Here is a 144179-nt window from a genome sequence, read left to right on the forward strand (position 1 = left end):
GTGCTAGCTGGAGGCTGCCTTAACAGAATAATTTTAAAAAATTGACAAATTGATATGCAAAAATTGGTATCTCTTATTCAAATTTACATAGGTTGTCTCTTTCAGTGGTTTGGATGGCTAAAAGCCTCCTTTCAAACCACCACCACTATTGTCTTATTCTCTTATCAAAATGCCTTCAAATAATTGTTCTCTGGATCACAAAATTCTCCTAATTGAGCTTTCAGTTTACCTCAGCCACTCTGTTCCCAATGCTAAGGAGGTATGTGTTTCTTAGCAACCTCTTCTCTGGGGCTGATATCCATTTGGGCAGAGATGAATTTGCTGTGAAACTAATGTTGCTGAAGCTTCAGAACCCTTTCCAAGGCCTTCAACCTAATTTGGTATCAGCAATTTTTTTATGGAATGTCACCCAAATTGTGTAACCCTCAGACCCTGCAAAATATGGACTCACCCCTGCCTCGGAGCTACCGTTCTCAATTATTCCCAGCCCTAAATTTCATCTGAGTGTCTGTTAGCACCAGCTGGGATCTTTGGAAGCCATGGATATAGGAAATTGCTATTTTAAAATATTTCCTTCAGACTAGTTGGTCCTTTTAGTACCTACTCTGTATTATCTCCATTTATTGCCTTAGGATTGTAATAATCTCCTCTGTCTGTAACATATTTTTAAATAAATTTTGGCTTGTCTGTCCTTTGGCTGCCAGCTCAACTCTAGTAATCCTCAGCCCTGCATTCCCAGCCATGCATATCTTACTTTTTTCTAAGATCGCCAATTTCTGGTTAACAAAATTGTCAGTGCCTCCTGATTATATTCACGCAGACTTTGAGCCGCTTGGCAACCACAGATAACCCCCGGGTCTACTCAAATATCTGCACATTGCCAGATTAATTTTTTTGTGAGACATCTGTTCCCATTTTGGTGCTGCATGGCCTAACTTTGCTTTGTAACCACAACCAGGGATACTGAATCTAAAGCTAGTTTAGTCAAACTGCCTGGTGTTACATCTTATCTTTGCCCCTTTCTAGCTTAGGTAAATTACTTAGATTTTTTGTTCAGTTTTCACATCTGTAAAATGAGGATAATAATAATACCTACCTCACAAGTTTTCTGAGAAATAGTGATATAATGCATATAAAATATTTAGAATAGAGTCTATAACTTATGTAGTTATCATAATAATTATTATCACTGTTTTTAAAGCAACAATGTTAGAATTGTCATTTTGGAAGAGAATAAATCAAGCTGAGGTCTATTGTTCATTGCTGTATCCCTGATGCCTAGAATAGTGCCTGGCACTTAACAGACCCTCAATAAATGGTAGTGCTTAAACGAGTGAAATAAATGATGTATATAAATCTAGAACTTACTGCATTTGAGTTGAAGTGCCCCCAGAAAATTGAGGCTTGGTTCAGGAGACTGAAGCAGCAGATGGCTGATGCGGCAGTTTATATGATTTAACCAGAGATTCTCAAAACCTTCAAGGAGAGAAAATCAATAACTAAGACATGATTTGCTTAAAGGAATTTGGCTGTTTCCCTTAGACCCAGGAAACAACTGCTGAGTGGTCCATGGTGTCATTCAACTGGCCAGCAATCTTGTGCCGAAACCCGGCCAGCTGGAGAAGGTGGGAGGGAGTGGGGGGAGGAGGTGAGTACCATCCAGAGGGGGCCCTCAGACGGCATCAGCACCAGAGCACCTGCCTTGAGACAGGACTTCTGAACCTTGGATCCCCAGAATCTGAGTCCATAGACTCTGAGTAGGGATGAGCATTGTCTGTGAACACCCTTGAAGTTATATGCAGGATTTGAGGAATATCTAAGAATGGGCATATGTGCATTATTCTGGAGATCTCAGTACTTTGAGCAATTCTCAAAGAGTTCCAAGACCCAGAAAGGGTTAAGAATCATATGAGTATTTGCTTAAAATCAGGAAGCTCGAGGGAGAAGGTAGAGTTCAGGGTAGCGCCTGCCATGAGTGTGGAAGAGGAAGCAGCAGGATTCTGCGTGACACCTTCCATCCTCTCTGTCCCTCAGGTACGGAGAAAAAGGCTTTTTTTCAGATCAAATTGTGCCATTCTCTCCAGCTTGGCACCTTTGGGTGCTCACCAACATTAGCAAGTCATGCCATTCTTCCTGAGCCTTCGACTTGATGCTCGGCTTCTGGATGGGACTTAGACCAGGCAACATCCGTGCCCTAAGGGCGCCTAGCCAGAAGACAAAGAATGTCCAGAGTAAACATCCAGGATTGAAGGGAAAGCCAGTGTTTGTGCTTATCGCATGTCACGGTGGGAGGTGCCTCATCCTTCTGTCCTGTAGTTGTTTCACTGTAGGAGATCTGGGAGGAAAAGCTTCATACAAAGACATTGTATTTTAGGAGCGTGTTTTCTAGATGGACAGCTGCTGACTTTGATGTGAGAGTTATGAAATTCTCCCCTGGTCATTAGGCTGGATTTTGATGGCTATGAAGTCGTCCTACAGTCACTGTAGGACCAACAGTTATCACTCAGCTTTAAATTTAAGCCACAAATAGAAAAAGAGTCCTCACGGAATAGGTTCCTGTAGGTCTAGTCTAACTATAGGGTCCTTTACATCCTACAGGCTCATCCTTCTGGTGTTGTCTTAGAACCTATGGTCTGTGGATGTGGCAGTCGGACAGCTCAGCAGTTGTCCGGGCTGTTCGGCTTCCACGGCCTGCCATCTGCTGTCACTGCCTATCTGAGGTCACCACCTCACGCTGGCCCCTGAAGTATAAGGAGATGAGGGCTGACTTTGGGGTTGAAAGTGAACAAGCACCTCTCTGATTTTGAGAGCTTTGGAATACTCATTGAAATAACTACTACTTTCTTTTCCACTAATACTTTTTTAAAGTTATTTTTCAAAAAGAAAAATGAAACTATCAGACATGAATGGCTGGAGATTTCATAGTGTCCTACACATCGGGGGGTCGTGCTGATTCCCATCTTGTTGATTTTACTTAAATACCATCCCATGTGCCAAGTGCACACATTATTTAGGTCAGGGACTTCAGATTATGTGACCTGGGTGCTGTTATCCTGCTCGGAATATCAAACCTTGTCTCTCAATAAAAACTTGATTCCAATTATTCCCGGTGATGTCGATTTCTAATCTCAGCAACAATGAAGTATGCTGGGAAGATAAAGATATGGAAAGAAGAGATACTCAAATCTGGTTCTATTTTTTAATGTTGACCATGCATGGCTCATGATGTAATAAAAGCTCAACCTTATCACTATTAATTTTTGGCCCCCTATGTCCCTCTAAATTCATCCCATGCCCCCAGAAAAAAGTTGCCAAATGATAGATGATCCTATGGTCATTTTAAGTCCCAAAGCACAATCTCAATTCAGTCACTAGAATAAACCCAGCCATGATATTAATCAGTGCCTCAGTCTTCTTCATTGAGAGGTGAGACATCTCCTCATCTTTCCTGGGCTAAGGCCAGTAGTTGGCAGCTGCCTGCCTTTGAGGAGAGGCTGTGAGTGGCTTCTGCTCTTTCTCTTGCTTACCTTCTCACAGACAACCAAAGTTTTTTTAAGTCCTGCAAGGCTGAAGGGGCAGAGGGGAGGGAGCAGATGTAAGAGAAAGGAAAGCTCTGACTTGGCTGGGTGGCTTTTGCTCTTGGTCTGGAAAGTGGTCAAACTCATTCTTTCTCCTGTGTTCTGCAGACACACTCATCACTGGGGACCTCTCATGTGCCAGTCTTGCACTGTGGGGAATGTCCTCCATTCCCTGGGCAAGCTGCTTCCCACAGCTCACTGGTGGTGCACCCTCTGGTGTGCTGGAGCTGGCCAATACCACCTCACAAAAGCTGATTGTGCACATCCATTCCCGACTGCACCTTCAGAGACTTCAGACTGGTCGCTGAAAATGGGCCATGGTGGGAACATTTACACTCAGGAAACGGGCAAAATGCAAAAACTCAGAGCGTTTTTCGGTTTGTTTCCAGAGAGTTGGTTCTTAGACATTTACAGGCGCACCCCTGGGGCCGCCCTGCTCAGGCCATGCTGTTGCAGTCCCCTTGCTCTCCCAGGCCGTCTTCTTGGGTGGGATTCAGCCAGCTCTAGTCTAGCTCCCTCTCTCCTGTGTCTACATAGTTTGTCCTACAGACTCTGGGAGGATTTCAGGCAGATCCCAAGGTAGCAGTATCAGCCACATTCTCCAAAGAATCTCTTCGTCATATTTTCTCCCTCCCTTCACACTTTGATTCTTTTTAATAGCCTTTATCTTGCTGAGGGGGCCCAAGAATCATGGAACCAGTTCAACCAATCATTTCCTTTGTAAACTCTGCATCTGGGGAGACTGTCTCAGATTCATTTTGGTATTTGGTGTGTCCGAGTCTTGCCTAAATTCCTCTACTCCATCCATGTGTCATTCTGGGCCGAGTTATCATTCTAGGGCTTGCAAAATGCTGGGTAAGCAGGCATAGTCCTATATCATGAGCACTTAGAATTTCCATGTCCAATATGGTAGCCACTACACTTGTGTGGCTAAATTTAAATTTAAATAAATTCAAAGTAAATAAAATTTAGTTCTTCAGTTTCACTAGTCACATTTCAAATGTTCAATAACCACACGTGGCCAGTGGCTTCTTCTTGGATGAAACATTTCCACCATTGCAAAAGTTGTGTTGGACAGTGGTGATTTGGAGGGACATTGTCTTGAGAAGTTTAAACTGGTAGGGATCTGATGTGAAAATGAAGGAGATTCCTAATTCAAAATAAATGCCAGTATATATTAAACTAAGATCTTGAAGTTTAGTTTGTACAGGCTACACAGCATTTCACAATTGAGATGTCATTGTCAAGTCCTAGAGGTACAAGAGACTGAGACTGTAGCATCTTGTAGCCTTTGGCTGCAGTGCCACAGAAAATGGACAGATTCCTTGGCAAATGTCATGCACATTTGTGAATTTTGATATGTGTGCTCTCGACTTTGTCACTTGCTTTTAAGTCATTGCTGTGTTTTTGACAGTGTCATCCATCAACTTTTGCTAATTTGCCTAGAGGTGGAAGTTGGGATGTGGGGCTGAGAAGAGGAAGCTGAGGGGTCTCGGGAGGCAGCCTGTCAGCCAAGGCCATTGAAATTTGGTAGTTTCAGTAGAGCTCAACTTTTATGGGCTCCAGGGAAATCCTCCCCACTAGGCTCCAGATATTTTTCTCTTTATATGGGAATTTGGGGGATTAATAGAATTGATTTGGGGACCTTGACTTTACACCATCCTGATCAGTTCGTTCTTAAGCCTAGTGAGTCAATTCTTGCACTGTAGGTATTTTCCTCAATCATGAGTACGGTGAATTGATATTCACGTTTCAGTGTACATATATGAATGCGGATGTTTTGAGTTATGCAAAACTAGATCTGATCACCAGTTCTGAGATCTGAGCAATGGGCCATGCCTGGGTAAGACCCCAGAGCTATCACCATCAGCATTACTGTGCAGCATTTTGAGGCCCCCATAGACAGAATGCCTGAGTGAAAAATGGCTTTGGTCTTAAAAGTGGCCTTCTGAGCACAACCCGTCAAGTCCAGTGCTCGAGGGGCCTGTGTGCACTGTGACATATCTTTATAATGTGGAGCAGAGACAGCGGTGAGGTAGTTTTGCTGATGTATGTAGGCTTAATGGTCTCGATATTGTCATCCTGAGTTATGAGGCTTTTCGAAGGCTGATGGTGGTGCAACACATGATGGCAGAAGAGGAAATTGAGGTGGGGAAACATGAGGAGCTCCAGTGGCAAATCAGGAAGACCACTCCAGACATGAGCAAGGCCTGGGAAGGCATGTTTTCCCTGGTACACACAGAAGTCTTTCCAGAAAGATCATTGAACCACTGAGAGCAAGAAGGGAATGGCCTGAGAAGCACTTGGAGGTTGATGGGTGAATGAAAGGTGGTTGGAATTGTTTTTTTTTTCTGGGATGCGAACGTGGAATGATTGAGTTGGCTGGATTTCTAGACACCGTACGACAGCAGCACCTGTTTCTTCTATATTATGCTTTGGAAGCTGAATACTTTTCTCTGCCTTTTTTAGGAATATAGAAAAAAATCTTGGAGAAGATAAAAAAAATCAGTCATTTTGCAATATACACAAATATCAAATCATTATGTTGTATACCTGATACTAATATAATGTTATACGTCAATTAAAAATAAATTAAAATTAAAAAAAGAAAAATATCAGATTGTATGCTTTGAAGTTTTTTCTCTTGTTTAGTTTTTAAGAAAGAACGTGTGTGTCACTATCCACCTAAAAGGAGCTTTGGGAACACATCTCAGTCAGGTGCCTCTAGGTTCCTGCTTAACCTGGGATCACACCAGAATTGATGCCTGACTCTACAGACACCATGTAAAAACTTGGATCCTGAAACAGAAGACCTGATCGTGTTATCAAGTCCTTACCACTGGTCTCTGATACTTGACCTTATCGCCCGGATTCCTTTTTGGAATCTTTTACTTACTCTCTTCTCATGTCCGTTGAGAAAAAGAAAGATTTCTATTCCATATTTCTATTTTTGCTATATTTTTATTATTGCCACACAAACTCCATCCCTGGATTCTCAATATCTGAGTGTCTGAGAGTCCAGATCCTCAACTGGAATCTATGCTCCACTGATCGTCTGTTCCTGGAACTATTAGAAAAGGGACCCTGCATTTGCTATGGACACAAACTCAGGCTTGATCTCCTTATGCTAGTATTTTGAAAACACCAAAGGGAAGAAAATGGCCTTACCTCAAATGTTACATTAGTCCTTAGTACTTCATGCTGTTCATTGTGGACATTAACCTATGAAGAATATGAAAATGTACAAGGTTCAACTCTATCCTTAAATAGCTTAAACTTTAGTTAGACGTACAAAACTGGAGCATATGGAAAATTAAATGATACAAGTATTAATAGCTTCAATGTATTAAATGCCCACCGTGTACCGGGTGATTTACATAGATTATTTTAACCTTCAAAATTACCCTACAAAGTATGATTATCTGCATTTAACGGATGAAGCTCCTGAGTCTTAGAGAGAAGGAACTTTCCCCAGTTCACTCAGTTAACAAGAGGTGACATCAGGGCCTGTCCTCAAAGCCAGAGCTCTTTCCTCTGAAATATATTACCTTTATATTTGTTTATTTTAACAAGGATAGAGATTATTGCCACACACAATATTGATGCTTAGTAAAAAGAGTTACAAGGAATCCTAAAGGAGGAAAGTGCTCTGTGGCTTGGGGTGGTTAGAGAAGACCTTGAGTAGAGGTGGACTGATTTTCCCTAAGATCTAAAGAATGAGTAGGTTGAGTTAGAAAGAGGAAAGAGGGACCAGCCCACCTGCAGGGAGACCGGCTTGAGCCCCAGCATCCTGGAGTGGACTTGAGGGCTGCACTTGGAGGTGTAGCTTAGCCTCATCTCAGTTCCAACCGTGAGGCTCCTCAGAGCTGGAGAAGTTCTGAGGATGAGATAGAGTTATGACTACTATCCCCATGGTTGGATTACCCCTCAATGCCCAGGTCTGTTCCTGGAAGGATCCTGTTGTTATCCTCTATGGCCATATTCTTGATGAGCACTGGGGGAAAAAAGTTCTTGGATGTCAGATCATGCTAGCAGCCCACTTCCTGTTGGTACAAATTCTAGGGACTGAGAATTGCCTTAGGGGTTGAGTAATTATTAGGTTTACAGTTTCTTTGGCTTTATAGTTCTCTTAAAAACATTTTATGCTTTTGGTCTATCTATATGCTTCTGATCCATTGCCAAAGATCTTAACTGCACAGAGCTATTAAGCCTAAGAATTGCTGTCTCACAGTCAAGAGCCTGTGCTCAGATGTCTCCTAGGTTGTCAGCTCAATGGTTTTCTGGCACTACCTGTAACCCTATCCCATAATAAAATCTTGCCCACTTTCATCTTCACAACCATCTCAAGGAGTGGGTACTGTTATTATCCATTTTCACAGATGGTGAAACTGATCCTTATAGGAGTTAAGACACCAAATAGAAAGGAGCAGAGGTCCTTAGGATTCTCCTTCTTCTCTAGATTGGACTGGACCTGGCACACAAGTTCTCTAGGGCTTCCCCATGTACATTCTACACAGTCCTTGTCATTCTTTCTCAGCAAATCTCTTGCCTCTGAATTTCTCTTATGGCACCCCTCTGGCCTTGCTCTGAATAACCAGAGAAGGCCAGCCAGTGGGCGTCATGCCACCAACTCCTGGATCCTCTGTTTTGGAAGTGGTCAGTAGTGTGTGAAGCCTCACGGAGTGTACCTGGTCCCCTGTGCCTGTCAAAGCCACAGGAAATAAATCCCCTTTCAGCCCAGCAGTGATCAGCTCACGACTTGAAGCATGAAATTTGATTAGCGCTTTTATCTCGGCTGCATCCCTTGGACTGTTATTATAGGTCGTAAAATTTACTGAGTCCCGCCCCATCCACCCCACTGTCAGTGTGACCCTGGTGTAGGACTCAGTGACCTCCAGGGAACAAGAGCAGGGCTGGCTGCTTACTAAGTGAGGAGCTTTGTTCTTTTTCATTTCTATGAACTTGCATATACAGTCCAAAGTAATGCTGCTGGAAAAGGGAGCTCACTTCTCAGGGAAACCTAAGGGTTATTGAGGTTGGTTTTTCCACATTTGTATATCACTTAAATGGAAGTGGGAGATGGTATAGGTATGTGTAATAGGACGTCTTATTGTATTTGTAATGCAAATTCTGTTCCAAATTATAAAAAGAGCCACATTTACACTGTAGAAAAGAGTTGAGGGTCTGTATCTGGAAATAGTAGCCTGTAGCGATTTCCCAAACTGATTCGCAATTTAGAATATTCTAGGGAGATGTTAAAAACACATATTCTCAGGCCCTATCTCCTGCCATTTGCATGAATCCATATTTCTGAGAATTCCGCCCAGGAGTCTGTATTGACCATGTTGGACCAGTGCTCGGGGATGCACTGATGTAAGGGGAGGCTGGCTGGATCCGCCCCAAGGATCAGGCATATCAGGGCTTGGGTGCCCTCATCTGAGGACGCCTTTTCAATGAACACAGAGTCACTCAAGCTTGAGTAAACAGGGTGTATTTTAAGGATTCAACAGGATGTCCAAAACCAGGAAAGAGAGTCCTGCTGGGCCGTCTGGGGACAGGGAGTATAAGTGGGAGTGGAGCCAGGACAGAGGTTGCCCTCTTGTTTCCCAAAGGCCAAGGGCCTCCTCCTTCTCTGCTTCTCCCTGCCTGACTGCTACACATCCCTCACTCTCTGCTGTGTAGGACCCAAACTATGCATGGCTGGGCATCCACCACACTAACTGGTTTCTGTGTTTCGTGGTCCAAATTCTTGAGAGATGAGAGGTAATTGGTCAGATTTGTCACTGGCCTGCCGATGGTCTGGCTTCTCCTGGGTTCACTCTCAGTCAAACTGACTGGAGCTGAGGAAGCCAGGTCAGTCAGGCTCTGCTATGGTCAGAATATGTCCTTCCAAACTCGTATGTTGAAAACCTATCCCCCAAGATGATGGTATTAGCAGGTGGGGCTTTGGGAGATGATTAGGTCATGAGGATGAGCCCTCATGAATGGGATTAGTGCCCTTGTAAAAGGGACCTCAGAGAGATCCTTGTTCCTTCCACCATGTGAGGATACAATGAGAAGTCTGTGACCCAGAAGACGGCCCTTGCCCAACCATGCTGACACCCTGGTCTTGAAATTCTAGCCTCCAGAACTGTGAGAAATAAATAGTTCATAACCACCCAGTCTGTGGTATTTTGTTATAGCAGTCTGAACAAACTAAGACAAGCTCCCGGATCCCCTTCTTCTAGGGATCTGAAGATCTTCCTCATTAAGACATACAGGACAATGAGAATAACATGCACATTGCCTGATGTGTTTATTACCCCACCAAAGCTGGACATAGGTCATCTTAATGAAAATACATGACTCTTACATGGACCAGAGCAATTATGGTGGCATGACCAGCACATTCTCTTCCCGTAGTCAAGATGCATGGGCGGTTAAGTCAGAATCAGTCTTTTTTATTGCATTATGGTTCACTCATTGGTTGATTAAAAAAGTATTTATTGAGTACATATTATGTGTCAGGTATTCTTTTGGGACCTTGGTACTGTTTTAAGTGCTTAGGATACTTTGGTGAACAAAACAGACAAAGATACTCGCTTTTGAGGAGCTTGCATTTTGGGGCAGAGGTGAGAGGAAGATGGATAATAAACAATAAACACAATAAATAAGTAAATTACGCAATATGTTAGAAAGTTATTAGTTCTATGGGGGAAAATATGTCAGGGTAAAGGGAATCAGGAATACTAGGGAAGTGGACTGCAACTTTAACTATCATGGTTAGTATGGTCTAATTGAGAAGGTGACATTTGAGCAAAGATTGAGGGAGGTGTAAATATGTGGAGGAAGAGCCTTCTAGGCAGAGAGCACAGTCTAAGCAAAGGCCCTGAGGAGGGAGAATGCCACTGTCACTGGAATGGGTTAGTGAGGACAGAATAGTAGCAGAGTGATTAGGACATAGCATGTGGGGCCTTGTAGCCATTGTAAAGACTTCAGCATTTTACGCTGAATAAGATGGAACTCAAGGCAAGATTGTAAGCAGAAAGATAACTTGATTTGGCTTATTTTTTCATTAATCTTTTGTTTTAAATTTTTTATTATGGAAATTTTAAGCAAACAAAAGCACAATAGTATAATGAACCCCCATGTGCTCATCACCCAATTTTACAATGATTGACTCATTGTCAATCTTTTGTCTCCATACCCCCATTCACTTCCCCTCCTCTGTGAATTCCAGATATAATATCATTTAACCAGTAAACATTTCAGTTATATAATGTCTTTTTGAGGTATAATGTACAGTAAGTACAGCTTTATGAGTATTGTCATGTTTACACTCCTATGACCACCATCCAGATCAAGATATAAAATATTTCCAGCACCCCGGTTTCCCTTGTCAATTTCCAATCCATACCAACACCACCACCGCCTAAGGTAGCCACTAATTCTGACTTGTATCATCACAGATTAATTTTGTCTGTTCTTGAATTTCTTACAGAGGAAATCACATAATATGTTGTCTTTTGTATTTGGCTGTTTTAGCTCACCATTTTGTTTGTGAGATTCATTGTTGTGGTGTGTAGCAGAAATTTGTTATTTTTAATTAATGTATAGTATTTCATTGTATGGATATACTACAATTTATCAATCTCCTGTTGACATTTGGGTTGTTTCCATTTTTGGCTATTATGAACATTCTTGTGAATGTTCTTTAGTGGACATATGCACTCATTTCCCTTAGATATAACCTAGAAATATTGCATCTAGGAGTGCGACAACTGAATCGAGCCGATTCTGACTCCCAGCAACCTTGTGTAACGCAGAGTGGAATGCTGCCCGGTCTTTTTCTTGTGCCATCCTCTCACCTTCTGGCGCTATATTAGACAATGCTCCACTGCTATTCATAGGGTTTTAGCTTTAGTAGATATTTCCAATATGGTTAAACGGATTTCCCTTCCTCCTGTAATGTATGTTCCAATTGCTCCACATCCTCACCAAAACATAGTATTGTCAGTTTTTAAATCTTAACCAGTCTGGTGGGTATGGGAATTGGTACTATCCTAATCAGGAATATTATTAGGCACTTTTTGGTATGCTTACTGGCCATTTGAATTAATCTTTTATAAAGTGCCTGTTTGAGCATTTTGCTCATTTTAAAAATGGTTTGTTTTCTTATTGTTTTGTAGGAGTTCTTTATATATTTTGAAAACAAGATCTTTGTCAGACATCTGTATTGTCAATATCTCCTTCCTGTCTATAGCCTGCCTATTCACTTTCTTAATGATGTGATTTGATCAACAGATATTTTTAAATTTTACTGAAATCCAATTTATCATATTTTTTCTTTTATGCTTATGATCTGGCTTTTACATTTAGGTATATGATTTCCTTGAATTATTTTACATGTATGGTGTGAGGTAGAAGTAAAAGTTAATTTTTTTTCATAGGATATCTGGTTGCTTCAGCATCATTTTTTGGAAAGACTATTCTTTCTACACTGAATTGCAGTGGCATTTTTGTTCGTTTGTTTGTTTGGTAAATCAAGTGATCACATATGTGTGGGTCTCTTCTGGTCTCTGTATTCTTTTCCATTGATCTATTTGCCTACATTTATGCCCATATCACACTGCCCTAATTACCATAGTTTTATGGTAAGTCTTGAATCTGGTAGTGTGAAGTCCTCCAACTTGGTTATTCTTCTCCAACATTTTCTTGGTTATTCTATGTTCTTTGTATTTTCATAAATTTTAGAATCACCTTGTCAATTTCCAGAAAACAATCTTGCTGTGATTTTGATTGGGAATAAACTGAACCTATAGATCAATTTGGCAAAAATTGGCATCTGAATGATATTGAGTCTTCCATTCAATGTACATGTAATATTTATCGTTTTGTTTAGATCTCCTTTGATTTCTCTCAGCAATATTTTGTGGTTTTTAGTTTAGAGGTCTTGCACATGTCTTGTTAGACTTTTATTAGGTACTTGATCATTTTTGATGCTATTGTATCATTTTTCCATTTATATAGAAACACAATTAAAATTTTTGTGTATTCAACTTTTTATCCTGCAACTTTGTTAATTCACACATTAATTTTAATAGTTTTTAGATTCTTTTGAAATTTCAACATATACTTTTATATCATCAGTGAATAAAAGAGTTTTACTTATTCATTTCTAATCCTTAAACCTTGTATTTCTTATTCTTGCCTCATTGCACTGGCTAGGACCTCCAGTACCATGCTGAAAAGAAATGGTAACAGTGGACATCCTTGTCTTGTTCCTGACCTTAGGGGAGAAAGATTTCTATATTTCACCGTTGAGTATGATGTTAGCTGCAGTGTTTTTGTTTGTTTCTTTGTTTTATAGATACTCTTTGTTTTATAAATATTTTAAGGAAGCTCCTTTCTAGTCCTAGTTTAGTGAGAGTTTTTTCAATGAAGAATTGGTTTTGAATTTTATTAAATGATTTTTCAGCATCTATTGAAAAGATTATTTGATTTTTATTATTCTGTCAGTGATGAATTACATTGATGGATTTAAAAATGTTAAAACAGTTTATCACTTTTAAAAATGGATTATTCTAGCTATTATGTTGAAAATAGCCTGGAGGAGCTACAGGAAGAAGCAGGGAGAGCTGTTAGAGGGTTATGATAGTCATCTGAGAGGGATGATGATGGTTCAGACCAGTGTGGTAGCAATGGAGATAGTAAGGAATGGTCAGATTCTAGATATATTTTGAAATGTAGGATTTCCAGACATACTGTACTGGAGAGTGTGAGAAAAACACTTGAGTCAATAATTAATTCAAAGTTTTTGGCTTGAAGGACTGGAAAAATCGAGTTTCCATCAACTGAGATAGGAAAGAATGCACATAAAACAGGTTGGGGGGCAGATCAGGAGTTAAGTTTGGATATGTCAAGTGAAAATGTAGAGATGTCCAGTAGGCAGTTGGACATACGGGTCTCGAGTTAAGAAAAAGGTTTGCGCTGAAGATATAAATTCAGGAGTCACCAGGGAATAGATGGGGTTTAAAACAATAAGATTGGGTCAGATCATCAAGGGAGTGAGTGTAGATAGAGGAAAGATTGTCTCCAACATTAGGAGGTTGAGGAGAAAAGAAAGAACAGCAAAGGAAGTTAAAAGTGGAACCACTGAGGTAGGAGGAGAAACAGTGTGCTTTCCAGGAAGCCAGGGCACAGTGAATCCAGAGAAAGGCATGACAAGTCAAGCCCAATGATGCTGGTAGATTAAGTTAGATGAAAACTAAAAATCCTCAGACTTAGGAATGTGTAGATAACGGGTAAACTTAATAAGACCAATTTGGGGGGCAAGAATCTGAATGGAGTATTTCAGAAATAAAGGGAGGAAAGTGCTTGACTAGTACACAAAGCACTTTTGAGGAGTTTGATACAAAAGAGAGCAAAGAAATGGGCCAGAGCTAGTGGGGAAAGAGTTTAAAGAATGCTTGTTTTAAAGATGGGAGAAATAATAGCATGCTTGTATGTTCATGGTAATGACCCAATAGGAAAAGAAAAACTGTGATGTAAGAGAAGCAAGAGAATTGCTGGAGCAAGATCCTTGAGTAAGTAAAAGGGTTGGGATCTAGTGCACAAGTAGAGGGATTGGCTTTAGACAGGGAAAGAAATCAACAAAGCCATGAGAAATTGATGCCTTCGAAACTGAAAATACTTGTGGGCAAGATTGGTGAGCATGTATATCCTATATCTCTGACTTTGTCAGCTTGAGAATAAAGATATAGTCTCAATAGGATCCAAATAGTCATGGCTCTGATCCCCTCTGCTTGCCTTTTCCAGATTTATTTTCCCCAAATAGGTTTAGAAACCCAGGGGTGCTTTTTATATTTGTACACACAAGTCCTGTTTATTAATAGCTATGATGGCTGGATGAACTTAAATATCACACACTCAAACTCTGACAGTTCTACAGGACTCAAGGCCAAAGATCCTGTATTCCTGCCCTAAAGAAGTATTTCTACTTAGTTATGGAAAGGCCCCAGAGCAGGGTTGCTTGTGCAACCTCTTTCTCACAAGGCATGCACGTGATTCAGGACAGATTCTAGTGTCGGTTGTTGCACATTGTCAAGTACCAATAACCCCTTCTGACATCAGGCCCTAGAGTTGTGGTTGGCTCATCATAGCTCAAGTCTTCTTCTCTTAGGGTGAGTTAGCTCTAAACACTCCATTACTGCCTCCTTTAAGCTGGCTTTTACTGATTTCCCTGCTCCCCACCAAATGGCAAAGAAGTGGCAAGGGGCAGAGGAAGACATATGTCTCCAGGCACCAGCCTATGTGGGCACCAGAAACTCACTCACTGCAAACTTCAGTGCTGTGGCAGCAGAGTGTAGGGAGGGAGGACACAAGCACATTACGCTCTCCCTGGGCATCTTATACCCTCTTCTTTCCACTGTCCCAAGCACCATCATCTGCTAAGTCCACCAGCTGTGTTGTTTATAACTGAACCCCGGGATTTGAGACTTCACCCCAGTGACTTCTTTATGTAAATCATGGGATACAAATGAATATTTTGGGGCTAGTGGCATAATCTAACTTCTCTAGCTCCAACTCAGTCAATACATATGGGGTCAAAACAAGGAATGCTTGATAAGGGTGCAATGGAGTGAGGCTAAGACGGCTCTAACGATATTTTGACAAGGGCATTTGAAGCGTTTAAGTCTCCCTCCTTCCATGACACTGCTTTCACAGACACTGCCAATGGTTGCTTTATGGCTTTTTTCTAAGCGTCATGGCTGACCAGCCCATATTTGGATAAGCATATTTTTCCTTTACTCATGTTAATGAAATCAAAGGTATGATGGCAAAGTTTTGCTGGCCAAGGTGCCAGAATTTTAGAAAAGATTTAACTTCATGAATTTTAGAATATTTAAGACCCCAAATGGAAGTGTTTTGTCGGACAGAAATTGATGAGGCTTGTAAGAATCACCAGGGGAGGGGACTCAGAGTTCCTTAAAGCCCGTTGTATGTCTCCCGGATGATTCATGAATCTGTTAGCGGAACTAATTGATTTGTTCTAAATGAAGTTACAAATCTGCCTTTCTCTGACCCCCAACCATATTCGTATATGGTAACGGAAATTACAGGTTTGCAAAATCGTAACACTGTTGTTAATTGTCAAGGATGACCGTGAGCAAAATTGCTGTGGATCTGGCCCTCCAGATGGGTGACTTGTCTTCCACTCCATGCCTCTGTATTGGCTCCACTGGTTTGTTAAGTTGTTCTCACTCCAATGACTCCTGGAGAGGCTGGGTTCAGAGAGATGCTCTATTCTCCGTGCCTTGCGGGGGCTGTGAGGTAAGATGGGCTCCAAGAAGCTGCAGACTGGCTTGCCCATTATTATTGCTTCCTTTGGTCAGGAGTCTCCCTCTTTTGTATTCTGTGTCCATATTCTACTGGCTCAGCCTAGATGATATCTCTACAACAAAGGGATTGCAGGTCCCTGTGATAGCCATTTAGCTGGCATTCCCCAAATGAGGGATTCACACAGAAGAGCAGAGTGTCCTTCTCTGACATCCACATCCCTAGGATAGACCGTCTGAGTAGCGCATACAACTTCCTACGATCCATAGCATCACTTCCAAATACACCTCCATTTGCATGGTGTGGCAGCAAAAGGCTTTGGATTAAAACCAACGTGGATTCAAATTCCAGTTTTGCCACTGACTCTGTGACATTAGGAAAATTACTTCATTCTTTATGAGCTTCAATGTCTTCGTCAGTAAAAATGGGATAATAGTACCTTCTTCACAGTCTTGAATGAACCTGAGCAGAAGCTGGCGCATGGTACAGACTCAATATATGTTCATTTCCTGTCCTCTAAGAGATTTTAAAGGCTAATTTAGAGTCCATGTGAAATTCCAGTGCCAGATAACCACACAGGGTGATATACCTAGATAGGATCTTGCAACTCAATTTTTATCTTTCTTGGGTGTCGTGAAAACATAGGGCTGGTTTGTCAGGTCCTGAGCATGAATGATGACAGAACAGAGAGCACACCTGCCGACCGTAGTGTCTTGAGGTAGAGGCTGCCTGTTATCCATCCCTATGTCTCTAGAGGCCAGAGCGTGGTGTCTAGTATGGAGGGGGTCCTGGCAGAATATTTATGACCTAAGTTCAGAATCATCCAGGCTTGAAATCTTAGACTCTAGCACGACAATGTTTCAATTTGAATTTACTTGTCCACCCAGAGGCATGATCACAATGGCTCAATAGGCCTCTGGGTGCTTAAAATGACACTTTACATGGGAATGGTGGTTCACAGTTAAAGAGGGTTCACAAACACAACTTGATTAATCCTCACCACAACACTGAGAGGCTGCCCACAGTAACCTGGTTCTACTCACAAAGAAAGGTAGCCTGGGTGAGGTGAAGAGCTAGGACCGGGGTCTCCTGTCTAGAATAGTGAAATGGCGCTTTGTCCCAGGTTTTATGGAGAGAAGCGATTAAAAAAGCCATGTTTTTTATTCTTTCCTTTACGTTGCAGTGTGCTCCCATCGGGTATTGCTCCTGAAATCCTGATAGACTAGTGGTTCTCAACTGGGGTGATTTTGCCCCCAGAGGACATTTGACAAGACCCAGAGATATTTATGGTTGTTACAAATACAGGGTGAAGTGCTCCTGGCATCCAGTGGGTAGAGATCAGGGATGCAATTAAACATCCTACAGTGCACAGGACAGCCCATCACAACAAAGAATTATCTAGTCAAAATGTCGGTAGTGCCAAAGTTGAGAAACACCGCAATAGACCCAAATTTGACTTTGTCAAAGATGACTGAGAAATGTCTCCCAAGTTTTCTGAGTACCTTTGATGTGAGTTCTAAGTATTCTAATCATGCACTAAGCTGCTGAGAAGACCAGAATGATCCTCTTGGCAGAAGTGTCATTTGCTTCTGTAGACTTGGGAAACTTCTGGCTTTTATGTTTTGTCTTCTTTTTTGTTCATAAACTCTTGTGGGGACAAAAATTAGGACTTCAGTTCTTTTTGTAACTCCTCACAACACGGGACACATGGCTTCATACTCCACAGTGACCCAGTACTTATGGGTCTTTGGATAATCAAAAAATCTCATTATTATTATTATTAATGATAATCATAAAAGAATTTACTGAGCACTTACTATGTGTCAGGCAGCTTTCTAAGCATTTTATATTTATTATCTTGTTTTAATCCTTCAACTATCCTATGAGATGTGTACTATGACCACCCTCATTTTACAGATGTGGGAACTGAGGCATCAGGAGGCTAAAATGCTTTTTCATAGTCAGAATTAATCAGTGGTGCCATTGGGATTCATAGCCAGGCCGTCTAGCTCTGGAGTCTGGCTGGGTCACCACATAGTCACATGATTTCACATGCTTGGATAGCCTTCAAGGCTGTCGTCAGCTTGAAAACCCTGTAGAGAGAGAGAAGTCAAGATGGCGGCATAGGCAGACTCTGAACTCACCTCCTCCCATGGACACAGCCAATTTACAACTACTCGTGGAAAAATTACACCTGAGAGAGAACTGAAAACTGGATAAGAGGAACTCCTGCAACAAATGACAATCTGAATTGAGGTAGAAGAGGCAGAAACTCCCATCTGGAGAGAAAAAATGCCGCCTTCACAAGCCGCCAGCTGCACGGCCGCCCGGGAGCAGCACACAGGTCTGCGGCCCTCCCTGGAGGAGCGGGGCCCTGAGCCGGGGAGAGCCCCCGCTGTGGGCATTTTGTGGACACAGCACAACTGAGACAAGTGGCAGAACATCTGACTTTGCCTGCTACTAAAACATTGGGGAATACTCGCAGAAATGCTGGTTCACAAAGAAATTAAAACCAGCTCTTAAAGGGCCCACACACAAACTCACCTGTTTCAGAAAGCAATCTAAAATTACAAGAAAGAAAGGTGCATAGCCCTTTGGGGAAAAGAGACTCACCTGATAGGCTCTGAGTGCATTGCAGTGAGAGGTGAGACCTCTCCAGGGACTGGGACATTGGCAGTGGCCATTGTTGTGGCCTGGCATGGGCGTGTTGACACAGACGCCATTGGAGTTCTCCCTGGGGCCTGCTAGCCCAGGGTCTGCCCCACCCACTAGAGCACCAATTTAATCCAGCTCAGCCAGGGCAGGCAGCCCACCCTAGGGACTGGCCCTACCCAACAACAAGCCCTCAGGCAACTTGTGGGCCTGCATAGATTGGTGACTGGATTCTCTGCAGCCTGGCGACTGAGCCCACTTCAGTGGGGCAGGGCATGCACAAGGAGTGGGTGGAGAGTGTGGGGCAGTGGTGGAGTGTGTAGGACTCCCTCTGTGGAGAGACTGGGTCCACATCAGGAGGTCGGGGCATGCACAGGGGGCAGGACTGTGTTGACTGTGTGTGTGGACCTGTGGGCGGTAGGGCTTGTCAGCTGCAGAAGATATGTGCTTCTCAAAGACCCACATAGGGGGTTTGCGCCACTTTCCAAAGCCTGAAACAATTGGGTGCTCTCATGCCTGAGGCCAGCCCCACCCAGCTGCAATCCTCAGAGAGCTGACAAGAGACCTAAAGGCTGGAGGTTTATAGCATTTGTAAGCCCCTGAGCCTAACAACCTGCCACGCTGGGGGCCTACTCACTTAAAAGAAATACTGAAACACAAATGTGGTATTAGAACTTGCAGGGGCTGGCCCCGTGGCTTAGCAGTTAAGTGCGCGCGCTCTGCTACTGGCGGCCCGGGTTCGGATCCCAGGTGTACACCGACGCACCACTTCTCCAGCCATGCTGAGGCTGCGTCCCACATACAGCAACTAGAAGGATGTGCAACTATGACATACAACTATCTACTGGGCTTTGGGGAAAAAAAACAAGGAGGAGGATTGGCAATAGATGTTAGCTCAGAGCCAGTCTTCCTCAGCAAAAAGAGGAGGATTAGCATGTATGTTAGCTCCAGACTGATCTTCCTCAAAAAAAAAAAAAAAAAAAAAAGACCTTGCAGCCAACTGTGCTGGGGCTCCCCACACCTGATAAAGAGACTGAAGGGCCTACAACAACTACAAGCAGCTAAGCATTACAACAGCTGGCCAGGAGCATAACTCAGCCTCCCTGGGCACCTACAGGGAAAGCAAACATGCTACAACAGAAGGACACACATAGCCCACATAGGGGTCACTCCTGGAACATTGAGAACTGAGAGAAGCACACTGCAGACCTCCTAAGGCATCACTTATACAAGGTCACCTATCCAAGAGCAGGAGACGTAGCTGACCTACCTAATACATAGACACAAGCACAGGGAAAGTGGCAAAATGAGGAGGCAAAGAAATATATTCCAAGTAAGGGAACAGGACAAAACCCCAGAAAAGGAACTAAGTGAAACAGAAATGAGCAACCTACCCAACAGAGAGTTCAAACAAAGAGTGTTAAGGATGTTCACTGATCTAGGGAGAGGAATAGATGAGCTCAGTGAGAATGTCAACAAAGAAATGGAAGATATAAAAAAGAACCAATCAGAAATGAAGAACACGATACTGGAAATGAAAAATTCACTACAGGGACTCAAAAGCAGAATATAGGATACAGAAGAATGGATCTGCGAGCTGGATGAAAGACTAGAAGAAATTACCCAAGCTGAACAAGTAAAAGAAAAAAGAATTAAAAAGAGTGAGGACATTCTAAGGGACCTCTGGGACAACATCAAGTGCACTAACATCCGTGTTATAGGTGTCCCAGAAGGAGAAGAGCGAGATAAAGGGGCAGAGAATCTATTTGAAGAAATAATAGATGAAAACTTCCCTAACCTAAGGAAGGAAATAGACATCCAGGTACAGGAAGCACAGAGAGCACCAAACAAGATAAACCCAAAGAGGCCCACACCAAGACACATCATAATCAAAAGGTCCAGAATTAAAGATAGAAAATCCTAAAAGCCACAAGAGAAAGACAAGTTACATACAAAGGAAACCCCATAAGTCTATCAGCTGACTTCTCAGCAGAAAACTTACAGGCTAGAAGAGAGTGGTACGATATATTTAAAGTGCTAAAAGGAAAAAAATTGCAGCCAAGAATACTCTACCTGGCAAGGTTATCATTCAAAATGGAAGGAGAGATCAAAACACTCCCAGACAAGCAAAAATTAAAGGAGTTTGTCACCAAGAAACCAGTGTTACAACAAATGTTAAAGGGACTGATTTAAGGGGAAAAGAGAAGACCACAAATAGGAAAAATTATCTATTTCCATGATAAGAGGGTAATGGATACAAATGCACAAAAAAGACGTTAGATATGATATCAAAAACATAAAGTGAGGGAGGAAGTTAGTTAAAGAGTACAGCTTTCAGACAGAGGTCAAACTAAAGAGACCATCAATTCTGTATAGAAGGAGAAAAGAACAGAGAAGGACTACTAAAACACTAAGAAAAAAAGTTAAAAAATGGCAGTAAGTACATACTTATCAATAGCTACTTTAAACGTCAATGGACTAAATGCTCCAGTTAAAAGGCGTAAGGTGGCTGATTGGATAAACAAACAAGACCCATATATATGCTGCATACAAGAGACACACTTCAGACCTAAAGACACTCACAAACTGAAAGTGAAGGGATGGAAAAAGATATTCCATGCAAATGGCAATGAAAAGAAAGTAATACTCACATTAGACAAAATAGACTTTAAAACAAAAACTGTAAGAAGAGACAAAGAAGGACATTACATAATGATCAAGGGAACAATCCAACAAGAGGATATAATACTTGTAAATATCTATGCACCCAATGTAGGAGCACCTAAATATATAAAGCAGTTATTAACAGACATGAAAAGAAAAATAGACAGTAACACAATAATAGTAGGGGACTTTAACACTCCACTTACACCAACGGATAGATCATCCAACCAGAAGATCAATAAGGAAACATTGGCCTTAAATGACACACTAGAACAGATGAACCTAGTAGATATATACAGAGCATTCCATCCAAAAATTGAAGAATACACGTTCTTTTCAAATACACATGGATCATTCTCCAGGATTGATCACATATTAGGCCACAAAACAAGTCTCCGTAAATTTAAGAAGATTGAAATAATACCAAGCATCTTTTCTGACCACAACTGTATGAAACTAGAAATCAACTATAGGAAGAAAATCAGAAAAGCCACAAATATGTAGAGATTAAACAAAATGCTACTGAACAACGATTGGGTCAATGAAGAAATCAAAGAAGAAATCAAAAAATACCTGGAGACAAATGAAAAAGAAAATATGACTTGCCAGAATTTATGGGATACAGCAAAAGCAGCTCTAAGAGGGAAGGTTATAGCAATACAGGCATATCTCAACAAACAAGAAAAATCTCAAATAAACAATCTAACAATGCACCTAAAGGAACTGGAAAAAGAAGAACAAACAAAACCCAAAATCAGTAGAAGAAGGGAATTAATAAAAATCAGAGCAGAAATAAATGAAATAGAGACTAAAAAAAAATAGAAAAATTTAATAAAACCAAGAGCTGGTTCTTTGAAAAGATCAACAAAATTGACAAACCTTTAGCTAGACTCACCAAGAAAAAAAGGATGAGAAGGCTCAAATAAGTAAAATCAGAAATGAAAGAGGAGAAATTACAACAGACACCTCAGAAATACAAAAGATTATAAGAGAATACTATGAAAAGCTATATGCCAACAAACTCAACAATCTGGAAGAAATGGATAAATTCCTAGAATCATACAACTTTCCAAAACTGGATCAAGAAGAAATAGAGAATTTGAATAGACCAATCACCAGTAAGGAGATCGAAACAGTAATCAAAAACCTCCCCAAAAATAAAAGTCCAGGACCAGATGGCTTCCCTGGTGAATTCTAGCAAACATTCAAAGAAGACTTAATACCTATCCTTCTCACACTCTTCCAAAAAATTGAGGAGGAGAGGAAGCTCCCTAACTCATTCTACAAAGCTGACATTACTCTGATACCAAAACCAGACAAGGACAATACAAAAAAAGAAAATTACAGGCCAATATCACTGATGAACATCGATGCAAAAATCCTCAACAAAATACTAGCAAATCGCATACAACAATACATTAAAAAGATTACACACCATGATCAAGTGAGATTTATTCCAGGTATGCAGGGATGGTTCAACATTCGCAAATCAATCAACGTAATACACCACATTAATAAAATGAAGAATAAAAATCACATGATCATCTCAATAGATGCAGAGAAAGCATTTGACAAGATACAGCACCCATTTATGATAAAAACTCTAAATAAACTGGGTATAGAAGGAAAGTACCTCAACATAAAAAAGGCCATATATGACAAACCCACAGCTAATATCATCCTCAATGCTGAAAAACTGAAAGCTATCCCTCTAAGAACAGGAACCAGACAAGGATGCCCACTCTCACCACTCCTATTTAACATAGTACTGGAAGTCCTAGCCAGAGCAATCAGGCAAGAAAAAGAAATAAAAGGGATCCAAATTGGAAAGGAAGAAGTGAAACTCTCACTATTTGCAGATGACATGATTTTATATATAGAAAACCCTAAAGAATCCACCAAAAAACTTTTAGAAGTAATAAACAAATACGGTAAAGTTGCAGGATATGAAATCAACATAACAAAAATCAGTTGCATTTCTATACACTAACAATGAAGTAGCAGAAAGAGAAATTAAGAATACAATCCCATTTACAATTGCAACAAAAAGAATAAAATACCTAGGAATAAACTTAACCAAAGAGGTGAAAGATCTGTACTCCAAAAACTATAAAACATTTCTGAAAGAAAATGAAGAAGACACAAAGAAATGGAAAGATATTCCGTGCTCTTGGATTGGAAGAATTAACATATTTAAGATGTCCATACTTCCTAAAGCAATCTATAGATTCAATGCAATCCCTATCAAAGTTCCAACAACATTTTTCACAGAAATAGAACAAAGAATCCTAAAATTTATATAGCACAACAAAAGACCTCAAATAGCTAAAGGAATCCTGAGAAAAAAGAACAAAGCTGGAGGTATCACATTCCCTGATTTCAAAATGTACTACAAAGACGTAGTAGCCAAAACAGCATGGTACTGGCACAAAAACAGACACACAGATCAATGGAATAGAATCAAAAGCCCGGAAATAAACCCACACATCTATGGACAGCTAATCTTTGACAAAGGAGCCAAGAACATACAAATGGAGAAAAGAAAATCTCTTCAACAAGTGGTGTTGGGAAAACTGGATAGCCACATGCAAAAAAATGAAAGTAGACCCTTACCTTACACCATACACAAAAATTAACTCAAAATGGATTAAAGACTTGAATGTAAGACCTGAAACTATGAAACTTCTAGAAGAAAACATAGGCAGTATGCTCTTCGACATTGGTCTTAGCAACATATTTTCAGGGACCATGTCTGACCGGGCAAGAGAAACAATAGCAAAAATAAACAAATGGGACTACATCAAACTAAAAAGCTTCTGCACAGCAAAGGAAACAATCAACAAAACAAAAAGACAACCTAACAATTGGGAGAAGATATTTGCAAACCATATATCTGATAAGGGGTTAATCTTCAAAATATATAAAGAACTCATGCATCTCAACAACAAAAAAACTAACAACCCAATTAAAAAATGGGCAAAAGACCTGAACAGACATTTCTCCAAGGAAGATATACAGATGGCCAACAGGCACATGAAAAGATGTTCAACATCATTAACTATCAGGGAAATGCAAATCAAAACTACAATGAGATATCACCTCACGCCTGTCAGAATGGCTATAACTAACAAGACAGGAAACAACAAGTATTGGAGAGGATGTGGAGAGAAGGGAACTCTCATACACTGCTGGTGGGAGTGCAAACTGGTGCAGCCACTGTGGAAAACAGTATGGAGACTCCTCAAAAAATTAAGCCTAGAACTACCATATGATCCAGCTGTTCCACTGCTGGGTATTTATCCAAAGAACTTGAAAACACCAATGCGTAAAGATACATGTACCCCTGTGTTCATTGCAGCGTTATTCACAATAGCCAAGACTTGGAAGCAACCTAAGTGCCCATCAAGGGACGAATGGATAAAGAAGATGTGGTATATATACACAATGGAATACTACTCAGCCATAAGAAATGATGAAATCCAGCCATTTGTGACAACATGGATGGACATTGAGGGTATTATGCAAAGTGAAATAAATCAGAGGGAGAAGGTCAAATACCGTATGATCTCACTCATTAGGTAGTAGAAAATAACAACAACAAACAAACACATAGAGACAGAGATTGGATTGGTGGTTACCAGAGGGGAAGTGGGGAGGGAGGAGGGCGAAAGGGATAATTCGGCACATGTGTGTGGTGATGGGTTCTAATTAGTATTTGGGTGGTGAACATGATGTAATCTATGCAGAAATAGAAGTATAATGATGTACACCTGAAATTTATACAATGTTATAAATCAAGGTTACTGCAATAAACAAAAAATTAAAAAAAAAACAACAACAACCCTGTAGAGAAAGGAGCCAGCTCCAGTGACCTTGTTTCTGGTGTGTTCTGGGGTTTTCTGCAGGACAAGAGTGAAACAGGCAGGGATAAAGGCTATAGAACTCTATGGAAAGAAACTGAAGTGAACTCAGCAAAGTCAAGAACCTTGTTGGAAGGAAGAACTTGAGAAATGAGATGGCAACATGTAAATTCTTTGCTGGATGGCTTCTTTTCTCCACTCTTCTCTAGGGAAAAAAGGCAAAGGAGAAAGCAACAAAACCACAGGCAAAGTGCCCAGGCTGTGAGTCTTTCAGCTCCATCCATTCATGTCCCCGGTAGGTGAGTGTGCTGACACCTGTGGCCTGTGTGCTCAGTCTTCTGGACACGCGTGCTGCAGTGGCCATGATGTATTCCAGAAGTTTACATGGCTGGTTCTTGCGCAGAGAGTGCTTGCTTAATGGTTTTTTCCTCTTGCTATTCATTAAAGGCTATTCATGCTGAGTGTACTGTTAGGTTTTGTAGGATTCACCAGCTTGGGGGATACACTCGTGCTGGAGACCAGAGACTTGGAAGGCACTAATCAGAAAGGCCTACAAGAGGCATTGTGGATGCTTGTCTGATTTATTCATTCATTCATTAGTTCTTTTATTCATTCATACATTCCTTCACCAAACATGCAGTGAGTCCTGTGTGCCTGGACCAGCAGAATCCCCAAGAAAACAAAGATGAAAAAGGCACTGACAGGAAACGTGAGCTTGCCAAGGAACGGTTGCCATGTAAGAATGTGACTGCTGTAATGGAGATCGTAGAGTGGAGAGATTTTGAACACAGGCTACAGGCTTCAAATCTCATTGCTGTCACTAACTATCTTGTGGCTTTGGATGAGTTATTTAATCACTATGTACCTCAGTTTCCTCATTATAAAGTAGGAATAATAATAATAGTACCTACCTCATAGAGTTGTGATGATTTAAATTGTAAAGTGCTTAAATGTTGCCTGGCACATTGTAGTGCTCAATAGAGGTTAGTTATCATTGACTGATTTTTGAATTTTTATTGAATAATGGTTAATTGTTATCATGTATTGAGTACAGTGAAAACATAAGTGAAGGAGAACCTAAGACTGTCCCGGGGGTCAGAGAATGTTTCAGAAAAGGAAGCATGTGGGTTGAGACTTGAAGAGTAAGCAGTGGATTGGCAGGAAGACCCGCAGGGTGAGGGCATTCCAGGCAGAAGAGACAACATGTGTGACAGCAAAAGGCCTGAGAGAGCTGGCATCATTGGGAAGCCATCCGTCCATAGTTTGGAATGTCTTGGTCACAGAGTATGTTGGGTGAGAGGCCGGAGAGGAGACAGGACAGGTAAGCAGGGACCAATTCCATATAAGGAATTTACGATATGTCCTGTAGGGGATTTAAAGTCATTGAATGATTCTGATCAGGGGTGAGACATGATGCTGTTTTCAGATCACCCTGGCAGCAGTGGGAGGATAGATAGGAAGGATAGAAATGGAAGAAGAGAGACCAGCCAGAAGGCTACAAGGCACTGGCCAGAAACGATGAGTGTACTGAAGCACTGGCAAAGGCAAGGAGAGAGGCAACCTATATGAGGGATTTTAGGAGGCAGAACTAGTGCCTGATCAGATGTAAGGGCTGAGAGAAGAGGAATCTTGGATGACTCTCAACAACAAGGTAGACGGCGGTGTGCCCGTCTTGAGATAGGGACATTGGAGGAGGAGCAGGTTTTGTGTGTGAAGATGAGTGAGGTGGGTGTTAAGGTGAAGATGTCCAGTGGGGAATTGAATCCATTGACAAAGTCAAGATTGCTCAGGAGATGGCAGGGGAAGGAGATGTAAAGACTGAGTTCCAGGGAACACATTTCAAAAGCAAGAGAGTGTCCCCCAATGTCAATACTACAGAGAAGTCAAGTATCATGGGGCCCAAAATGTTCTTATTAGATTTGTCAGCAGGCGACGTTTATAACCTTGGAGAGAGATATGTAGGTGAGGAGACCAGTGTCCAGACTGCAGTGAGCGGCCAGGTGAAGACAGGGCAAGGACGCTTTTTAGAAGTCTGATTGTAAGGAGTTATTACTATTTTTTGAAACATATTTTTAAAAGATATCTGTAAATCCAAGGTGTCCAACAGAGAAATCTCTGGAAAAGCTTGCTGTGGTAAAGAGCAGAATACTGACAAGTAGGAAATTCTTGAGTAGAAAATTTCAAAAATGAATCTATATTTAATTAAGGCAAATTTTCATAGGAAAAGAATATTTGAAAAGCTCTTTTTTTTATTGAGGTAACATTGGCTTATAACATTTTATAATTTTCAGGTGTACATCATTTCGATTTCTGTGTAGACTACATCATGTTCACCCCTCAAAGACTAATTACCATCCGTCACCGTACACATGTGCCCTATCACCCCTTTCGCCCTCCTCCCTCCCTCCTTCCCCTCTGGTAACCACCAATCTAATCTCTGTATCTATGTGTTTGTTTCTTTGTTGTTGTTTTCTTCTTCTTATGAGTGAAATCATATGGTATTTGATTTTCTCCTTCTGACTTATTTCACTTAGCATTGGCTCTTTACATGATTCATAAGCTCTAATCACTAGTGTACCCCACTACAAGACTTACAATTTCTAGGAACTTATTTGTATACTGGATTCCCTTGAAATATAGTTCATGCCTTTTTGTAGGCTAAACTTCTATTTCATGTAGTTTATGGATCTCTCGTAGTGAAATCCCCAAATTTCAAACGAGTAACAGTTGTAGTATCAGATCCTCACATGTTTTATATATTGTTCTGAGATTCACAGATTCACATAAATTTACTTCCCTTAGCTGATGAGAGTAACGCTCATATTTTGCATAGTACATTCACATTTCTCTCTCAATCCTAAATTCCTTTTTTTTTAATTTTTTCATTTTTTATTGCAGTAACATTGGTTTATAACATTATATAAAGTTCAGGTGTACATCATTATATTTCTATTTCTGCATAGATTACATCATGTTCACCACCCAAAGACTAATTACAATCCATCACCATACACATGAGCCTAATCATCCCTTTCACTCTCCTCCCTCCCCACTACCCCTCTGGTAACCACCAATCCAACCTCTGTCTCTATGTGTTTGTTTTTATCTTCTACTTATGAGTGAGATCACGTGGTATTTGACTTTCTCCCTCTGACTTATTTCACTTAACATAATATCCTCAAGGTCCATCCATGTTGTCACAAATGGCTGGATTTCATCGTTTCTTATGGCTGAGTAGTATTCCATTGTGTATATATACCACATCTTCTTTATCCATTTGTCCCTTGATGGGCACTTAGGTTGCTTCCAAGTCTTGGCTATTGTGAATAACGCTGCAATGAACACAGGGGTGCATGTATCTTCATGCATTTTGTGATTTCATGTTCTCTGGATAAATACCCAGCAGTGGGACAGCTGGATCATATGGTAGTTCTATCCTTAATTTTTTGAGGAATCTCCATACTGTTTTCCATAGTGGCTGCACCAGTTTGCACTCCCACCAGCAGTGTATGAGAGTTCCCTTCTCTCCACATCCTCTGCAACACTTGTTGTTTCCCGTGTTGTTAATTATAGCCATTCTGATGGGCATGAGGTGACATCTCATTGTAGTTTTGATTTGCACTTCCCTAATAGTTAATGATGTTGAACAGCTTTTCACGTGCCTCTTAGCCATCCGTATATCTTCTTTGGAGAAATGTCTGTTCAAGTCTTTTGCCCATTTTTTAATTGGGTTGTTAGTTTTTTTGTTGTTGAGATGTATGCGTTCTTTATATATTTTGGAAATTAACCGCTTATCAGATATATGGTTTGCAAACATCTTCTCCTAATTGTTAGGTTGTCTTTTTGTTTTGTTGATTGTTTCCTTTGCTGTACAGAAGATTTTTAGTTTGATGTAGTCCCATTTGTTTATTTTTTATGTTGTTTCCCTTGCCTGATCAGACACAGTACTTTAAAATGTGTTGCTAAGACTGATGTTGAAGGGCATACTACCTATGTTTTCTTCTAGAAGTTTCATGGTTTCAGGTCTTACATTCAAGTCTTTAATCCATTTTGAGTTCATTTTTGTGAATCGTGTAAGATAATGGTCTACTTTCATTCTTTTGCATGTGGCAGTTTTCCCAGCACAATTTGTTGAAGAGATTTTCTTTTCTCCATTGTATGTTCTTGGTTCTCTTGTCGAAAATTAGCTGCCCATAGATGTGTGAGTTTATTTCTGGGCTCTCAATTCTGTTCCATTGATCTGTGTGTCTGTTTTTGTGCCAGTACCATGCTGTTTTGATTACTGTGACTTTGTAGTATATTTTGAAATCAGGGAGTGTGATACCTCCAGCTTTGTTGTTTTTTCTCAGGATTCCTTTGGCTGTCCGGGGTCTTTTCTTGTTCCATATAAATTTTAGGATTCTTTATTCTGTTTCTGTGAAAAATGTTGGAACTTTGACAGGGATTGCATTGATTCTATAGATTGCTTTAGGAAGTATGGACATCTTAACTATGTTAATTCTTCCAATCCAAGAGCACAGAATATCTTTCCATTTCTTTGTGTCTTCTTCAATTTCTTTCAACAACATTTTATAGTTTTCATTGTACAGATCTTTCACCTCTTTGGTTAAGTTTATTCCTAGGTATTTTATTCTTTTTGTTGCAAATGTAAGTGGGATTGTATTCTTAATTTCTCTTTCTGCTACTTCATTGTTAGTGTATAGAAATGCAACTGATTTTTGTATCTTGATTTTGTATCCTGCAACTTGACTGTATTCATTTATTATTTCAAAAAGATTTTTGGTGGATTCTTTAGGGTTTTCTATATATAAAATCATGTCGTCTGCACTTAGTGAGAGTTTCACTTCTTCCTTTCCAATTTGGACCCCTTTTATTTCTTTTTCTTGCCTGATTGCTCTGGCTAGGACTCCCAATACTATGTTAAATAGGAGGGGTGAAAGTGGGCATCCTTGACTTGAGTGCTTCTCTGGAAGCAGAGATTTGACTGTGTGTTAATGTTGACTGGGAGATTTTGGAGCATTCTCTGAGTTTCTCTTCATTCTTATGTCTGTGTGTGTATATGAATATAGATAAACCCTCTTTTCCACTTGTACAGGACCAGGAGAAACTGACAAGGGGTAAGTGTAAGTTGAGGAAAACCAGTGCATTGAATTTTGAGGTAGGTGTCTCTTGTTTTGTCTTTCTGGTTTCCCCTGTACCCTCCTTCTGGTACTCCCTTTCCTTAGGGAAATGTCCATTTTTCTATATTATGTGTTTCTGATGGGGCTGTCATTCATGGTATTCACACCACTAAGCCACAGGTGTGGGCATGTGACCAGAGTCTGGCCAATCATATTGTTCCATCCTCTAGGCCACAGTGATTGGACATGTGTGGGTGTGTGACTGAAGGAGGACCAATCAGAGTCCTTCTCTGGGATTTTCTGGATCTGCTGGGATGATGGTTAGAATTTTCTGCAACCAAGATCTTTCTTCAGCGAGAGAGAATGAGGCTGCCACACTGAAAGAAGCAGAGCAGAGAGGGAGAGAAATCTGACAACTTCCCTTTAAGTTCCTGGACTTGGGTATGTGGGAACCCACTCCCCCACTGTCAACTCTCCCCATGTTTTTTTTGCTTGAGTTATTTTGAGTTGTGTTTTGGTCGCTTCAACTGAAAAACAAGTCCTGATTGATTGATATAAAATTGTTTATTGATCGTTTGCTTTATTATTGGCTTGAACTTTATAACTTTTTTGATCTTAGACAACCAGCAAAGTCTTCTGAATATAGGAGCCCCATAGTGTTAATTTAAGCATAGCCCAGCAGATATCCTTACAGATGTGACACCTTTTCAGCATCTCGTAGGTCTGTATGCTCAATTTGGTGGAGTTATGCATCTCTAAAGAAATCTCTAAAATACTTGTTAACAACGTAGACAGGGATCCCTGCTCTTTGGGTTTAGTTTTACAACAAGAAAAATGGATTTTGCAAAGTATTTCTGAAAAACAGATGAAAATTGTGGTAATAACATACATTAAATACTAAAAAGAAAAGTGGTTCAGAGAAAAGGCATTATTTCTAAGAGTATCATTAAGGTGTTTCATTATATAGTAAATGAGATGCAGTTTCACACCCTGTCAACGTGTGTTTAAGACACAGGGTGTGTGTGTGTGTGTGTAAATTTGCTACAGAAAATGGGGGTAATTTAAAACCATTACAAAGCTTTGGATCTTTATATTAGGAAAAGGTTTCACTTGTATTATGTATACATGTGTATATAATATACATGCATATGTTCACTTCCTGGTCAGAAGCATTGTTGCTATCCAAATCCATGCATGCTCAGCCGTGAGTCAGGCTGGGAGTGAGTTGGGGCAAATGGAGGGAAGAGCCAGGAAAAGTTCCCTGAAATGAGATCATCTGAATCAGCCTTGCCACTCAGCCTAGTCACTTAGAAGGACTCTGAGGGGTCAGGTGTGGCATCAGGAGTAGACAGGTACTTGGGATGGTCCTTGGGGTCTGCAGTAGCAGCATGTGGTTCTGAGTGGTTCCTCTCTTTGGAGCAGGACTCCAGATGTCAGCTGGGGGACTGAAGAGCAGGGGACAGGTATGATTTCCCCATGCAGCTAAGTGAGCTGGGTCTCAGGGTAAAGCTCTGGTTCCAGCAGAGCAACTCAGAACAAGCCCCGACAACAGAGCAAGTAAACATGGGGGAGATTGAGGCAAAGGCTGCAGCTCAAGGGGGCACCTGGGACTCATCCGTGAGACAAAGGCTCAGGGCAGCAAGTGAATCCAGCACCGAGAGCAGAGTAGGCATGGAGCACCCCATAGAGCCTGTGCACTGTGTGACTTAGGAGAGACGGAAGTAAATCTGCAGCGCTGGTGTCAATGCCAGAGCTGAGCAGACACAGGGAAAGCAGGGACTGACCTGTCCCGGGAAGGGATTGGGCTCGGTCCCTCAGAGGGATCCTGAAGGGACCCTGAGACTACACCTCCTTTCCTCCTCATTCCCTCCCACCCAAGCCTGCCATCGGTGGAGACTCATGGTGTAGGGAAAGGAGCTGAGCTAGAGGGGGTAAGACTCCCCATGGTCTTGTTCTCTGTGAATCCTGGCTGATGCATGTCAAAGGAGCTCCCCTCTGACCTCAGGGAAAGGGCAAGTGCAGGCTTCTCGAGTGGGTCCACGGCCTGAACAACACCTACTCCATGTTAGCTCGTGGCTGGTTACCACTCCCAGCCTTGGCAGCCTTGGCCTTCTTCCTCTCACCTACTCTCTACATCCTTTCTCAGGACCCAGCCCTCCCCTTGTGCTATTTCTGAGACACTTCACTTTTTGCTGTGATGATTCAGTGATGCTAACCTAACTGTAGGATTTTTTTCTATTTACAGGGCTGAAAGTCAGGTCATTTCTTCCAGTAGCTAAGCAGTGGTGGGGTGTGATCTGAGGGGTACTGGGGAAGCTCTCCAAGTCCCTGCCTCTGCTTGGAATTCTCTCAGAGTCATTTATTTACACTAAGACATCACGTCTCCCCTACAGGACTTGTGCTCCGTCAAGGCAGAGCATCTGTTCACTGCTGTGCTTAGAACGGTGCCCAGCACATAAATATTGTTGGATGAATATTCTTCAAGGGACACTGAATTCAAGTGTAAATGCCTTTGGAGTCGTGCTGAGATGTTGTCAGCCCTCAACACCCTGGCAGGAGTGATTGCTTTTTCCTTGTGTCACTGACCCTGGGCCACCCTTCTCTGTACCCCTGAGGGACCCCACCCACAAGTAAAGGAGAGCCACAGATGGGACAGTGTCCCTGGCTGTGCACAGCTGTGACCCTCCTGTTCCTGTTCTACTCCTATTTCTGCCTGGCTCAGAATCCCTGTCTTGGTCTCCTGTTTGTGACTCTACTCTTGCCCCTGGAAGCTGGCCTGTCCCCCAAGCTTGGCTTTCAGTTCTCCCTGAAGGAGGTGGCTTCGCCCACCCACATCTATGCCCTCAGACTGTCCTCTCCGGGAGGATGCCTTACCCTGGAGGGGTCCTTGGCTCTGACCCACGTGGCCCCTTCTGTGGCAGAGATGCTCTGAGCTGTGGCTGCGGAATCTGGGTGAAAGGAAGGCAGGGGTGGTGAGAGGTCTGGACTGTAACATGTTCTCTGGACACTTTTCTCTCCCCTCCCACATCCCTCACTGGCCTCTCCTTCCCACTTCAAACTCCATGCTTGCCCAGAAACTGACCCAGGAGTTTGATTGGTCTAGGAATATAGAGCATCTCTCCTTTTCTTGGACCTTTCTCCTTTATGATTTTTACTGCCTCTATTTCTCTCTGCATCCCCCTTTTTGGCTCTCTTCTCCATCGCCTCCTCCCCCTACCCTAAGTGTGTGTCTTAGCCTGGGTTTCCCTCAGAGGAGAGCTGAGCCAAAAGCTTAAGTGTGGGCTGCTGATTTTGGGAAGTGACTCCTGGGGAACAGGAGTGGGGACTGAAAAGTATGTGACAGGAAAGACAAGAAGGCCACTATGCAGGGTGTTCTTGAGTCAGTCACTCCTACAGGCCACTGGGGCTCAACCCCACTGGGACACTCTGAGAAGTCATGCAGAATGTGCCCAGAATTGTCTGCCTAAGCGACGGAAAGGAGGAACATCCATCCAGTGGCTTTAGGATTGCCCCGTGGGGCATTAACTACCTTGCAGATCTGGGCTGGGCTTCATGCTCTTGTGTCCAAGAAACCCTGAGGCATGGCGCAACTGAGGCACAGATGCTCTCAGCTTACGCCTGTGCAAAGGTGGTTACCACGGCAACAGCAGGAGGGAAAGTGGGCCAGGAAGAAGTGAGGCAGGATGCAAGACCCAGTCCTCCCTTGCACTGCACACGTCTAGTGATGTCTCCATTAGGTCCAATTTGCTACAGAAACTTCAAGGTATTGGCAGACCACCATCTCTATGAAAGACTTAGGACAGAAGGGTTAGTGGAACATGCCATGGTCTGTGATCTTACAACAGGTCCTGAGGCCTCGCTCAAGAGTCATCATTCACTTCCCCCACTACACCTTCTATGTTTTCCTCACCTCAGTGAGATCTTTGGTGGGTCAAAGCTGCTAGCCTGGTGGGACAGCTGGAACCTTTCTCTCCAAGGGCTCTGACCCTTTCCAGACCTTAGTTGTACAAATGGCCCCTACAGTCATCATTGGGCACAGAAAGCCCCAAGAGACACTCCAGTGGATCCCCTGGGTTCTGGACACTCTCCTTCCTGCCTCCCACTGTAGAGCAGCAGCCCAGCTCCTTGTGGTCATCAGGGCCAGTTACCCCTGCCAACATTGTAACCCCTCTCCTTGCCTCTCCTCCACTGGCATGAGAAGCTAAAATGAACAGATAGCAATCATGGCTTCTAGTAGAACTCCAACTATGTTCCCAACTTGGAACCTGGGGCCTCTAAACCAGCAGAGCCTAAAGTCATGAAACAGGAGCACAAATTCCACAGGAGGCCACAGGGGGTGATAGTGGGGAGAGAACCACTCCTACTTCCACCCAGGTTATGCCTGTGCAAAGCGGAATGCTAAGGCAGTGTAAGATGGAGCCCAAAAGACGTTTGATACACTCAGATGGACTCTCCCTCCCTCCACCTCTCTTCTTCCCTCTCTGTGTCTGTCTCTGTCTTTCTCCCTGCTCTCTGCTTCTCTCTGTCCCCTGACAGTCTGGTTCCCCTGGGGGCGACAGATGCAGCAGCTGCTGAGATCACCTCTCTGCACCCCCGTGGTCTCCCCAGCTCTGTCTTACCTGGGCTGCTCCTTCCTAGAGTTCTGGGGGACTCTGGAAAGTGAGGGGCAGAGAGAAGTCTGTGGGTAGGGGCTGCTTATGAAGGTGGTGCTCAGAAGGAGGGAAAATTCTAGAACAAAGACTCTACTCAGAAATTTGGCCAAGGACTAGCACTGTTAGAAACCTGAATTTAACTGGAAGAAGTTAAATCCCACACCAAACATCACTTTCATCCTTCCTGCCCCACCCATGGGGAGGAAATGGGAACAGGTGCTGAGGGAATTGATGGGAGATGATGGGAGGTGCTCCCCTCCTCTTCCCAAACCACCCTTCCTGTCCCCAGTCAAGGACTGCTTCCTCCTTGCAGCAGGGGCTGCACAGATCATCTGGACAGCCTTCTCTCCTGTGTGCACAGGCCCAGCAAAGCCTGGAAGAGGAGGCCTGAGGTTCCCCCCAGCCTCCTTCTCCAAGTTCTCTCCCACTCCAGCCTCTCACCAGTCAGTGACCTGTGCGTATACTCACTTCTGTGCCATTGTTATGCTGGATTCTCCTCCATGATGGCCTTTCCAACCCTTTTCTATTCTTCTTAAAACTTTTCTCCATTTTCTTAAGACCCAACTCAAGTATCATTTCCTTTGTGAAGGTCCTGGTAGAAGTATTCTCAGGTATCCTAAGCTCCTTTGATGACATCTCTATAATAGCACTTAAGTGCTTTGTACATAATAACTCATTTAATGAGTCACAGGGAGATTAATTAACTTGTCCAAGATCACACAGTGAGTAATGTTATTTCCAGGACTGTGTCTGGCCTTCGTATTGGAAATGTGCAGCATCGTGTGTCACAGAGCAGGCCACAGATATGCTACCAAGTGAACAATTCGGATGCTGGTTCTCGCTCAGAAGAGCCGAACCAAGTCTGATTTAAGCACAAAGCAAGGCTGGTTGAAGCAGGTTCTGAAGCAGGTTCTCTCATCTGTGAACTCTCTGGGCCTTTTACTCCTCTCTCTGCCTCTTCTCTTTCTGGTCATTTCCCAGTTTCTTTCTTTCTTTTCTGGATGGAGAACATAAGGTGAAATTACCAAGAGGAAATGGTTCTCTTGGGGGAGAGGGTTGAGCTCTTTGCCTGGTTGGGAGTTTGGTGAATCCATTGGCTTCATGTTCTTCATTGGGGTTGGATAAATGAGAACTGGCTTCAGGCAGGGGTGGAAGAAGGAAGCTATAGAGTACCTGGTGAGAAATTGAATTCAGAGAGAGGGAATGAAGTGGAATATGTTCCTTTCAGACCCATCGATCTTTCTGTCCATCAAAGCATCTCCTGCAGGCTTCAGTTAAAGATATAGAATTATAGGAATTAGATATGTTACCCTATCTAAGATGATGGCAGGATGATTTGTCAATGAAAAAAAATCCAATTGTAGAGTTTCTGGAACACTCCTTATGCCTGACTTGTTTCTGAGATCTTTTTAATTGGATTTGAGTCTTTTGTTTTGTTTCTTTGGACAAAGTCATTGACCCCTGTTCCACTGGGCTGGAAGAAGAAGGGAAAGGCAGTTTTGACTGTCAGGGAACCCTGAGTAAAATGTAAGAGCCAGAATCCATGCCTGCCTGGTGTGGTGTGAGTGCCACACCTGCTCTTTTCTCATTTGCCTCAGTACTGCTGGGGGAAGAGAGTGACGTGGTCCACTGTGACCCTCATCCTCACTGGAAGTTTTCTGGGAAATGCAGCATCAAAATCAAGGGCTAAGCCATGGGAGTTGGGAACGTGCCGAACTGGTGACAAAGGCACAAAGTCGAAGAAAAAGGTCTGTTCTCTAGTTCTGACTTTGTTACTGAACTACGGGTTAGGAGAAGTCAGTGCATTAGTATTGAAAATGTGTTCTTGCTTGTAAAGCAGGGAGAATGAATCCAAAGTGTCCTGGTCTCAGGATTGGGTTGCAGTGCCGAATGCCAGGTTTGCAATCCAGTGCAGGCACACATTTTTCCACTCCTCATTCCCTCTTTAACACTTCCTTTAGTCTTTAATCCATGCCCTCTTTAATCCTTCTACTCTAAACTGTGTCCTCAGAATACAGGATAGATGAAGATAAAAATGATCAAGATGATTATGATATTAACACGAGCTACTCTTTATGAAGTACTTAGTATGTACTAGACACTCAAAAATATTATTCATTTAATGCTCAAAATAATCTTAAGAACTAGATATGATTATCCCAGTTATAGAGATGGGAAAACTGAGGCCCAGAGAGGGAGAGTGATTTGTACTGGGTCACAGCTGGTAATAGCTGAGTTAGTGTGGACTCTTAGAAATTTTTTAAACCCAAAGCCCATGCTCTTATACAGTATCTTATATTTAATAGGAGAAAAGTGGTGCTTAGCAATGATCCACAGATGCAGAATCCAGTGGACTTTTCCTTCATAATCCTTAGCCTCTCAGATAGTGCTCATGTTTGATCATCATTATCTATCTTAAAACCCCATCCTTGGCTTCCTTGAGGGTGTGTCCTCATCTTCTGTGATCATTAATTTTAGGTGTCAACTTGGCTGGGCCACAGTGCCCAGATATTTGGTCAAACATTATTCTGGATGTTTCTGTAAGGGTATTTTTTGAATTAGATTCACATTTATATTGGTGGACTTTGAGTAAAGGAGATTGCCCTCCGTAATGTGGGTGGACCCTACTCAATCAGCTGAAGGACATAAAAGAACAAAGACTGAGAGACTGAGAAGGAATCCTGCCAGCAGATGGCTTTTGAACTTGAACCACAGCACCAGCTTATCCATGGGTCTCCAGCCTGCCAGCCTATTCCGCAGATTTTGGACTAGCCAGCCTCCATAATCCTGTGAGCCAATTCCTTAAAATTAATCTCGCTCTAGATATTTACACATTCTATGGGTTCTGTTTTTCTAGAGAACACTGACTAATACTTCTTCCTTCTTGGACTTTTCCTTCTCCATCTCGTTCTATTCCTCATTCCTCCTCTGCCCTGACAAGAGGCTTCCTCAGTTTTGAATGGCTATTTCTTGTTCTTTTCTCTCTATGGTCTTTCCCTCAGAGAACATACCCATTCTCACAACTTCCCAATGGATGTGAGTTGCTCCAAAATCTGAGCTCCCAGCCCTGACTACTGCTGGCTGGATCTTTACAGGAGGACGCCGTCACGCTCGGCAGCCTATCATTCAACTCCTGCATCACTGGGCCCTCCTCCTAGTCACAGGTTCCTTTAACCAGCCAGGTTTAAAACCTTGGAACTTCTTGACTCTTCCTTCTCCCCTGCCCCATATCCAGCCAGCCAGCCAATGTTTCAAATTGCTTTTCCTTGGGACCATCCTTCATCTTGCGATGGTCTGAATGTTTGTGTCCCCACAAAATTCATCTGTTGAAATCCTAATCCCCATGATGATGCTGTTAGTAGGTGGGACCTTTGGGAGGTGATTAAGTCAAGAGGATGGGGTCTTCATGAATGGGATTAGTGCCCTGACAAAAGAGATCCCACAGAGCTCCCTAGCCCTTTCCACTATGTGAGGATACAGTGAGAAGTCTGAGACCTGGAAGAGGGTCTTCACTAGAACCTGACAATGCTGGCACTCTCATCTCGGACTTCCAGCCTCCAGAACTGTGAGCAATACATTTCTGTCATTTATAAGCCACCCTGTGTGTGGTACTTTGTTAGAGCAGCCTGAATGGACTAAGACACATCTGTCCTTTCCTTTTCATTTTCAGTCTTGGCGCTTCCTGGTCCAGGCCTGTTTGTCTCCTTTCTGGACTGTCTCCTGTCTTCAGGGCCACTCTTTTCCAGTAAACTTTGCACAGAAATGGTAGATTAGCTTTCTTTTTTATTTTTATTATTTTATTAAGGTCATAATAGTTTATAACATTGTGAAATTTCAGGTGTACATTATTATTTATCAGTCACCATACATATGTGCCCCTTTACCCCTTTTGCCCCCCCCAACCCTCTTTCCCTCTGGTAACCACTAATCTGTTCTCTTTGTCCATGTGTTTCTTTATCTTCCACATACGAGTGAAATCATGTGGTGTTTGTCTTTGTCTGGCTTATTTTGCTTAACATAGTACCCTCAGGGCCATACATGTTGCTGCAAATGGGATGATTTTGTCTTTCTTATGGCTGAGTAGTATTCCATTGTATATATATACCACATCTTCTTTAGCTATTTGGGGTCTTTTGTTGTTCCATATGAATTTTAGGGTTCTTTGTTCTATTTCCATGATGAATGTCTTTGGGATTCTGATTGAGATTGCATTGAATCTGTAGACTGTTTTAGGTAATATGGACATTTTAACTATGTTTATTCTTCCAATCCATGTGTATGGAATATCTTTCCATTTCTTTATGTCATCATCAGTTTCTTTTATTTTTTTTTGGTGAGGAAGATTGGCCCTTAGCTAACATCCATTGCCAATCCTCCCCTCTTTGCCCAAGGAAGACTATCACTGAGCTAACATCTGTGCCAGTCTTCCTCCACTTTTTTGTATGTGGGACGCCACTACAGCATGGCTTGACAAGCGGTACATAGGTCTGCACCCGGGATCTGAACCCACAAACCCCAGGCCACTGAAGTGGAGTGCGTGAACCCAACCACTATGCCACTGGGCTGGACCCCCATCATCAATTTCTTTCAATAATATCTTATAGTTTTCAGTATATAGGTCTTTTACCTCCTTGGTTAAATTTTCTGCCTAGATATTTTATTCATTTTGTTGTGATTGTAAATTGTATTGTATTCTTGAATTCTCTTTCCGCTAGTTCATTACTAGAGCATAGAAATGTAACTGATTTTTGTAAGTTAATTTTGTACCCTGAAACTTGGCTGTAGTTGTTGATTATTTCTAATAGTTTTCTGATGGATTCTTTAGGGTTTTTATATATAGAATCGTGTCATTTGCAAACAGTGAGAGTTTCACTTCTTCCTTACCAATTTGGATACCTTTTGTTCCCTTTCTTGCCCAATTGCTCTGGCCAAAACCTCCAGTACCATGTTGAATAAGAGTGGTGAGAGTGGGTACCCTTGTCTTGTTCTTGTTCTCAGAGGGATGGGTTTCAGTTTTTTACCATTGAGTATGATGTTGGCTGTGGGTTTGTCATATAGAGCCTTTGTTATGTTAAGGTACTTTCCTTATATACCCATTTTATTGAGAGTTTTTATCATAAATGGATGTTGGATCTTGTCAAATGCTTTCTATGCATCTATTGAGATGATCATGTGACTTTTATTCCTCATTTTGTTAATGTAGTGTATCACATTGATTGATTTGCGGATGTTGAACCATCCCTACATCCCTGTATAAATCCTACTTGATCATGGTGTATGGTCCTTTTAATATATTGCTGCAAATATATATTGAATATATTTAATATATATATTCGATTTGCCAATATTTTGTTGAGGATTTTTGCATCTATGCTCATCAGCAATATTGGCCTGTAATTTTCCTTCTTTGTGTTGTCTTTCTCTGGCTTTGAGATCAGGGTGATGTTGGCCTCACAGAATGAGTTAGGAAGCATTCCGTCTTCTTCAGTCTTTTGGAATAGTTTAAGAAGGGTAGATATTAAATCTTCTTTGAATGTTTGATAGAATTCTCTAGAGAAGACGTCTGGTCCTGGACTTTATTTTTTGGGAGGTTTTTGATTACTGTTTCAATCTGTTTACTTGTGATTGGTCTGTTCAGATTCTCTATTTCTTCTTGATTCAGTTTTAGGTGATTGTATGAGTCTAAGAATCTATCCATTTCTTCTAGATTGTCCAATTTGTTGGCATATAGTTTTTCACAGTGTTCACTTATAATCCTTTATATTTCTGTTGTATCCATTGTAATTTCTCTTCTTTTGTTTCTAATTTTATTTATTTGAGCCTTCTCTCTTTTTTTCTTAGTGAGTCTGTCTAACGGTTTGTCAATTTTGTTTATCTTCTCAGAGAACCAGCTCTTAGTGTCGTTGATCCTTTCTACCTTTTTTTTGGTTTCTCTTTCATTTTTTTCTGCTGTAATTTTTATTATTTCTCTCTTTCTGCTGCCTTGGGGCTTTGTTTGTTCCTCTGTTTCTAGTTCTGTTAGGTGTAGTTTAAGATTGCTTATTTGAGATTTTTCTTGTTTGTTAAGGTGGGCCTGTATTGCTGTGAATTTCCCTCTTAGGACCACTTTTGCTATATCCTATATGAGTTGGTATGATGTCTTTTCATTTCCATTTGTCTCCATATATTTTTTGATTTCTCCTTTAATTTCTTCATTGATCCATTGATTGTTCAGTAGCATGTTGTTTAGTCTCCACATATTTATCACTTTCCCAGCGTTTTTCTTGTAGTAGATTTCTAGTTTCATAGCATTATGGTTGGAAAAGATGCCTGATATGATTTCAATCTCCTTAAATTTATTGAGGCTTGCCTTGTTTTCCAACATATGGTCTATCCTTGAGAATGTTCCATGTGCACTTGAGAAGAATGTGTATTCTGCTGTTTTGGGATGGAGTGTTCTATATATATCTATTAAGTCCACCTGGTCTAGTTTTTCATTAAATTCCACTATTTCCTTGTTGTCTTTCTGTCTTGATGACCTATCCGTTGATGTAAGTGGGGTGTTGAGGCCCCCTACAATTATTGTGGTGCTGTCAATTTCTCCCTTTAGGTCTGGTAATAGTTGCTTTATATTCTTCAGTGTTCCTGGGTTAGGTGCATATATATTTATAAGTGTTATGTCCTCCTGGTGGAATGTCCCATTTATCATTGTGTACTGCCCCTCTTTGTCTCTCATTGCCTTATTATCTTGAAGTCTACTTTGTTTGATATAAATTGGGCAACACCTGCTTTCTTTTGTTTGCCATTTTTTTTGGATTGTCATCTTCCATCCCTTCACTCTGAGCCTGTGTTTGTCTTTAAAGGTGAGATGTGTTTCCTGGAGGCAGCATATTGTTGGGTCTTGTTTTTTAATCCATCCAGCCACTCTGTGTCTTTGATTAGAGAATTCAATCAATTTACATTTAGAGTGATTATTGATATATGAGGGCTTAATCCTGCCATTTTATCTCTTGTTTTCCGGTTGTTCTGTATTTCCCTTGTTTCTTGTCCCATGTATCTCTGAATGCCATTTCAGTTTGGTGATTTCCTATGATGGTTTTTTCTTTTTTCTCTCTATCTATCATTTGTTTCTCTGTTCTGATTTTTTGTTTAGTGGTTACAGTGGGGTTTTATGAGATAGTTCATTTTCTGATAGCCTCTTTCTCCTTAGCCTAAGCAAGTTCCATCCCTTTCCTCTTCCCAGTCCAAGTTATTGTTGTCACAAATTCCATTTTGTGTTGTGAGTTTGTGATTAAAATGAAGTGATTATAGTTATTTTTGATGCTTTCCTTCCTTTTATCTTTAATGTTTTAGTTAAGTGTTTGCTAGCCTGTTCTGATAGAGAGCTACAATTTTCTTATTTTGTCTGTCTATTTATCACTTTGCTCAAAGTTTTGTAAACCCTATCTTTTTTTTTCAGGTATGAGGGCCTTCTTGATCATTTCTTAAGGGGGGGTCTTGTGGCAATGAACTACCTCAGCTTTAGTTTATCTGGCAAAGTTTTTATTTCTCCAGTGTATCAGAAGGATAGTTTCGCTGGATAGAGTATTCTTGGCTGAAAGTTTTTGTCTTTCAGTATTTTGAATATATCATTCCACTCTCTCCTAACCTGTAAGATTTCTGCTGAAAAATCTGCTGAAAGCCTGATAGAGGTTCCTTTGTAGGTTATTTTCTTCTGTCTTGCTGCCCTTAGTATGTTTTTTATTGTCATTGACTTTTGCCGGTTTTACTAATATATGCCTTGGAGAAGGTCTTTTTACATTGATGTGATTAGGAGTTCTGTTGGCTTCATTTACATGTAATTCCAGCTCCTTCTCCAGGTTTGGGAAGTTCTTAGCTATTATTTCTTTGAACAAGCTCTCTGCTCCTTTCTCCCTCTGGAATACCTGTAATCTTCATGTTGCATTTCCTAATTGAGTCAGATATTTCTCAGAGAATTTCTTCATTTCTTTTTAGTCTTAGTTCTCTCCTCCTCCACCTAAACCATTTCTATATTTCTGCCCTCTAAATGACTAATTCTGTCCTCCATAATGTCAGCTCTGTTTTTTAAGGATGCTAGATTATTTTTGATCTCATTCGTTATGTTGTTCATCTCCAGCATTTCTGTTTGATTTTTTAGAGTTTCAATCTCTTTTGTGAAGAATTCTCTCTGCTCATTAATTTTATTCCTAAGTTCATTGAACTGTCTTTCTGATTTTCTTGTAACTTGTTGAGTATCTTTATGATAACTGTTTTGAATTCTCTGTCATTTATTTTATTTTTTATTTATTTTATTTTATTTATTTATTATTATTTTTTTGATGAGGAGGATCAGCCCTGAGCTAACATCTGCTGCCAATCTTCCTCTTTCTGCTAAGAAAGATAATATCTGTGCCTGTCTTCCCCTATTTTGCATATGGGATGCCACCACAGCATGGCTTGATGAGCAGTGCATAGCTCCACACTTGGGATCTGAACCCACAAACCCTGGGCTACTGAAGCAGAGTGCATGAACTTAACCACTACGCCACCGGGCTGGCCCCTTTCTGTCATTTCAATTATAAATTTCTGTTATTTCAGGATTGGTTTCTGGACATTTGTCATTTTCCTTCTGGTCCAGAGTGTTAATGTATTTCTTCATGCTGTTTGATGGGATGGACCTTTGCCAGAGCATAGTGGTAGTAAGTGGTTGCAGATTCTATCTGCCACGACCTGGGGGGGGGGCAGGAGCTGTGTTTTCTGAGCCCCCTGCATCCACTGGCAGTTGTGCTCATCCATTGGAAGCCGTGCCAACAGGGCCCATCTGTGTTTGCCCATGGGCCACCGCTGATTCACACACACAGGCACAGGTGCTCTGGCAGGAATCCCCTGCCCTGGCCCACAGGCCAAGCTGCTGTGCCAGGTGAAATGGGGGGAGGGGACACTTTCTTTCTCACCCATGCTCCCATTCTGCACTCACTGGCAGCCTGCCTGGGCTGCTTGGCTTGGTGGGGGCACCCCTGCAGTGACTGAGCCATCTCAGTGTGGAGCATTCCCATGGGCTGGGAAGCAACTCCGAGAGTGAAAGCATTCCTGCAGAGGGCTGCCTTTCTCAGAGTCTCCTCTCAGAGTCCCGCACTGGCCATTGCATGAGGTCCCATGCCCTAGATCACTGCCACTGGGGAGGGGGAGGAGATCTGCTCACCTCCTTCCACTGCTTCCCAGGGGATCCACTACCCCCACCTTCAGATGTATGGCTGCATGGATCTCTCAGACATTTATTGTGTTGTATGGATGTCCTCTGTAGGTTAATGAATGTCCTTCTCATTGTATCTTAGGGGGAAGAGACTAAGGGGACAGCTCACTCTGCCTTGATGCTGATGTCACTCCTCCAGATTAGCTTTCTTCAAGCACCATTTTCTCCACCTATCTTCTTCCTAGTTTTTCAGGACAGGGAGGCCTAGCCTTTCCTGGAACTAGTGTTAAAACTGGGTTGAAGTTGATCCTTTATCTGAGGATAAGTCCTGGCTCAGCTTCTCACCACATGCTCCCAAACCCCTGGAAGCCAAGGCCACAAAAAGCCTTACACTTACTCAGAAGCTCTTTTGCAGCCAACAGTCTCTTCTCAAGAGCTGCAAACATCCATCAGCACTGAGGGGAGCTTAGATGGGATTGGACTTGGCATCCTAGGGAGGGATACACCCAGACCCAGGACTAAACCCCATGTGATTCTGTTATTCTTCACACACATGAGGGCTGTCCTGCTGTCAGCCCTTGGCCAGGTCAGGCTAAGCTTGTTTCCCTGGAGGCTGAACTCAGATGGAGATGTCAGAGAGGGGACAGAATTAGAGAAGCAGGTCCAAGAAAGGAAAATCTTTACTTATGAATGTTACTGTTACCTCAAGAAGCTTCCCTGGGCTCATAAAGACCAATAACCACAGGGGCAGTGGTTGACTGAAATAACTTGCCTACAAGTATCCACATTGGAAGGCAAGCTATTGTTTTGGTGTGGGGATAATATGAGTTTTTTGTTGCCTTTCAAGGATGATACAAGCACTCTTATTGTACTTTGAGATGAAGACTTTTTACCAAATTCTGCCAAAGTTATATAATAGTAATAATAATAGAAGCTATTATTTCTTGAGTATTTAATGGTACCACATACTGTGCTAAGCGTTTTGCATACATAAACTCATTTACTCCTCACAATAATCCTGTAAATTATTAACCATTATTATTTCCATCTTACAGATGTGGAAACTGATGCATAGAGAAGTTTGCTGGAGGTGACAGCTAGTAAGTAGCAGAATCAAGATGTGAACAGGCAGTCTGGCTCCATAGCTCATAAGTGTAGGGAAGACAGGAGATCTGATTAATTCCTACATTTGGTAGGTTAGAATTCATTCTAATAGTGCCCAATTAGACATTGGCCCACTTGGAAGACTTTTATCTTAACTATGAGATGAGTAGTTTCTCTACAACGGGAATCTAACTTTGAGACTCCTGATAGGTGACTCGGAAACTCCTAAGGCACCAAAGGGCCCTCAAATTTGGAGTAGAATTAGATCATCATAAAATTTAATATATCCCTGATAGCTGGTGAGTTGTGTGGGGGCCTGGGCCTTGAGGCTGCTCTTGGTCAGGTCACAGGGCAGGAAGAGTGGTAGGAGTAATTAAGGATGCATGGAAACTTCAAAAATCCACTCACTGGAATTAGGAAGGATTTTTCTTCCTTTCAATGATTCCCAGTTGCTTAGGAGCAAATAGAAAGAGCAGAGACATCGTGAATGCTGAGTCTAAATTCTCTTTGTGTGCAGTTAACTTTAATCGGTGTCCTTTTGCATCACACTGATGAGGTGAAGACCTTGGATCTGTCCAAAGGGAGTGACACATTGTTTACAAATCTTACGCACTTCCCATGGCACTGGGGAGCTACCTGGGCTATGACTCAAAGGATTTCCATCCAGATGGGACTGACTTCGCTGGAGCCTTCTACATCATTAACAGGTGCTTCCCCAGGCCACACTAACACCTGGGTTCCATGTTCTACTTGGCATCATTTGAGTTCTCCTGCAGCCACCAGTGCATAGCTCAGCTCTTGATGGCTATGGAGTCACATTCCAGCCTCTGGGAAAAACAAAGTCTCCATTGCCAGCTCCAAATTGGGTTTGACTGATTTGAGGACCACTGATTTGGCTAAGGAGAGAGTAGGATTTGTGGGAGGAGGAGGAAAGAAGTTAATTCTTGTTTCCTAGGAGAATATCCTTCTTTGCAATCTTTCCCTCAGTCACAATTTGGGGTTCCCTTCTTCCCACTGTCTTCTTCCTCTTCCTCATTGGATTAATTTGAGAGAAAGTCCATATGACTTTCTTTCCAGAAGCTGTGCTAAGATGGGCCCTGGGAATCCTCTTGCTTGGAAGGAGGCCTCCTTGCTCATGTACTGCAAGCAAGCAGGGACGAAAGGGGAGCAGAGGTGAGAGGAAAGCATGGAGGGACAGGTTTGGACCAGCTGGTCTAGGCCTGAGAGAGAAATGCCCTCTTTTCCTGTGTGTGTCTGTCTGTGCTGCTTCTCGCCAACACAGCAGTCAGAATTTGAGCCCTCAATCAGGATGTAAGCCTTGGGGAAGAAGCCAGCAGGGCCACTTGACCTGATTTTAGCTCAGCTCAGCAGCTGAGGACCAGATTAGGCCAATGCCCAGTGCTACCATGTATGTTGGGTGTTTTGTGCATTTGGGGGACAAAGGTACTAGATTGAGGGAGCAAAAAATGGCAACTGGAATCCAGTACAATTCATTAGGCTGACGCTGCCCAGAAAAAGGGACATCAAAAACTGTGAGCCTGGGGTTATCTGCCCCGAGGGGCTCCTTTCTCTAAAATGTACCAAGGTGCTACATAGGCTGCCTTGCAAAGTCCTTCCTAGGGATAGGGGTGTGTACTTTTTGGAGGTGTCCATTGTGCTACTGATAGCCCTTAGTATTCTGCAGTAGGTGTAGTTGGGGGAATTGGCTGTTCAGAATCATAGCCATCTCTCTCCCTTTCTTTTGTGAAGTGTGAAACAAAATGGAGTCATGTCTAAGGATCCAAGAAGCCATTAAGGAAATGGGTCTTATGCATGTCCTCATTGGGTAGAACATAAACTTTTGAACTGAGTGAAGACACAAAACTTCTGAGACCACTGTACAAGACTTGCAACTCATCACCGTGACAGACTTTTACCTCCTTCTAGCTAGCCTTCACAATCAATTATTTTTAGCCAAAATTAGCTTTCTGCCACCAACCTCAATTAACATTCTTTGTAATGCAAACCTCTCTCTTTTGCCATTAAAAGCCCCTGCCTCTTACTCCCTAGCCAGACACTATTTGGGTTGCTACCCAAATCTGTGCTCCCCAAATTGCAATTCTTTGATCCCAAAATAAATACCCTTCTGCCTCTCATTTTGGCTGTTTCTTTTTAGGTTAACACTTTCAAATTCTAGTCTCAATATACAACTGCTGCTTCTGCCATGCGGTCAATCTTGGCCTTCCCATAGAGGAACAAGTGACTTTGCTGGAAAGTTTGACACTTTCTAATTTTCTTCCTTTATGTGTGTGATAAAGACTCTCAGTAGTTTCTTTATCTAGAAATGTATGGATTTGGATAACTGATTGTAGGAGACTAGGACAGTAAGGCTTATGTTGCTCCCTTCCCAGGAGAAAACCTGGGTAAAGGAAAGATAGAACCAAACTGGGATGGGGTGGGGGGCTTTATTCTTTATGCCTTACATTATGTCATGAGAACTTTTGAATGATGGATACATTGTAGAATCTCTGTTAGAAAAAAGAGGTCATCCACCTCTTGGAGACTCACATTACAAAGAAAAAGTAGTAGTAATTGGGTGGCATCTGTGTGTGGGGGATCAGAATTGGCCACCCCAAATGTGTCTCTTTGGCTTGATTATTTTTAAGAACAAGACTCTGAAAGAAACTTTGACCTTCCCCTAACTGCCTGAAAGAATTTAAGATAGAAGGTCTGTTCCAGGCAGGAGCTAATACCATAAGATAACTGTAGTGTAATGTAAAATGGGTCTCACTGTCTATAGAAGGCCCATCAAACACTTGTTTAACAAACATTTGCATTTCCATCTCCAGGTGAATTGCCTTCCTCCCCTTTGAAGCCCCAAACCACTGTCCCCAACATCTTCCTTTGTCTTAAGCTGAAGATAGTATTTAAGGTGGGGACTTTCACCATTCTGGTGGAGTTACTCAGCTTTCCTGGGTTTCTTCTACATATACATGTTATTAAACTTTGTTTTATTTTCTCCTGTTATTCTGTCTCATGTCAATTTAATTCTTAGACCAGCCAGAAGGACCTAGAGGGTAGAGGAATTGTCATCCTCACCTACACCAGCGAAACATCTTTGAATGTAAATGAAAGAGGCAGGTCACCTCCAGGAGAGAAGCAGCGAGCAGCTGGTGTCCACACACCTTATCCTTGGACCTTATCCTCTATATCCTCGTATATCCTCTATAAGGATACAAGGATAGACTTATCCTTAGCCTCTTTCATTCAGCCTTCCCAGACAAGTGGCAGGTGGGTCCCAAATCTCTGCTCTGACTGTTGACACCATTCAAGAAACAATCTCATTAAATAAAAAGGCTGAGAAACTGGTTTGAGATTTTCTGATTATAATTTAACATTATCTTGAGTAGAAAGTGGCAGGATTTTTCTGAAAAAAACCCTTTTGACTGATGCGTGTCTCTTCTAGTTCTGAACACTTCAGTCACTGTCTTATAAAAAGAATTTTATTGATTTGAGACTTGACAAAGAGAAATGATCCACTCTTCTGTCAAAAATTGTCTTATAAAGAGTATGTGAGCTTTTCTTTTTTTTCCTCTTTCCAGAAGTTCTTTGTAGCTTCTCTTATGTCCAGTGGTCTAAAAGTTCATGGTGATATGCCTTGGTCTTTTCCATTTATTGTGCTGAGTGCTTGGTGGGGCCTTTAATCTGAGAAATTCTGTCCTGTGGGAAACATGCCTGTGACATTTTCTTCTATTACACTTCTTTGATAATTTTGTCCCCTTCTGCTTATTCTGTTTTTGTCTTTCTGGAGCTCATGGTATTCAGATGTTGGATTTCCTGGACTAAACCTCTAGTTTAAAAAAAAAAAATGTTTTCCTTTCATGACTTCTCTCTTTTGATTAATCAATTAATTTTTAAAATTTTAGAGTAAATCCAAACTTACAGAAAAGTTGCAGATACGATGGAAACAACTTTTTTCCCCAAACCATTTGAAAGCAAGTTGTGGACATGATATCCGAAAGCTTTAGTGTGTATTTCCATCAAACAAGGACATTCTCCCACATAACCACAGTACAACCATCAAAATCAGAAAACCAGCATTGATACATTACTACCATCTAATTCTCAGACCCCATGCAAGTTTTCCAATTTCCTTAATAAGGTCCTTTACAGCAAAAAGATCCAGTTCGGAATCATGTGTTACATTTAGTTATTTCTCTTTAATCTCCTTTAATCTAAAACAATTTCTCAGTCTTTCCTTTGTTTCCTGGAATATCTTTGTGACCTTGATACTTTTGAAGAGCACAGGTCAGTTATTTTGTAGACTTTCCCTCGACTTGGGTTTGTCTGATGTTTCCTCTTGATTAGATTTGGGTCACACGTCTTTGGTAGGAGGATCACAAAGGGATGCTGCGTGCTCCTCAGGTGGTGCCTGATTCTGACTTGTCCTAATACCGGTGATGTTCTCTTTGATCATTAGATTTAAGGAGGTATCTGCCAAGCTTCTCTTCTGTGAAGTTTTACTTTTTCGCCTTTGTAATTAATAAGAATTTTATGGGAAGGAAGCTTGAACCTATGTAAATATCCTGTAAACTGTAAATGGTATGAATAGAAACTATGAAGAAAAATAGCTATTAGAAAGAAACCCTTGACAGCTTGCTCAAGTCACTAATCTGTTTCTGCACATTTGTTCCACATAAGGATATATAAAAGAACATTTATAACTTCACAGAATTGAGAAGGCTGAGGGTTTGAGCCATTGTTGTATTGTGCTTCTCCATTTCTTCCTCTTGTAAGCAGATTTTAGTAAATATCAATCTGACTCTAAAATTTGAGTCTCTCTTTATTTATTTATTTATTGCTGAGGAAGATTCACCCTGAGCTAACATTTGTTGCCAATCTTCTCTTTTTGCTTGGGGAAGACTCGCCCTGAGCTAACATCTGTGCCAATCTTCCTTAATTTTGTATGTGGGCCATCACGACCACAGCATGGCCGCTGACAAGTGGTGTAGGTCTGTGCCCGGGAACCAAACTGGGGCCACAGAAGCAGAGCGCGCCCAACTTAACCACTAAGCTATGGGGCTGGTCCAAGTCTCTCTTTATTTTTAAAACAACTATAGGATATAGATGTGTGTATGTGTATGTGTGTCCATACATTTACTTTCTAGCTCTGATTGATGAGAGGGTCTAGAATAAATGTATCCCAATAGCAACAAGCACACCTAGTACCAATCCTGGTTTTTAAATATCATTCTCTAGTAAAAACAACCAGTGCTCCTTGGAAAAATGGCTCATTCCAGACTAGATTAGAAAAAGTACAGGATGAGCCTGGAATATCTTACAGAGCCAGAAAGTAAGAAAATACTCAAAAAAGGATGGGACTATGTTGAAAGGACAGAGAAGCCAACTTAAAAAAGCTTTCTCTGGCCAAATCTGGGACAATTTGAGCAACAAAATAAGTAATGAGAGCAGAATAAGATAGTATAGAATATGATAAATATCCATGAGTCTATACTGATATTAATAAATACTTTGGTAAATAAACAAATAATTGGGGGCCAAGAAAAAGCTCTAACTATTGAATTTCAATTAAGAATATAGTAGTAATGATGGAAATTTAAAAAATCATCATTTGGGGCCTGCCCCGTGGCTTAGCGTTTAGGTGCGCGCTCTCCGCTGCTGGCGGCCCGGGTTCGGATCCCGGGCTCGCACCGACGCGCTGCTTCTCCGGCCATGCTGAGGCCGCGTCCCACATACAGCAACTAGAAGGATGTGCAGCTATGACACACAACTATCTACTGGGGCTTTGGGGGGAAAAAATAAATAAATAAAATCTTTAAAAAAAAATCATCATTTGGAAAATGCCACAGCAATAATTATTATAGGCAAGAAGCATCAATAGATGCTAAAATTAGTGGGTCAAAGTGTGTTGGGAAACAGAGTATTTTGTTCCCCACAATATAGTTATTAATTACAAACATAACATTAGGGTGGAGAAGCCTGGCAGACACCACCTTAAGCAAGTGATCAAAGTTAACATCACGGTAATGAGTCATATATAGACTTCATGTGCTTCCTGATATGATGTGCTGAGAGGAATATTTTACAAGGTCGCTGACCAGTACTCTTTAAAAGTGTCAAAGACATTCAAGACAAAGATATAATGAGTCTAAATTGTAGGAGTCTAAGGAGACGTGACAACGAAGTGTGGTGTGTGGTCTTGGATTAGGTCCTAGACAACAGAAAGAAAATTGGAGAAGTTTTAATAAGGCCCATACATTAATTAATAGTATGGTATCAATGTTAATTTCTTGATTTTGATAATTATGCAATATGTAAAACGTTAACATTTGGGAAAGGTTGGTGAAGGGTCTATGGTAGCTCTATATAATATATTTGCAACTTTTTGGTAAGTCAAATTATTTCAAAATGAAAAGCTTAAAAAAATTTTTAATAAAATATTTAAGTCAGAGGCTGTGCCTGTCTATTAAGCAGCCCTAAATGTCATCACAGCTAAGTCTTTCTCTGGTGTTGTTCATTTTCTCCAAAGCACCTGTCTGTCAGCCTTGTGAGAGGGGGTCAAGACAGGGCGTGGAGCCTCGTTGTTCAGTATGTAGGCTTTCATGCAATTCTCCCTTTTCCATTTAGCACTTTACCTCTTGTTGAACTTTGTGTCTCCAGGCCTGAAAACTTTTTGGCTCAGTTTCTCCAGGGGATATGCCTCTTGTCTCTTGCAGTAGGTAGAGGAGGGCTGGCCATCTCATTGCGTGGGATATGGAAAAGGGCAGGGCTGCAGTGTAAATGTTTCTCATGAAGACTTTTGCCCTTTAGGTTATTTCCAGCCCCACTCCTCATCCCCATCTTTAGAGGTACCTGGTGCCTTCAACACAAAGCCTCTTAGGGGCTCCATGGCACAGATCAGCTTGCCTCTCATCAAGGGTCTCTCTGAAGGCAGTCGGGTTTCAACTTTCTCTGGTCTGCAACTCTCTCTCATCCATTCACTTTCCATCATCTTACTTTCTGTCATCTCCCCTCTCATTCTCTTTGTCCATATGGTTTATTCCTTTAAATTTCTGTACTGTCGTTTTAGAGACATTTCCATGGGAAACAGAGATAAACACACACTTTCAATTTCCAGGCTTTACTGGATGTCCTTAAAGTATTTTGTACCATTTCTCTGAGGAGGTCCATCTGATCCTCATGCAAAATGGATTTGGGCTGACACTGTAACTTTCAGAATTCCTGAGATGTATATGAAGATTAGGTGCCTTTTTTGGACCCTTGTAAACCTGAGATGCTAGTATTTAAAAAGGCTCTCTATTCATGTGACACAGACCAATGTAGGCTTTTATTTCAGCAAATAGTGTCTAAAATATTCAGGCAACAGACCTCGAGATATGTTTAGAGGTCATTTTCTTCTAAGGGTTTGGCACGCACCAGGTCACTTGACTGAGACTTGAGACGCAGCCACTCTGGGCAGGGAGGGAGTAGAAAGTGGAGAGGGATAACATGATGAAGAGCATGTGCTTTGCAGCCAGGCGAAAGGGTTCAAATCCTCCCTCAGCCACTGGCTTGCTGCATATTCTTGAGTAAGTTATTTATCCCTTAATATCTTCAAGTTATTCATGTATAAAATGGATATAATAATACTTCATTGGCTCATTATGAGGATTTAATAATATAATGTATATAAAACACAAATGGTACCTACTATTATTACTATAGCCTATTAAAATGGCTTATCCACTGGAGTCCCAAGGATGACAGAGCATATAGTAGGGAAAGAAACGGTCTTGTGCTCATTTAAGAGGTGAACTATGGTTATCTCACCACTTAGAGCTGAGCCGGGAAGCAGGGACCCAAGGCTGCCCTCCCCCACAGTCCCTGATTTGGTTTTGGTATCCGAGCCCTTCGAGCTGCAGAAGTCGCCTTCCCTGTCTGTGTTCTTACCTGCAAGTAATGCTGCTGACTCCTTAGCAAACCAGAGACCTGTTAGGCCAGGCTTCTTGCCAAAAAGCTCCATTTTTGTTCTCCTTTGGAGGCTGTTCATCAAAAAGGATCTTTGCCTTGTTCTTTTGGCGGTTAAAACCCATGTGTTTGTTTGGCACAAAGTGCTGACGCTGACCCAAGGCCTTCCTGATACTGCGGATGGGAAGTCATGCCTGAAGGAAGCGGCAGAATGCCTGGCCCGGGCAGCTGCCTCTGAGTGGGGCCATTACATACATTGCAATGTTGTCCAGGGTCTTGGAGAGATCGCTTGCTCTCTCCTTTTCATTTCCTTCTTGTGTGTTCATAAAAAGAGGGGTTCACTAGCCCCATCCTGCATAGCTAGCTGGCAGCTGGCAGGGGGTCTTCTGGATCATGCAGAGGTCAGGGATTGGTGGGAATCTGCTCTGAACTTTAGTAGGTTCCCTCCAGGGAAGTGGTAAGAGCCCATCTCAGTGCTGCCAAGAGAGTTGCTGTTACAACAATAAAAAAGAGCAGCTGTTGCCTCCAGGACTGTTGTTCCAGAAACTCATAACAGCACGAGCCTTGATTTTAATATTCTTTTATAGAGGGGCTTGGAGAAGACATTTTACAGCTGGCAAATGTTTTTCATCATAACAGGGTGTGTGTTCACCAAGGAGCCCTGCAGAAACCCAGGGAAATGCTGAGTATGACCAGAAGCCTTGCATTGCAATTTCTTTGTGATTAAAAAAACATTTGCCAGAGAGGAGAGGGCAAAGCGGAGAAAGACAAGTGATGGTCGTTGTCTTAGGAGACAGAAGAGAGTTCAAATAACTCTTTCTTTTAAGAGAATATACTGGGGAATAAGGTTGTTTTTACTCACATACAGACAAATATTTTAAAAAACATGTTCTTCTCTGTAACACATGGATAAAACTTTTTTGAGGAAACTGAAGCCCGCTCTCTGCACATGGGTGTTTACCACAAATTTGCTTGTTGTGAATGTTCCTGTTTCAATTATAACCAAAAAAGTTTGGAATCCATGAAGTAGTGCTATTTTCAGGCCACAGAAGATGACTTTGGTACAAAGGGATAGTAAAGTCTGCGTGTGCAATGTGAGCAAAGGATTTGACCTCAGACTTTGGGCTTTGCAGTCCAAACATGTCTTGTCACTGTTCCTTCATTGATAGCCAACCACGAGTAGGGGCCACCAAGTGGTTCAATGCATTTAAGAAAGAACTCAACTCAATGAATTTGAAAAATCAAATACAATTACAGAAAGATCTGGGTAAGTCAGACAAATCCGCCTTCACTGACTGTAACATTAGCTAGTCCCAAAAGGAGATGAATCTAAGAAGCAAGAAGCATCTTAAGTAAATAGACAGTCTTGTAGAATTTAAGATATAGGATGATATTTTTAAATCCAAGATCCAGGATTATTGGAGGAAGCACTAATGAGGCCAGCTGGCAGCCCTAGCAGGTGGCATCGAATAGCGCCTAGTGGCGTCTGAGTCTTTAGCCGTGGGCTTTGGGAACTCGCTTGCATTGGTACAGGCAGGTGTGCTCTAGCTCTGGAGTAAGGAGGGGCATTTTCCAAACTCATAAGACACTGATTTGTAAAGACATTAATGCAGGACTTCTAATAATCAGATACTCGTGTCCACTTATCTGGATCACCTCCTTCCCAGGGTCTTCCCTGGAGATCCTAATTTCCTTGGAGAACTGACCATCAGAGAAAGGGTTGCCTAGTCTCACAGGACAAGCTCTGGTAGAACCTAAAGAGTTGTCCCTGTTGTCCCAGGAAAAGACATTTTCTAGCAACAAGAAACCACAAATTGGCCAGACTCTTGGTTAGATCTATTTTTAAAACCCTGACCAGGACTTTTCTGTTCATCTCCTGTCTTTACATTCCATGCAGCGCTTTCCATTGCATTTGTCATTAGTGTGTTACAATTTTCACAACTATAGCGTATCTCAATAATCTAAAGTCTGTTTGAGATTAGCAGTTTCCGTGGAAATACAGAAGACTCTCGGGGCCCTTGATGGGATTTGGGAGGCACTCCAGTCTTATCTGTAACATGTTTGTCAAACATCTCTGAGGGTGGACTTACGGGGGTGAATAACTATGGGGGACTAATCCCATTCATTGCATATTGATTTTTGTCATTTTCAGTTTTCAAAGATGTCATTTTCTGACCTTGCTTCTAAATCCTAGTGCTACCTTTAGGGACTTCTCTGACTATGCAGAAGAGTTATTTTTGTAGCATATTTCCTGGGTCATCAAGAACACAGCTTCTTATAATTCTGCTTAGTCATGTCGCATTCATACAAAATCAATAAGAAGAAATAAAACAGTTCCATGGCATGCCCCCTTCAGCTTGATTCATAAAAGAGCAGCCTCTCAAGATTTTTCTTTCTGACTTAAAGTGGGAGCCAGGGGAAATTTTGGGATGTCTCATAAACCGGTCTGTCATCCAGATGTGCTCATGGCAAAGTGTCAGACCATCTGCAATGAGTCAGGGGCCTGAGAGTGTGTGACCCCCAGGATTTGGCCACTGCCTGTGACTTCTATCTGGAGACTCCACGGCCTCTCTGAAATGCTCCTCTGGGTCTGTTCCATGGGCAGGCAGTGGTCAGCTGCTGAGGTGGACTAGAGCCTGATGAAATACTGCAAGTGTATCTGGGAACAGTCGGCTCTGCCATCTCACTATGGCTGTGCTGAGTGCGCACGTGTAACCCACAGGTGTGTGTAAAGAGAACATCAAGGGTCCAGGAAAGGAAGCCTCCACCTTCCTCAGCCCCTCCCCTCAGTCAGGGTTGTGCCTGCCTCTCATATATTTGGGAAAATCTTTCAGTTTCCTGGAGAAAGCCAAAGAATTTTGACCTTAAACCCCATGTAAGAATTTGATCCAGGATATTGGAAAGCCTTTAAGGAAAAGCTTTATTTTCAAAGCTTTTACTGCTTTCCTGTACTGTTAAAGGTTGAGATCAAAATTCACTTTGATTCTTCTGTTTAGGGAAAAATCGTTCTGTAGGAACTTAAAAAAAAAAAAAACTTTACTTTTTTGAACAGTTTTAGATTCACCTGTCTCCTTAGGCTCCTCTTGGCTGTGACAGTTCGTCAGCCCCTCTTTGTTTTTGAAGACCGTGACATTTTTGAAGAGTACTGGTCAGAGAGGATGCTCCTCTACCGGAATTTGTCTGGGGTTTTTCTCTTGATGAGACTGGGGTTGTGAATTTTGAGGAGGAAGATGACAGAGGCAAAGTGTCATTTTTATCACATGACACCAGGGTTACATACTATCAACATGATTTATGACTGCTGATGTTGACCTTGATCACCGGGCTGAGATGACTTTGCCAGGCATCTCCTCTGGAAAGCTACTCTTTTTTTCCCTTTCTTTCTGTACTGTCCTCTTCACGAGGAAGTCACTATGCACAGCCACACTGAAGGAGGGAGGGGTTATGGCTCCCCCTATTTGAGGGCAGAGTATCTACATGAATTATTTGGAATTCTTCCACATGAGAGATTTATCTTGTCTCCTCTCCCCTCCATTTATTAATTTATTCAATAATTTATTTATATTAGTAAGGACTCACATATTTATTTTATATTTGGATTATAATCCAATACTACTTTATTTATTTAGTTGCTCAAATTGTCCCACTGTTGGCCATTGGGCATTCTGTGCTCCTTTGACATACCCATCAGTGTAGGTTGTTTTATTTTAATTTTGTTTAGTACTTTGTTACTTTCTGGCATTAGAAGATGCTCTAGGCTCATCTTGTATATTGCTTGCCCTAGTCCTAGAATCAGCCATTTCTCCAAGGAGCACTCATTCTTTTTTTTGGCGAATGGTATTAGAAATAACGATCTGACACTAGGTGTGCTCCTTGCTACTGGGGTGTCATTTCTTCTAGGCATTCTCAGCTCACAGAGCAAAGAAATATATGTGTGAATTCTAACCTGTGTGTATACACACATCTATAAATATCTTATATGTAACCATCTGTGTCTATATTAAGCTAAACATGAGTTCATACAGATGCCTCAAACTCTAATCCATTCCACATGGATTATTCCAGCCTCCTCCCCCTGCTTATCTATAAATTCTCACCCACAGGGTGAGAACCCTGGCTCTGCAGGAACTTTTTTATGCAGATAAACCAATGCCAACATTTTGGTGAAAATTTTTCAAACATCTATGTCTACATCTCTGTCCATGTTTTTGCCTTTCTGCTAATATTTTTCTAAATATATATATGCTTATATATATGTATATATGAACATATGTATTTGTATATATTTCTTGGTTTTCACATAAGTCGTACATAACTCACATGCTGCTTCATAATGTACTTTTTCCTACTTAACTGTATGTCAGCAATATCCTTTCAAGTTAGTAAATTCTGCTATACTTCTTTGTCTTTAAAAACATGTATTCCATAAATTGACTAGCCCCTTCCTCATGATTACTTTGGTTGTTCCCAATTTTGTCACCATTACAAACAATGCCACAATGCAAAATCCTTTGTACATCATCCCTGTAGAAAATTTCCTAGGGGCCGGCCCCGTGGCTTAGCAGTTAAGTGCACGCGCTCCGCTACTGGCGGCCCGGGTTCGGATCCTGGGCGCGCACCAATGCACCGCTTGTCCGGCCATGCTGAGGCCGTGTCCCACATACAGCAACTAGAAGGATGTGCAGCTATGACATACAACTATCTACTGGGGCTTTCGGGGAAAAAAAAGGAGGAGGATTGGCAATAGATGTTAGGGCAGAACTGGTCTTCCTCAGCAAAAAAAAAAAAAAAAGAGGAGGATTAGCATGGATGTTAGCTCAGGGCTCATCTTCCTCACAAAAAAAAAAAAAAGAAAATTTTCCTAGAAGTGGAATTCATCCTACGGAAATAGGAGTCTTTAAATTTTTCAAAGCACTTCCAGGAATATGTGATTTCACTTAGACTGGATTTCCAGGAGTCAACCCCAATCTGATGGTTTACCTGGGGGCTTGGCGAGCACAGAGGGCTGTGGCGGTGGGGATGGGGATTCAGATCTGTTTCTGCCTCCCCAGCAGATCTGATGCCTTCTCTCCTGCTGGCTGCCTTGGACATCACTGCCTTCCGGTTAGCACCTGGGATCTCCCTAAAGTCAGGGTCTGGGGCATTGAACTCGATGTTCTCTGACCTAGTCTGACTTTACCCAGGGGAGTGCTGAAACCTCCCGTGAGCCCTGGTCGCCTCTCTCCCCACGTGCCTCTTCCCCAGCATTTCCACAGATCTCACCCTGTCCTCATGGGCCACTGAAAGCTCTGAGTGCAGCAGCCCTGCTTTATCCCTGGAGCACCATTGACACATTTCTTTGAGTATCTGGGGTGGGTGAGTCAATTTGCAGATCAAGCAAGAAAGAATAGAAATAAGATGAAATCTTTACTCAAAACTTGGAACTAAACCCAGGGCAAGACCTACTATAAAGTGCCGTGGAGAGGCTTTGTCTGACGTCGCACTGGGCAGGTGGTACCATCTCTGCCCCTGTCAGCCACAAAGCTACTGGCTGAAAAGAGTGCAGAGACCTTTCTCAGAGGTACATATTTTCATTAAAAAACTCTTAAGGATTAGAAGTCTTCAAAGAAATGGCAAAATGACAGGCGGTGGGGCCCGAGACCCCTCCTGAACTCATACTGCGTGGGCGGACAATTATTTTCCTCCTTATGTTGTGAGGATTAGAGAAGATAATGTGGAGCGTTTGGCATATAGTAGATATTCAATAAATAGTAACAGCTAAACATAGCTAACATTTGTTGAGGGCTGATTATGCACCAGACACTATTCTAAGTATTTTACGTGTGTTAACAGACTTTATCCAGGTGATGATACTGTGAATTGGGTGTTATTTTTTTCCCCTGATTTTATAGATGAGGAAAATGAGGCACAAAAAGATAAAACATTTGGCCCAAGGTCACACAGACAGGAGGGGAACTGTGGGGATTCAAGGTTAGCCGTCCATCTCCAGAGTTTGTTGTCTCCATCCCAGTCCACTGGCTCTCAGGAAATGGTGTTCCTTAGTGGAATGAGGGCTGCCTTGGGAATCCGTGGCAGACACTGCTAGGTGCCTCCTTAATATCCATTCTCCTCTTCTTTCTTACTAATTGAACCTCAATATTTTTTACAGGGTGGTAATATGCCCAGTTAAAAATAAACACCTCCACAGGCCTCCTTGCAGGTAAGGAGACGTGAGACACAGTTCTGGCCAATGAGATGTAAGCCAAAGGGACAGACTCAGCTGGCATCACCTTCCCATCTCTTCCTCTCCCCGATTTCACTGCTCCGATGCAGTTGTGATGCCTGGAAGTTCAGGAGCCTTTTTGCGAGCAAAAGGTTGAAAGCTACAAGCCAAGGATGGAGGAGCCGAAAGACAGAGGGAGCCTGGGAGGCCCACAGCATTGTAGAGCCACCCAGCAGTCCTGGAGGGCTTACAGCTGACCCTTCTGGGAAGGAGAAAAATTATCTCCCTTTTAGTGAAGTCACTCTAAGTCTGGCTTCTGTTATCTGGAGCCAAAAGCAATCATAACTGACTCAACATCCCAGCTCTACTAGTGGGTCCTTTGAGTGAGGGGTGTGTGTGTGCATGCCTGTGCTCTACCTCGTTAAACTCAGCCTCAGTTTACCTACTTACTCCTGTTTCTCACATTACACCCACAATATCTGGACAGACAGCTACACAGCCCGTTACCAGCAAGAAAGAAAGGAAGAGAAAGCAATGAAGGGAGGGAAGAAGGGAGAGAGTGAGGGAAGGGAGGGAGGGGATGAGGGCATGGAGGGGAAGAAGCGAAGGAAGAAGGAAGGGAAGAGGGAGACAGGAAAGGAATTACTATGAGCTGGTCATGAACACCTATAGTGCAGAGGATGGTACAAAACAGGACTTGTCCCTTCCCACCGGGCCACACAGAGTCAGCCTCGGAGGATGCCTGGAAGTTTTGTGTTCCCCTGGCCTTGTCTCCACTCCCTTTTTTCTAGCCCTTTTCCCTCTCCCAGGCTCTGTTTTATCTTACTGGTGCTCTGTATGGTCAAGCCAAGGAGACCCTCAATTCTGATTCTATCCTACAAAGGAAAAGATGGGATCCTCTACACTTCTTTGTGTGGGGTCAGCTCAGTGAGTTCTCAGACTTGCTAAAATTGCTAGTAGTAAAAGCATGGCTTTAGGAGCTAGAAGACGTGCATTCAAATCCCACTCTATCAGCTGTGTGACCCCGGAGGAGTTACTTAGCCTCTCTGTGCTACAGATTACTTACCTCTAAAATGAAGATAATCTCTAAAATGAAGAGAATAACAGGACCTGTTTCATAGAGTTTTGGTGAGTTTATATGTAAAACATTTAGCATAGTCGTTCTCAACTGGGGACAATTTTGCCCCCCAGGGACGTCTGGCAGTGTCTAGAGCCGTCTTTGGTCATCACAACGGGAGGAGGCGTGCTACTGGCATTTATCTAGTGGGCAGAGGCCAGGGATGCTGCTAAACATCCTGCAGTGCACAGGACAGCCCCCACACAAATTATCCATCCCCCAATGTCAGTAGTGACATGGTTGAGAAACCCTGATTGAAAACAATGCCTTGCTCGTGATAAATGCTGTGTAAGTTAGTGTGACTTTGTTACACTAAAGATTCCCTTTCCACTCAGAGAAGATAGAAGAGAATAAAAGGGGGAAAGGGGACCGGCAGCCTTGTTCTGCCATGTGTGTGCGGGGCATAAAGGTGAGGACCTATAAGAGGGCTGCCGGTGCTCAAGATGGTGTCTTTGAATGTCTAGCCAGGCCTGGCATGCAGTCCGTGCTCAGTAAACAGGAGGCTTTAGGACTATCCCACTTTGTCACTGGTCACAGGGACAGTTGTTCATCCTTTCCTTCCCTAGAATTGCTTTGTACTTTCCTGAAGGCTTTTGATAACAGAATAAGAGGTGTGTGTGGATAGAGGGCATGCTGGGGATAGAGCACTGAGTTCAGCATCAGGACGGGATGTCACCGAATCCTTCTCCACCGAGAACGCTGCCGTCCAAGGAGGGGGAGGCTTCGGGTAGTAGGGGCAGGGATGGCTGTTAGGACTGAAGCATCCTGTGGCTGACCATTTAGCACAGGGGTCAGCAAACTGTTTCTGTAAAGGGCCACATAGTAAATAGTTTAAGATTTGTGGGCCAAGAAGCAAAATTAAGAATAATATGTAATTAATTACATAACAAGAGGAAAAACAAATTTTCATAAACTTTTGAGAAAATTCAAAACCTTATTTATGGACTCAAATTTGAATTTGATATAATTTTCACATCATTCTGATTTTTTTCAGGAATTTAAAAATGTGAACTCCATTTTTAGCTCTTGGGCCATGCCAAAACAGGTGGTGGCCTGGATTTGGCCTGTGGGCCACAGTTTGCCAAGCCCCTGGCTTGGAGCATCATCTCCTCAGACTTGGCTCTCGCCCTGACCCCCTAGCCTGGTTCTCTGTCACCAACTCTGGTCATGGGTGGTCCCTCTCCAGTTCCCCAGGAGCAGACTTACTGCAAAATAGCCTTTCATCTCCTAGAGCACTGGGCACCAGTGTGCTAGGGCTGGGAATACAAACGGGAAAAGGCTCTGTCCCTGCCCTAGCATTGCTCTCTACCAGGGGTGGAGAGGAGACAGCCACGAATCAGGCAGTAAGAAGGCCATTGCGGTACAGTGCCACAGGACAGAGGGTGTGGGGGCAGGAGCCTCCAGGCCCTCAGAGAGCATCGGGGGAAGGTTCCATGGAAGCCACATGCTTAAGTGGAGACCTGAGAATAAGTAGGGGTTTTCTAGAGATGGGCTGGATTTTCAGGGAGCTGAAAACAACGTGCACAAATGATGTAAATGATGAGGGTGAGATGAGCACAGTATCAGGGACCTAGAGGTAATGTGGTTTTTATCTCTGGGATGTAGTTCAAGGAGGGGCAGTGGCATGCTAGGAGGTAGTTGAGCATGGAGACCTGTGGGCCCACGTCTGGGGCCTGCTAGGACCCTGCCTTGTTCCCTCCTCTTGCCCACGGGCCTGGTCCCAGTACGCAGACTCATGCCTTGAGACTGTGCTGTGATTGGTGCTTTCAGATCTCCCACCTGCCTAGACTTGTGCATACCACCTAATCCCAGACTGGGCCAAAGCTGGTCTTTGCTTGCCTGGCAGCCAGCAGTGCTGAGCCCTGCTGCTGGTCCATCTGCCCTCCCCCAGAGGATTCCCAGTCTTCTGGCTTCACAGAAAGAAGCCCCAATTTCTGATCAATAAAATGGCTCCCTGAATTGGCCTGTTTCCTCTCCTTCCTACTTGTCAGTGAGATCTAGACTCCCTTATTTTCCTCATCTGATTTGTAAATGGAAGATAGTGGAGATGGCACATGTGGGCATTCTTACCTCGTAGATCTAGGAGACGGGGCATATGACATCCTTGCGATTCCGAACTGCACAGAAGCCCTGCCTCAGGTGATGGCTGCAGGGAGCACATCTTGGGGATGCGTGATTGGAGGCATCGGGGATCACCTCAGATTCACCCTGAGGCTGTTCCCCATTTCAGACTTTACATTTGACTCTGTTGTTATCCAATTGGTTATATTTTTACAGAATCTGTAGAAAAGACTCTAATATTAGGAATTTGACATCTAAGATCTTTAAAAAGTGAGTGAAGTGAAGCCTCATACATTGCTGATGGGAATGAAAATGGTGTAGCTGCTGAGAAAAGCAAATTGGCAGTTCCTCAAAAAATGTTAAACATTTGACGAAGCAATGGGTACAGGGTTTCCTTTGGGGTGATGAACATGTTCTGGAATTAGATAGTGGGGATGGTTACAAAACATTGTGATTGTACTAAAAGCCACTAAATTGTACACTTTAAAAATGGTTAAAGTGGTAAATTCCATGTTATGTGAATTTTATCTCAATAAAAAAACAGTGAGTGAAGTCAGCTTTCAGCTTCTTGTGCGTATAGAGCTCCCCAGTGAAGCAGTGGTGGTTCTTTTTTTTATTGAGATATAGTTGACATATTATATTAGTTTCAGGTGTACAACATAATGATTCGATATTTGTATACACTGTGAAATGATCACCACAATAAGTCTAGTTAACATCCGTCACCACACAGTTAAAAAATATTTTGTAACAAAAAACAGTGATGTTTCTGATGTCCTTACATTCTAGTTCTTGTAGATCCTGATGCCTGGTGGGCCTGAGTCAGGCTGAGGACATTTCTCCAGAAGAGGACAAAACATGAGATTGGCCTTTCTCTAATCTCAGGAGCGGGCTATAATTTCTCTCCTGTGACATCATCGGGACAAATATTTATATTTCATCTGTTATTCTGATGGATTTCGGGGTCTGTGCTTGGTTTGCCCCTTGACCTGAAGGTCCAGGACTTGTCCCAGGCTGATCCCAGGTCCCTGAGGAGGCAGAGGAGCATCTTCCGTCTCTCACTCCATCGTGGTCCACAGTCTCTCTCCACAGCCTCTCCCGGCCCAGCAGGGGACCATTCACGTGCTCACGCATTCCACGGGCCTCTGTTCAGACTTTTGTGTCAAGTTCTGTCCTGGCCTGAGGATCAAATATGAATAAGACAGAGACCCTGCTCTCAAGGAGCCAGTGGGGGAGGCAGAAAGGGGACTGAGCAAGGGCCACACGTGGGGTAGAGGAAATGCTGAGGCGACGGGTGGGAGGGCCAGAGGGGAGACGTGAGCTGGGTCTGCAGGGACAAGTAACAGTTCATCAGGGACACGAGGCAAAGAGACAGACTTTTCAAAGCCATGGGCATGTGAAATAGCCTGAAATCTTAAGGGAAAGAGTTGAGATTGAGAGGGGGGAGGTAAGTAGATGAGCAGATCAAGGTGGGGAGCTAGGAAGGGGCAAAGCTTAGAATACCTTGTTCACCAGCCTGAGTTTGGAATTTATCCTGATAGTGGAGGTAAACTATTCAAGGATTTTAAGAAATTCCATCACCACATTTGCATTTTAGGGGGAAAGAATCAGACTGGGGGCAAAACAGAGGCTAGAGTAGAGACGGAGTTGGAGTGGAGATTGGCCAGGAGGCTGCTGTGATAGTCCATGCAAGAAATGATGGGGCCAGATGAAGACCGTTGGCAGTGGGGATGGAGGAGGCAGAGACAGAACCGAGTGGGCTAAGACGCTGGGTAGCCGTGGCTGGTGCAGTAGGGTGGGGATGTTAGGGAGCGAGAGCAGTCCTGGGAGACTCCCGGATTTCTGGTTGGGGCAAGAGTCATCATGTGAGAAAGGACCTAAGAGGAGCAGATTTGAAGAAAGATGACAAGCTGAGTTTGGGGCAGGGAGAGCCTGAGAGGCTGATGCACCACCCAGTGGGAAGGTAAGCAGGCCATCAGGTGCTGGGGTTGACGCTCAGAGTAGAAGGCTAGGTGGCTTACCTGCGTGTCCCTGCTCGCGGGTCCCATTTCTCCCCAAGAGTTCAGTTTTGGGAACCGTGACCTGGAAGCTTCTGGTGCTTGCTCCCGTCAAGGTTGTTCTGGTTTAAACTCTTTCTCCCTGTTGGCATGTGATTTCATGCTTTTCACTTCTCCCTTTAAATGGAAATGCAGAAAATGATCTTCGCCCTCCGGTGGGGATTGAGATCTTTTTCCTCTCTCAGCTCTGACACCTGCTACTGTTTCACTCACTATTAAAGGTCTGTGTGACCGGGTGGCATGCCTCAGGCGGTGCTAAGTGGGTGTGTGGGAGGGCCTGGAGAAATGTCAGGAGAGAGGTGTTAGAATGTGACTCACAGCCATAGGGAACAAAGCCCCGCAGGCTGGGATGGGGGAGCCAAAGTGAGGGTTTCTGAGTAAGGACCCAGGGCATTGCCCCAGAATGAAGTTGCCACTCCCATATCTGGCTTGTGAGGCTCTACGGCTCTTTCCAGGCCCCTATCCTACCGCTCACCTACTCCAGCCCACCTTCTGGGCATGGCTTACTCCGCCTTGTCTGAGGTCACATAGTTCACACATAGTGGAGCCAGAATACGAAGTCAGGTCGCAGATGGCAGAGTCATCAACTCTCTACTACAATGCCTCTGTCACCATGAAACATGGTTCCCTCAGGGTGAGAATAAAGGGCAATTTACCTGTCCACCCAACCCAACCCAACCCTACCAGGATCCAACCATGAATGACTCAAGGGGGGTTCCATCTGTAAGACAAGCCGTCAGGGGAGAGACATTGGGTTGGGGTTTCTGTCCAGCCCCTTGCTCTGCCTGCCCTGGGAGCCTGCCACCGTCTTGGGTTTCTCTTCCTCTTCGGCCCTGCTCAGGCTGCACAGAGAGCAGGGAGCCGCCTTCTAGTCCTGGCTTGTTTGCCAATTTATTCTCTTGCAACAAATCCTGCCTTGTGGTATTGCTGCTGTCATGGGAAAGAGTCTCATCTATTTCCAATTATGCATGTGGGCAGACTTTTAAGGGGTCTGTCTGTTTTCAGTTCACATATTAATATGCTTCCTGCCACAGCTCCAAATATCTTCTGCTCCTAAATGCAGGCCATTTTACTTGAGGAGTCGGGGGTGGAGGGGAGATAATATTTCACTTGTTACATTTTCAAATGGGCAAGGTTAAAGGGACTTGTCCTATCTCGAGACAATACCTGAAGGGATTTGGACAAGATAAAAATCCAAATCCTTTATCCATGAAAATTCTTTGCTCAACAGAGCTGATAAGAAGCGTGTGTGTGTGCGCGCGCACGTGTGCACACATGCAAGTGTGCACATTAATGCTGTTGAGATCTCAGGCTACCCCTTCTTGGGACAGCAATACTTCCTCACTGGAGAGATGAGCGGTCTCAGTGATGCTCATGGCTTCTTTTCTATCTGGGGAAACCACAGGTCTTTGAAGGACCAAATCAAGGGGTAGGAGATCCTTCCCCATGCTCTTGAGGCTGGCCAGGGGCACATTTTTTAACATCTTCCTGTTTCCCCCAAAGATCTCTAGGCTAAGACCCTGCCTGTTAGAAACCCAACATCACAAGGCTTTTGCTGACATTTAATCTCTGTAATTCATATGATGCCATGGTATTATCTCAAGTTTAACAAATGGAAAAACATATTTTGGTCTTGGTGGGCAGAGTAGTCAGAGTTAAGCTGTTGGGAGGCCAGGAATCCCAGAATGGACCCAGGAGTTCTGCAGCCATCCAGCCCACCCATATCTGTGGCCCTAGCCATTGATCCTCTTGTGCCAGTCCCTGCTGAGTGTAAGGAGTTGGAGTTCCAACCCAGAAAGCAGGACTTAAACGTCCTTAATTCTCTGCCCTGAAACATCGTTCATTAAACCTCCAATGTTTTCATCTTTTTTTAGATTGCATTTCTTGATTTATCTCCCTCCTCCTCAAATGGGAACCTAGTGACTTTCAATTACCATTATCTGAGAGATGTGTTTGTGTACATAGCCAGGGGCTTAGATGTGCTTATTATTTGCAGAGCATTTTTTTTTTGCTCTCCCAGGTTTTTCTTGCCTACGTGATGCTACTTAACATCTACTGTGTAGTCTTCACACTCTGGGTCTTGTTTGCTTTCAGTTCTGGGCCTTTAGATCCAAGTGTGGCCTGCCCACCTATGTATTATTCATAGACGCACCTGTTCTCAAGTAAGAGACCAAATAGAGATTAATTCATTTTTTTAAATTGGGAACGGAGGAATCACACCTCTGATTTGTAAACCTGCTGTCCCCTGCACTTCTAAGTTATTCCAGAAACATCCCTCAAGAGCTCTCTTCTCTGCAGCAAGAGGAGGCCTGCCTCTTCTCCAAAGGAGACCCCAAGAGCCCTGCTGGGCGGGCTTCTGCCCACAGACACATCCTTGTAATCCTTGATGTCACTCTGTTGTGTTCTCTTTGCCTGGCAGGAACGGTTTAGCTGTGAGAGCAGGCCTGCATCATCAGAAGGCCTTTCATGTTGATATAAGAAATTTCCAGAATTTGGAAGATGGAGCACATTGGGTCCTATGAGAATTTTGCAAGGCTTACATTATTGTTAGACTGTAACCTTTGCTATTATTGATTAGTTTTGTTCCTAAAATTAGCTTTAAAAATATTTGAAATAGTCTTCTGATTGAGGATTATTCCTAACCTCTTAGTTGTTCCTTTAGTGTGTATTTGTCTTTGAGCTTCTTGTTTTTACTGGCTTGAATAACACCTCATCCTATGGTAGATTTTTCTCCCGGAATAAACCAGCTGCCATTTTGATTCAGAGCAATGTGGCAAATGGGTATGGCCTGAGTGGCAGAGAAACCCAGGAAAGCTCCTGACAGGAAGTAGACATTTTAAAGTTAACAAAACTACAAAGATGTTTGTGATTTTGTAGTATAGTTTAAATGGTTGAAAGTAGGGCCTCTAGGGTTAGAATAAACTCTACTACATATTGGTCAACTCACATTGGACAGGTTATTTAATATCTCTAAAGCTAAGTAACCTCATCTGGAGAAAGAGAGAGAGAGAGAGACAGAGGGGGAGTGGGCAGAGAGAGAGAGACAGAAAGAGAGGGAGAAAATAAAGGATTAAATAAGATATTACATTTTAACATCAAACACCCTCAATAAGTATTAAGGATTATATTATTACTATTGAGTTTGTAAACCACGATTTAAAAGCATGCCACTGAATGGGAGATGCTCTGACATGTAGATAGATGCACAGGATGGTTTGTGTTGAAGGCAGCCATCTCCATGACAACCACAGTGCCCACTACTTAGCAGGTCCCCTGACAAATCACCCAAGGCACCATCTTGCTTATAGCCCAATAATTCCCTTGCTCTTCCAAGTGCTTTATGAATAAAGATGAAGAATGATTTTCTTGTTTTTAATATAAGAATAGTTTTTATTAATTTTAATTACATGTGATACATGAATATATTCTCTTTATAAAAAATTAAACATTACAGATGAAGCTGAATTCTCCTTTGAGCACCATCTCCAATCTTCGTCTCCACCCCAGAGGTAACTGTCCCTACCAATTTGATGTGTCATCTTCTACCCATTTTGTCATGCATTGAACCACCCATAGTATCTATACCTATAGAAAAAATACGATATTGTTTAATGTGCATGGGTGTTTTTATATGTAAGTCATCACATTGTGGGTCATTCTGCAGCTTGATTTTTGTTCACTCAACAATAGATCTTGAAGATCTTTTCATGTCAGCACATATAGTACATTTTTTTAAAAACTACTGTACATATATGTTTGTGTGTGGTATGGATGAACCACACTTTATTTAGCTAATCCCATTTTGATGGTTAAGTTATTTCTGACTTGCTGCTACTGGAAACAAAACTGCCACAAACATCCTTGGACCTGCCTTCTGAGCACATGGATAATTGCTTCTCTGAGGGAGATGTGGAGAAGGCAAATCACTGGGTCATAGTGTCTGAACATTTTACACTTTAACAGATACTGCCAAATTACTCTGCAAACTGACTGTGCTAGTTTACAATCCTAACTATACAGTGTGGAAATAACATCTCTCTTTTGTCCTTTTTAATTTTTTGCAACTAAGTAAAAAAAAAAATATCCCTCACATTTGAATTTCCATTTTTCTGATTACCAGTAAAACTGAGCATTTTTGTCATGCAGTTTTGTGTCATTTATATTTCCTTTTTATTTATATTTTTCATTTTTTATTTTATAAAAAATTTTACGTTTATATTTCTGTGAATTAACGTATCTTATAATATTTTTCTATTGGCTTGTTTATCATTTTCTTTGTGATCTGTAGTTCTTTATATATTCTGGATACTGATCCTTTGTTGCAAGTATTTTCTCTGTTTGTCCTTTTAAAGATTTTTATTTATTCATTTTTTTTCCCCCCCAAAGCCCCAGTAGACAGTTGCATGTCATAGGTTCACATCCTTCCAGTTGCTGTACGTGGGGACTCGGCCCCGGGTTGGACGGAGAAGCGGTGCCTCGGGGCGCGCCCGGGATCCGAACCCCGGGCCGCCAGCATCAGAGCTCGTGCACTTAACCGCCAAGCCACGGAGCCGGCCCTGTCTGTTTGTCCTTTAACTCTGTTTATGGTACCTTCTGTCATATAGAAGTTCTTGTTTTTGATGTAGTCAAATTTATCAGTCTTTTATGTGTTTTGGGTTTTGTACCTTGTTTAGAAATCCTTTTCTAGACCAAATGATGAAAAAATCTTTCTGCATCACGTTCTAATGTTTCTTTACATCTAGGTTGTGAATGAGGGAGGTTTCCTAGGTAAGTAACGCCTCATCCACATGGCAGTATCTACAACCCAGGAAGGAGGGTGGGGCCCTGAGGGCTGGGAAGTGGCACAGAGCCCTCGCTGAGGACTTGAGCAGTCCCAACAGTTTCCAGCAGAGGGCAGTGTCTGACGGGTCTGCCTCCCTCTGCTGGGGTCCGCTGCGGGGCCCCCCTGATTCACCAAAGGGAACATTTTAACTGCTCTGAAATTAGCAAATTCCAGTGAGGAGAGAATATGTCTAGTCAGGGAGAAGATCAGGAGCAAAGTCTGTTGCCGAGTGTGCTCCGCAGTGGGAAATAAAACAGGGCCCGGGGGAAGGTGTCGGTGGACCCTGTGTTATGACTCACAGGGAGAGAGCCCATCAAAGCGAGCCGGGAGCCAGAGAGTTTCTCCAAGGGAAGCTGGTCCACACGCTAGAGATGAAAGCTCAAGTTTTACAGTGGAAATGTTATTTGCTGGCCAAACAACAGGCGGGATGGAAACATGCAGTCCCCAAACTTATCCTTTTGATTTCATCAATAATTCAATTCTTGTCTCCTATTTTTTTTTTTTTTAAAGGCCAGTGGCCAGAGGCACAGCTGACTTCAGAAGGAAAACCAAGGAAACAACAGACAGACAGTGCTGTTCAGTACAGTTCCCTCCCCACCCGACCCCAGGCACAGCCCGGGCTAGCATGTCTGTTTTCTTTTGGGGCTTGTTCCATACTATCAATGTGGGATTAAGCGTATTATTATGCAGCCAGGGGAGCATTGGCAGTGAAATACATAGATCTGCCTAAATATATTGAACCACATAAATGTGCAGATCTGAATCAGTGTCTCGGCTCCTGTGCTGGGTTCTCTCTGCTTGTCCCTGCTTACCCACTCTCCACCTTTTTCTAGCCTCCTTTGCGCCATGGAGGCTGCCTGGGTGAGCTGAGTCAACTGGCTCCCTTGCTCATTGGTTTCTGGTTTGAATGGACCAATGAGAAGCGCCTGCCAGTAGAGATGTCTAAGTATTTATTCCCCAGGCTCCCTCCCTGCTGGGCGGTAGTTGGCAGTGGCTTCACTCCTCCACAGGTTCAGGGTAGTCCTATAGCTGCAGGAACAACTAACCACTCTCTTCCCCTTTCATGCCTGGGGGTGATAGAGCTTTCCAGATAGCCTGGGTGCCTCACTATCCCGTATTGTCTTCCTCTATCACTGCTCACACCCTTGGAAGTAGTCCCCCCATTAATTTATCTTCAATCATCTCTGTCTTCTGAATGTACTGTTTCATCTCTGCCCCAACCCTGACAGAAACCTAGATCTATCTGGACTCTTCAGCCTGAAACAGATCAAGCGTACAATTAAAATTTTATTGTAGTTCTGGACTCCCATTTTCCACACGAATAATCTCCAAGTCCAGTGGTGGCTGCTGCCCGCACACCTTTCCGAGAGACAGAGCAACAAGTCATTGCAAACTTGCCTAAAAACCCCCTCTGGCTGGGTTCGTTTTCTCCACTTTTCTAGTGTTTATCCAAGACCCCTTCCCGTAGGCTCACAAAACTATCCCACTGCTGTAAATGCTCTTCAATTCCATTCTAAACTTTAAAGGCAAACGACCTGGAAGATGAAAGGATCACAGGAACCAATTTGGATGCCTTGATGGTTTGACTAATTCGTTAAGGGATGGTTGTAGAAAGTTGCTGGAGATGTAAATTGCATTTATATGCAGCCCTCCCCTTCAGGGAGAGGATTGCTGTTCTGTAAGCTAAACAGTCACAATAAACTGGCACTCCAAGTAGGTGAGGCCATTCAGTTTCCATCTCTCCCTCAATTGTACGTGACTAAGTGACTTGGTCCCCCACCCGCATCCCTTCCCTTCTTCCACCTGCTGGTAACGATGTAAATGAAAAAAGCTCAGAGATTGCCATGGGAGGAGCAGGACCCTACTCACCATGTTTGATCACCATGAACAGCTGAGAGCTGTTTGGACGCCCACTTTAATTAAACGCAAGTGAGTCTCATTCACTGCAGACTGTCCTAGTTTCACCACTTGCCCTGCCCATGTGCACTGCTTTTACACTCTGCCTCTCTCCCAGTCCAGCTCTCACCCCATTTTCATCCCTTGTCTGGTAACCTCATCCAGTGACCTAAAAGATGCCCTTGATGCCTCTTTCTCCTCTTACCCCATATCCAGTCCATACCCAAGGCCTGTGGATTTCACCTAAGTCTCTCTCTCTAGTCTGCATTCTTCTCCCCACCTCCACCACCAGCACTCAATCAGGATCCCCTGGCCCCCTCTACTAGCTTCACAACCAGCTCATCCTCCTGCCGTCTGCACTCCCCTCTCCACAGCACAGCCAGAGGGAGCTCTACAACACGGGACTCATCCTCGATAGTCTTCCCTTCAAAGGCTCCCTGTTGCTTTTAGGATAAAGACCCAAAGCTTTATAAACCTGCACAGCCGGGTCGCTGCCCGCCACTCCTGGGTCATCTGATGCCATGCCTCCTTCTGGTGTGCTCTGGGTCCCTTCCTTGGGTCTTCTTTCTGGTCCTTGCCAGGCTCCATCTTGTTTCTCGCCATTCCCTTTGCCTGTAGTGTTCTCACCACCATCCACACCTGCCTTTGCATAGTTAACTCCTTTAGACTCCGACTCGAACAACCCCCTTCCCCGGGGAAGTGTACCCTGACCTGAGACCAGGCCAGCTTCCCCCTTACACTCTCCCCTGCCGTGCTCGCAGGCTGTATTCACACACTTAATTGAGAGATGGATGCCTGTCTCCTCCACTAGAATGTATGCTCCCTGAGGTCAGGAGTAGTTCTGTCTTTCTGCACCTGGCATTGTGCCTGGCATATGCAACAATCTCAAAAAACACTTGCTGAAGGGATGAATGGACACTGCCGTGCTCTTTCTTTTAATAGTAGTGACAGGTGGTGGCACCTCCCCAGACTGAAGAAATGGAGGTCCTGGGTCTGGAGAGATGTAGGCACAGTACTGACCAGAGTAGGCAGTGAACCAGATTGTTTTCTGACAGCCAGTGATTCTCTGATTTGGGGGGTATTCATATACCCAAATCAGAGGAGGCAAGAGCCTCCTCTGTCTGTGTAGACGCTCTCTCTTACTCCGCTGCTGGCTTGCGCCAGTGTTGCTGTGTCCATGCCCACACGTCCCCAGCCTGTGACCACCAGAACCCCTCTTCCTCGTGGCTCCATGCCCCTGATTATGCTTATGCTGGGAAACCTGGGCCTGCCATTCCCAGGCATGCTTCTGAGCAGACACAATAAAGCACTTAAAAGCCAGTTGGTCTCCTGGAACTTCTTTCCTCCCAGTCTTATTGGCAATGCAAATGAAGGATTAAATTACAAGCAAGAGAGGTTTTGTTCAGAAGCCTGGGTTTTCAGAACCATCCCCAGGGTAATAAAATGGAAAGGAGAAAACCGAGCACACAGGACCTTCCTTGCATTCCCCCAAGTGTAGGCTAAGATTGCAGCCTAAGTGATATACAAGATGTAAGGGAGCCAGGGCTCGGAGAGGCCTATACCAGTGGTTCTCAAACTTGAGGGTGCATCAGGATCACTTGGAAGGCCTATTAAACACAGTTGGCTGGGCCCCACCCTCAGAGTTTCTGATTCAGCTAGTCGGGGTGGGGTCCAAGAATTCGAATTTCTAACCAGTTCCCAGGTGGTGCTGATGCTGCTGGTGTCTGGTGACCACACTTGGCGAACCACTGTGCTACGCTGTGCTCACTCCCCACGTACCCAAACTGACTGTGTGTTACAGTCATCCAGGGGGCTGGCTGAAGCGCAACCTCTGATTGAGTAGGGTGGAGTGGAGCTCAGTGCCCGCGCTGCTGCATGAGGACCACATGCTCAGAAAGAAGGTTCGGGTAAGCCATCACCTTCTTGAGCCCTGGTCCTCTTTGATAGAGGTCTCTTCCTTCCTTCCTGGGATATCAGGAGATATTTCAGATGACCTTAGAAACAGGTGGGTGCCAGGATCATCACTCTCACCTAAGTTTTCCAAGGTCTCAGTGGCCTGGCCAACAGGAGCCCAACGTCTGTACACTGGAGGCAGCTTTTGTCCTCACTTCAGAAGGAAACCTGGCCTTCCTTTATCCCCTTCTGCTGAAGAGACCCTTACCCAGATGCTAATAGATGTGAAGGGGAAACACAATGGAGGAGTTACGCTGGAGAACATGCTGCCAGGTCAGACAGCTGGGGAGTGTGTCTGTCCTGGGAGTCGGGTGTCAGTGAGGTTGTAAAAGGGTGGGGAGTCTATATGGAAAAGTAGAGCTTTCCTCTTTATAAAAGAACTGTGTGTTGCAGCATATTGTTTACAAGTGTGAGCTTTGAGCTTAGACGTGGACTCAAAGTTTTAAATGAAATAGCATTCGTAAACTTGACCACAGTGCTTGGCTCTTAGTGAGTGCTTAATAAATGACAGCTATTGTTATTTTTTAGTGTGAAGTATTAATTATAGTTGAATCAGAATCCGTATCAAGAGGAAGATGGGCAGCTTGAAAGCCCATAGAATAAAACAGTAGGATCGTTTGGCCATTGGGATCTCCTATCTTCCACCTAGCTCAGTGCCTGGCCCATGGAGTCCGTATGTGTTGAATGGAAGGAAGGAATTATACAAGTCTAGGTAAGCTAGTAGATGGGAGGATTTGAGCTTATGGAAATTGTCCAAAGAGAAAGAATTATGGAAACACCTGAATTCTTGGAAGTAAGGACTTGCAGGCCCTAGGGAACCTTGCTCAATTTCTTTGTTTATAAAATCAGTCACTACGGCTACTTCACGAGGTTACTATGAGGAACGTTTGACAACGCATGCGAAAGTATTGGTTAATTGTAAAGCACAAATCAAGTATTAGCTGCTTTAGTAAAGTGGAGTGACTACCTAACAGATCCTTCCGGATGTGACAACTTCAGTGTTGAGGCAGAGAGTGCAAGTTTCCAGCTCTCAGGTGTTGATATGATGGCTTTGCCTTTTAGGTTGGCTCTTGTGTGCTAGAAAAAAATCTCTGGACCTCTTAATATTATTTGCTAAATGGGATATGAGCCTCTTCAGAAGGCCTGAGTATAGGTGGGCGAGCAGGTATCAACCTTGGCTGATAAGATAGGGAGCCCGTGAGCCTGGCTGACAAGGAACAGCACTCACGTCTCCCTCCCTCTCCTCTCCGCAGTCTAACGCGTCTCATTTATTGTTAATGCTGTTTCCACTGGCTCATTTGCAAATAGCCTGAATAAAACATCAGAGCAGGGAGGGAGGGGCAGTGCTCTCGGTCTTCCACTACTGCCTCTGCCACGTTCCCTCCCTCCTTCCCTTTCCTCGGGTCCCTTCTCCCTTCATTACTCTGATTAACAATCTTTATCTAATTGGCTTGTCATGAAACAGCCAAATAGGACTCCTGGGCTCCTGTAGGAATGGTGAGGAAAACGACTCAGACAGGCCCAGCGTTTGTTTTGGGTTTTTCTTTTCCTGGATGGATGAAGGAAAAAAGCCAACACTGAATTTACAATCTTTGAGAGGAGATCTGGGAAGAATGTGGCTGCTCTGCTCCTCCCAGGGAACTGCCTCAGTCCAGGGAGGAGGGCAAAGGGTCAGCCCTGGGCGAACCACTCACCCCTGTGGGGTGTGAGCCCCATGGCGGCCACTGCAGGCGATGCAAATCTGGCTAGAGAGGCAAAAGCAAGCATAATCCTGAGACAAGGCGGATTAGGAAAAGCATAGCCATAAAGGCATGTAGTGGGCGTGACCCTCAATCCACACACGCAGTTGCACAGGAATTATAGTTTGTGTTATTGTCTCTAGTTTAACGTAATTACTGACTATCCTGCCACTTCCCTGTGTTTCTTTACAGCTTTACCACTAAAAAGTGCATCCTGAAGACACTATAATTTAACCTTGCCAATTTTCAAAAATTTATGTCTTTTAAATCTTTTTAAACTGCAAATTCCACCTAGACTCCTTATTTTTATAAATTTTCTGTTTAAGAACCTGAGCCTTTTAACCCGTAAAGTTTCCCACAGTCTGGGTTTTGCTGATTGCATATTCAAAGAACAGTTCAATATGTTCCTCTGAGCTCTCTATTTCCTGCAAATTGGTAGCTGGATCCAAAGGCTTGATTAGACTTAAGTTTGATCCCTTTGGCAAAATTATAGATGATGGTGTGATTTTCATCGGGAGGCACATGATGTCTGCATGTCTCCTTCTTGTGATGTTAGCAGTGTTGATGTTCAAAACCTGCATCCCTTAATTCACTGGGGGTTGCAAAACGGTGACATTCTAATTCCATCACTTCTTTTTCATTTATTGGTTGGAATCCTTCCATGAAGAGAAGTTTCCTCTCCTCCATGATTTGGTTACCCGGTGGTACAGTTCACGAGGGAGAGGCAGGACAAATTCTTGATTCTTTGTCTTTATTTATCAGTTTTCAAGATAATGAATAGGTGCCTTTCATCTTCCAAAAGGGACCAATTAGTTTTTTTCAAATATCATTAGGAACCCATGGATTTAAATGCACTTACATACAATTTTTACCTTTATTGAAATACAAATTGTCCCACTCTGGCACTGGGAGCTTCTTCAGTTGGCTCCTGAGTGCTGCTGACATGACCCCACTGTCTTTGATACCTTCCCTGCTGTCTGGAATGACAAGATACTCCAGGCTCGTCTTATACATCTCCTGCCCCAGGCCTGAAACCAGCCATTCCTCTAAGAAGCCCTGAGTTCTTATAGTAGGATATGATGCTAGGGGTGCTCATTGCTACTTTACTACCATGTTAATCATTGTTTTTAGTCCTCTCAATGGACGGAGCTAAGGAGTTAATAGGGAAAAAAACTATAGACAGCCAATTCTGCTATAATGCTTGTTATGAAAATGCAAATTTGTTCAAACATGGTTGATATATGAAAGAACAATGTGAGCACAACACAAATTTTGCATTTGGCTACGGCTGATTTTATACAGGAGAAATATTAGGTAAAGGCAGAAAACTGCACCTAGTTTTATGCAAAATAGAGATAAAATCAGAAACAATTTTTTCCACAATCAAAAAGAAAGCACAATCTGTCAAAGATCAAACACAAAGATCTTAAACCGAAATTGCCAAATCCCGGAGAAGTGGCACATTTTACTGCTGTGAGTGGCTGGCTTGGTGGTTTCAAACGTCTCTATGATTTCCAGCTTTCAGCTGTCAGGCAAAGCTTTAAGTGCAGGTGAGGAAGCAGCAAAAGAATTTCCATCAGTGACACAGAAGTCAAATGAAGAAGGCTACACCCTGGATAACGTTGTCGATTGTGATGAAACAGGTGTCTAGTATAAATGCATGCCTCAAAAGGCCTCCATCTCAAAGACAGGAAAACATGACCCAGGACTAAAGGCGACAAAAGATCTCATAACTCTGAGGTTCAGCGCCAGTGCCCAACAGAGAATCATGAGCCAGCCACCCACATCCAGCGTCACAACCTTCTGCCCAATTTCAGGTAAACCTTCCACCACGCACACACAATAACTAACAAGCCACAGCCCTTCCAACGCCCACTGTCACATGCAAACTTCAGGTCTTTTTCAAGACAAAGTACCGTATTTATTGCTGTATTTATGTATTTCTTAACCATTTCATATGTATAGAACTGTGCTACTATTTTTGCTAAACTTAAAAATTTGTCTTTAAAAATTTGTCACTGATGAAATATTTGAGTGTTGTGCTCTTACTTCCATTTTTCCTATAAGCCTGGTGGGTTTTATTGCACCATTTTGCACACTGTGGTGATTTTTAGGAACGTATATGTCATATTCTAGCAGAACTGAACACATGCACACACATACCTCATGAATTCATAGTCATACTTCCAATTCAGCTTCAGAACTACAAAGTTTTTACTTAACCTCATCTATAGTACATCTGTCTTTCCTTTCTTCCATGGCAAAAATCCTGATTTTTAAGGATATAGGAAATGATAGAATATTCCATAATTACTCATTTGCTTTATCCCATTTTATACACACAACAAAATAACAGTACAAAAACTACCACAACCGGGCCGGCCCCGTGGCTTAGCGGTTAAGTGCGCGCGCTCCGCTCCTGGCAGCTGGGGTTCAATCCCAGGTGCGCACAGACGCACCGCTTGTCCAGCCACGCTGAGGCCGCGTCCCACATACAGCACTAGAAGGACGTGCAGCTATGACATACAACTATCTACTGGGGCTTTGGGGGAAAAAAAATAAATAAATAAAATTCTAAAAAAAAAAAAAAAAAAAACTACCACAACCTATATAATTACTGGGAACCCTCCCAGAGGGGAGCCCTGACTGGTCACTTTCAAGAGTTGGCAGGGTGAAGACTGCTCTGGGGCCCCTTAAGACCTCATCACAGACCCCCTTACAGTCAACACTGTTGGACTGGGCAAAACCCCTCCTAAGTTCAACTGCTGTTCTCAGGTCAGCCCGCTGTTCTTCTGTCAGATTCCCCCTCCCTCCCTCAGCTTCCTCAGGCACACATGCTGATACCTTGCAGATCTTGAAGGTATTGGTGGTTGCCCTGTCTGCTTGTATTTTGGGGTTCATGGATACGCCTCGTCACTTAGCCTTGTGGTGAATGTTGTCCATGGATTTTAAATTTTTTGCTGTCTAGCTGCTCTGTCTGTTTTTGTATGGAAATTCTGGGACACTTAAAAACCATGCCATTGTCGCTGCTATCTTCCCAGAATTCCCCTCTCATAACCTGACAATTTTTTCCATGTTTGTCTTTGAATATGAACATTGATTTTTTTATATACAGATGTTTTAAATTTTTATTCAGTCAAATCTATTTGATCTTCCCCCATTGCTTTTATGTTTAAAAAGTCTTTTGCCTTCTAGATGTTAGATAAAGATCTTTTTACAATTTCTAATGATATTTTAAGTTTCATTTTGTACACAGACTTCTCTTATCCATTTCATCCATTTGAAAATCTTTTTGTAACATGCTGTGGGAAGAATATCTAAGTTAATTCTTTTTCTTCTCAAACACTAAATTTCCCCAAATCCATTTATTGAATTTGTAATTCTTCCTTTATTATAAATCACTTATAACTACCAAGGTCTATATCTAGGTTATCTCTTCTTGATATGTCTGTCTATTTTTATAATTGTACCAAACTGCTTATTTATTTCAGCTTAATAGTATATTTTGATGTCCAAGCCATGTCCCTCCTCACTATTTTTCTTTTATTAAAAAAAAAAATTAGTTGTTTTCACCCACATTATTTCTTAGTGAATTCCAGCAGAGGGAAAGCCCTAAGTCAATTTTTTGGGTAGCCCTTTGATTCTCTGACAATCCTTTTATTTAAAATGTAGCCATGTCTACTTGTTTGACTTCTTCCAAATGTTGTGTAACGTCCCAAAAGGTGTTGTCCATGGTTGTATCTCAGGACAGGTTGGCAAGGCTCATGACAGTTCACTCAAGGCCGGGCAAATGAGTTTGGGGGAATGTTTAGGGCCTGACATTAGACTTGCTCAGTAGGATGGTGGGAGAGCCATTGAGCTGGGCGATACCATCTGAAACAGAGGATTCAACCAGGCAGACAAGACTTCTTGTGCCAAGAAACTTAACCTTTCCAGCTGTGATTCACAAAAGTGCTCAGCACTGGTAGGTTCCAGAAGGAGAACAAGGTCCATCCAGGAGTAACAAGAATCCAGCACCAAGCTTCAGTTCAGAGCAAATGCTTCTTAGAACAAATAACACACATTTGCAAGATAGCTGGGTGGAGCTAGGTCTGTGATATGAAGCCGTGGAGCAGAACACAGCTAATGGAATTACCAGGAACGCTAATCCACGATCCTGATCTCTCACGGCTGCTGAAACCAAGTGACTTGCACAGCCACAAGCTGTCAGTAGCAATACAACACATTTGCATTCTGGAGTTGATTTTTTCTACACAGGGCTTTCAGCTCTCACCTTGCGAGGTGAAGGCTGACAGCTTATAAATGCCTTCTCTTGTCTTCCTGAGACAACAAAAACAAAAACAAAATTAATATGCCCAATAAATGGAATGTAAAGACTCCCATCTTGTAAATAAACTTGGAAAAATATTCTGGAATATCTCATTTAAAACGTTAGCCTAGAGTCTCAGCTGAGATTCAGTAGATTTTATTTTATGTGCAGCCTGTTGTTTAAAGGGATAGAAGTAGTCAAGTAGTAAAACTCAGCTTTTAGGAAGATGCAGAGATACTAAACAGGAACAGACAACTCATGTCTGGTGGCAGTGAATCCTCTAGTGACACTGGCCCATTAATCTTTTTGTGTTTTTTTCTCTTTCCAGCAGTCAGAACCTCAATGCACCTGCAAGAAAGCATATTCACTGATTTCGTTGACTCATTCAAATATAGAGCTCCGAGAACTTTTAAGGATGACCTCTTCCATCCCCCTCGTTTTACATGCCTAGAGAGGAGGCCTATAGGCCTGGAGAGATGAAAGGACATGCCCATGCAACTTGTCTGCAGAAAAGCCGGAACCTGCCGGGTCGCTGCTGTGGACTGGCAGCTGCATTCACAGATTGCACTCTTCTCATTGTACAGATGGGCCAAATGAAGCCAACAACAGGGAGACTGTGTGGACAAACCACCAAGGGGTGTTCTGGGAATTCTACTGGTAAGCAAAGCATCAGGCTGGCTCCTTAGAAGGACCAGAGCTTACATGTGGTGGCTTTTGTATAAACTGCCCATCAGGCTCTCTCAGAAGGTGCAGTCCTATAAACACCCACAAAGAGAATAAACAAACAGTCCATTTTAATTGTCTAAAGAAAACAATAAGGAATGATTTTAAGCTAGGATGGCTGCCATAACACCATAAGTAAAGTCAATACATTGCTTAGTACATGAATTAATTAGTGTTTAAATAATAGAAATGACTATCAATTACAAAACATTACCACAAGTTACTCCCTGTGCACACAGCTTCTTTTGCTATTGTTAGTAATTCCAGCTACTGATTTTCTGTAATTGTAAGCCACAGTTTTCCTTTGGAGGAACAGCTTAGCGGAGTGACTACGCAAAGTCAAGCTCCCACTCACACCAGTAAAAGCTGCCTGGTGCCCCTGCCCCTTCTGCAGCCCCTTCAAGGCTAGCTTGCTTCTCAGCCTCGGTTCTCTGCTGTCAGAGAAACCTAAGAGAATCAATTGCTTAGTATTTGCTTGTTATCAGAACTAGCTTTGATATTAAAATCAAACATCCAGGAGAACGCCTGAGGCGACGTTTTCTGTTTCTGAGCATGGCCTGCTCGATGAAATCATTCCACCGTGTGTGACCAGCTCGGCAAGGTGGAGGGCAGATCTTAGTTGTAGGACGTGACAGGCAGGGAGTGGTGTGATTTATTAGGAGGCCTGGGCCTGTAGTTTAGAAGATCAGAGTTCAGGTCACTACTCTTCAAATCTCAATGTGGCGCTTGAGCAAGTCGTTTAACCATTTTGAGATTTCACTCTCCCAGTTAGGAAAGGTAGACTGTGCTCCCAGCATTTTATTTCACAGGGGAGGGAGTGAGGATTGTAGGTGGTGTTTAGACCTCAAATAAGACATATGACAGATGAAGAGAAACTTTGCTCTCTTTTTCTCAGTTAAAATAAGTGGTCCATTAACTCAGGCTGGTTATGATTGGGTCAGCCATCTATCCTGTGCGAACAGCGCCAAGGAACAAAGGCGCAGGCCCTGGGTGTTCCTCACCCTCCTTGTCTTCTCTGAAGTTCACATACAAGGTCAGGTCCTGCAGCATGAACAGAGCCGCGCTTCCTGAGAGCTTGTGGTGTGTAAGCCCCGTCCTCAGGCGTTACATGGATGTTCTCATTCGGCCCTGTCAGCAACCCTATGAGTAAGCCATTTTTGCCCCCTTTTTGCAAAGAAACTGAGACACAGTACAGTTAAGGTGAGGGAGCTAGCGAAGGACAGAGCCAGGACAGCAACCTGGGAGGACTCTTCACCACCCTGCTAAACTGTCACATGTACAACTGTCACCCTGGAGGGGGCTTCTGCCCTGCACACTGCCTCCTTCTCTGTTTCTGTAATCTGGGTCTAGCAATTTAGAAGGCAATTGTCTCATATCAAAGAGGCCTTCCAAGAAGCCTCCACTTCCTCCAGGAAGCTCTCCTAGTGATCTCATAGATCTCATAGCACCCTAGGCCCACCTCAGCTCAGTGACCTGGCACTCAGCTCAGTGACCCCACAAGACTGGGAGCTTCTGGAGGACAGGGACAATTCACTGTGGGGTTCCCAGGGCTTACCCACGGTCTGCCACTAGTAGGTAAATGTGTGTATAACAAATAAATCTCTCTCTTTCACATACACACCTAACACAATCACACAAGGACTGATGACATTTGGCCCCCAAAATTCCCAGCATGCCTCTTTAGAACTCCTGCATTTATAATCTCTTCCCTCTTCCCTCTGACCAAGGGCCATTTCTATACCTGTCCCCAAAGATGGCTGCAGGCAGCAGAGGTGAGAGAGACACGAGAGCAAGAGGGCACTTGTCTCTAGTCAGTTACTCCCTTACCCCGGGGCCTGGGAGCCACCCCTACCCTGCTAACCTCAGTCACACTGAAAAGGTGAATGCAATAAAACAGGAAATAAAAAGCAGAAAGCCCATATTCTTTGGCTGATCAGTCTTTATAATAAATGCTACAAGGTGAAACAGAAATAAATTTATGAACTATCTGAGCTGCAATTCCCTGATTGCAAAGTAATGCAATCGTGGAGACCTGTCAGTTCCAATTGAAGAGAAAAACAAACTTCAAGTGTCTGGCATTCCTCAACCTGAGCAGTCGCTGAGGTCGTAAATGTGGGAATTGTTTGAGAGCTCCAGCAAGTTCTGTGCTGGGCTCAGTGGTCGTGTGTGTTTGTGCCCGTGCCATGCAATCGTTTCACTCCTCAACACACTCACGTTCTCACTTCCTCTCCGATGCCCCCTCCCTGCCCACCATGCAGGAGCTGTTGATATTTCAGCCCACAGCTGGTCTACAGAACTCAGACTCCAGAATGCCAGGGGAAAGAGCCCACTGTGCTGTTGAAAGCAGGAGCCACATTGGATCCCTATGGCAGGAGCCAGGCTTGATGGACCAGAGGTTTCCAGGGCATTCAGAAAGTTCATCCTGATCAGTGGGAAATGAGTCAGAAGGACGCTGCTTCTCATGGACTTGTCAAGGTTGCCAAGACTTCTGGGTAGAGGGGCTTTGATGATGAGGTAACCTGCTGCAGGAAATACCAAGTTCTGCTCCAAGGCACTGCCTACCTAGAAGGACCAGGAAAGGACAATGACCCAAAATGCCCTGGACCTTGCTTTTGCTTGCTTTCTGAACAATTCAGTAAATCTCAGCATCTGATCCTGTGGTTAGGACTTGATTGACTCATCTACTGTGGGATTGTCTGAAATTCCTTGAGCAAAAATTTCTTTCCTTTCTTTGTTTGTAAGTCAGGTCAATTCCTGTGGTTCTTTATCAATTCTTTCCTCATGAGTTTTCTGCACAATTGGCCACACTCTCCTTTTTAGAGCCCTCTCAGTCTTTGCACCCAGGACACTGCCCTCCATGGGCACTTCTCTTTCTCTTGGCTGCTCTTCTTTGGTCTTCTTTGAGGACTCCTGTCCATTTGTCTTTGAATGCTGCCCTCTTCAGAGCTCTATCCTCCACATTCTTGCTTTACGTTCTCTCCCCGAGATTCCCTATCCAGACCCACCTATGTGTTCATTTACGGCCCCCCGAGACCTCTCCCAAGTTCTAGACCCAGGTCTGCTGGAGCTCTCCCCTTGGATATCTCACAGGTGCCTCAAATTCAACATAACCAAACATTTCCTCTTCCCCCTGTGTTCCCCATCTCAGTGAATAGTTACCCAAGGAAGAATCCCAGGAGACATTCTTAACTAACTCCTCTTTGTAAGGTACATGTCATGGCAATTCTATTTTCTAGGAATCTTTTGAATCTCTCTGTTTTCTCCATCTCCACCCTCATCATCTTGGTTCAGGTGATCATAAACTTGCATTTGACAGCTACAATAGTCACTAATACGTCACTCTATTTCTAGCGTGGCCCTCTCTTAGTTGGCAGTGGGCACAATAATACTGCAAATGGAAGAAGCTCAACACCTCATAAAAACAAAACATTTCTTTCTTTCTTATGGGTTTGTGGGCCAGCTGGGCTGACTGTGCTTTAGGCTGCAGCAGCCGGGGTGGCTCTGCTCCCTGTGTTTCCCACCGTCCTGCTGGGCCGAGCGGGCTGGCCAGGGAATATTCTTCTCTTGGCAAAAGCAGAGGCACAAGAGGGCAAGTGGAAACACCCAAGGCCTCTTAAGGCCTAGGCTTAGAAATGGCACGTGGTCACTTCTACCCACATGCCATTGGCCAAAACATGTCGTAAGGCCTGGCCCAAAGTCAAAAGATGGGGAAGCACACAGCACACTATAAGACCATGGCAAGGGTGTGGATGCAGGGAGCAGTGAGCAGTGGGGCCAATAATGCAATCTGCCACTGGCCCTCTCTAATCCATTTTCCCCCCTGCAGCTGCATTTCTAACATGCAACTCTGGTTATGTTACTCCCCATTGCCCATGAGATAGAGTCTAAATCCATGATGTGACCCGAGTCTATTCCTCTTCTCACGCCACAAATCACTCTGCTCCTGCCATACTGAATTATATTTATTTTCAAAATTTGCCTGAGCTCTCTTACCTCCAAGTCTTTGCACAGCTAGTTCCTCTGCCTGGAGCACTTCCTCACCCTCACCTCACCCCGTGACCTAGTTCTCAGCCCGCGCCTCTGGCTAACTCCACTTGTGCTTTAGGTCTCTCTTTGAGTCCCGTCCTCCAAAAACTCTCCCTGACCCCAAGATAGGGCTGTCCCTAGGCACATTCCCCTGTTCCACGTACTTGCACCTGTAATAATACTTATCCATCCATCCTGTAATTACCCAAGGAGAGGGACTATATTTAACCTAAGTGCTTAGCCACTGTGCCAGGGTCATTGTAGGTACGCAAGAAATAACTTTTAATGGATGATTACCACGTGGAAATCTATTCATGAATATAAAGCTTAATACCTTTGTTTGTTGTTGTTGTTTTACATAAAATCAGACAAACTTAGGGTAACTATGTGTATTATGACCAAAATTGTGGTCCGGTTGATGAGAGGATTAGTCTGATAAGCATCTCAGATCTGAACATAAAGCTCACCTTATTCTGAATGGAGATCTACCTATTTATGCATTAGCCCATTTAAAAATAGCAGCTAAGGTTTATGTGGCAGACACTGTTGGTTGCCTACCCAATAGCCATTCCTCTTCTTTGAACAGAGCCCCGATTCTGCTTGGAGTTGCAATGCGCCCGCCCCCGGAGGATGCTTCCTGATTGATCTAGACCAATTATGGAATCCCATTCCTCTTTGCCAGGGAATAGACTACGGGTGGGCATGAGACCTAACTGGCCAATAGGATCTGAGGCATAACCCACTGGTTAGTCCTGGGAACAGTTTCCTCTGATAAAAGAGAGAGCGCAGGAAAGAGGGTCCCCCTCCACGTGCTTGCCCTTCGTGCTTGGAACGACGTTGTGTGAGAACACGATTCTCGGAACTGTGGCAGCCATGTTACTACCACGAGGGGAGACATAAGTGACCTACTGAGAAAGGCAGAGCGGAAAGAAGGACAGAGCCTGGGTCCTTGCTGACCCTCAGCTGCTGCCCCCATGGTGTAGCCACTCACCTCTGAGCTCTCTGTTACATGAAATAATTAAATGTCTTTATTGCGTAAGCCACTGGTATGTGGTTATTCTGTTATTTGCAGCTGAACTAATTCCTGACACAAATGGTTTTGAAATTTACCTTAGAACACCCCAAATTTGTTATTAGCAAATATCAGAGACTTCACATCACTCCAGTCTGTTATTTAATATAGTTTTCTTAGGGTCTGAAACGTTTTCACAGCTGGCTTTTATTGACTATAGTGGCTGATGTGCCGGAGAATGAGACTCATTGGCATGAGGATTCTGCTGCTCCTTTTGTTTGTTAATCAGTGTTTCAATCCTCCATTCTTTCTTACTATATTCCCTGATCCTTCAGAGGAACTGGCAGGGGTGGAGCTGCAACCTCTTCTCCTGTTTTTTGAGACTTGTCTTGGGAATAATTTACCAGTGTGATAGAGAGAGAATAACAGCCCCCTGAAGATGTCCACGTTCTAAACCACATAACCTATGAACATTTTACTTTACACGGCAAAAGTGACTCTACAGATGTGATTAACTTAAAGACCTGAGATGGAGAGATCATTCTGGCTTACCTGGGTGGGCCCCATACAATCACAAGGATCCTTAAGAGGGGAAGGAGGAAAGAGAAGAAGAGCATGAGAGGGCTATGTGACTATGGAAGACAGGGCAGAGAGATGAACACTGTTGGCTCTGAAGATGGAAGAAGGCGGCATGAGCGCAGGCCCCTAGAAAGTGGGAAAAAAAGCAAGGAAGGAGATTCTTCCCTAGAGCCTCCAGAAAGGAGCACAGCTCTGTCAACACTGTGATTTTAGCCCAGGGAGACGCATTTCAGATGTCTGATCTCCAGAACTGTAAGATCACAAATTTGTGTTCAATTTGTTGTAATTTGTTACAGTAGGCACAAGAATCTAATGCAACGAGTTGGCCTTATTGACTGCAAAACTGAGCACCCCTGGTTCAGGCAAGTGTCTGGGTGCTGCCTGCCTGAGGGAGCGAACCATGAAGCATAAACTCAAGCCAAAGCCAGCAGGGCCGGGCTCAGTACTGGAGTAAACGAAGTTTGGGAAGTGTCAAGGAGTAAGTAGTTCTTCTCAGGGGAGAAGAAAACCCCCATGAGATGAAAGACACACCACCAGCCCCCACTGGCTTGGAGATCTAAGGTTTCCTTTAACACTTTGGAAACAAGGACATTGCACTCTGTTGACTTTTCTTGGTGCTCCCCCCTCCCACCTCTTTTGTCCTTGCTAATGCTGATGGGGGAGCCGAGTGTATCACTTACATCCATCTTGTGAGCAGTCCTGTGCGTCGTTAGTAAGACCCTTAGCCCAGGTTGCAGGGTGGAGAAAATGCTCAGACTCTAGCCCACTGGAAAGATGTCAGCCTTTTCTTTTATCAAGAGCAGCAAACAATGGGTCATTTATTCAACAAATACAAATTAAGTGCCAACTCAATGCACAGTGTGAGATGCTGGGGATACTATGTTGTACAAAATAGATATGGTCCCCATATTCTCACCTGTCTTAGTCTGCTTGGGCTGCTTTAGCAAAAATACCCTGGACTGGGTTGCTTAAAGAACATGTATTTCTCACACGTCTGGAGGCTGGAGGTCCAGGATCAGGCTACCAGTATGGTCAGGCTCTGGTGAGGGCCCACTTCCTGACTTGTAGGCAGCTATCTTCTTACTGTGTCCTCATACGGCAAAGAGAGCTCTGGTCTCTTCATCTCCTCATAGGGACACCAGTTCCATCATGGGGGCTCCATCCGCATGGCCTCGTCCAAACCTAATTACCTCCCAGAGATCCTACCTCCAAATGCCATCACATTGGGGATTAGGGCTTTGACATAAGAATTTGGAGGGGACAAAAACATTCAGCCCGTAACATCCCCCTAAATTCTTCTAGGGAAGACAGACATTAAACCAAAAGAAAACAAACAAATATATAACCACACTTACGATAAGTGTGATGAAGGAAGAGACTAGGATACTGAAAGAGAATAAAAGAGGGAAGTAACTTAGATTGAAGGGCTAAGGAGCCATTTCTTAGAAAATGATGTATAAACTGAGACCTGAAAGATAAGTAAGAATTTATCAGAGAAGAGCTGAGGGAAGAGAGATCTAGGCCCAAGGAACAGCATGTGCAAAGGCCCTGAGGCAAGAGGGCAAGTTGCTATGGCAGTTGTGTGGGATATAAAGGGGAGCAGGGCACAAGAGGAGCTGGTGCCTGTTAAAATCCTTTGGTGGTTTCAGGCTAAGAGTCTGGTTTCCCTTTGTCAAGCTTTCTGTGGCCTTAACAGTGAGTGCCCATTTACTGAAGACAAATCTGCATAGAACTAGGCTCAAGCCCTCAAGCCCCCGATCCCAAGCAGCCTGCTCCCTGTCCTCTCTCTAGAGGGTGAGGGAGTCAGCACCACTCCTGCCCTTTCTAGCTTTCTTTTTGGCCCAGCTTCTTTGCTATAACCTCTGGAGGTTTTCAAAATTAGAATCATTACCTAGATGGGGAGCCTGCAATGCAAATCAAGTGAGAGGCTGCGGCAGGCTAATGGAGGCCAGTGACCTGGCGATCTAATGAAGATGAACAGCTTATTACAGTAGAGGATGCCACTGCATCATGTGCTGCTTGGAGCAGGAAAGAAGCAAATTCAGGATTTTTACTGTGCTCTACCAAGGCAAGTAAAATTGAAATATATATCTCTATTTCTTTCTATCTATCTATCTATCTATCTATCTATCTATCTATCTATCTGTCTGTGTGGTAAGAGGAGAAAAATAATATTTAGATGCCTTGGACATGCAAAGGACTCTTCCTTTGTGGCCCAGTTAATCTTCCCCATTCTCATTCAAGCTTCCGGTGATGAGGTCGTTAAAGGTCAGAAGAACCTCGGAAGGCAATGTGGAAGAATATATTTTGGAATGGCTGAGCAAAGTGTGTACGTTCAAAGTGAGGTGAAGTTTAACACTGACAGATAATGCGAAATAAAACAATATTTTGTCCTTTTATGTGTAATGAAATATAAATACGTTATGTATATATACTTAAAACTTTGATAGTTGTACAAATATGTAAAGCTAATTTATTTATTTAAAAATCATTTATTGAACCCCTGATATGTGCCAGGAACTATTCTATGAATAGATCTGATTTTTCTCAATCTTGGATGTTTGAAAAACATAGATAGTTTCTGAATTTCACTTGATTCCAAATTTTGTGACAGTTTTGGAAAGTGTTTGTCAATATAATTGGTAGACAATCATCCTCAAATCTATTTTAATGGGTTTTCAATTTAGGAACTCAGTGAGATCCAGTGCTAGCAGGCTCTGTTTGTGTGTTTCTCCATTAGTGCTGTGAGGTTACGGGATCTTGGTTTTCTGGAATTTCATTCATTCAAGGAATGCTAATGAGTGTGAAGTCGAGGCGCCCTGATAGCATGGTGAAGATGGCAATCAAGATCGAAGCTCTCAGTGAGCTGACAATAGACTGGGAATTTGGGGATCGATTCTCTCCATTAAACAATTTCAAGGAAGTCTTGGAGGCCCAGAACTGGGAAATAGTATTTTGAAAACCACTCACTTAGGATAAGTCAATTAAGCTTGTATTTTCTCAGTTCATCCAGTTTTAATGGTAGATTTTGTTGGTTCATTTTCATGAAAATTCAGCCCTACTTTTATTGTCAATAAGTTAATAGATTTTATTTTTATATCCTTTTATCCTGGCACATAATTCTTTATGTTCATAGATCAATATTAGGGGAAATTTCTTTGCCAAGTAATGATCCATGTAGTCATAATAAAAGGGAAAAATTTCAAAGGTTTTCAGAGCCAGAAAGAATTATTGCAAAAACAAGTGGGTCTATAACTGTGTTCTCCAAATGTCCCACCAAATTTATTAGCCATTTTTAGCTCTTTCATGATTGAGAGTGAACCTCTTTGTAATTGAAGCCAGAAAATGGTCTGTTGACTGTTCGAGCTAGAAGTCATCTTAGATGCTATACAGTCCAATTCCTGCACTTAGGAACGAGGAGACTGAGGCCAGCCTTATTGACAGCTCCTGTGCATTCAGAATCTTCTAGGTCACGGCCATTGATTTCATCAATTACAAACAGGATTCTTGCTTAACCACTTTCTTGACCCTTTCCACCAGTCTGAAATTGCTTCTTCAGAAAGACTGAGGCTGAAAGAAGTTAATTTGCTTCAGACGATGCATTCATGGTAGAATTAAGACTAGGACTCAAGTCTCCCTAACGCTCAGTCTAGGACTGATTTCCATGTAACCGAAAAGCATCTATAAAATGGGGATAATAATACCTCCCTCGCTGCATTGTGATGAGGATTAAACAGGATGAACTGTGAGAAATCATTATATTTACCTAGAATTTGTTTTTCAGCAGGCAACTTGCCTAGTCAAAAAGGTAGGTTTCTCAAATTGCTCAAGGGCGGGTTTGCAGCTGGACTGCAGGAAGGACCGTAATCAGAGACTGGAACCCATCCGGGATCTCCCTCCATCTCTCCTCTCAGGCTCTCCCTACCCGTTTGTTTGATTCTCTTTGTCTACAGGCAAATCTCTTCTGCTTTTCTGATCCATGGATCACAGCCACCCAGTTTGTACGTGGGGAGACTGAATCTCTCTCTCAGTTTCCTTTGGGCATTCTCAGGGAAGGGACTTCATTTGGTCACAGTCAAGCATGGACCGAGTAACCGTTGCGGTTACATGTTGCGGGGGTGCGGGGTAGGGACAGCAGTAGGGTCACCATAAGTTTGGGAAGTGTCAAGGGGTAGGTAGTTCTCCTCGAAGGAGAAGAAAACCCCCATGAGATGAAAGACGCAGCACAAGCCCACACTGGTTTGAGTCCTAAAGTTTCCTCCAACACTGTGAAACAAGGACGCTGTACTCTATTGGCTTTTCATGGCGCTCTCTTCTCCCATCTCTTTTTTCCTTCTAATGCTGGTGTGAGAGCCCAGAGTGTATCACATACATCCTTCCTGTGAGCAGTGCTGCATGTGGTTGGTAAGAACCTGTCTTGGTCAGCTCAGGCTGCTATAATAAAGTACCATAAACTTACTTATAAACAACAGGAATTTATTTCTCACAGTTTTGGAGGCTGGAAGTCCAAGATCAGGATGCCAGTGCAGTTGGGTTCTGGTGAGAACCCTCCTCCGGGTTCCAGACTGTCATCTTCTCATTGTGTCCTCACAATGTAGAAAGGGGAAAGGAAACACTCTGGGGTCTCCTTTATATAGGGCACTAATCCCATTCATGAGGGCTCCACGCTCATGACCTAATTGCCTCCCAAAGGACCCACCTGCTAACACAATCACCTTGGTTGTTAGGAGTTCAGCATATGAATTTTGAGGGAACACAAACATTCAGTCCATACCAGAACCTCAGTCCAAGCTTCAGGGTGGACAGTGCTCTTAGATTCACTCTGACCCACTGGAAAGATGTCAGCCTTTTCTTTTATCAACAGCAGCAAATGATGGCTCACTCACTCAACAAATATTAACTAAGTGCTCACTCACTGCACAGGGTGAGATGTTGGGGATACAGTGTTGTACAAAATAGATATGGTCCCCATATTCTCCCCCTAAATTCTTTTAGGGAAGACATTAAACCAAAAGACAACAAATAAATATGTAACAACAATTATGATAAATGTGATGAAGGAGGAGAATAGGAAATTAAGAGAGAATAATAGAGGAGACTAGTTTATATTGGAGGGCCAAGGAAGGTATTTCTTAGGAAATAATATGTAAATTGAGGTCTGAAACATAAATAGGAATTAATCAGGGAAAGAGCTGAAGGAAGAGAGATCTAAGCCTCGGAGACAGCATGTGCCAAGGTCCTGAGGCAGGAAAGGGGGGCTTTGGGCCTTTTTTTAGCTCCTATCATACTGGATGTGATTCCTGGAAGTGGGGCGGAATAGCACTCAGGAAAAAAAGGACTGACCAAATAGCCCAGGAGGTGTTTCCTATTACCGTAAAATATTGTACACATGAGGATTTTATTAAAATCTCTATCCTCACATAGGCAGGTTCATTATATAATTAACAACCTGATGTTGGGACTTTTTGGAAGCTATTGATCCAAGTACTGTGGAAGCAGAGAGGGACATTCTGTGGTCTATTGTTGGCATCTCTGCTGTGGTGGAAGAAGATGAAAGGACCCCATAGATTTCTAGGACCCAGCTCTGGACTCATCATTGGCCCTATAGGACAGAGGTGAGTGGTTGCCAATTTGCTCAACAGGTGAGGCAACAACAGTTTTGGGTTTTGGTCTCTCCTCTCTTTTCCCTTCATGAATATGGAGCAATTTATTTCTAAATAAAAAATATTCATTACGGAGCATGTATATTTGTGAACTTCTGTTGTTAGGCTGGGGTGTGAGAGGAATGTTATTGAGGTTAGGGCTAGGAAAGTGAAGCCATCTACTTCCTTGTTCTCAGTTCCCCCCTCATGCAGTTTAACTTTGGAGTTCACATCCAGGTTGAGAGTGGAGGAGACTGCTGATGGAGTTACCCCAGGGGTGGGCAAACTACAGTCCATGGGCAAATCTGGCTGCCACCTGTTTTTGTAAATAAAGTTTTATTGGAACACAGTCATGTCCACTGGTTTACCTATTGTCTATTCCTGCTTCCTCACTTGACCCAATGGCCTGCAAAACCTAAAATATTTACTATCTGGCTCTTTACAGGAAAAGTTTGCTGATCCCAGGACTAGACCACAAATTAACTGTAAATTATTATGTGAATGATAATTTCACCCTAAAAAGCTAGGAACAAGAACCAAGCAAATGTGTAAGTCCAGTGAAATTTTCTTCCTTTGAGAAAATTGTTTCGTACTTTAAAAGAAAGAAAAAAGGAAGAAAGGAAAGAAGGGAGGAAAGAAAACAAAAGAAGCCAAAGGGAAAAAAAGGAAAGGCACTGTTTTAATCTGATCTAATTCTCTTATTTTACTAATGAAAACACGGAAGCTCAGAGAGGTAACATGTCCCGCCCCAGGTCACATGGTGAGTCCACTCCCAACGTCTCCTACTCAGTGGGGCCTACTACATCAACTTGCCATGGTTCTTTGCTCTAGCCGCCATTTTGGGTGCTCGTAAAGAATTACATATTTTCCTGATTTGGGAAGTACAGGAGTTAATGGCACACAAACCTGCCCTTTGGATCGTCAGAGGGTTGCCTGGCTCACAGCGACACACGGGGTCCTTTCATTCTTTCAAAATTACAAAGAGGAGGAGGGAATCATTCAGGAGCTGTGTGCCTGGGGCCAGGGGTGGCACTGTGTGGGCCAGGTAAGCGTGAGCCATGACACGTTTGCTCTGCCGCGTCCTTGGCTCCTCACACGTGTCTGCAAACATTAATCAGGCTTCCCAAACAGGGCTGACGGATCTGAATAAATAATTTCAAGTACCCTGATCACCAGCCATCTGAATGTCGGCGCGTCAGGGACTACTGGAGCTTGCATTCAGCACATGCCACTCTTCCCTTCTTATCTGCCATGTCAGCAGCGTGTCAGCAGCTGGAGGTGCTTCGTCCACATTCTTCAGTCTCTCCCACTTCCTCTTGGTGCTGGGAAGGGTTAGACAACCTCCCAAACAGGGCTGGGCAACTTACATGACGCTAGGCGGCTTGGCAGAGCATCTATTCTCTGAAGAACACATTGCAAGATTAGCCTGGGGGCGGGGCTAGTTCCCTCCCGCTCAGAAGGCTGGTGACTCTAGCTGTGGGCCAGCTGCACCCCAGACGAGCCGCGTAACTCACCTCCATTGTCCCTGTTCCACCACCCTGCTCTTGCTCTCCTCCACCAGAGAGACTATGGCTCTGAATATTTGTCCCGGCCCCTAAATGGTCACAGGCCTTTTGAACTCCCAGATGTTCGCTCGGTCCTGTCAGTGCATGCTCCTTTCTGTCAGGTGATTTAGAAGGAAGCCCCTAATGCTGAGTCAGAGGGCATTGGAGGCTGAGCAGCCGTCTTGATCTGCCCTAAGTCATCTACCCAAAAAGGCCACAGCATGTGCTGACTCTCTTTAATCTCTGAGTCCATGGCCTCACTTCTTTTTTTGAGCTGCTCCTTTACTGCCCAGCCCCGACCTCTGAGATTGAAGTAGCTCTTTTTCAAAGGCACCAGACACCATTTTAGCCCCAAGCTCTCCTTCACTATATTTCCTACCGAACCTTGAACTTGATGCAAGGAGGACTTCTAAAAGTTGGCCCTACCAAGTCTAGTGGACCAAAACTGTGCCTTCCCTAGGCCTCGTGTTCCATCATCCTCAACGAAGATGTGGGTGGAGCTTTGGTAAATATGGGGCTTCTCCAGACTTCAAATGCATTAACAGAGATCCAGACAGAGCACATGCACTAGGAGGAAGACCACCTCTACCCTCATATCCTCCCTTATGCTCCTCAATGACTCTCTCAAACCCCCAACACCTCCTTCCCCATCCTTGCTCTCCACAGATGATCTTGTTTCCAATTCTCTGAGAAAAGTGAAGCAATCAGAAGAGAATATCCACAGATCCCCACCACCACACCTACCCGCACCAGCATCTCACACATACTCTACCTCTGTGTACGTTAGCTCAGGTGAACATCCATCTCCTTTTGTCTTCCAAGGACACCCTTCCAGCAATCTATCTTTCTCTCTCCTACATCATCAATGTTCCCTCCCTACTGAGTCATTTCCATGAGTATGCAAGCATGCAGTTATTACTCTTATTTAAAAATTAAAAAATGAAAACCAAAAAAACCACCTTTTCCTTGACTTCACTTTCCCCCACCAGCTACACCCCATTTCTCTGCAACAAAATTTTTTGGAAGAGATGTAAGTACTAGGTGTCTTCAATTTCTCTCCTCCCATTTCTCTTAAACCCACTCTATCAAACTCTTCTTGTCAAGATCATCAGTGACCTCCACCTGGTTAAATCCAAAGGTAATCCACAGTCTTCACTTTACTTGACCTGTGAGCATCATTTAACAAGCTGGAACGCCTTCTCTCCTTGATACACTGTCTTCACCAGGCTTCCAGGACTCCGTACTCTCTTGATTTTCCTCCTATCTCAACGAACACTTTTCAGTCTGTTCTGATTCACCTCTTCTCCCCAACCTTTCAGTGTTGGAATGCCCTAGGGCTCAGACCGCTTCTCTTCTCTTCTCTGTCTGATTTCATTTCCTTGATGATCTCATCATGTCTTTTGGCTTTATATGTCATCTATAGATCTCCAACCCAGACCTTACTCCTGAACTCCAGACTTGTATATGTTAACTGTCTACTTGACATCTTCACCTCAAACTTAAATTGTCCAAAACTGGACCAGCCCCTTCTCCTTTGAACCTGCTCCACTGGCAGCTCTGATCTTCTCAGTCAATGGCAACTGCATCTTTCTAGTTACTCTGGTCCTAAATTTTAGGGTCCTGTTTTTTTCTTTTAGTAGATTCTATTGGTTCTATCTTCAAAATATACTCAGAATCTGACCATTTCTTACCATCTCCACTGCTACCTCCCTGATCTGAGCCACTATTATCTCACCTGGATTACTTATAATATTCTCCCTGCTGTCACATTCTTCCTGCTTCTGGGCTTTCCCCCACCACCAAAGGGATCCTTTCATCCTGTTTAAACTGTAAGTCAGACTAGGTTTGCTTAAAACCCTGCAATGGTCCACTCATTGGAGAGATGCACCCACCAGAAGCTGGAAGAGGCAAAGAACACATTCTCCCCTGGAGCCTCTGTCTAGCGCAGCCGTGCTGACACCTAGACTTCAGTCCAGTAAAACTGATTTTAGACTTCTGATCCCCAGACCTGTGAGAAAATAAACTTCCATTGTTTTAAGCCACCAAGTTTGTGGTAATTTGCTACGTAGCAGCCATGGGAAACACATACATCCCCCGTTTCATTCAGAGTAAAAGCCTATAAAATCCTACATGGTCCAGCACCCATAACTCTCTGCCTCCACTCACTCTCCCCTTCCCCACTGGCTCTGGGCACATCAGCCTTCTCCCTGTCCTTGTCCTCAAACAAACCATGGCCTTTGTTCCAGCTGTTCCCTCAACCCGGTGCGCAAGTACCTTCCACACTTCCTTCAGTCTTTGCTCAGATGAGGTCTCTCCAGTCCACACTATTAATACCTCAACCTGCTCTGCCCTTCGCCACCCACTCCTGATCCTCTATACGGATCGCTTTTTTCTTTTCCTAAACACTCATCTCCTTCTAACCTGCAATGTCATTTACTTGTTTATTATTTATTTAACCTTCATTATTCTCTTCCCCTGCTAGAATATAAGATTCTCAAGGGCAGAGATGATTACCTATGTCGGCTATATCACAAGTACCTAGAATAGTGCTTGACACTCGCAAGCACTCAATTAATACGTGTTGAAAGCACAAATGGATGTCCTCAGAGTTCCTCTGGTGATGATGTAAATTAGAGACACCCGTTTTCTCCCCATCTCCCACCTCCTTCCCTCCATGGCCCTCACTATATTGGCAACACAAATAAACATAGTAAGACACAGAATATTCAGTTCAAGGTGGTAGAGAACAATGGGGTAGGTTAGTGAAAAAAAAGCTTCAACCTTCTCCTCCCCTGACCCTCATGGCCTTTTATGCACGTTAATATGCAAGACTCATGACCTAACAAAATTTTGATGGTTACCCTACAGGATTGTTTATGTAGCAGGTTAAATAATTTCAGGCCACACATCTCAGGTGTCCAAAACACATAAGTTTTTAAGTTTCTCATTAACTGTCTTAACTCCCATTCTGCATGGTAGGAGACAACACAATCTCACCAATTCAGGATAAACTGAGTCACTTTAGGGTTACTTCCTTCCTCCACTTTCCCTGGCATGGACTCTATGCCTAGGGGGCTAACATAGCGTTGAGGTGTCAGGAGCTTGGCCATGGAGGTGCCTAGCCAAACTGTCATTTCCTAAAATGCCCACCTTCCTTTTTGGTCTTCAGCAGTTACAATCCATACTAGATCCTTCGAGAGCATCTTCTTGTCCCAGTGAAGAGGCCAGATCCAAGTGTCACACGTGTGCTACTCTGAGCCACAAGAGAGAACAGAGGTCGCCTCAGCTTGGCTGCCTGAGCACCCAGGCAATCTGAAAATGTTTATGCAGCACCACCATGACCCAGGCACAAGGATGGCAGTGCCCCAAGTCTGAGAGTCCCTGCCCTCAGAGATTATGTTCTAGAGAGGGGAGCCAGGTCCTAGACACAAAAACAAGTGCAAACAGGGGATTAGGGGTACTGTGAAGGGAGCCAGAGGTGGGGAAGGTCTTTCTGAGACATGACATCTGAGTTGAAAGAGAATGATGAGAAGGAAGCAATCATGCAACCATCTGGAGGAATGGATTTCCAAGGGGAAGAAACACAAGTGCGAAGTCTCCAAAACAGGGATGAGTTTGGCCTGTTCGATGGACTGAGAGAGGATAGCATAGCTAGAGTGTAACAAAGGGAGAGAGAATGGAGAGTTGCAGGAGAGAGGAGTGCACAACCAGATCAGATAGGCTATGCTAAGGAGTCGCCATTTTATTCTACACGTAAGGAGAACCTATGAAGCTGTCTCTACACCATCTCTACATCTGTCCTGCCATGGCTTATGGGAAAATGTCTATGAGTCTTGCCCCTTTCCAGGGAAGCATGGAACATATGCAATCTACCCCTGAGGTCCCCAAATCTTCCGGTGTTTATGTTGCTCCACCCTTGGCTTAGTAGGGAAGACTAGTGACTAAGGGGCAGGACACAGAGTCTGCGGGACATCCATCACACTTAATTACCTTATCAGGAACGATTGTGAAAGGCTTTGGAAAAAGGCAAAATTGACTACTGCATGTCCTACCTATAGCACCCTGCTGATTCATCTCTCATCATCTATGAGCTATTTTATAACTCTGTCAAGATGTAGAATATGGTAGTAACACAAGTGATTCTTGCCCATAGAAATGCAAACTGTCCAGCGAAGAGCCAGTTGATTGTCGCCCTATAGATATTGACCAGTTTTGTATCTATTTGTATTTGTTTCAGTATTTTTTATTACATGGTCTATATATGTGTGTTATTTTGAACCCTTTGAACTAGTTGTAATATAGTACTAGTTCCCTCATTAATAATGGCATATGTTCATTTTATATTTGTACAAGGGTCAAGATTCTACCTTTTGTGAAAAAACATCCTTTGGAAACCTTAACTTTCCTCTCTGTTCTTCCTCCCCTGACCTCCTTCTCTGAACAATCACATGTCCTGGAGGTAAGTCAGAAGCAGTTGGCACTCTCCTCTGTGTACAGAGGGAACAACTGGGGCTTGGAGAAGTGAAGACTTACTCGTGGTTTGCTGATTCCTATCTTGCTCCATGGTAGGTGGGAGGAGAGTACCACTCCTATGGGTTCTTTGGGAAATGCATTGAAGTATTTTTGGAAACGGGGAGGGGTCTATTCCCAGGGGTCTATATGTCCTGCAATGCACAAAACAGTCCTCTAAAATAAAGCTATCCTGCCCCAAATGTCAGGAACACCCCCAGGGAGAAACGCTGTACTTGGATGTCATTGATCATTGAACTTGGAATGTTGCTCTTGGATATGGGGGTCTTAATGGCTGCCCCCCAAGAATCCTGCTGGGACCCAGACAAACATTCTATTTATTTACCAAATCAGTAAACCAGAGCTAGTTTTATGGTCATATTTCCCCCCTGGCATGCAAAAATGTTTATGGCTTTCAGTAAAGATTTTTCTCTACTGAGGAGTGAGTTGGGTATATATTGTTTTAAACTTCAGCATCCTCCAGTAAGATTTATATTCTTGTTTTGCTTAAGATTCACATTTTAATGTGGCAATAAAAACAAGTGAGATTGTCTCATTGCAAAGGATCCTATTTAGTTAATTATCAGACCCCATGCCACAAATCACTGCGTTGGGTTTCTTGTACCCGGAGAAGGCTGCTGTTTCTCCCTCTCCTCACAAGAGTCACATGAGCCTGAATATTGTGAGCAGAGCTGGGGCTAGACGTGGTGGGGAGGGAAGAGTAGGAGAGAGGTAACTGCCCTGTACTGTTCAACCCCCCAAAAGCCCACCACATATGCGTCAATTCAGGAAGCAGTGTGGTGAAAGGGCAGTGTCTAGATTCTGGGTCAGATCTTGAATCCCAGCTCTGCCATCTCCATCAATGCAACCTCTGGCACGTTATTTAATGTCTCTAAGTCTCCAGTCCCCTCCCCCACCCCATATAGATTATAATGATGCTATATCAACCTCCTGGCTTTGTTTCAAAAATTAAATTAGGTAATGGATTTAAAGAAGCTGGCAATAAATGTTGGATCTTTCCTAGTAGAGGCTGACAACCTCGAGAAGCATCCAGCATGACATGCCTGCCGCTTGTGAGGGGTCACCAGAACTATAGGCAAGTATCCAGGTGACTAGGAGGAGACAAGCAGGCATCAGCAGGGTGGGGATTCAGGGGAGAGTCTGAGCAGCAAGGAGCAAGGTCTCAGGCAAGGATCAGTAACAACTGAGGTCAGAAGCAACACAGAAAAGGAATGATAGACACACAAGTGAAGAACAGGAATGGGGCTTATTATTAATCTAGTTAACTTCTGGGGGATTCCAGGACCAAGACCAGGAAGCCCAGAGCCACAGGTAGAAGACAATGGGCTGCTTCACTTGAAAATGGGGTAGGCGGGGTCAGGGACCACCAGGCAAAGGCAAACCAAAGAAGTCCATCTGCAGGGCTCTTCAGCAGAAAGCCTGGTCTGTCCTTAAACAGACTTTGGTTTCTCAGCCTTCTCCATGCACAGTGCAAATGAGCAGTGCTGAGGGCAGTCCTGACAGTCCAGGATGGCAGCTGTGATGAATCAATGATTCAAACACCAGTTCAAGGGGTCCGCCTGGTGGCATAGCAGTTAAGTTTGCATGCTCCGCTTTGGTGGCTCAGGGTTCACTGGTTTCAGATTCTGGGCATAGACCTAAGTACCACTCATCAAGCCATGCTGAGGCAGCATCCCACATAGAGCAACTAGAAGGATGTACAACTATGACATACAACTATCTACTGGGGCTTTGGAGAGGAAAAAAAAAAATGACAAAAGGAGGAAGATTGACAACAGATGTTAGCTCAGGGCCAACCTCCCTCAAAAAAACAAAAAAACAACATCAGTTCAGGCCTTTATGCCCTGAAAATGATTTGGATAGCCTCAGGGATTTCAAATGAATTTTATCTCTGGTGTCAGCTCTGAACATTTGGTAGTGGCTGCCTGGAACATTGTCTTAAGAATATTTTGAAGGCCACATTTGGGAAGAATTCTATGATTGATTATTTACGTCTGCCAAGGGCTTAGAAATGATCTGTAGAGATTTACTTGCTACCTTTTAGCTGGAAGTAATGCAGCCACTTGCTCCTAGCTGATATGTAGCTGGAGCATGCCTCTAAGGTGTTGGTGGAGGAATTTATTCATTCATGTATTCATTTATTCAGCATTCTCAGACTAGCCTTCACAAGCAGCACTACTGCATTGGAGAAAGGGAGGGTGTGCTGTAGGAAGAAGTTCCAGGGACTCTCTGAGCTATTTTCCAGACCCAAGAATGCTTTGGCACTTCATCAGATTCAACATCAGCAAACAACCCCGGAAAGTAGAAATTATTATTATCATCCCAATTTTGCAGGCTAGAAAATTGAGATTCATCTCAGTTTTGGAAATAACTGGTTTAACAATTCCTCCTGTAATCATTGTCATGTCCTCAAATGCAGTCTTTTGCGTCTTTCACTGAAGGCCTGGCAAAGGACGAGATCATGCGCGTACAATGCTGTTTGCCCTCTGTGTTATTTAAGAGTAGCCTTCCTGACACATTGGCCAGCCCTCAGCCAGGCTCTGAGCATTACCTAAACTCAGCAAATGTGTATTCTGTGAATTGGCCCATATTTTATCTCCCTACAAAATAGCTATTTAAATATCCCTTGAGTATGCACTTTCTGAATCATTAAGACCTCAGGGTGCATCAATTACACTAATTTGGGAAAGTGATCAAATTCATGCAGGGCTGTTATTTTTGAAGAAAAGACATTTCAGTGTATTGATGGGGAATTGGTGTCCAGAGTATATAGATTTCCAGTTATCTCCTGTCATGGCAAGAGTCCATCGGTTTCCTTTAAGAGATGGAGGACACATTATGCCTGGTATTAACAAAGATCAATTTCAGTAAAGGAAGACATTCAACACAAGGGAACTGAACTGAGCTGGGAATAAATGACGTAATGCTTGAAGCGATAAGGGATAAGTCATACCAGGACTCCAAGTTCTTGTATAAATGATGGTTAAATGGAATTTTTGTCCCTGTCTTTTTGCTGAAGGTTATATTTCTTGACTGTAAAGTATAATGTATCTATTTTGGCATTGTCAGCAAAGTATGCAGTTAATAATTGGGCTTCTTAAAGATTTCAGAATTCTTTGGTCTTAATGTGAAGGGAGGGCCTTATCTTTACCACCAACTCATTTCTACTCTTCAAACTGAAGCGACAGTCTTTTATAAGAATTCAGCTTCGGGTGTTATCTTTCAAGAAAATGATATTCCAAACTTCAATACGGTGAATAGAGTTACAAAGACACCATAAGGATAATATGGACGATTTTGGAAATAGAGTAAAGATAAGCTGTCTGCTGAGATGTAGATGCAATGAAAAAAAATGATGAGGCGAACAGGAACAACGCTGGTGCAGGATTTCTATCAGTGTCTCTAAGGAAGAAAATCAAGCTAACCCAGACTTTTTCATTTTCTCTGTGAAAAAATCTCTTTGGGGTCCATAAAAGCTATTTAGCTGTTTTTATATATATCTATATATATATTTATATAGATATTTAGAGCTGGAAGAGACTCAGATATTTCAACAGAAGAGAAAACCAAACCCCAGGGAGGTAATGTGACTTTCCGAGGATGAGTTTCCCTTCCTTCCGGCTTTTAGGTACTTCTTGGTAGCTGAATTTCCATTTTTAAGAGGAAATCTAAGAAATTTTCATTTTTAAAAGAAACATTGTTCCAAATCTTTCCATTTTGTTTTTGATGGTGATATTAATTTTTGAATATGCATCAAGAACTAACACCATGATTGAATGCCAGGAGTTCTAACTTGGAACCAAGTTGAATACTAAATTTCTGATTCCATGTTTCTTGGGGATGGCATGGCAAGGATACAAAAAGCACATTTCACAGAGTAACATTTAGAGGCCAGGCAAGAACAAGAGAAATAATATATGAGAAAATTAGTTTGGATTCATCAAGTAATAGCTCTTCCCTTAACAGAATCCTCCCTAGGCAGAGAGGACAGGGAGGCAAAAAGAGAAAAGAGGTGAACTATCTGAGGGCTGGCACTGATGACCTCTCCAGCTCAGACACAGAGTTATGGAGGAATCAAGATCTAAACTAGGAGAGAAAAACCAAGAACCTCACCTTTCTTTTTATTTGTGTCCATTTCATCATTTTTTCCATGCTAAGCTCTAAGCAGATACTTTGAGGGACTTACCCCAGAATGAAGAGGTTAAGTGGCAGCCAAGATTCTCAACCCCAGAAAGAGATGTACCCCAGGGATTTCTGAGCAGGGAAAGGCTGCCACTCTGACACCTAAAAGTAGAGATCTGAGTGAGGCTTCATGAAACTTTCTTCGTTGTGAGCTGCTTCCATCACGGTGGTTAGCAGGAAGGGTGGGCAGTGCTTATTAACGGAGAACAAACACAAGTTGGTAGCCCAGAGGCCTGGGCTCCAATCACAGCACTGCTTTTCACCAGCTCCATGTTCTCTGGCAAGATGTCTCCTGCCATTAAGTAATTGACCTTCAGGTCCACGAGGACAGGTCATCTAACAGCCCAGTCGACCCCTCAACTCCTCTCTCCCCCTCTGCCTTGTCCGCTGACTGCCACAGCCACACCTGAACAAAGCCACCCCCTTCCCTCTCCCTTCACTCTGCCTTAAATGTAGAATTTCCACTCTTGGCCATTTCCTTACTTCTCCCACATATCACCAGTCTCACCAGACACACTCTTCCATCCTTCAACACCTCCAGTTCCCTGACTCTCCTGGGCCTCCCAGTCCATTACGCTTTCTGGCTTTCCCTCTTTTTCTGCCTTTATGTTTTTCATCAGTAGTCACTTCACTAACACTCTTCCCAATACCCTCCCCTGCCTCCTGAGCTGTATCCCTCCACTGATAATCAGCACCCTGACAGTCCCAACTCGGGGTGAATCCAACCACCCACTTCCTCTAGTCCTGCTGCTTAGTGGCGCCTGTGAAAGCCCATCATGGTGCCATCCTTATGCATTAGATGCCAACCACTTGGCACCTGAAACTTTTTGGTCTGATTTCAGAATAACTAATTTAAACCTTTACCACTCTCTTCAGTCGCTCTGCCCTATCTCTAGTCCTAGTTTCCATGCCCTCATTTGAAGCAGATGAATTGGCTTTCTGTCCCCTAAGAAGAACATCAGTAGGGCAGTTCCTAAACTATCTTAAAGTTTCATGGAGTCTGAATGACCTGAACGGAAAGACCAGAGGGCGGTTCAGACAAGTGTGGCATGAGCTAGAGGAAAGACGGGCCAAGCCATAGCAGAGGATGGGAAACCAGACAGATAGTCAAGGTGGGTTCCAGTGCGGGAGGTCCTGAAGCCGAGGCAGCAGCATTCGCTTAGGTCCCCTTCGAGAGGACTATATCTGTGCCTCATTGAATTTCTAATGCATTGCACATCTCAACTAAATACTTTATTGTCTCCTCCGCCCGAAACTCTTAAATTGTCCAAATCACAAATAAATTTGCTCTGAAAGGCTTTTTTGGATGTAGAGTGAAAGATGCTGCATAATAAAGTTGTATTCTTTATATTGAATTAGGCGGAGGGAGCCCATCTCTGAAATTTTGTAACTCAAATAGATCTCAGGTCCAATTATTTTCCCTTTTGTTTTCATCATCCCACTTCCCAGCAGGTATAGAATTGTAGCCTGGAGAAAGATTTTTTGATCAAGTATCCTGCACAAGGCATGGAGTTGTGAAGAGACTGACAGGTCAGGAGATGCTGGGTTGAGTGGCCCTTTTATGGCTAGCTTCACTGTCTCAGCCTTACCTTGTTTTTACTCTGCTGGTTTTGGTTGATTTACAGAATCCCTAAGTAGGATGTAAGAAGGTAATGACCCAGGGCAAAGAGCATCTCCTCATTTTACTTCATTTGGTCATAAGATTTTGATGTCTTTTGGCTCTTCCCTGATGCAAGAAAAGAATCAATATTAAGTTATTTTTTAGGTGCAGTTCTTGGGAATCTATTCCTCATAAGGGAAAAAGTTCTGTGTACAAACAGGCCCCAGGGACCCTATGGCCAACGATAAAGGCTTTGTCCTGCATAAACGTTCCTGGGCAAAGTACAGTTGTTGAGTCTTTCTCTAGGCAGTAGCAAGGGCATGTGCAGTGAGAGAAAGACTACAGAGTGGATGAAAGAAAGCTTCTATATAGGTGAGCCACAAGCTTCTACCCAACCTCTAAGCTCACGAGCAACCCTGAAATTCCAAGTGGATCACTCGACCTCCTTTCTTAAAAGCTGAATAAGAGCTAAGGTGAGGAATAGACAATGAGTGGTCAATGGGGAGATGGACCCACCACTCAAGGCAGGAGCTGTCGTTCAGTGGGAGAGCTGTGGGACAGGGCTTCTCTTCAAATATACTTAGCTAGCCATTGTCGTGTTTAAGTTTCAAGCGAAAGAAAGGCAGAGACTCTTTAAATGAGTTATATTCTTTAAAAAGCCAGAATATTAGTTATTTAGAGAAGCTGGGACAAGTTATTCTGGAATAAAAGTTACTAATATTGTTTTGCCTGTCAATATGTTTATCATTAGGTTGGTTGATTTATAATAGATACCCTCACCTACTTCCAAAAGAGGGTTTAAGGGAAAACAACAAAAAATGTTTTGCAGAGGCATTTTCCACCTCCTACCCCCTTGGGTTTGGTTGAAGTAGGGCCGAGCTCCTTGTGCGTAGTGACCCTGCGTGACCCTTCCTCCATGGCTTCAGCTCTCCCGTGGCTCTGGTCATGAGTCTAGAGGTAGTGATGTCTTCCCTCTCATAGCGGTTTCTGATGCCTCAACAGGCCTTGCTCTTTCCCTTAGCCCTGCCCACACCTTTGAGAAGGCTCTGTATTAGAGTGTCCTCATTGAATTCTATTTCTTGCTGGGACCATCATTGCTATCATCTCCAATATGTTGGAAAATCTCTAAAATTGTAACTCTTAAAATGATCTCTGTTCTTGGACCAAGTGCCACCAACTTATAAAAATACCTAGCTCTGGTATGGTGCTTTGCACTTGTTCAACGTGAAGTTTGTTAAATCTTCCATTCTTGCGGTGTCCCTGGGGGGATGGGTAGTATAGGCATTATCAGTCCCATCCTACAGGGAAGGAAATGGAGTCACAAGGAGTTTAGGTATTTGTTCAAGGTCCATCAGTAACTGGGATTAGAGTGGTCAGGATCTCAGCTCTCCAGCACTCTTTCCTGGCCTGGGTTGTTCTGACTCACCAGCAGCCAAAGGAAAGCCAACTCTTGGCTTTATTGTTTACCCTTCATCACTTTCTAAAGACTTGAGAGAGATGTTCCTGCCAAAAGGTCACCGTTAGCATAACTTCCAACTTCAAAATAACAGATCTCCTTTCAAGACCACATGGTGATCTCCTGCCCCTGTATTTCCACACAGGACTCCCTGCTGCTTTTACAGTCATCAGCCTTTTACATTAGGTTTCAAAGACCTTTCAGAAATCCTGACTAGGAATGGGCAGCCTGGGTTTAGCACAGGAAATGAGCTCTCCCTTAATCGTTTCAAGTATGTCTCTCTCTTTCTCTGTCTGGCTCTCTGCCTCTTTCCCTGTTTCTGTAAGTCCTTTTCTCCTTCCTCCTTTCCTGATGACTTCCTTTCATAAGAGGCCTTGTGGGACAGGCTGACAGTCTTTGGCATTGAGGCACCTGCAAACTACTAACAGAGGGAAGCCATTGCCACCTAGGCCTGTGACCCGAGCCCAGTGAGACCCATAGTCATGGAGGCATGACTGCTCAGTCCCTGACGGCACTGTGGTCCTGAAGCAGAGAGGGAACAGGGAAGAAATACCCCAGTCTCTCTCCTCTCAACTTCTGGTCTCCTGCTGGTGCTTCCCATTCGCCAAGACCAAGTGTAGGCCAGAGGGCAAGGCAGCCTGAGCAATGCAGCCTGTAAGAGTAGCCTTTGGGCAAGCAGCAGATAGAGAAGGGCAGAGTGTGGATGGAAGCAATGGCAGGGGGTGGTGCATGGGGAACAAATAGAAAGTAGCCAACAGAGGAATGACCTCACCTACTGACAACAGTGGGACTGGTTAGTGGGATGAGTGAAAGCTATTTTAGTTCATTACTTTAGCCCTCCCTCCAAAATAGCAGTGTTGATTCATTTCTTGATCAGTTTTAGGGGCAAGACCCTGGTGTCACTCTCTGGACATTTCTGTTTTCTCCACTCTCTCTGTCCCTTTGCCTTGTGCTCTGTTAGCTGGAACAATCTATGGAGGCCTTGACTTTTCTCTACAGTGAAGTCGAGTTGGGAGTTGCATCTCTTTGCTTCTCCTGCATTCTTCTCCTTTGCTGAGTGCTAAAGAGGCAGACCAATTTCCATGGAAAGGCCCCAAACAAGCCATGGAAAAGGTCTACTCAAATGGCAACCACGGTTGTGACACCCTTGCTTCCATACACCTGTCAGTCACCTGATGCCGAAGACACTCTTACCGTGAAGCTAATGAAGTTTAATTGTTAGTGCCCCCATCCCACTCACAGAGGTCCCTTCCAAGGCCCTCACAGGGGCCTAGAAATTTCATCATGATTTTGTATTCTTTTTCTTAAAGAGAGTTCTCAAAATTGTATAAGCTTAGGCCCCCACAAAACAGGACCTGTCCCTTCCTCTATATCTTTGTCACTGAAGACACCTTTTCTACCCATGACTAAGCCGGCACTGTTTGCAGAATCCAAAGCAGAGCTAATTAATATACGATAGATCTATTGGCTGAGACTCCTCAGACATATGGTCTAGTCAATGGGTCCAAACGAAAGAACAATTACAAGGTGTCACTGCATCCTAATAAAGCTGTGGAAGCAAAGCACATCTGGTGACACGGATGACAAAGGCAGGCTGTCGAGGATTGGCCAGTCACAAACAAAGCTCTGGTGCTCTGCAGTTTAATAAACCTTATGTGTAACATCAGGGGGCAGTCACCTCTGCTGGCTGGCCAACTTGCACATCTGATTTGGAGAGAGGTGTGGTGAGGAGAGCATGGGCAGGCAAGCCCTGCTGGCCTTTCCAGAACAGAACCTGGTCCAGGCTCTGCCCCTGGGTGTATTTGAGGATGCCAGCCCTGGGACACTGTGCGCTGGGTCACGTCACAGAGATGGAGCTGTGGCTCATGAGTTCCAGCCCCAGCAACACTGCCAGGCCCTGGGTTAAGTCCCAGCTAGTCGGATTTCTTTCCATACATGGTCACAAAGTGCCTGCAGTGCCTCATGCTGTTGGCCTCAAAAGTGACTGCGTTTAGGATGCAGATGTCTTAATGCTGATCCTTCCCTCCTCAGAAAAACAAGCCGAAGACCCAATCTAGATTGAGACCTCCTTTGTGGCAGCCCTGGGGATTAAAGAAAAAACACTTTACATTTTCCAGGAATGTAAACGATTGAGCATTTCAGTACTTACCAGGCCCTTATTTAGAGACAGAAGGAAAGAGGAGGAAGGAAGGGTGAAAGAATACTCTACTTATAAAAGAGATCAAGGACAAAGGCTCTGGAGGGTTTGACCCCAGCCACTGTACCAGCTCTACAACCTTGGGCAAGAGACTTACACTCTCTGAGCCTTAGTTTTCCAAGCTTGTAGAATGGGCATAAATATAGTATCTACTCCCTAGGGTGGCTGTGAGGATTAAATGAGTTAACACATGTGAAACTCTTAGAGTCATTCCTAGCGCGCAGGAAGAGCTCGGGAAATGTTTTGTTGTTGTTAGTGGGCTTGAGACTTTTGGCGCCATCCTCTCACCTTCCCTTGCTGTATCAGGCAATGCCCCGCTGCTTTTCACAGGGTTTTCATGGCTAATTTTTTCGGAAGTGAGTGGCCAGGTCCTTCTTCCTAGTCTGTCTTAGTCTGGAAGCTCTGCTGAAACTTGTCCACCAGGGGTGACCCTGCTGGTATTTGAAATACCAGTGGCATAGCTTTCAGCATCACAGCAACGCGCAGCCACCAGAGTATGACAACAGAGGGACAGATGGTGTAGTTCCCTGACGGAGAAATTAACCTGGGTCACAGGGGTGAGAGTCCCAAATCTTCACCACTAGACCACCAGTAAATGTTAACTAATACTATTTTATATACACTTGCATAACATCTCAGGCTGAGAGCACCCTCTTTGTCAGATAAAGCTCTGTCTTTGCACAGAAAGGCCTAGGACTCTGAGATTAGCAGCCACGAGGCCTTGGTCCCTTGACTCCTCCCCTCAGCATCTTCCATCTATAAAGTAAAGATGCTGATTATCTCTGACTCCCAAGTTTGTCCTAAGAAGCAAATGAGGCAGGCATCACGCCTGAGCCTTTCCTCTCTGTGAAGGACAATGGAATGGCTGTGTTATTTGGAAATCATAAAGTTACTCAGACATAGCACCCTTCCTCCATGCTGAGATTAGTGTTTTCCTTCATGGATGGTCAAGGCCCCTGAGAGAAGTCAATCCAACCTCCACACCCTGCCAGGACGCTGAAGAATTCCATCCTGGAGCAGATTCACTGCAGAACAACCACTCCTCCAGGGGTGGGGTGCTGAGGACCAGCCTGGAGCTCTGGCTTCATGAGACACTTGGCAAACTGACACACTGGGCCCAGGAGCTACCTAGGCAGCTGGGCCATGAGGAGGGCAGGGAGTGGCTTCTGTGCTCATGGTCTCAAGGACGAGGACAGGCCCCCTGGCACACGCTCTGCCTGCTCCTTTCCAGCTGGCAGGTCTGCTTAATGAACTGTGCCCAGAGCCACAATGAAAGGGGCTTTTTGATGGGCAGAGTTATTAGCACTTCATTTTAATTATGCCTCCTGGCATTTTCCCCATTGCGTTCCTTTCACTTTACCTAACAGTGCTATTAGTGTCACCCATATGCCAAATGGCACCGAGTAAAGAGAACTACTGTAAATGGGGATGAGTGTCAGGCTGGTTGGAAAACAAAGGATGTTAGTCTTCTCTTTCTTGTGTCAACCGAGTAGGCCTTTCTGGTCTTGCCTTGTTGGGAGCCCAGGAAGTGCCTCATATCTGAGATTTGCTGATGTCTGGATGGAATCTAATTTCTCACATCTGGTGCAAATAGCCCATTCTATAAAGGCAAAGGACGACTTGTCAGGAGCTCCTTAATGTCATTTCAGCAATGCAATAAGAGAAGGGAGACAAGAAATGCACCCAACCTGTCCACGCAGCTCTCAGCACACCGGACTAGCAGTAGAAAGGAAGTGGGAAGGCAGGAGCGGGGAGGGGACCATCTTCTCCGGTAGAAATTACTCCTGATACTTCTCAGGACCAGCGCGCTGACTGAAAACCATTCTTTGAGAATGAGGAGGGATGTCTCAAAGACAAGAGAAGAGAAGATTATTTAGGGAGGTTCTGTTGGTGGCGAACCCTCCTGACATTTGTCTGAAAAAAGTTTTCTTTTTCTTGTATTCTCGAAAGATGTTTGCACAGGGGCAGGCCCGGTGGTGCAGTGGTTATGTTCATGCGCTCCACTTTGGCGGCCCAGGGTTCGCAGGTTCGAATTCTGGGCACAGACTGATGCACCGCTCGTCAAGCCACGCTGTGGCAGCATCCCACATACAAAATGGAGGAAGATGGGCAAAGATGTTAACTCAGGGCCAATCTTCCTCAGCAAAAAGAGGAGAATTGGCAACAGATGTTAGCTCAGGGCCAGTCTACCTCACCAAAAAAAAAAAAGAAAAGATGTTTGCATGGGGTATGCTATTCTTGGTTCTCAGCCTTTTGGAGCCAGTATCCCTCCACCTTCTGGCTTCTCTTGCTGCTGTTGAGGAGGCTCACGTCCATCGATTGCTGTTCCTATGATCTGTTTCCTCTCTGGCTATTTTTAAGATCTTCTCCTTGCCCTCGGTATGAAAGCTTTTCACTACAACAGGTCCAAGTGTGGGTTTCTTTTTATTATCCTGCTTGGGATTTGTTGCAGTTCCAATTCTGGAAAAGTCTCAGCCTTTATTCTTTGGATACTGCCTATTCCCATTTTTCTATACTCTCTCTCCTGGGAACTCTGTTTAGATCTACGTTTGACCTTCTCCCTCCTCCACACCCTCCTGTTTCTCAGGCTTTATCTGCGGGAGTCCCAGGAGACTGGGGTGGAAGTTTATTCCTCCAGAGAGACTTTGCATTTGCTTCTGCCATCTGCCAGAGATGCTTCCACCACTGGGCTGCTTTGAACTAATTTCTCATTAATTATCTCAGTGCTTTTGGGTATAGGCAGTGTGAATTCAAGCCCCTAACCTGCATGGGATCAGGCCTGTGTTACAGATATTTGGGAGTGATTTTTCTTCTTCCAAGGGCTGAGGCAGAGACAGACCAGCTTCCTCGTTTGTGCCTTTATGAAGCAGAATCTTTTCCTCGTCCATCCTTTCACTGAGGTGTAGCATATAGGGGATCCCTGCCATTTCAGCTCTCTACCTCCCCAAGGCACTAGAAAAGATGAGGAGGGCCAGGAAACTCTTGAGGGCAGTGGCTGTCTTCCATGGCCACTTTATTTTTACATTCTGAGCCTTTCTCCACAGTCCTAAGGGTTCTGAATTTTTAAAACATTTTATCCAGCATTTTAAGTTGTTATTTGCTTGCTTGTTTATTTTGGAGTGGAAAGCCTTTCAGGATAACTAGTCCACCACATTTCCAGAAATGGAAGTCTACCTCTCCATATTTATAAATCCCCTCTCTGAAGCATTTCCCAGCTTCTCTCTCTTGATCTTCCTTTTGTTCTCTGTAGGCCCACAAGTGGGTAGTTGAAGCAGTCTCTCCTCTTGGTGGGGACCCACCTTCACCACCACAGGGGCAAGAAAGGCCGTCTCCTCTCGAGTGGGAAGAAAATCCTGTGTTAGAACCTCTTTTTGTATGTTTATCTCATACATTGCTTAGCTTCTACTTTTTGTATATGCTTTATCGTGTGTACGTTATATTAGTAGAGTAGTACATGCTTACAACGTATTAGTAAATAAACATACCTTTTTTAACTGAAAGGAGTGTGTAACCATGAGAGTTTGGGGACTCCACTACCTTTTAAAGCCATTAGAAGCCATTGTCTACGTTCTCATGATTTTTATGGCTGGACGGTAAACATCCAGAACTTTGCACACATTGAACTCTACTTCTCAGACCTAAAACAAAAGGTCTAGCATGGGTTATGAAAACAGACCATGTACCCCCGGGCAGTTGGGTAGATAATGTGCTTGCTAGTTCCAAGTCTGGGAGACTGTGGCTGACCCTCTAACAGACCCACTCTCTAAGACTATGTTTGCTCCTCTGCTATCACCCGTATTTTCTCATTTCAGCATTTCTCTTTACCACATAATATGCTTTTCCACAGTTTTTGACTCCATGGATACCACAAAAGTTTAGTTTCTCTGTTTAAAGAAAAAAAAATAGTATAGACATTAACAATACAAATATATCAGCATCTGCAAAAGCAATTGACAGCTCATGGCCCCACACCACCCCTCGGAGCTCACCTGGTCCTCCTCCAGGTACTTGCCTTGGGTTGTGTTTGCTTGGAGCCGCCACTGCCCTTCCAGCTCTCCGTGATCCACGTTCCTCTCCCTGTCTGTCTGCGGTCCTTGTCTGGGTTATGTTTTCAGGCCTCTGAGAACATATTTCATCCTGGTGGTGGACACAAGTGGTCAGGGTTCAAGGAAGCCACGTGGCCGAATGACCACAGTCCAAGAAGTCTACGACCAGGAGTTAGAGAGTCAGAGCTTTCCTCCCCACTTTGAAACTGAGTTCCAGCCTTGAACTACTTTTCCGATGATGATTCCAGGACCTCAATTCCCAATATGACCCTAAATGGGTCATATCGCAGGAAAATGCTCAGACTGGGGTTGTTTACTCTTTACAGTCTTCAAAGACAGTAAACAGAAGGCTTAGATGATAAAAATCATAAAATGTATGTGCATGTATACAATGGTATAGTCTGCCGATTTCATGCAGTCGTGAGAAAGGTTTTAGATGCAGAATTGAGATACCCTGGTTTATTGGTATGGAGGAACCGTGGCACAAATGAACAAGACATTTCGGGCTGCAACTCTTGTGCGCGCTGTCCCCAACATCACATAGACACATGAAGCGTGTGTGTGTCATAGCCGGGTCACTCCCCAAGTAGTTCAAAGCTGAAGCTGGTGCCATTTTTGCCTTAGGATCTTTGAAAACTCTGAGTCTGTTAGCGTGGACAAAAACAGGTTTAGACTGCGCTGTGCCAATGGGCATTATTACCTCCTGTGTGGTCAAGCGAAACAAACTGGGTCTCCAAATAGGCCTGTGTTTTCTGAGCTAACAGCCCTCTCCTGTTTATATTTTCTCCTAAGGTGGATATTTTTTAAAAGCCTATTTCACAGAATCAATTTTAGTGGGCTTTTTAAAATGGGAGGTGAGCTGGAGGTGTTCAGTTTGTTTTAACAATAATTCAGCTTATTGAAGCAAGCATTAGCTGATCGTGTCCCAATATGGCAGTCACTAGAGACAGGGGAAACTTGAGAAGCTTATTGCTCTGAGACAGCTAGTAAAGAAATTGAAGACATTTTTATAGGACCTAAAGATAGTGCCAATAAAATCAGGACAAAACCCATTTGTAGATGATAGGTGAGAGGAGGAAATCTTTGATGAATTAAAAGGCCTTTCCTCTGTAATATACAAGATGGAGAAACTTTTAAGTGAGAGGTCTCTGATCTATGTGCATATTAATTTATTCATTTATTTTCTCAGTCACTCAGTCAACCAACGTTGATTGAGCACCTACTAAATTCCCCAGCGTGGTGGGTTCTGAGGATGCAGTGATGACAGAGACACACACCCTGCCTCAAGGAACTTGCATGTGGGTGACAGACTAAGAAAGAGGCCATTGAGTGCAAGGGATGGGACAAGTGGCTGCGTAGGCAGAGGGTGATGTGTCAGTGCATGTGGGGGATACAGGAATGCTTCCTGCCTGACCTGCCAGGGCAAGGCTAGGGTGTGGGCTGTTCCCGGCAGTTGGAGCTGGAGGTACAAAAAGCTGCAAGGAGAGAGCAGACAGGGTGTCCTTGAGCGCCTCCACTAGCTCAAGGAAGGGAATGTCAGGAGGTAAAGCTGGAGAGGTGCACAGGGATCCCGACCACAAAGAGTCTTCTGTGATTCCTGGCAAAGGGAAACCATTACAAGGTGCTGGGCAGGGGAATGACATGATCAAATTTCCATTTTAGAAAGATGCTGTTGGTAGCAGTGTAGGAAATGGCTTAGAGCTGGGAAAGGTGAAGACAGGAGGCAAGTTAGGAGCCTGGTAAAGTAATCAAGTCAAAGGATAAAAGTGACCTGAACTAAGGTAGCTGACATGGGAGAGAGGGAGATAAACAGACTGAAGATATATTAGGAAGGTGGAATTAACAGGATTTGAGAATGGATTGAATGAGGAAGGAGGAAAGAGAGAAGCTAAGGGTAATGCCAAGGATTCTGGCTTAAGTTTCTGGGTGGGAGAGATGGTACCATTCAGTGAGATAGTGATACAGGGGAAAGAGGGAGTTTGAAGGGGATGACAGTGAGTTAAATTTTAGACATCTCATGTTTGCCTGTGGGACCTCTGATAGACTCTTAGATAGATGTTTCTGGAGCTCAGTACAGGAAAGAGCAGGACTTAGAAATTTGGGAGTCACCAGCTTGTTAGTAGTGGAGGCAATGAGATATGGATGAGATTACCCAACATAGAGGGTGAAAAGAAGAGATCCTAGAACAGAGCCCCACCAATGTCAAAAGGATGGAATGAGGATGAGAAGCCCATGAGGCAGCCTGAGAGTCAGCAGAGAAGTAGGAGACCTAGGAGAGTGTGGTGCCAGAGGGTCTGTGAGAGGATGAGGAGGAGAAGAAGGAGGAGGACTGAACGTATCCACCAGATTCAGCAACAAGCAGATCACTGGTGGTCTGGGTAACAGCAGTTTCGGTGGTGTGAGGGGAGAGTGGGTTGCAGAGTGAATGGGAGGGGGAAAGGTGGAATCTGGGAGTAGAGATGACCTTCCTTTTTCAAGATTCAACCTGTGAAAGGGAAGGGAAGATGAAGTGAGAATGGAAGAGGAGAGTGATAGAACAGAAGGCAATTATTTAGGAACTAAATGACAGGAGAGACTTGTGGTGATTCAAATGCTGATGAGAGATAGCCAACAGGGAAGAAAATGTGCATGAACTAGGAGGCAGAGGAGGTGATGATTAGAGAGGGGTCCCTGAGGAGGGGGCTTGCCTGAGTCCAGAGTGTAGTGGGAGGGACTGGCCTTGGACAGGAGGAAAGACCTAGTGCCAGTTAATGAACAACCACAAAATCCAGGCATATACACAAATGAGTGTTTATGGTCCCATTTCTGGAATCAACTGGGGGTCAGCTAGTGGCTCCACTGATCTTGGCTGGACTCACCTGTCCGAGACTCCAGGGCTGTTGGTTGGAGCCCTCGATGAGCCTCTCCTTCAGTGACTGGGGTGGCTGGGCTCTGCTCCACATGACCTGCAGCCCCAGCCGGGGACCAGTGGGCCAACCTCAGCTTGTCCTTCTCATGGGGATGGCAGAGACGCAAGGCAGCAAGGCCCACTGCCTAAGCCCATTTGCAGCCTCTGTGTGTTGTGTCTACTAATATCCCTCTGGCCAAAGCGTGTCATGTGGCGGAGCCAGGTCTCAAGTCACCCCACCCACATAGCAAAGTTAAGTGGCAGACAGCACGGGTTCAGGGCAGGATGAAGAATTTCTTAGCACAGATGAAGAGAAATACATTTTTGACATTTTGTCAAACACAAGAAGAAAAAGAAGTTTGCAAGTATCCGAGGGAAAAAGACAAATTAAAGGCCTGGCATTCCCTCCTCTTCCGTTCAGGCCACGGCGCTGCTGTATGATTTATGTCCAGAAAGGTGAGCGCTCGACGGTGTTAATGAGGACAGCAGTGTAGGGGAGAACACTTCATGACAGGGTCGGCACTGCCTCATAAAACAACGACAGCAAAGTCAGCTTGACGGCTTTTGTAGAGGGGAAAACCCTCCACCACCTCCACAGCGTAGATAGAAGCCACTCCAGAGCAAAAAAAACAGATATTCTCTCCATGGCTTGTTTATGAGAGAAGAGTATTGGACTGTGAAATAGTTTAATCTAAGAGTGTGTGGGGAGACAGGAGTGTCTGCGAAAGGGAGGACGAGACAGCTGTGGGTTACATCCACGTCACACCTGGAAAGGTGAGAAATGGGCTCCTGGATCAACGGAGTCAGGTTTCCCAGGGCCAAGCTGAAAGGGTAGGCAGTCCAGGGAGCAGGAGGTGAGTCTGTGGTAGGGGGCGCTCTCCCCGCCTGCTTCAAACGTCCCCGAAGCGATCACCTGCCCTTCTCCCTGCTCTCTATTTTCAGACAGAATCGTTCTATAAATACCAGCCTCTGCTTCAGAAGCAGGACTGAAGCCCGCCGCTGGCAGAGGCGTACGTGGTTATCCTCTGCGGATCTGGCGCTGACATAAACGAGGGGTCTGCAGGGGGGACCCCCTCTTCTTTTACGTCAGCGTAGTGTGCAGTATTCCCTGTGAGGAGCATTGATGGAATATAGTATCTAATGTTAATTAAGCTGTCAGAAAATGGACACATGGCTTTAAAACTTTCTTGCAAAGATACAACAGTTGCAAGATTTGCACAGGCTGACAAGGCGGAGACAGCTGAGCTGACGGTTAGCGCACCCCAAGGACGAGCTCGTGGTCAGCCATGCCGTGAGGTGAGACAGTGGTGACCTGGTCACTTCTCCTGAGAAGCCAGCCAGATAAAAAGAATGGAAATGTGGAGATTATTTAAAATACATATTTGCCTCCACTATCATTAATCTGCCCCATTAATCATTAATCTGTGTTATACCTGAAGTTACACTGAACATGAGCAGGAAGGCATCGCGATCAGCAGAGTATCCAAAAGTTAAGCATTCAGAACACAGACACGAGCTTCTACACTAGCCCTACTGATATTTTAGGTCAGGTGATACCCAATCCAGTATTTTTTAAAATGTCACTATACAACAATAAAGACGTGTCTTTACAGTTTTTTTAGAAGAAGCAAAAGACCCCCTATCTTCTTTCTATTGTGGGAGATCAAGATTTGGCCACCCTGAAATCTATCTCTTTACCTTGGTTGTTTTCTCTAGGGACATTTGACCTCCCCCACTAACTGCCTAAAGAATTTGACATGGTGGCTCCTTCCTGGAACAGATCTATCATGATGGCTGTAAAGATAGTGTAGGATGGAGATTACAATAGGAAAGGCACCAACAAGCCCCTCTTATCAGAAGTTCTGTCTCTCTGGCCACATTCTCTGGATGACCCTGCGAGGAGTTGCCAGACAATCATTTACATTTATAAGGGAAATCTCCATTTGTAAAGGTATCTCCCTCTCTGTTTTGAGAAGAGAGGGGGATGGCCTCATATCTAGAGGCTTATCAATGTGGAAGTTGAGGCCTTAAATCTGCATAATAACCTTACCCTTGTTTATAATGCTTTAGTGGTAATCTCCTGTAACTGACTCCCCCCACCCCCAAAATCCTCCTTTGTCATTGGCTGAACATGGTATTTAAGACGAGAATTTCTGCTATTGTGTTGAGAAATGCAGTGTCCCTGCTTTCTCCCATGTATACATGTTATTCAACTTGGTATTATTTTCTCCTGCTAACCTGTCTTGTTAATTATTTGGCCAGCCAGAAGAACCTTAAGGAAAAGGGCAGAGGGAGATTCTCCCTCTTCCCCCGACACTATGTTCTTCCTTCTGTGGTAAAAATGGCTGAAACAGATGTGGAAAAGAATATGGCCTCAAACTAAAATGGATTTCTTATCAGTAAATAATATTAAAAGGTGCTTAGAAAACATTGCTGAAAGTTAGAAGAAATGAGTATGGAACAAATTACACCAAGGGGGGAGACTTGTTATGCTTTGGGGTGAAAGTACAAATGTTACCTAAGTTAATGGTATTACTAGGTTCTTTTTCAATAATTAACTGTGTAAAGAACTATTCTTTTGTGACTCACTGAAGGAAACAGACACTTAAGGAGATGTATTCTCTACAGAAAATGACTTCTTAAAAACTGAGTGAATATTACCACCAGAGGAGCAGGTGGCTGGATTGGAGGAAACAAGGATTCGGTCGACAGGCTACAGAGTTGTCCCATGTGTGAAATTCACTTACTTCATTTTTCTTAAACAAGCTATTGCAGTGAAGAAGTGGAAGGCAGAATTTCACAGGGCAGTACTCTCAAACCTGAATGACTATATGAGCCACCTGGGGTCTTGTGAAAATGCGGATTCTGATTCAGTAGATCTGGCCTGTCCTGAGATGCTGCATGTCTGTACAGCTCCCAGGGGATGCTGTTGCTGCTGGTCCGTGAACCACATTTCTTTGAGTAGTGAGACCACAGAGAAATATAGAAAGTTAGGATTGGTATTAATTTTATAAAAGTAAGATCATTTACAATATAGTGAAATCTTTAGATTATTTAGTAATGATACGTGCAATGATGGGGCAAATCGTTTGTACCACAGAGAGATTCACTGGTTATCTTATGGCAAAGTCCTTAAGAGTTGTCATACATGAGGATGTGCTGCTGATTGTGCTTTTACAAAAACACGATTTTTTTTCAAAGTTCTGACCTTTTAAATAATGACAAAGAGCTATTAGTAGAATTCTATCTAACAGGAAATAAATAAGCAAACAAACAAACCTAATCTGTTCCTTAACGTAAAAGTAGCCATTTACCAACGAATGAGAAGGTAACTGCTCTTCAGCAGAAACCTGTGCCGTGGAGGGAGCATTGTGAAAACAGATGTGTTCATCATTATACGATTTTGTTGTTGAAAATGACACCGCACCACCTATACAAACTTCCATCTCTTCGCACTAAGAAACGGAATTTTCTACCATTTAAAAATCATTCCCATAGTCAATTTTGAACACATTTTATGAAAATATAAAAACATAGCTATATTCCATCAATGCCCTTTCTGATTTATTTGTAAGAAAATCAAATTGGCATCAGAGAATATAGAAAGGTCTTAGATGAATTTCCACAAAAACCTTCACATAATTGTTGAATATGATTGAACAATAAATACCATGATTTAGTAAGGGAGGCCAATGGTGCGCTCCTTCCGTTTGGATTTCTGAAGTATCTTTTTTTTTCCCTCTGACAGCACTAAAACCAAGTAAGAAAATAAACCAAATAGAATTAGACTGTTAAATGATTATATCATAAAATCCTAAACCAAGATTTTGAAACATAAAGAAGCATAATCCATCTCATTGTTCTGCCAAGAATATTAATAATGAGTAAAAGATTTTAATGAGACTAAAATTTTACCATTAAAAAATAATTACTTAAAAGCATTATTTCTTTTTTATCCTATTTTTTTTAATTTATATTTTTGTGTATATTTTCATGTACATAAAACGTTGGTACAGCAGTACATTTATACAACTTATAAATAAACACATATACATTTTAAGGGATTGTTTACTTTTTTTAACTAACAGTGTGCAATTCAAAAATATCAGAGGACACCAACATAAATTAACACATTTATAGACCATCAACTCTGAATTGTCATTTTCCTTGTTAATTCAATGCACATTCATTACACACAACTATTGTCTTAATGAGTGCTGATTGCAAAAAATTCTAAAAGACATTTAACCTCAGGGTGATCAGACTTTGTTAGCAATATGCAAATATATTAATGGGCCATCACCACAGAAAGAAGAAAAAGTTATCCTTTCGGTTGCATTAAGCCGCTGTGCTGTGGAATGCCCCAAATCCGGATCATCCCGGTCGAGCACCCAGTAGGCACTTATCGCATCCCTAGCATGCCTGGTGCAGGAATGCAAACCAAGGAGAGGACATGGTTCCAGAGATCTTCACACGACTCTCAGCAGGCTCCCTGCCGCTGACTCACGAGGTCCACCCTTCTGGACTGAGTTTCTGAGGAACTCTCATCACAAAAACAGTTTGTATAAACTGGCTCTTATGAAACCATTGCTACGGCTGCACTAAAACAAGTCTTATTGTACTAATCACTTGTTTAAAGAACTCCAATGAGAAAACTGAATGAAGAGAGATATTTGACTCTAATTTAACAAGTAGAAATGACTTTCTTTGTATTAGAATCTGGGGAAGAATCATGTGTTCAGGATCAATGAATAGGTGTTTTTTCTCTCTCTCCTAATTCTGATATATGGAGGAGAAGTAAAAGAGCCAGTGCTGAGGAAAAGGGAGTTGAAACACACGAGGAATTAAGTCATTGCAGGCTTTAAGTGAGGCCAGAGCTAGCAGCTAAGAGAAGCCACGAAGCTTTGCAATATAAACCTAGCCTGAAGGTCCAGCTCCACATGTCAGCCCTGAGGCACAATGACTCTAAGATTGAATTCATGTCAAAGTAGAAAGAACATTTTAATCAGAATATGGCTATGGGAAAAGAGTTAGATTTATTGATAATTAATTACTAATATATTCACAAATAAAAAAGTGTTCCTCTAAGAAAAGTGTTTATTCTCTAAGAATAAACAGCTTTCCTGTTTATTGTTGCTTCAAGTCAACAATACAAATAATTAAGTATTTATAAAAAGTATAATAAAGTATACTAAATAATTAATAATTAAAAATTTAAAAATAAATGATTATAAATCTGTTAGTTTGGACTTGGGTAAAAAACACCATTTGAATCTAAGGAAAAGCACTTGTCCACTAGATTGCACAAAATGATTAAGGCACTTACTGCCACTTGGTGGCAAAATACGTTAATTGCAGGAAAAGGGCTTACAGTTTTTTTTTTTTTAATTCCAACTTTGAGGATGGAGATTAATTTTTCCACCTACTTTTATCCTGTCCTCTAAGGTGATATGAGTTTTCAAGCTATAAAGATGAAGAATGCAGGTTAATTGATTCAACAAATCATTATGGAGCATCTACTTGGTATCAGGCACTATTCTAGGCACTGAGGATACAGAGGTGAACTAGGGAGTCAATGGCTATGCTCTCCTGGTGTTTAAATTCTGATGAGAAGATAGGTAATGAATGAATAAGATAATGTCTAATATTGCTAAGAGCCATATGAAAGTAAAACAGAGTAATATGGAATGGAGTGACTGGGAGAAGTGTTCAGGGAAAGCCTCTTTGAGGAGCTGATACTTGAACTTAAAGACAAAATGGAATTCAGCCTTGCAAAGATCTGAGCGAAGAGCATTCCAGGCAGAGGGAACAGCAAATATGAAAGCCATAAAGTGAGAGGGACTGTTTGTAGCGAGTCAAGGAGAGAGCAGCAGTAGGTTAATTGAGAGAGGGAGGCAGGACCTAGACCAGTAGGTAATTTGAACTTCATGCTAAGTGCAGTAGGAAGCTGTGGGAAACTGAAAAATGAGGGCACAATGTTTTGCTGCTCCTTTCTTCAAGGGTTGGACTATATTTTCCCATCTCTGTAATCTGGACTGGCCTTGTGACTTGCTTTGACTTTAGAATGTGGCAGAAGTGATGTGTTAGTTCCAAAGGCTCAGCCTCAAGAAGTCCTCTAGCTTCCACCTTCACCTGCTTGGAATGCTTCTGCCGGCATGTACAAAATCCCAGGCTGCACTACTAAATGGGAAGGACCATATGGAGAACAAGGCCTAGCCAATAACCAGCACCAAAGCCCCAGACATGTGAATAGGTGGAATTTAGACTTATGGGCCCCCGTGAAGAAGCAAATGTCTGCAGCCACATGTGTGAGGCCAGGCAATTTTAACAGAAGAACTGCCCAGCTGAGCCCAACCTAAATTACTGACCTACAGAATTATAACAAATAATAAATAGTCATTTTAAGTCACTAAGTTTTGAGACAATTTGTTATATAACAATAGATAACTGAAACAGAAGCCACAGGAGAATTTTAACCCTAGGTGTGTATGATCTGATTTACATTTTAAAAGGTCACTTTGGCAGGTCACTCTTAGAGGGAAACTTTGGGGATCAAAGGGGAGAAATACCAGTAAATCTAAGGTATCAAGAGGGAAACACCAGGACTCCAATCAAAATACTTGTCCAAATGGGGTACATTGTCCAAGGGCTGGAGGAAATTTTCTCCTTCAGAAATGACCACTGTGGGGTTACTATAGCTAGGATCATGGCCCATAGCAAACACTATCTCAACATTAAAGTTAAACTAATAGACTCTAACCTTTCTTCTGAGTAGAGCAAGGTTTGCTAAGTCCCCTGACAGACCTACTTCTCTGAATGAAATTCTCTTTGCAGACTGATTGCATTTCAGTAGAAATTGGTGAAGCCACTGTGAGTGGTAAATCCAAGAGAAGAGTTTAAACCTGAAGAATAATAATTAGTCATTTTTTTCCAGCTCCAGCCATGATGGAGCAATGACTATCATGCCCTCCCACCAGAAGCAAATACAAAACTAGACAAAACATTACTGAGAGAAATTAAAGCAGACAAAAAAAAAAGGAGATATACAATGTCCATGGTTTTGAAAACGAATATTGTTAAAAAGTCAGTTTTTCCCGAATTGATCTCTAGATTCAATGCAATCCCAATCAGAATTCCACCAGGTAATTTATTTGCAAAAATTGATAAGTCCATTTAAAAATTTGTGTGGAAATGCAAAAATCGAGAATAGCATAATAATCTTGCAACAGAAGAACAACATTGGAGAAATTTACACTACCTGATTTCAAAATTTAGTATAAAGTTACAATAATCAAATAGGTGTAATGTTGGTGTAAGGATAGATAAATATATCAGTGGAACAGAGTCAAGAGTCCATAAATAGACTCACACTTATATGGTCAATTGATTTTTTTGTTTGTTTGCTTCTGCTCCCCAAAGCCCCAGTACATGGTTATATATTCTAGTTGTAGGTTGTTCCAGTTCTTCTATGTGAGCCACCACTATAGCATGGCAACTGACAGATGGGTGGTGTGGTTCCATGACCAGGAAATGAACCTGGGCCACTGAAGCAGTGAGCACCAAGCTTTAACCACTAGGCCATCAGGGCTGGCTCTATGGTCAATTCATTTTTAATAAAGATGTCAAAACATTTCAATGGAGAAAAATGAAATTCTTCTCTAATAAATGGTATTGCAACAACTGGATTTTCAAGTAGAAAAATGAATCTTGACTTCCTACTCCACATCATATACAAAAACCATTTTGATAGATCATAAACCTAAACATAAAGGCTGAAATCATAAAACTTCTAGAAGAAAACACGGAACTTCTTGACTTGGGATAAACAAATCTTTTTAGGCAAAGAAAAAAAAATCATAAAAAATTGAGATATTGGAATTCATCAAAATTAAAAACTTTTGCTCATAAAAAATACCATTAAGATAATGAAAAAGCAAGGCACAGATTGGGATAAAATATTCACAATGCATATGTTTGATAAAGGACTTTTATCCAAAATATTTAAGAACTCCTGCAATTCAAAGATAAAAAGACAACCCAGTTTTTGAAAAATGGGCAAAAGACACGAATAGACACTTCACAAGGGAAGACATCCATAACAACATGACAAAATGTTCAATGTTCTTAGTCATCAAGGTAATACAAATTAAAACCCCAATGAGATACTGCTTCCACCATGGCTGAAATTCAAAAGGCTGAAAACACAAAATGATGGCAAAGATTTGGAGCAACTGGAACTCTGAAACATCATTGATGGGAATTTAATATGGTTCAACCACCTTGGAAAACTGTTTGGCAGTTTCTAATCATACACCTATCTATGACCCAGAAATTCTACGTCTTTGTGTTTACCCAAGAGAAATTAAAACATATGTCCACAAAAAAAATTGTACAAGAATGTTTATGACAAGTTTATTCACAATGGCTCCAAACTGGCAACAATCCAGAGGCCCATCAACAGGAGAATGGATAAAGAAACTGTAGTATATTCATACGGTAATATATTCTGCAATAAAAAGAAACAAACTACTGATCAACAGCATGGATCAATCTTTAAAGCATTATAGTGAGCAAAAGAAGCCAAACAGAGAGAGCACATGTAAAATTCTAAAACTGGCAAATTACCCTATGGTGTTTAGAAATCAGAATGGCGTGGGTGCCCTGGAGGAGGGGTGGAGCAGAGATTGCTGGAAGGAGCTTCCAGCAATGGAGTGTGGCTTTCATGACTGTATTGCTTTGTCAAAACTTTTGTATCTCAATAAAACAAACTTTCAAAAGAAAAAATAATCAGTGATTCAATTTCAGAATAAAAGAGGGGCTCACTTAGAGATAATGATTGAGACCCACATGATATTGTGGCAGCCTCACACTGAGATTGAGAAGAACTGAATTCTAATATTGTATTTCTCCATTTCTTTTTTTTTAATGAGAACAAAGTACTAACTAAATTTTTATTTTTATTTATTTATTTTTTGTGAGGAAGATCAGCCCTGAGCTAACATCCATGCTAATGCTCCTCTTTTTGCTGAGGAAGACCAGCTCTGAGCTAACATCTATTACCAATCCTCCTCCTTTGTTTTTTTCCCCCAAAGCCCCAGTAGATAGTTGTACGTCATAGCTGCACATCCTTCTAGTTGCTGTATGTGGAACGCGGCCTCAGCATGGCCGGAGAAGCGGTGCGTTGGTGCGCACCCGGGATCCGAACCCAGGCCGCCAGTAGCAGAGTGCGCGCACTTAACCGCTAAGCCACAGGGTCGGCCTCTATTTCTCTATTTCTAATTGGGTGGCTTTGGGAAAGCCACTTAAGTCTAATTAAGCTATCACAAAATGGGGAAACCATTACATATCTCCTGTCTACCTCACAGAATTAAGATAGAGATTAAACAGGATTTATTAGGATCCCTTGAAAGCAGAAAGGTTTTCTTAAGATGTGACGTTTTGATTTCTAAGGGGTTTTATCTAACCTTTGGAGACTTGGGATACAGTGTTGCTAGCCCTTGGGCATCACACCCCATGCTAATATTAATAGCTGACTTTATTTGTTTACTATGGGCTGGGCTCTGTATCCAGCATTGCGTTATTTCATTCCTTCCTCACAAGAACCCTACCAGATAGGTGTTTTTTTGATCATCCGCATTTTACAGATGAGGAGACTGGAGTTTTGTGAGGTGAATTAACTTCCCAGTGTTACCCAGCTAGGAAGTGACAGACAGTGATCTGAACCTATTCTGCTATTCTCCTTGCCCACCACCCCAACGCCCCTTCGGGGGTGACTGGCCCCAGAGAGATAGGAAAAGCCACAGGCAATAGGGAAAGTGAGGCCGTTGTTAGAAAAGAGACAGGGCGTCAGGGAAGCAGAACCACACTGGGGAGAGAGAAGGGCTGCTTGTGCTGGGATCTACAAGAGCGGACAGTGAAAAGCTATCGGGAGCGTCACAATTGCTGGCCGTAGTTGGCTCCAAGAGGTACGGCAAAAGCAGGACCAAACAGAGATTTTTCCTTGCAGTTGTTGGAGAACAAAGAATTGAGGGGGTGGGGGTATGTTAGAGAGAGACTTAGAATTATCAGAAGGGGGAAATCACCTGCAGAAAATCCTGTTCTGCTCTGGAGAAATCTGTAAGGAAGCTTGTGTCTGCCATGGAAATAGGGCAGGGCCATGGTCCTGAACAGAGCTAGGTCTCCATAAGAACAATTTCCAGCAAAAGAAATGGACTTGGAAAAAGCCCTTGAAGATCTCGGTGTCTGGCTCCTTCGCGGGGAGGCAGGTGCCAAATTGGACTGAAACCTGACTTTCTTAGAGGCTTTTGGGACCTCGGCACTGAGGGACATTGAGTGGTGATTCTAGGGTCCAGAATGAAGTGAATTTCTAGGTCTATCCACTTGTAAAATTTATTTTACACTTAGGGCAGCATCATTCAGAGCTGAATGGAGAGGAGGGGATTCTGGACTCCCCACTTAAGCTTTTGGAGTCTGGGAATTAGGCAATGTTATTGCCCCTTGGAACCTTGAATTATCTTATCTCTTGAATTACCTTCTCTCTTAATTACCAGTGGCAAGCTGCACACCACTTGTGGTAGAACATTCATCTATTCCCTAGTTGATGTTCAGAGTCCATAGAATTCTAGGTACTAATGAGCTGACCCAACAATGCTGAGAAGAAGAACCCACAAACCAAGATGTCTGGAAAAGCCCAGATTCTTCCATGTTCATTTGAAGAAGGCCAAGAACTCACCAGAAGACCTTCCTAGCAAACATCTCTGAGAACAGAATGAGGGTCTCGGTGGCAGGATGACCCATCCCGTCTTTCCTGATAAGGTGCCCCTTCCCTGTCACACCACATGGGGGATGTATCTGGAGGCAGCTGAACTGCAGGGACTTTTCCCCTTCTTCTGTAAGCCTTGTTCACAGAATGTCATCTCTGAAGCTAGATGGGAAATTTCCACACCCTATCTCCCCTTCCCTTGGTATAGCAGGTACTCTTCCCTTCACAGATCCCTCCTAAGATTCCACAAGATTATGGGGCTTGAATTGCATGTTAAGTTGCCTCAGCAACCCAAAGGGTCATAACTGCTGAAAAACAGGGTCCTTGCATCAGTAATAATTACAACCAGCTCCCCAGACATTGAACCCAATCCAACCCAGAAGTATCTCTTGCCTGTCCCCTGGACTACATATTCTGTGCTTAGGCTGGAATATGTCCACTGTGTGTTCCCTCTGCCCCTGCCCCAGCCCACCTTCCCCACACATCTCCAGCTACGTCCCTTAGTGACTTCAAAACTCCTCCCTATAATGGCCTTCTCTTCTCCACTTATGTGGAAAATGTTAGGAGCAACTTCCATGCCCAGGCCTGGCCTCAGGGCCTCTGAGTTTGACACTGATGTCTCTGTCTTTTCTCTCTAGTCAGTTGTGTCTGGATCTGATTCTACTTGAGTGGTTTCCAGCCTCCTCCTCAGCATCATGGTTTATATTTAGGTTTGGCTGCAAACGGGCAGATAGATGATGCAGAACCACCTCTTCCCTGGGGGTGGGCCCTCCTTTGTCTCTCTGACATTCCCTCTGGGAAGGAGGCAGGTGGGGCGCTCTCCCAGAGGAAAGTGTTGGCTTAGTGGTCGGGAAGCGAGAGAATCATGAGGTGAGGGGAATAACTGGTAGATAAAGGAAAGGGTGGAGACATTATAATAAGGGAAAGTAGGAAAGGAAGCACTGGGGACTGCCTAAGCACAAACTGCCAATCTCAAAAAAAAGAAAGGAAAAAAATTCCTTGAGTCTTTGGAACTCAGGTTGTGATATAGACTCAACTAATCATTCAAACTTAACCAAATACCCACTATGTATCTAGCACAGTCCATGCCCTTAAGAGCTTCTGTCTAGTAGAGGAAACACATTTAAATAAAAATTATGATGCAGGAAAGAATAGAGTTTGAGTAATCTGTTCTGGGAGTTCAGAGCCAGCCTGAAGGGGTATAAGGGGAGGTGCCCCAGGAATTGACATTAGAACTGGGTCCAGGAGTCAGCCTATGAAAAGGGATTTACTTTACCTTGTAGGGAATGGGGATGAAGTAAAAGTTTGTAAGCAAAGGAGTGATACAAGTAGATGTGTTTTAGAAAGAAAAGTCTGTGACAACGTGGCTTGGAGAACAATAGAAGTGTAAGGCAGGGAACTATTTAAGATAAACTGGCACCCCACAGAGGAAAGTTCCTATTCGAAACGAAGGCAGGGACAGCGAGTCCAGACTGGAGGGAATAGAGTCTTGAGATTTCAGTACAGGGGCTAGAATCCACACGATTTGTTGTCCAGGTGGGTGTGTGAGATGTGGGCGAGGGAGAAGAAGGGATGATTTGAGGTTTCAACCTCGGGCTGTTGGGTGGACGTTTACACCATTGATTAACATTTGAATTGCAGGAAGAGGAGTAGCTGGTTGGGGAGATTACAAATTCCCTTTGTCTGTGAGAAAATGGTTCAAGAGTTCCAGAGCTACAAAAAGCATCCCCCCTCGGATGAACATGCCATACTCCGCCCCTATTTTTCTCTCATTTTTCTATTAGCCCCTACCCTATAACCACACAAAATTGGAGTTCTCCTGCTTGATGCACATAAATGGCCAATTAATTACAGCATCGGCCTTTGGGAAACGAGGTCAGCTTTATTCCACAAGATAAACCTGCAGGGAGACAGAAGGCATGTGCCCTCAGATCTGTCTCTCCAATTCAGGATTTGAGAGAAAATTTAAGCAGTTAGAGAGAACAGGCTGGCACGCAGAAATGCTGGCAGGACAGGATTTGATTGGCGGGCTTCAAGCATTTAAGGCAAGGTTTTAAACATTTATGACAAGGTTCTAAACATTTATGATGAGGTTCTAAACTTTTATGATAGGGTTCTAAACATTTTTGATGATGTGGGGAAGGAATTTTAACACCACGTCTTCCTGAGTGAGGGAACCTTCGTTTCTGATAAGAGTCCGACTTTGAAGCTCTGGCAGTGTCCCAGTCCTTGGGTTCTGTGGGAAGGAGGATCTTTGGTTCTGTGGTCATTTTAGGTCAAGATTTCCTCTATGCATGCTCTGGCTATGTAACTTTGCACATTTTCTGAAAGGCAATTCTTAATCACTCTGTTGATAAGAGATGGGGGTCAGTTGAACTGGTCCTGGAGGGCCCATGGCTACAACCCCAAGAGCAAACTGAAGAATGGGCAAATGGGAATGTTATTTTTATCTCAATAATTCATTCACTTAGCAGCAGAGAGGAAATGCATACTCCAAGTCTCCCAAGCTTTTCAAGTCATCAGTGCACCCTTTGCTATGTGAATATAGTCCTTTTCTTTTTCTTCTTCTTCTGTGGCCACATGCCCACCCCCACTGAAGTCAGGAGGGATTACAAAAGGAAAGGAAAGAGGAGTGTACTGCTAAGAAGAATATACAATGAGAGCAGTCAAGAAATGTGTCTACAAAATAGGGAGCAATGTCTGTTTCTCTTGAACCAGTCAGCAGAGATGAAGCAAGGATTCTCTAAATTCACGGAATGCATCTCAGGAAGGAATTTTCTTCTCTAGGGCTATAGGGCCTGTACTCCAAGGGATAATCCCCCCAGTTGTACCCTGATGCTCTTGGGGTCATTCTCTCTCACTTCATTGGGTCTTTGACTTGAACAGACACCGGAGCCTAGGACGTGAGAATCCAGACAGGGAGAATTACACACTGGTAGTCTTTTTCTCCAGACCAGGGCCTCCATAGGGTTCATGCTGATTTGTGCTAACAGAAGGATCTCCTCACTAGTAGACTCACCTCCTTGCTCATACTAACACCTAACAAGTGGCCTATGATAGTACTGGGGATCAAAGAAAGAGTGAATTTAATTTTATAAATTTTATAAATATAATACTTTTGAAATATTAACTGATGATCTTTTCCCCTATCTCCTATCATCCAGTGGACTCTAACACCCCTATACTCAGGCAGCCAGGCCATTCAACATTCATTTTCTTGGAAAAGAGATGTAATAGCAGAAAATAGAAAGGGGAAAAACAAGGACTGTTTCAGACTTCTGAGTTTTAAAAGCCTAGGCCTTGGGAAACAAGATAGGATTCATGTGATAGATGAAAAATTTGGGGAAAAATATTAGTAAGTTAAATATTTCCTGGGCTGGTAGGGGTGAGGGTTAAGAGTAAGAAAGGATAGGAGATGAATAAATTATGGGTACATATTTATTGGTAGGTTCATAAGAAAAGAGGAAGAGGGGGGAAAACCCACCTGAAATCCGTTTGTTCAAAGAAATGAGGGCTTTGCCCAGGACACTGAAATTTAGAAGGAGCAAAAATATTAGATAGTGATGTTTAAAAATTTTACCAGTTTCAAATCCCCTCTTCACTCTCAGCAAATGTAACCCCTCCTCCTTAACCTTTCCAGTCTGAGATCAGCTTCTTTTTTGCCTAACTTGGCCCTTGCCACCCCCACCAACCAGGCAGAACAGACAGCTGAAATGGGAGGTCCAAAATAAGGAGGAGGCAGAATTATGTCTCAGGGCTGTGTCCTCCCTGTCTTTCCTTACAACCAGTTACCTCCATTGATTGCAGGGCAATCCAGTGCTCCTTGCCCATATCGCTATTTATGACCCAGATTTCAGGAATTCTCCCAGGTGCCCTCTCCCAAATTGGCCCTGGGAGCTTCTTCTGGGTAGCGCAGATAGTAAGTTAGCTATGCTGGGATGGGTGTTGCTTCTCCCCAAGGGAGGGCCTGACCCTAAGCTCGCCTTCCCATGGCACTAGGGGCTTCTTTGCACCGGAAGGGGGTTCTGGGATATCCCAATAGCCCCAAGTTTTCACCTTTTGGGCGGCTGGATTCCAAGACAACTTCTGTAAACAGCTGCACTTCCAACCCAGACTGCATTGCCTGTCTCTTGTCCAATTAACAAGGTCACTTCTCACCCTTGATCTGTGAAAAGGCAGAAATGGTGAGGAGCCAGATGCCCTGGCACCAATACCTCTCTGGTGGGTTGAAGGTTGAGGGAACCCTGTTCTTTCTCTCCTCTTGTTTACCTGAAGCTCTTCCCTTTCCTATAAAAATCTATTCCTTACCCCAGTCAAGTGATATTGAGTAATTTGTCCCAAACCTGGTGACCCAGATGGGACCCAGCTGGCAGGATAATGCATTTAAGAAATTAAGAAGTCCTGAAATGTAGGTGAGAAAGCCTGAAATCAGGCTTTGAACCAGATTTCCAAGTTAGCTCTGCTCTTCATTAACTGTCTAATATTGGATAAATGTACTTCCCAGCCTCCATTTCCACATGTATAAAATGGGCAAAATTAACATCAAATTCAATAGGATGTGGTGAAGATCACATGAGAGAGTGCCACCAGTTTGCCTGGCACTGTAACGTCCTCACTATTGTTAGGAAGTTGACATGGGAAGCATGCTTCCATCCAGTCATGATTCCTCCCTCTCCGGGGGAGTCACGCAGTTTCCCTGCACTGATCAGCTTCTACCGTGTTACTGTTAGAACCAAGTAACTGCTCTCCTGGTGATCCAATTCACCCCTCTGTGAAATGGCACACTTTGAGAAACTGTTAGGAGTCATATATAGTCACTTAAGTGGGAGTGTGATCTCTTACCTGGTAACCTTGCCCAATTAGACCCTCAACTCAGCCTCTGGAAGACAGTGACAAGGGCCCATGAGCAGCCAAAGTAGGTGTTCCAAGGTCCAATCCTCATAGTTCACACAGGTTGGGAGCAAAATTTCGCTGGGTTTGGAAGTAAAAGTCCCTGCCTTTGAAAGCAGAAATGAATTCAAATCTGACTTCTAATACTTAGGAGTTGTGTGGCCTTGGAAAAGTTGCTCAACTTCTTTGAGACTCACTTTCTTAGATTTAATTTAAAATTAAATTTAAATTTAAAAAGGATAATAGGTTACGGTGAGAATAAGAGACAATGTTCCCAGTCCATAGAAGCTCCTTAATAACTGGGGCTGTTATTATTTCTGTAAGGCCAGGCTCCTCTGGCCCCTGTTGGGAGCCCATTTGATGCGAATGGTCAGTAACACAGTTGCACAATTGTGAATAAATTTGCTTCACTGATCGCTGAACCAGCAGGTTCAAGCAACTAGGAGCAAGTCACCAGACAGCAGTGGTTTTCAGCCCTGGCTGCACATTAGAATCACCTGGGGAGCTCTTAGCCCCACAGTGCCCTCACCATGCCCCAGACCAACTATGTCAAAGTGCTCGGGCCCAGGCATCAGTATTTGTAATGTTCCCCAGGTGAGCATTCAAGGTTGTGCAGCCAAGGTTGAGAACCACTGGGCTGCTTCTCCAATGTTAATATGCATTTTCAGCACCTGGGGCACTTATTAAAATGCAGAATCAGATGGAGAAGGCCTGGGGTGGAGCCCAGATTCTGAATTTCTAGTAAGTTCCCAGATGATACTGATGCTACTAACAAGGGCCAGAGGAAGATTTCTCTCATTATCAAGATATTACAACTGGCAGCCTAGTATTATGGGAAAACACAGAAAAATTATAAGATGGAGTCTTGAGCTCCAAAAGTACAGTGGCCTGGGACCAGCAGAGGCACACAGCCCTCTACTTATTAGTAGTCCCTATAATCACTATATTGTAACAAAGCTCAAATTGATGGTCATAATTATGACCCCAAATCTCCGGAAAGAAGTTACATTGTGTGTACGAGCATTTGTTTAAGAGGACCAGGCAATATATCATACATTTTGTAGAATCTCAACAGAAGAACATCTCTCCAGTTATAAAAGGTGAGCTTTAGACCAGTCTTCCAGTGAGAAATAATCAACATCTTGCTGATGGCAATTACTGGGCTTACCAGTAGGTTGTCATTCAAAAGGCACCTAACTGTCCAACTCTAGTCCTGAACTGAGATTTACTGATCCCAATTATTCACTCTCCTCTTCCTATAAAAGGATTGTAGTTTCCCACCCTGTTGACACTGGAATTGGCCATATGACTTTTTTGGCTAATAGAGCGTGAGCACTTGTAACATGCCACAAGCCACTTCCAAGCAGAAGTTTCAGGAGCCTTTGCATGCTTCCTTTCCCTCTGTCACAAGTCTCTATTAGGCGATGCTCCTTCATCCTGGCTCCCAGAATGAAGAAAACATAAGCAGGGCTTGCAGCTGACATGTACAGGAGGGAAAAATAAGCATTGGTTGTTATGGGACATTGAGACGTTGGGGATATTTGTTACCACAGCATAGCCTAGTGACAATTGACTAATACATGAGCAATAGAGACAGGGCTGCAGAACACAGAGCAGATGCCACTCCTTCCCACATGGGGGTGGAGGGTTATGGTAGGAAATAGAATGTGAGCATGACCCGTAGTGAATGTGGCTCAACATATGTAGATCCTGAAGAAATATATAAATGGGGGTGACATCGAACCTCTTGATCACAAGTTCGTGTGCCTGATGCTCAGCAAGCTAAACACTGAGACGTTGGTGCTTGGAGATTGAGAAAGGTTTATTCAAGTTGGCCAAAATGAGACGGTGGGAGGATAGATTCTCTCAAATCCGCCTTCACAAGAGCAGAAAGCAAGAGGTTTTATGGAGCTAAGAGGCTTGGTAGGAGGAGCTTCGGAGATACAAAGGGTCACTCCTGATAAGCCCCTGGGCAATCTGACTTCTGAATGTCAACAGCAGTTGGGTGCTGGCCATCTGGTGACCACAACCTTTCTGAAGGCATTCTCTTTCTTCTGCAAAACAAGCTCACAAATCCTCAGGACCCCTGAGTCACCCCTCAAGTTAAACAAGAAAACAGCAAATTGACAAGATTCATCTATGTTTGTGTTGGGAACAAGGTTGAAAGGCAATCACGTTCTTGTTGAATAGCTACAGTAACCCTCAGGTACCTGGCTTCAAAGGGATAAGGACGATATAGATACCTCCTGGGAGATTTGGGGAGGTTTCTTAGAGAAAAAATTCGCTTTGAAATGAAGGGAGGATGTAGCAGGACAAGAAATCATAGGGGTGGGTCTGGAAGCAATTAATATACTGAATTATTCTAAGAGGTGAGAGGGCTTGGATTAAATGTTAGATTTGAAGCCCAATCTTAGAGTTAGATTAGGGGAAGGGGCACAGGGGGACAAGAAGTGGCTGAAGGCTTTGATGAAAAGAGTGACTAGTTTTTTCCATTTGGACACCAAGCTTTCAAGATGCTTCTTTTCTGGTCTTCATGGAGAAGGCATCTGGGACCACTTTCAATTCCTCTTTACTCCCTGAGGAGGAGCACACAGGTCTGATTGGCCGGATTCCAGGACATTGATTTGGCTTTTCCTTGCCCTTTCTCTGGTTCCATCTTCTCTGGTGCTGATAGGTATGGTTTGGGGAGTAACAGGTCATTTAACTCTCTAGCATAGGACAAACGAGATACTCCAGGACCTAATCCAGCTCCCTCAAGTCTGGTCCTGGGTCCTAAAACAACAGCCCCAGCTGTCATGAAGTATCTGCTTGGCCAGCCATTGTCCTGGGCTTACATCTCCCTTGCAGACCTCACCTGCAGGGAGAAGTAGTTAACGTGGACAGGCTTCAAGTATTCCTGGCCCTCTGGCTAAACTCTACCTTTAATACCGTTTTGATACCAAACCTCTCTCTGACTTCTAAGACGACCTATCCTACTCATGCCTGCTATCCTTGTGACTATCACTTGATGCCCAGAGAGATATTTTCAGCCAGAGTCAAGTTTTGAATAATTGTGTGTGTGTGCCTTTTAAGAGCAACATGACATGCTGTAATTATGCCAACGGAGGGATTATTTCCTAAACCTCCCTCACCAGGTTATCAGAATCCAAATGGGAACATAAGATCTGAAGACAGATGAACTCAGCTCTCCTATTCTAGACATAAAAATAATGAAGCTAAAGGGGACATGAAGGAAAGGGTAAATCCCACAGAAGTAGAAACGGTGATAGGACAAGGGCAAATACGAAGAAAAGAGTAAGTCTTAAAATGAGAAAATCAGCTAGGGACCTGATGACTTTAGCGCCTCCCCCTACTTCTTTCAGCTCGTCTCTCCTCCATTTGATGAAGCAGCCAATTTTAGCTTCGTAAGACGCTTGGGCTGAGGAGAATGTGTCTTTGTGTCACAAGCCAACAGAGAAAAGAGTCTTGCAAAATCATTTTCTTTCCCTTCTCTGCGTGTAAAATCCATTATAAAGCTTGAGGCCATCTCTCCACTCCAGAGAAAAGGAAACCATTTACAAAGAAGACAGTAAAATGTCTTCACATATACACACAAAAGAGAAGGCCAATTAAAGCCCTCAGTAGGGGAGAGTTTTGTGAGTTTGTTTCTGTGAGGAATAAAAAAGCTTGGCCATCAACAGCTTCCTTTAGACAAGGAACCAAATCAGAGTCATAGGGATAAGAGACTGAAGAGTCGTAGGAAGTTAACATCCGCTGGCTGGTACTCCACCGTCTTCCTCCAGGCTTCATCAGGAAGGTGCCAGATAGAATGGCCCAAGAGAAGCAGAATTCTCGTTGTACAGCAGAGATGCTTTATCACTTGCAATCAGAATGAGAGGATGCAGTCTAATTCTGTCTCCTTTCTTAGAGCCTCTTCCCTTCCCCCCTGCACTCCTCATTCTTTTTCTACTTTTCTAATTTCCTTTGTTTTTAATCCTCAAAAAATAAAATCCTTACTTTCTCCTAATCATTGCCACCTTATGATTAACAGGAAGGGCTCTCCCCATTAACTACTGTCTCCAAAGTGAGGTCAGCACATTAGGTACCATGCTGGTGATGCCTTGGGAGGAGAGAAAGGGCAGGACCCAGGCTGGCAGGCAAGGAAGAATAAGACTGGAGTTGAACTTGGAGAGAAGACCACAAGGGGACAAGATTTGCTGGGGAGCAGTGGGGCACTGGGTGGGAAGGTAAAGAAATATATGAGTCACACTTGAAAGGTAGAAAGCTGGGCTGCCATCTCATACCAGCGGAGAGGCCATTGGTATGGCAAAGGGATGCGTAATGAGGAGTCTGACTCCATTTTTTGATGTTTGACTGCCGACAGCTTTTAAGCCTCCCCTTTTCCTCTTCCCCTTGTGTCTACAGCATCTGATAAGAAAGTTGGGTACTCCTTCCTTTGGCGAGGCCGGGAGACTCAAACCAAGCAAGCCCATGTCTGTGAGGGAACTCACACGCTGGCCCTACTCCCCGACCACAGTGAAAACCTGAGCTAGTCTCCTTTCCTTGCTCTCTCAGCCATTTCAGACCTGTTTGAGCGGCCTACCTGTTCTCCTCAGAGACCTCAGTCATGTAACCCAAACCTTTAAATACCCTCTTAGTGTGTGGGGGCCATCATCAGTCTTGGTATCTGAACCAAATTTTGAATGGGCATCCGCCTGCCTCCACAGGTAACTGTAGCAGATCTAGGAAATAGAGTACTCATGATTTGATTACTTGCTTTGGATATGATAGTCTGACTTGAGCTGGTATCCCCCTCACATTTCATCCAGAATTTGATTTTTGCTACCACACATCAGGACTCTGAGCAACTAATACCTCTATACACACACATGCATGCACACACACACACATCGGGATTAGATAGCTGGCTAGTGAGAACAGAGAGCTATTGAGATATATTCAGAATCCAAGCTTCCCAGATGTCTTAACCACTCCCACCCCAGAATTTACATCAGGCTATACCTTACAAGGAAATTATGCGCATATAGAGTCTAGCAGCACCCTCTTGTTTTCTCTGAAATTAGGGCAGAACAGCTAAGATCATTGGTGAAATAGTGATTTTGTCAAAAAACAAGAGACAAATACTTGGCCCACTAGTGTCTATTTTTCAGTTAATCAAGAATTTGCAGTTAACTGAGAAGTCAGGTTGAGAATATTAGAATTAGGTTGTATACAAATCGGCACAAAGGTGCTCTGTGATAGTGGAGAGAACTACATGGGAAATCCCAGTTTTAGCTTTCTAACTCTCTCCCTGTGACCTTGTGTAAGTCACCTCATTTTTCTGGGCCTTAGTTTCCTTACATATAAATTGATGAGTTTAGACCAATCTTGAAGGTTCTTCAAACTCTAAACTTTTAGTGAATATGTAGTCAGAATAGTTTAGGCTAAGTTGCAGTAACAAACTGAGAATCTCAGTGGTTTAAAACTTAAAGTTGGGGCTGGCCCGGTAGCGCAAGCAGTTAAGTGCACGCGCTCCGCCTCGGCGGCCCAGGGTTCACGGGTTCGGATCCCGGGCACGCACCGACACACCGCTTGTCAGGCCATGCTGTGGCAGCATCCCGTATAAAGTGGAGGAAGATGGGCACAGATGTTAGCCCAGGGCCAGTATTCCTCAGCAAAAAAAGAGGAGGATTGGCAGATGTTAGCACAGGGCTGATCTTCCTCACAAAATAAAGAAAACAAAAAACACAAAGTTTATTTCTCTCTCATGCAAAATCCACTGCTGTTCTTAGGGCTTACCAGGGCAGTTCCCTACCAAAGATCCAGCCTGATGGAAGCTCTGTCATTATAGTTGTACCATCTAGAAGACAAGGCCTCCAAGATCTTTCAGCAAGCATAAGAGAAACTTGAGGGTCAAACACTAGCTTTTAAATGCTTTGGCCCACTTGTGACAAACATCACTTCCACTCACAGGCTAGTGACCAGTTGGCTCTGTTCAACTGCAAAAGTACTGGGCAATGTGAAAGAGCGTATCTCTGCTGTGGTGGGTCTAGGACTCTAGGCCAGGTCATAGGCTCACATCATGTATGGCCCCGTCACCCTGACATAGAAATTTTCCAATGATTGTGAACAATACCTCCAAGAGGGAGCTGCCGTCTTCCAGAAATGACTCAGAACTCACAAATACACTAACACCTGGATGGCCCCAAACAACTCATCACCAACAGGGCAAAATCAACTCAAAGCATAAGGTCTTCTGACAAGGCAAGAGGAAATGTACAGATGGTTTGTTTGAGTCCTAACAGAGAATGGAAAGAGGATCCTGTACGAAGCCAACAGACCACATGAGGGTTGAAAATGGGCGCTTGTCTCATGATTCTCATATTCCACTTCACCCAGTACACTGGGCCAGAAGAAGGAACAAAAATAAGTCGCTTGAAGGGCTCTTTCTTTCACAGCAAAAACAGATTCCAGATGCAAACTAAACAAAGCTGGAGGCAGAGGAGGTGTTTGCACCCAATAAACATGCATCTACTGGTTGGCTACCTGGTCGCCTCACTCAAACTCAACAATTAAGTTGTAATTCCTCCATGATCCCAGCTGAACTGAAGAATCTTAGTTTCAAAGACCCTTGGTGCAGCCTTGGTGAATTTCCTGGGGCCTCTCCTTGCAGAATGAGTCCAGTCTGCAGGAGAAGGAGCAGAGGGTTGCAGCAGATCCACCTGGGGTCTGAGGCTGCCACAGCCGGGTCATAGATCACATAGGAGTCCTCTTCTAAGCACTAGAATAAATCTTGCTGCTTGCTGCCTTCATAATCTCAAAAAATTTGGCTTCACAAAATATTACAGGGCCCAGCATATATGGAGAGGAAAGGAAGAGAAATGGAGTGGTCCTCCAGATAGTGGTTCAGTTTTTCTTTAGGCTGAGAGTTCAGCCATCTCTTCTTCATCTTCCAAAAGATCCACTGGGGAATGTTTTCAAAGGGTCACCTCCTCTTTGCTTTACTGAATGGCTATCTAGAAAAACAGCTGTCTCACTAGGCAACACCCAACTCATCTAGATGACTCCACGTGTAGCTTCTCTTGGGGAAGTCACTTTTACAAAGCAGGGGGTAAATTCTCAGATGCTGAGCCATTGAGTAAGGTTTGCTGAGGCGGGAGACTCCTGTGCCCTCCTTTCCCCACTTCCCCCTGCCCTATCCCTATATCCACTATTCAGAAGATCCCCAATCCACTGGAAGCATAGCTGGGGTGGGAAGGCCCAGCTGGGTCCAAAGCCTGAGTAAGCCATGTCTGACTAACACATGGGCTGGGCTTACCAGAAGTCTATTAAGAGGTGTCCTAGGAGATCATCCATTCTAGGGACTACCAGAGCTGGGAACAACTAGTTTAATCCCGTAAGAAAACCTTAGTGGTCAGAGGAAGCTCTGAGTTCCCTCAGAGCTGACCACATGATTTTGTTTCCCAGCCAGCCCTCTTGAACTCATGTCAGTCTGTTAATATGAACAAGAACCATCTGCTGACAAAGTTATGTGTCGGTCACTACATCAGGTGCATTTTTGTGTATGAATATGGGCTAGTTCTTAATAACCTACCAAATATGCAATTAAAAACTGTCAAAAAGCCAAAGTTGGATATTTATGAACTAAAATGAGCAGTTTGTGGAGTTTCCTGAGGACTTTAGTCCAAGACACCAACAAGGAGTCTGGCTGCTGCCGCACACACTTGGGAATGTGGGTGAAGCTCCGATTGAGCCTGTGAATACACGGATAGCTGGGTCGGTGCACAGAATTCGTGTAATTTTGGGGAGGAATTATCAATACGGCCTCCTTGTTGTCTTGAGTGAGTCATAATTTTCCATTGCTGATCTTGAATTAATTAAGATATCTACAAACTCATACTTGTTAATCATTTTGTGTTTAACTCATACAGCAGTACATTCTGGTGGTTATTATGTTCTTCTCCATTGCCTTATTACGATGTTCTTTTTCCGCTTGAAAGTGGGACCAAGTCAGACAGATGTTCTTGCCCTCATTTCAGGAGTGGGGCTCCAGAGATGAAGGAACCCCAACTACAAATACCTGTGTAACAGCCAGGCGATCTGGTTTCACAAGAAGAAAAGTTGAACTAAAATGGGAACCAGATTTGGCCTCAAAATCCTGAGTAAAGAGGCTCTGATGTCAAGCCCTGCAGCCCTGCCAGGCAGCATGTGCTGTTGGAGAAGGACTGCTGAATCAGGGAGTGAATGTTGGTGGCATGAAACCAAAACCTTCCACAGAGCCAGCCACCATCCCCTGAACCTGCAGAAAAGGAAAAATCACACACAGAAGAGACATCTGGACAGACGCCCTGTGTGCCCCCCTCTCACCTTCCACTCATTGCCACGCTGGTTGTTTTCCCGCCACCCTTCCCTCATTACCCCCCTGCATCTGGTTTCTTTCCCCACTTTTTGGGCCAGATGGCATTCTCGCAAACCTTACCAACCACCTCCTAATTGCCAAATCTAACAGTCTGTGCTTGGTCCTTGTTATGGGTTGAATTATGTTCCCCAAAAAGATACGTTGAAGTCCTAACCCCCAGTACCTCAGAATGTGACCTAATTTGCAGATATAATTAGCTAATATGAGGTCATACTGGAGTAGAGCAGGCCCTTAATCTAATATGAATGGTGTCCCTATAAGAGAACAACATGTGAAGACTCAGAGACACACAGGGAGAAGGCACTCATGTGGAGACAAAGGCAGAGACTGGAGTTACGCTGCTACAAGGCAGGGAATGCCTGAGGACAGCAGAAGCTAGGAAGAGGCAAGGAAGAATCCTCTCCTAGAGGCTTCAGAGAGAGCATGGCCCTGCCAACACCTTGATTTTGGACTTCTAACTTCCAGAACCATGAGAGAATAAATTTCTGTGTTAAGACCTCCAGCTCGTGGTGCTTTGTTCTGGCAGCTAGGAAACAACTACTCTCCTTCTCTTGCATTTTCAACCTGTTCTATTTACCAGTCCTCACACTCAGAACTCTCCTTTGTCTTGACCTCCTCAGCCCAGCAGTACCTTGCTTCTTTACTGCTCTGCTCTCTTCTCCCCTCTGGCTCACATCCCCAGATGTTTCATCCCTAAATGTGCATGTACATTTCGTGTAGTTCTGTCCTCAAAGTTCGCTCTTTTTGTTGCTAAGCTTCCCTTACTTAGGCTTCAGCTCCCATACTCACGGAGATCACTCTGCAGTTGAGATCATTCACTTATTAAGCACCTGCTACGTGTTAGGCACAGAGTTAGATGCTACAGATACAGGAGAAAATAACACAGCTATAGGACTAGTGAAAGATTTAGCCCTAATTTCCTGTCCTCCAGCTCCATATTACCTACATCTCTATCTAGCACCTCAACCCTAATTCACCAGCCTCCCCAAATTGTTCCTCCACTTAGTTTACTATTTTGGTTAATTGCTCCACCAGTCTTCTATTCCCCCAGGCTGGTGACCTTGGCTTCATCTTTGATTGTTCCTTTTCCCGTAACAATCAATCATCATGTCCCCTAGATTCTGCCATTACTTTGTCACTCCATAACCTCCCTGTTTAAACCCACATTAATCCTTGTCTGAAATAGTCTGGCAACCTCCTTTCCAGTTTCCCTACCTCCCATCTCTCTCCCTTCTGAGTCATCTTATGAGAATAATTACTCTTCCTCAAGCACAGCTATGATTAGACATTCCTTTCCCAAACCCTCAATGGCTCCCCACTGACTGACAAATTAAGTATAAATTGCTCACCCTTGCATCTAAGGTCTTTTGTGACAAAGCCCTGATCTACCTTATCCCCCAATTCTTCCCTACTGTACCTTACACATCAATCAAATTAGACGACTTCCGGCACTTTTCCATCTTTATATTTCTGTTCATGTTATTCCCTCTACCTAAAAAGTCTAGAATGATTTTTTTCCCACTCCTCTAGCCCCACCTGATGAAACCTTACCCATCATCCTTCAAAGGCTACCTTGAACATCACCACCTCCATATGGCCCGTCCACCAGGTGGGAGCCCTATCCTCTTTGACCTCCCATTACTCACGGTTTGTACGTCTCTTGAGTTGATTGTATTTGTACCATTTGCATCTTTATCTTGTCCCCACAGCTGGACTGTATCCTTACCACCATGACAGATAAAGTCCTTGGATATATAGAGAATGTACCGGGAATGGACAGTGTGAGTTCTGTTCCAACTTTACTGAATCGGTAACACTCTAAGAGTGACAATACCCTGGGACACAATGATGTCCCTAAAAGCTCTTCATTAAAACACAGAAAAAGGAATTGACATAGATCTGTCAATTCCATGACAGAATTGACATTCCATGACATGGCATCCATGAGATGCTGCAGTGATCTGTCCTTTGAGATTTAGTGGGATCTGAAAGGAAACGAAAATTGAATTAAAAACAAAATGTGTGCCCCTTGGGAGACTGACATCTTCACAGCTTAAAATTATGAAAATAACAATCAATATTGGTATATCACTTACTATGTGCCAGACATTGTTCTAAATGTTCCACATATGTCAAAGCATTTAATCCTCACAAAACCCCTTTTACTGATGAGGAAACCGAGAACAAAAGCATTAAGCATCTTTCCCAATATCACAGCTAATTAGTGATGGAGCTGAATCCAAGCAGACTAGCTCCCCCGGGTGTGCTCCCAACAAGGATATTATCCAGCCAGCCTCTTGTTGTGCTGTCAGGACAAGAAGTGACCCCGCAGGACACATCTTACCTTTCAATTTGCATGGTTCTGTCTAGGAAGCCACACCTACATGTAAACCTGTGTCCGTGGAGTCTCCTGGGAGCCATGTTTCACACCAAGCAACCCTGGAAGGTCACCACCCATGCAGGGGGCTGCTGCTAAACATGGAAATGATGCACAGCCCTTGAAGACAGAGACAATGATGGCAGGAATGGCTGCTCAGAAGTATGTAAAGGGTGTGGGGCTTAGAAGATCTGAAGAAACATGCCCCACCATGTCTGAGGTTAAGGTGGCTGCCTTAGCTGGCTCTCTTTCCCCCAGACAACCCCTCCCCTTTCTAGCCCCTGCTTGAGGGGCATGACAGGTGCTGCGATGTGACATTGTGCTGAAGCTATACACCTGGTTCTCCGGCTCCACACCCACTTCAGTTTCCCACTTGTTGTCTCTTCTTCTTAAAAGATGTCAGGGCTGGCCTGGTGGCATAGTGGTTGAGTTCGTGCACTCCACTTCGGCAGCCCAGAGTTCATGGGTTCGGATCCCCGGCACGGACCTACACACTGTTCATCAAGCCATGCTGTGGCAGTATCCCACATCCAAAAAATAGAGGAGAATTGGCACAGATGTTAGCTCAGTGACAATCTTACTCAAGCAATAAGAGGAAGATTGGCAACAGACGTTAGCTCAGGGCCAATCTTCCTTACCAAAAAAAAAAAAAAAGTGTCATACTAGAAGATGACTCACAGCAGGGCAGACGGCACGGCTGGGTGGGCAGGCTGGCAGTAGGAAGCCCATCTGCTTCACTCACCTCTGGGATCATACAAGCTAGGGTGAGTTGAGCTCCCATTTTGTGCCAGGCACTGTTCTATGGACTGTTTGTGTATTAACTTATTAATTTTCATAACAACCGCTCACTGAGTTGGTGCTCTTTTTTTTTTTTCTTTCTCATTTTACATATGAGAAATCTGGGGCACAGAAAGGTATGGTAATTTTTACAAGGTTCACACAGCTAGTTAGTGGAAGAGCCAGAATTTGAGCTCATCCAGAGCCCTTGCTCTTAATCACTAACCTCGGCTGAATGTCTTCCAAAAAAGGATGTGGTTGTAGATGTATGAAATACCCCTTTAGAATCAGTTAAAGAGCTTTCCAAAATACCAGGGTCTGAGCACCACCCCCAGAAATTCTGATTCTCTTGTTCTAGAGAGGTATCTGAAAGTCGACATATTTTTTACAGCTTCCCCAGTGGATTCTAATACTTTGGTTTTGGGGTGGTTTTCACATCCACGTAAAGCGCCTTTGTTCTTTCTTTCAGCCATACAGTCATCAAAGGTCATATGTGCCAACATATAAGAAAATACAGCTGAAAGGAGTCCCATCAAGTTTTGGCCAACTTGGGAGCCGGCCGGGTGGCGCAAGCGGTTAAGTGCGTGTGCTCTGCTGTGGAGGCCTGGGGTGCACCGGTTTGGATCCCGGGCGCGCACCGACACACCGCTTGTCAAGCCATGCTGTGGCAGCGTCCCATATAAAGTAGGGGAAGATGGGCATGGATGTTAGTCCAGGGCCAGTCTTCCTCAGCATAAAAAGAAGAGGATTGGCAGATGTTAGCTCAGGGCCGATCTTCCTCACCAAAAGAAAAAAAAGTTTTGGCCATCTTGGACATGTGAGCTTTTAGAAATATAGATAACATAATCAAAACATCTACTGATGTTTAATTTATTTAGTCACACATATACATTTAAAATCATGCATTACACAGAGTAGCATATTAATTTAGACATATTGCTTTTTCCATTCTTATATTCTGTGAAACAACCTTATTTGAATTTCTCACGTGCACCCACCATATTCTTGTCTTCACATCCCGGAAGCCACATTTGGTGACCTCTGCACGGGTTTCTGGTACACATCACCTGCACAACTGTTCACTGATTGAAATACACCCATTTTTCAATACAGGTGACATGTGGTCGCTGGAAATTTTATCCCCTGCCGTAAAAATTGCATTTGTATAGCATCAGGACAGTTCTTTGTCCGTGTGTGTTGTGGGAAGGGCTGGTTGTCAGCTGACAGACTAGGCTTACTCCTCACTCAATTCTGATTGATCTGTACCTTGTTCTGAGCAGTTGTTAGATATTTCGAATGTTGATCTTTCTTGTGGACGTATTCTTGATTTTACAACCTACCAACCCCTTGCTGTATTGTCCCTTAAAATGAGTCTTAAAAAGGCTTATTTACAATGACAGCCACACTTGCAATTGTGAAGTTACACACTCAGCAATAATAAATGGAGCTAAAAATAATATATAAGAGCTAAATAATAATGGGGCTAAAATTGTGAGATTACACACTCAGCAGTTTAATGGAGCTTAAACTCCATTAAACTTCTTTGCCTCTTGTTTCTTTTTCCTAACTGAGTCCATCCAAACTGACCCCTATGATGCTGTTTGGGGTGGTTTCTCCAGTGTTTCGGGTTCAAAATAAAGTAACTGAAGGATGTGTCCTGTCATGTGAAACATTTGTAAGGGTTCCGTTATAAGGTGACTGACTCTTCCAAAAGGTAATCCAGAGAGAGAGCGAGGGGATCTCACTTTTTATCCAAGCCTGGACAGGTTTTATTGAACACCAAAGGATGAGTAAGGGGCTGTTGTTTATATTTCTACACTCATCGGCCAAGTGGCATCAAGGTCACCTTGAGTCACTTGGAGTTTCTTTCTCCTCTTGAAATCTCCTCAGACTCAGAAGCGACAGAGGCAGGAGAACTCTCTCCCTCTTCCCTCACCCCTCTGCCCCCGCCCTCTCCCCACCAGGTGTCCATATCTCCTCCAGCTCCCGGCCTCAGCAGGACTGTGATGCAACCCAGCAGCTTCTGGAAGGGACCCGTGTTTGAGGAGGGATGAGACAAACCTCTTTAAGCTGCTTATTCTAAGTTGGAGATTGTTCCTCCTAGTCAGTTGATACTGGAAATAATTACTTCATAGAATCTTTGAAAACCAAATGTGTAAAGAGAAATTAAAATCTAATTAAATGGATGTAGACAGTTTTGTCTGAACTGACAACTCTTAAGCCACTGCAGTTTGTCAAAGGTTACATTATCTCTCTGTCCCTGGGCTCTTCAGGCTCCACTTGGCTCTGAGCCCAGTGCTCCCTCTCCAACATCCTTTTGTCTGCCCTGTCCTGGGCCCAGGATCCTCATTGTTCTTGGGCAAAGACGTTAGCTAATGGGTCATCTGTCAGTGGGATTGCTGAAGGGCCTCCTGCAGAGGATAGGATTCTCCCTGATCTTGAAGCTTCAAACTAGTGTTTCTCAACAGGAGTGCTTCTCACATTGTGGCAGCACAATTCTTCTTGTGCATCTCCGGCAGGGGCAGGGGGCAATACCACCCCCAGTTGAGAGCTACCACTTGGAGCCAACTCTGTTCAGCCACCAGCATGGAGCTGGCAGCCAATAACCATAAGGCTTTGACCCCTCAGCTCCACTATGACTATCTCTTAGAGCAACGTTACCCCCATCCGTGCATGTGTCACCAGTCTGCAATGAGATTCCTGAGTTAAGTGGCTAGGAGTGTTCATAGCAATTTGACATCGCCACAACATTTTTATTGCATTTTACGGATTGGAAAATCCGTTTGCAATAGATTGGAGGAAAAAAAAAGTGGGCCATCATCACACATTGCTGGAGAAGTTCAGTCCTCGGCCTTCCTTGCCTGTTCTGGACCCTGCTCTTGTCGACTCCAACGTCTCCACGTTCGTGACCTTGATGTTTGAATGTGGTTTTCTGACTTTGTTTGAAATGTGGTCCTGTCCTCGCCTGTTCACATTCTTCCATGGATGCATTTTTCGGTTGTAAGAAACAGGCTCATTCACATCACGTGTAAGAAAGGCAGGGTGGAGGTGGTCACTGCAAAGGTTCACATGGAGAGAAGCTGGACATACATCTGTGAGAACCGACCAGATCCGAGGGAGGTGAGATCCGGGGAGTGGCTGCTCTCTCCTCCTCCCTCCAAGGCTACCTGACTCACTGCATCTCTCTCTCCAGCTGCCTCCTGGGTTCTGCTCCTTCTCCAGCCTGCCCTGCATTGGCCCATCATGGCCTTTCCAATCTCACCACCTCAACTCCACCTGCCTACAGCCCAGGCTCTGACATCCTCTAGTTTGAGGTAACACGAGAGGG

This window comes from Ceratotherium simum, chromosome 24 (genome assembly GCF_057802395.1).
Source record: "Ceratotherium simum simum isolate JZ-2026a chromosome 24, ASM5780239v1, whole genome shotgun sequence".
NCBI lineage: Eukaryota > Metazoa > Chordata > Mammalia > Perissodactyla > Rhinocerotidae > Ceratotherium > Ceratotherium simum.